Genomic DNA, 144,179 nt, shown 5'->3' on the forward strand with positions numbered 1-144,179 from the left:
ATAATCAGCTGTCAGGGAAAATGCTCGTCCTCAAAACTGCCCCTGCTGAAGTGCTGGCAACAGCCTGGATTCAGTCCTCTTCCCACTCCTCTGTGCCTTGTGCCATGGTCCCCAAAGGGCCACTACAGTTCTCACGGCCAAAATACAGTTTTGGCTTTTTTGTGTACTTCTGGATGGAAGAATGTGGTTCATGCCAGCTCCGCTGGGGGAGGTTGGGTCAGGGTAGGTCTGACACCCCAGTGGGATGTCAGAGGGGCAAATGCAGCTGCTACAGGCTTTTGGTGAGTGAAGGGCTCATGCAGCCCTTTCGTAGAGCAGTGCCAGGGCCACACGGCGGCCAAGGTCGGGCTGTGGCACCGCTCTGCCACCCCGCCGGCCTGGTGGCGAGCCAGGCACGGAGCCCAGTGCACGCAGCCATCACCTGGGACGGGAGAGGGGCCCCTTGGGCAGGCAGCGGCAGCCGGCAGCCCCTGTTTGAGCCGCTGCCGCGAGCCCCTCCGCAGGGCAGAGCTGAGACCGGCGCTGGTCACAGCAGGCTCGCCCGGGGCCGTGCGGCGATGGCCGGGGCCGGTCACAGCAGGCTCGCCCGGGGCCGTGCGGCGATGGCCGGGGCCGGTCACAGCAGGCTCGCCCGGGGCCGTGCGGCGATGGCCGGGGCCGGTCACAGCAGGCTCGCTCGGGGCCGTGTGGCGATGGCCGGGGCTGGTCACAGCAGGCTTGCCCGGGGCCGTGCGGCGATGGCCGGGGCTGGTCACAGCAGGCTCGCCCGGGGCCGGTCACAGCAGGCTTGCCCGGGGCCGTGCGGCGATGGCCGGGGCTGGTCACAGCAGGCTCGCCCGGGGCTGGTCACAGCAGGCTCGCCCGGGGCCGTGCGGCGATGGCCGCACACAGTGAGGGCAGCCCGGGCCCGCGGGCGGCGGCGCGGCGCCCCCTGCCGGCCGCGGGGCCACATGGCGGCGGCGGCCGGTGGGGAAGGAGGAAAGAGCGAGAAGGGGAGAGCCGGGCCCGGCTGAGCCCGCGGCGCTGATCGCCGGCGCAGAAGTTGCTTGCAGGGCCCGTGGGGCGGCGTGAGGGTTTCCAGGGCGGCCGGCAGCGCTCCCCCCGAGCGATCGGGTGCTCAGCCCTGCAGCACGGACCCCCGCGCGGCGAGAGGCGCTCGGTGCGCTCGGCTGCGTGTTCCCGTCCCAGCCCCGCTGGTAACGCTCGGCCAGGTGGGGAACACCCGGTGAAGTGCTGGCAATACCAGCTCAGGTCCGGCCAGAGGACGGGTGAGCCTGGCCGGGATGATGCTCTCACGGCAGTCGGGCACCAGGCAGGCCGGAGCGAGCCGAGCTGGAGCGGGAGCAGCACAGCCCTGCCCGCGTTACCTGTGCAGGTAGGTTACCCACAGGGCAGGCGCCGTGTGCGCGCTGTTTGTGCCCCAGCAGCCGCTCCTCCGACTCGGGTGATGCAGCATGGGCACAAGGACAAGCTCCCATTAAATTCAAACAAGGCTGGCAGCCTTCAGCTGCTTCGTAATATAAAACGAAGGGACTTCTAATCACTCTGTTCTGGCACTTTTCCAATGGTTTCCCCTTGTCTCTTCCCTCCTAAGAAGGCTCAATCATTATCCCATCTACCAGGACATAGCATACATCCTCTACCAGCCTTTCCTGGGCTCTGGCTGCTTTCCCACACATGACTCAGTCCCTTCTTTGGAAAATGGTGCTTTAAACACTTTCTAACTCTTCTGGAAGAGTTTGGCTAAAAAAGGAGAGGGCTTCAGAAAGAACCAACCTGTAGGAGATCCCTCCCATGACACACGTGCTTCCAGAAGTTCCACTTCCACACTTGGTTCTGTTTGATAAGGACTATCTCATTCTAGAGATTGAAAATGGAAACAAATCTGCTACCAGGCTCTCACATACCACTGCCTCTTCTGTGTCATCAGAAATGAGGCAGATGTGGTAAGATCCTCAAAATACACTTCTACACTTGGTCTTATGGTGTATGAACATCAACAAGTGAGGTGTGTTGGGACAGGTGGTGTCTTTTTGGTTCAACCAGTATGGGCTCTTCATAAACCTCACTTTATGAAGTCTTTGCATATACTTTAAAGACAAACTGTAGATATTCTACAGTGACATCTGTCCAAACTGGTACCAAGACCAGTGGTGGTTCCAGAGGATTTCATCTTCACAGGTCATTCCTGAAGTGCTCCAGCTTGTCCCTCTGTTGCTCAGACTCAGGATTTTCAAAATTCATTCTTGTTGCTGCCCTGTGTAATTTTGGTTGGACCTTCTATGCTTCATGTCACTTCCAGCCTTCCGTCCTGCATCTATTACTGCAGAGACTGTCTCAGAAGTCTTTGCTCATCCAGCAGCCATGTCTTGGCAGAATGCATAGCTCTATCAAAAACAAAAAGCATTGCAACAATTAAGTCTGTTTTGCTGGAAGTTTTATTAATAAAGTAAAGCAGAGGCTTCAGGATGAAGTCAAAACCTCAAACTCTTTCTGGTAGTTTTGCTTTTGTGAAATGTTCAACCTTCATTAGCATTTATTGCACTGGTGTGGTGCAGTATGGTTCTGCTTCTGGTTTGCAGCCAGATTTTGAAACTCTTTTCTGAAATAGAGAATCATACTTCTCAGATCATTAATAAATCACTTGGAAAGAATTGGGGTGGTGATGGTGGTGGTGGTGTGGAGTGTAGAGGGAAATACACCCCCTACAACTGTACAACAAGGTACCAGCAATCATATTCCTCAAATATGAAAGTTAGAATTGTTTAAAAATACACCCACATATTTAAATTGTAAAACTTCAGTGAAATGAGGGTAACAGTCAGAGTTGGAAAAAGAAAAAGCATTAGAACTAGCAGAGATTTTACTTGGAAATTACTTACATAAATGACTTGAGTTCAAAAACAGCTTTCAAAGTGAAACGATAAAATATTGCCTGGGCCCCTGTAGATAAACCAAGCCAAATCAATTACTTTTCTGTCTATAAGTCATGACCACTTCATAAAGTCTAGAGTGAGCAAACAGAGGCACTAATAATAAAGTGTTACCACTTCAACAACATTATTATATACAACATCCAATCTTGGGAGTAGGAAGCAGGTGCCTTTCCTCACAGGCAGTTGCCATGACCAGGGGTAGTAATTGCATTGAGGTTATATGTTTACTGGCTGCTTAAAGACAATTAATAGCCACATGTGCAAACAGTTAATACAGCACATTTCTAAATTAAAGGAATGACACAGTGTTCTGCTACGAAGCACAAATGGCTCAGCAATTGCCACTGTAAAATGAATGCTCTGCCTGGAACACACAGGCTGCAGAGGGAGATAGGGGAGTGTAAAATTGAAGCTGAGCAGGTATCAGTTAGTGAAATAGCAAATGGCCTCAATACAGATTGCTTTCTCCTGACTTCCCTTGCTCTTTCAGCAGTGCATACACTCTAAGTCTTTTCTCTGGTTCAGTAACTTGGCAATTCCAAGGTCAGGTCTCTGCAGAAGAGAGGGCAGAACTTTGGGGTGATTTAGGTAACATTTGCAGTTGTGGTGCAGGCAGCCCCTCACAGCCCCTTCCAGCTTGGTTGGCTCTGCAGAGCCTGAAGTGTAGAAATGCACAACTGTAAGGGTTTGCCAGCACAGGGCCTGGACTGTGTGTGCAGCACATGTAGCAGAGCCAGGGACCTCAGGTGCACAGTCAGTGCCTTTTACCATGAATCTCTACAGCTCTGTCTTCTTTGAATACATAAAGGAGAGTTTTCTTCACATACCCCAGCTCCTTGCTGCAATGAGAGAGCAGAAAATGAATGTTTCTTTTACATAAATATCATATCTTTTAGCAACAAAATATAAGAAATTTGCCCAGAGTCTGGCTCTTCCTGTGAAAATATATTCTGTCTTAGTCCAAGAAGCTCCACTGAGCAGGAGAGATTTACAAAGCTTTATTAAAGTGGCACTCTGTTGCCAAGAGGGCAACTGTCAGTGGATCAGGACTGCATGTGAATGTGTCATGGGGCTGCCCTTATGACTGTGGCTGTAAAAACAGGATGGGGACGTCTTTGCCTCTTGGGTTGTACATCTTTTGAAAAGCACAAGATTTGACATGAAAATGTGAAGATGCAGTCCCTGCTGCAGCTCTCATGTGTCTGCTGCCTGGGCACTTGGGCACACTGCACCAATTCTCCAAGGAATAAAGGACAGGGAGCACCCAAAGGCAAAGTACCAGCTGTAGAAACATGATGGTGTGCAGAGTGTATGGTACCCCCTTTTTTTCCACCATTCCTCTAAAATATGATGCATTTTAGGAGGAACACAGAGATGATTTACTTAGCTTCAGTTCTGCAGCATGCAGGATTATGGGCTGGTTGGGTTTGCTTCTTCTTGCTGCTGGAAGTGGCTTTCCAGCTGTTGGAATAGTCCCCACATGACTGGCTCCCAGCCCACACTGCTCTTGGTGACCCCAGAGCACAGAGACATGTGGAAGAGGATTGTCCCACCCATGAGAAAGGACTGCCAGGTGAATGGCTGGTGAAATCCTGCCACATAGCTGCGCATTTCCCACATCTACCCCTGAGTCTCACAAAATGGAAAATCCCCCATGAAACATTCTTCATACAGAGCAGATCTTGGGGCTGATAAACAGAGTTTAAGATGACCTGTGAGTCACAAAACAAGTGGCTGCATCCCTTTTCTGCTGGGATTGGTTGTACTTACCACTCAGTTATTTGGGTTGTGTCTTTCTCCACAGACAGGTTTTGCACTTGTTCACCTCCAGGATCAGAAGTCACTGCCCAGAAAAATATTGCTAGCAACAAGCCAGTACAACACATACAGAGCTTAAAAAAAAGGAAAAAAAATTAAAATATTTTATTATTATTATTATTATTATTATTATTATTATAGGACCAGGATAATTGAATTAAGATAGAGGAAAACTGTGACAGCACCAACCCACAGTCACAGGTTTCAACAAAACTTATCTACAGAGCCAGAATGAGGAAACTGCACTAACTCTCCAGGCTGTTCTTTGGGCAGTTTTATCTACAACCTCACCTTGATAGCAGCAGGAGTTACAATTAGCTGTTACTCCCAGATCAGCTATTCTTCCACATGCTCCTCTTACTCCACCACTCAAATTGCATGAGAACAACACAAGTCAGCATTAATCTCATAGAGCATATGCACACAAGAGCAGAGGAGACAAAACAAACTAGGCATTTCAAGTACTGCACCACGAATTACTTCATCCCCATCAATTCACCAGTCCAGTCTCAGGAGGAAAGTTAAACGTGTTCATCTACCTGGGGCAGCATCTCAGGCTTGTATGGTCAAACCCATGCTGCTGCCCTGTGAGAAGGAAAGTGTCCTCAGAGCCAGTACTGACTGGCTGAGTCCTTACCTTGTGCCCAAAAGGGAATTCAGCTGTTGGTGACCAGCATCATACTGGGAACATGCATCTGCTGAGCTGGGGCCTCAGTGGAAAGCAGGCACTTTGGAGAATGATATTGAGCTGTTTCTCCTCACCTAATACTTGATCCAAAAGGGAAACATTGACTGAGAGTTAGGAGCAGGGACTGGTCGAACTGTTCTTCCCCATGGTGCAGCCAAGCAGGGTTGATGCTGTGGGCAGCCTGTCCCACCAGCTGAAACCTCTATCCCAAAGGGCTGTGCAAATACTGGGACTCACCACAGCAACCTGCCACTGCCCCTTTCCAAAAAAGCACCAAAGGCTTTTGGAGAAGCTCTGAATCAGCTTTGTGCAGACCCAGTTCTGCACATGGGTCCACAACTCCTCCTCAGCTAAGTACCTGTTTGAGAGACTGGTGGGACAGTGGTGGACAGAAGAAAGTTTCTCCCAAATAATTAAAGGATTTTTTTTTTTCCTTTTACCTATCTCCCATTTTCTCTCCTCTTTTGGCTGCTGCATACAGGTAGCAGATTTTTCAGACAATGTTTTATTTGCTGTTTTGGCATACCAATGTATTCACGTTTCCAGCCCATTTCACTGCTAACAAATTCTTATGTGAGCAAGAATAATTGTGTAATCAAAGAACCACACTTAGAGTCAGGATAAGGCAGTGTAAAACTGTAGGAAATATAAAAATGACTTAATGCCTGAAAGCCTGGGAGATATGGGACTGACAGACAACACAGAATGCCATGTTCAATGTACTACCTTTTTCACGTGCAGACTCCCTACACCAGAAACTTTGCCTAAACACAGAGTTTTTGGGTGTCTATTAGAAAAAAGCAGAGAACACCAGGTAACCCAGGCAAGCAACCAAACTAACCCTGTCCCCCCATCCAGACATGTTTCAGCTCTGTTTCCTGTGCAGGGCTCTAAAACCAGTTCAAGAATATTTTAATGGCCCTTTGTAATTTCCAACCATAAACACCATCCCTATAGTGGACAGGGAAGGTAGCAGAAAGTTAAAGCATAATCTACAAGTCTGTCTAAGGCCTTACACTGATTTGCTCTTTGTTGTCAGCTTCACATTTCCGGAAACATTTTCATACATAACAAGTATATCATGGATAAGAAAGTATTTTCTGCAAAATCTTAAAGCTTTCCTAGGGAATATTATGAGCAATGCACCCAGGTTCATGGAACTGGGTGATTAGGTACAAAATAGTGTAAAATTTACAGGAACTCTGAGATGTGACAACAGCGAATTGTTTCAGTACTTGTGGCCCCCTCACTGGCTCTTCTTGTCTTTCAGCTGAGATTCTAAAGGCTTTAGAGGTGAGTGAATGTTGCCCTTCAGCAGCACTTGAAGGACTGACAATGTTTTCAAGAAACAAAAGCAAATGATACTAGCATGACAGAGGAAAAAACAAGGTCAATCATGCTATGCAAATCAGCTCTCTGTTGGAGAGAAAAATCAAAACAGAGGAACCTGGTACCCTCATGGTACAGACTGAACATGAATAATCAAAACCTAATTCCTGCTTGATTTTATCACCAGAGAGGGTGAAAGAGGAAAATATATGGGTACTTAGATGAATACAGCAGTGACTTGGAAACCTCTCAGTGCTTGAAAAATAAACTTGTTTCAACAAAGCCCTGCATTTTCAAACTAACAGCGTATCCCATGCAGAAGGAAGCTGAGGACCTCTGAGGAACTGGCATCTAAACAGTTTTTTGCTGGCATCTACATAAGAAACATTCTGGTTCTGAATACTATTCCGAACATTTTCTTGGGTTATTTCATTTCAGCTCTTGACAGAAACCAGTACATGAGAGGAACTACTCCAGTGTTGAAAATTCACTTGTTATATCTCATGTCAGGTGAATATTACTTGCATATTTCTAAGTGTTTAATTCATTTAATTAAAGTCTTGGTTACAACTTATCAACCCATCTGTCAAAACAAGATTAACTTTAACTATGGAGTAGTACTTACTGCAGATCTTGCAGAAATCCACACCTCACACATTCAAAAATCCCACTTCAAGTCCCTTGGCCTAGGAGAAAGACAAGAGCAGCAACAGGCACCACTCCAAGCCAGGAGCAGCTCTAAATGGTTGCAGGGCAGGAAGAAAGGTATGCAGTCAGGTATGAAAATGTGAAACCCACTAGGATACCAGAGGAGAACCACACAGCTTATTATAGAAATGCCAAATGCCTGAAAAACATTTCAAACCATAAGCAAATATTTACTCAAAGACTCTATTCAATGTCCTAATTAACTGAGTAAAAACAATTTTCTCTTCAGTACATATTGAAAGAATGGACACAATGCTCATTTTCAATTCAAATTTTACTCCCAATTGCACAAAGGTTGAAAAGATTTTTTCAAATTTTGAAAACCAGTATAATAATTTTGGTTTCATATATAAAACAAAGAAACCCAAAGAATACAGAGTTGTGTGACTGATATGTTCCAACATTCAGCATTAAAGTTTTGCCCAACTTTATCTCATACATTGATTATTTTCTACATTATCTGCTTCTCAAATTGTAACTCTGTACAATACCCACAGACATCTAAGGTTACAATATTTTGAAAAAATACCATGTTTTGGAAGGCTCCAATGCTATTACAGATTACAGTACAAATTAATGACAAGTCAGAGCATTGCTAAGAGTTTATTCAGAAGCTTTTACTTTCAGTTCTTATATCACAAAAGACATGTTTAATGTTTACAACAAGTATTAGAAACTGAGATGTTTTTATTTCTACTATTATAAAAGTAACATAGGAGACCGTTCTAAGCCATCTTCAAAATGCAGACCAATCGTTTTTTTGTATATAAACTGTACACAAAAAACAAGGCACTATACATTTTTGGATATAAAGTATAAAGGTTGATTCGCATAGTTTCTCAAGAAATCCATGCTATAAATACAAATGCTTTGTTCAGTTTAGCACCTGAAGCAGCACTGAGAACAATTCATTAACTATTGCAGAGAGAAACTTCAGAATGCAAAGGAGATACATATTGGTGGTATAGCTAATTCGGTACAAGCAACTGCCATCCAGCGACTTTTCTGTAGTTTTGACATGGAAGTCTTGAAAGTGAATATATATTGCATTGTTAAATACATACTTGTTCTATGTGTTTATATAAATATAAATTCTTTGTAATCCACAAACTAACAAAATAACACTTTACAAAGAGAACTTCTTTAAAAACAAAAATGGCAAGTATTGGATATAGCCAAAGGACACCTGCAGCAGTAGCTCAAGAAACTACTGTTTAAGTGCATAGGAGAACAGAGCTTAAACCCATTACCTTTAAGAGTCAAAATTGAATTCCATTTTCAAAGAGTTCTCTTGGCCTTTTATTATAATATTACACACCTCCAGATAGGTAGTCACTAATAACTTCAGATTATTTTTATTTGTTCTGTAAATGTAGGGTACAATTCTTCTAAAGGACATAGAAAGTGAGAGTGGACATCCCTTTAGTGCTCACTTCCATGAACACAGCTTAGAAAAGTCCTTTTGCCTTCTTCAGGTTAACCTGCTTCCAAGATGGCAGTGCATTGTACTCCTCTCTTGTCATCTCTAATGCAACCTGCATTTAAAATGAGAGGACGTACTATTAGCAAAAACAATTGATGAGTAGCACAACCAGCAAGTGACTTTCTTGCATGGTTAGGCATAGATGCACAGAGTAAGAGTGCACCTATTCTCTCCTTACCTCAAAGTCCTCATCTGAAAGGTAAATTTCAAGCTTCAGTGGATCAACTCCCTCAGGTAGGGGCCTGGCTAAGAGATCTGCTAATGGGTACACTGTTTTACACAGCTTGGCCAGCACATCCTCTACAAGTATTATCTGATTAGAAACATCAGCATCCTGGAAGGAGAAAACACAGAACAGGATCACAATGCTAAAATCAGCAACTGTGTCCATGGCCATCTGCAGATGGCATGGGATATGCCTGAGCACAAAGCTGTACAACCAGGCGTGCACACAGGCCAACAGACCTGCCCTACAACAATTTCACAGCTAAAACCAGGTCTGTACTTAGCAGAAGGACATCCTGCACTCCCAGAATCTCAGTTTAAGGCTGAAATCTGTGTTTAGTCATGAAGCCAGCATTTTCGTCTAAGGATAGCTGCAGAAGACTTACAAAACACAAAATGTCATTTGTGTTGAGATGCCCCTTGATTGAAAGCTTTTAAAGCAGCCACAGTTAAGTTGGCTGTGACTCTGAATCCCAGGTGAGGAAGTAACAGAGCCCTCAGAGCCAGCTGGTCCTTTGAGAGGTGTTTTGCTCCCCTGCACTTCAAATCTGGGGAACAGACCAGAACTGCACATTCTGCATGACTGAAACAGCTATTCTGTTAAGCTCAAACTCTAGCATATCTCTTTCTAAGAGATTATTCAGGTAACACTTGCCTTCTGTTTTTATCTGAAAAAGAATATGAGAAATTACATGAAAAATAAAACATTGGTGCCTCTGATATATACATTCCCAGTCAGAATTTAACTGTGGTATTTTTTTTTTCCTGCGCAGACTCCCAGACTGTGCATTCTAACTTTATCCTCTGGATCTTGGACTTGACAGTGGAAACAACCAATGTTACTGACAATGCAAGACACAATTACTAGCAATAGGAAACAGATTATGCAATGAAAAGATGTACCATTTCTGTGATCTCTGCGATGTCTTCCCTGTGCTCCCAGCTTGGGAACATATTAGTGAATGTCAGAGGCTCTAGGCCAGCATGAATTAGATAGGATTTTGGGGGCTTCTTTACATTTTTTCCTAAAACAGTCAAAATACAAAAAAAAGAGGAAGAAATTACAAAAAGTACAATATTTTGCAATCTCACCCACTATCCACAGTTACCTCCTAAGGGTATCTAATTTTTTCCTGAAAAGCTGAAGAAGTTTAAGGCAGAAAGAATAAATTTTCCAGTATTTATTTTTAATTAATATGGGACCTTTTAACATGTTTTTCAGTATTCTTACAGTTGCTTTTTACTGTATCTGGCTGCAAAGATTAAAACATATATGCTGAAAATCCCCAACGGCTACTTCTAGCCCAATGCCTTTCTTATCTTACAAAAACAGACTTAGAATAGAGTAAGCAGAGTGTGATGGTCTGAAATTAGCCAAATTCAGGTAAACAAAACCTTCTGGTATGTTCAGCAGATGTGTTCTGCCAACAATCAACTAAGCTTAAGCTTGGAGGCTTAAGTGAGAATGTTTAAACTGTTAACTTGTGATTCTGAGGTGTAACACAATACATAAAGCCTTTCCATTGAGAGCAGAGTCAGTAGAGTGTCTTGGCAATGTGGGAACAATGCTGTTACTAGACAAATGGTTTGCTAAGAAAGGGTGGAGAATGTATCTTCAAATAAACTGATGTTTATTGATACCATTGTGGGAGCCCCTTTGAGCTCAGGACAGGAGGCATGGGCAGGTGTGACACTCTCAGAGCAGTCGGGCACAGCAGGCTGTTACCTTTGCAGTACCGGAGCACCGTCTCCATGGCGCATTTCCTGTCTGTAGCCCACCTGATTCGAGCTGATCCAGTGATTTTGTTCTCCACAGGCCACCAGCCTTGCCACAGGTACACTTCATGGTGATTGTCAACAAGGAAGAGTGCTACACAGTCAGAAAACAATAAATCCATCATTAGCCACTCACTAGATTTTGTAATCCCGTAAACTACCCAGTCTAAAATGCTTGTCAGCATCACTACAGGATCATTTCACATCTTACCAATCCCTTTTGTTAATCATCCAGCTAAACTTCAGCTGGACTTTGGTTCTCTGATATAAACAATGTATTTTTACAGCAAGCTTCTGGGATACATACATACACTTGATTGTTCCTCAGCATCTTCATCATGGAAAAATTACTGTTATTGCTTAGTCCTGTATAAGCATCACATGCACCCATTTTCCTGTGATATATCAAGTTAAAAGTGCTTACAATTACTGAGACACTGCCCAATGCAGACTACAGTCATCTGTTTTCTTGTTACTTAAGTATTTTAAAGCACATACCTGGCTGTGGGGCAGTGTAAAGATCCTCTTGCAAGAATGGCATGGAATTGATGACAGCAGGGTCTCTTGAAGGGTAAACATACTCAGTGGCTGAGAATTCTCCTGATGAACTACTGAGGCCAAATAGGCGGGGCGTGAAATTAAACTTTCCAGGATCTTTAAAGAACAAAAATTAAGAAGAGTCACAACAAAAAAATGTTAGACTTAATTGTAAAAACTAACAATACACTTTAAAAGTGCCTGTAAATTTTCTGGGTTTTGAAAAATCAGGAAAGACAACCAGATGTCTTGAGGGACTAGCAACAGCTGTAAAGAAGTCGAGTGGAGTGGCTGGCTGCCATCAGCCTGAATCTGATCCTGGTTAGTTACTATCAGCCATTTCATAACCAGCTGTTTTGCAGCTTAAGTGAAGCAAGCCCATCTCAGAGTTAGCTGATAAATTTTCCACTTGGTAAATCAATTCCCCTGCTACCTTTGTTGGCAGTTTCAAAGCAAAGGCTGGATGAGAATGTGTGCAGAACTGCCTCTTAAATCCCTTCAGAAGAGAAGCAAAATATATTGGTAACAGCGTTAACTATTGCTCTGTGCTGCCTGAATACAGAGGGGCAGCAGAAGCGGGGAGAACAAAATGAAACACTTGGTTTTCCAGTACTTTCCTTCTAGAACAGCATTACTTAACTCAGTAAGATTTTTGGAAGCATTTCTCTGAAGAACTCAACTACCAAAAAGTTCTTCAAAAACTTTACATTAAATCTGACAACACCATAGACTAGTAAAGTAAAATGGGAGAGCCAAATCCAGGAAGGCAGCTCTACCTTGCAACATGCAGTCATAGGCCTTTCGATCTCTCCTCCCCAGTGCATCCCAGAATCCCAAGGGCTCTGACCCTTCATCACATTCGTGAATCGTCACCTTGCTGCTGCTGTGCAGCCCTGCCTCCAGCGGACACCTACAAAGCACAAAGGAAGAGTGAACTCAGTGCCCCTGCCCCAAACACAGCTAACACAAACCTCCTGGCCACTCACATTAGTGGACCCCACAAGTACTTTACAGGCTTGTTGCACACTTCATACCAACACAGGCACTTCAAAAAATTATCAAAAAAGAAGATGGAATTTCAACAGCGTTTCTTGTAGCATTTGGATCCCATTCCCAGATTGAAGGAGATGCTCACATGAGTTCTCAGTAGGGATTCTCACTGCCTGCTTTTGTAATGGCTACTGTCCTCCTTGCATGGTTTCCCAAGTTAATTTCCTCTTCCTTTTTCACAAGGCTGGATTCTAATCCTCCTTCCAAATTCACTTTAATTTGCTTAGCAAATTAAATGTTTAGCATCTCACTCCAAATGGAAAACGACTTTGTTTTAATTGTAATTAGTACAGTAGGAAGAAAGTGGTTGCCCCATCCCTGCAAGTGTTCAAGGCCAAGTTGGATGGGGCTTTGAGCAACCTAGTCTAGTGGAAGGTATCTCTGCCATGGCAGAGGCATTGGAGTTAGATGATCTTTAAGGTCCCTTCCAATTCAAACCATTCTATGAGTCTATTAATAAATGGTCCATTTGACCTCCAGTGAAAGCAGTTACAGGATATGAGTTTTCTCCACTCTACAAAACCAACCAACCTTCACTCCTCCTCCTGATTAAGCATGTGCATGCTGCATTTGTACTTGGAGGAGAACTTTATTTATTTCAAATTTTCTTTGAGTAAGACTACTTCAAGTAAATTGGCAGTCTATATAATCATCTCCAAAATATAGGTCAGACACTCACTGTTCTTTTATTTTATTGGCTGCTGTTCTTCCCACATCCTTGGTGTGAGACTGTGCTTTGCAGCCATGCCACAGGTAGATGAGAGCTTTGTTGATATTGAGGACAATCATGGATGTCCTGGAACGCAGGCTGCTGCAGTGACACGCTACTTCCAGTAAGTTTCCTTCATTGGGAACTTCTCCTCGCACACAATAAAGCCTCCAATCACCTGGAGCAGACAGGAACAGTGCAGCACTATTATAAAATCACATGGGACTGAAAATTCAAAATCTCTGCTCTGGAACAGCTGTTCTCATACAAGATTAATTTCAGCTACTGCATGCCTAGGTTGTCACAGAATGAACCAGCTAAGCACCAGGTTTGGCTAACATTACTTCAGAAACCCTGTGCAGAAAAGATGCTTTCTAAAGCCTTGCTACAAGAGTACAAGTACTGAGAGCTGAAGAGCTTAAGAGAGCAGAGGAGTCAAGTTGTGCTGTTTCATATGGTGAAGAAGGGAAACAAACACAGTATTCCTCCTATTCAGCCCCTCTTCACCTCTGCACATTAGGAACATAAGTCAAGTGAAAACTGGAACATCTCCAAGCTACACTTCCATTGAAATTCTCCTACCTCAACTACTGCATTCAAGGAATATGTTACAAAAAGAAGTGATTGGGTAATAAAAGCTTAGAGCTTTCTTTGGAGCAAAAGAACTGCTCATAAAAACACTTTTCTTCCCCAAACTGTGTAGAAAATAACGTACTTTAAAGCAAACGGGCACTTGGCTTAAGTAAAACCAAACTAAAAAATATGTGCATCGATACAATCAAGTCACCATGCTCTAGAGTGACAAAATCCATTCCCTGCTCAAAGAAAAAGGCTACCTTGAAACAAAGCATTGCAAAGCTGTCTCAAGAGTTTCATGGCATTCATTTTTCTTTTCTACAGAGCGTGGAGGTCAAGACTGAATACAAAGCCCTCCACAACAGCTAGAAAAGAATTTGGGGGTAGAAGCTCTTAACTAACAATAATTTACTTTGTGCATTTTCTTCTTCCTCTTCCCTTCTTCCAGCATGCACAATCATCCCTCCTTGGAAACACTGCAAGAAGCATGGTGGTTCTTTCCCTTGAAGCACTTGTACCTGGAAATTGAAAGCACCACTCTTCATTAGAAAAATAAAGCAGCTATACAGACTCAGGAAAAATGGTCTGTATGGATTATTAAAAATTATATAGTTATGGCCACCCATGAAGATAGCTTTCCTTCTCCTTTACAACTGCTGACTATTGTTTAAATTACCATATATCAGCATGCAATGGGTTCCATATGTGGCCTGCATATTAAAAGAAACCTCTAGTTGAAATCCAACAGTCGAGTTTCAGAGGATAATGGAATACCAAATGAACTTTAACTTAAATTGGCTTAAACTAGAATTTTATTAAGTTTTACAGAATCTGTCCACCTTGACCAATGTTCACTGTAACCATTATGGAGATAACATAGGAGCTGAAGTAGATTCAAAATTTGGTATAAAACTGGTGTATGTTAACATGCATGTTCTTTGTTCACTAAACATTGCATTTGGAGTATGAAACTGATATAGCCCATTCCTGAATCACTATGTTGCAGAGACTCTCACACTCTTGATCAAGGACCCTTATATTTCTCCTCTATGAACTCCTATCTTGCTGGTCATTTCTATGCTGCTGTTAAAAAACTAATTAAAGCAGGATCAAGGTACAGAAACTAACTTTAAACCACTCATCTTGTATGCTAGTAACAGTGAAGCCACAGCAAAACCCAAGTCTGCCTAAGGACAAAGCAAACTAGCCTGTTCTCTCAGCTTCAAACAGCATTTGCTAGAATTGCTGCAAACAATGCAATTAGTATGCAATTATAGAGCAAGCAAATTGAAAATATCCAATGCATTTTTGTGGTCTTGGCCTGCAGAAGGTGCTTCTCCTTAGCACTAGGAAGACAGAGCTGCCATCTGAACATGTACTTGAAAGGATGGTATAAATCTGTGTAACTGTGCTTCACCTATTCCTGCAGGGCAGGGAGAAAAGTCCTCCTTCAGCCCTTTTCAGAAATATCCTTAGAAGCAGCATTTGGGAATGACATTCCATAAAGAAGCTTACATGTCTCTGCCAGTTGGAATAATGTCAAAAGTAATTTTAAGGTCTGACTATTTGTCATGGCAAGAACAAGCTTACAGAAAGGGAGGAGGCAAAAAAGATAATTCCTGTTTACTGTTTGTGGCTACCCAGACAGGCAAATCTTACCAGGTCTGCCATCTAAGAATCTCACCTGTGCTCCTCTCTCTTCATCAAGTTCCACTGTCATGAGTGCTGATGTTCCTTTCTCACTCACTGTGGAGTGCCTTCCTTGCCAAAAGAAATACACACATTTCTCTTTTCCAACAGCCCGTACTTGTTGCTCTCCTTTTTGTCTGCTTCCAACTGTGAAACAGAGAGCACATGCTGAAGAAAGTACTCTGGCTATAGGTTTAAACAGCACATAGTTTAATCTCATCTGCCAGCTCAGCACTACCCCATCCAGAACAGGAAAGAAAAAATGTGCAATTGGAGGAATATTAGGTCTCCAAGCCCTGTGCAGAGCTGGCATGTCTCCTCAGGTGGATGTAAGCCCATAGGCAGGGATGCCTGTGTTGGTTGGAGAAAGAGATGTAGAAAGACGTGGTACTATCTGGAGAAAAATAACTGACAGCATTTGAGCTGATTTGCATGTGAAATGGTGTGTCCAGTAATGTTACCAGAAGAGTGCATTATGGTTCATTTTCCACATTAAACACTGTTCTTTGGCAGAAGGAGAGCAGCTGCTTTTTTTTTTTTTTCCTTAAGAATCAATATTTAGTTGTTTTGATGAGCAAATAATGTTTACAGCAAGTGAAATTCACGACACAACCACTTACAGAATATTGCACTTTCCAGTGAATAGAGAATAAACAGGTAGAATTAAATCAAAGATTTTTAAAAACCCAAGAGTTTTAAAACAGATTTTAAAAAAAGTTAAAACATCTGCCTTGATTCCAGCAGTGCTGAGCAGCATCCAACTCAAACACTTAGGAGAAAGCATCCTGTTTTTTTCAAGTTGAGAATACTCAAACCACTATTCACTTCTAAACTTTATGGGTTTCATTCTTATCTGTACATCCAGCCCATAAAAGTACTGCCTCCTACATAAAAATTTATTCTGTTTTGGAGTGATTGAATATGTTTTCATCCATTTGGATTAGAAGTTTGTTTACAGTTCAGTACTTGGGTTACCCACTTCTCCCAAGACTTACAAGCTTTTGTGTTTGTCTTGGATTTGCCAGTATCTGATCTCAACAATTCTGACTAAGACCTACCTACAGTTTTTTGGCTAAAAGCCTGAAGTTGTATAACTGTTATGGACCTTTCAACCTACCTTAATATACTGCTATTTGGAACAATCAGTTTTAGCCTATTTAACTTAGCACAAAAACCACCTATTCTTAGTTTAGTGCCAGAAGGGAAGTTCCAATGGGCTTATGGAGCTGACTGGTTTTCAGGCTTTACCTGCTGCTCTTAGATTCTTTGTCAGAACACTGCTGAGCCTCAAATCCAGATCAAAGGGTTTCCAGCAACAGCAGAAGTGATAGCAAGGGCAATGAGCTGGCAAGGGCTTTTCCTGCCATTGTTCCCATAACCAGCAAAGGTTTTTGTTGTTGCTAAGCTATCTCTCTTGCAAGACATTCAGACTGCCACCAGTCCAGCTGCCTAGTTATTTTGGTGTTAGGTGTGGGCATAAATCTGGCTTAATAAACTGTCCTGTGCACATGTACACCACCAGTGGTGGGTAAAAACAGAGACAGACAGCATTACATTTGTGTATCAAAAATGCCTACAAAGCTTTTATTTTCTACTGCTTTCTTTAAAACAAAACATGAAATTCTACTTTTTAATGACCTAGGAAGGCTAAATTAGCATCCCTAACCTTTCAAACTGTCTCATATCCATGGAAATCTAGGTCTGAATCTCATCACTCACAGCAGGAGTTTTAGCTGCACTTTTGCATGTTTCAGCAGGATGACATGGAATTGTTCACTAACCTGTAGTGCTCACCATGTACTTCCACTTCACCACATATGTGTCTCCCTCGTGGAACTGCCCTATGCTTTGCTTGGGCAGTCTACTATAATCGAATTCCAGGATGTGCCAGACATCCACAGAGGCAGTGATAATTTCAAACTGCCTCCCATCTTCTCCTTCTACCAGTCCATAACCCCGGCCAATATTCATTCCATCCAAGACTGTGCCCACAGTTGTTTGAGGCACAGCTACCATCAGCATGACATCATATGGTTTAGAGTCAGATCGGGATTCTTCCTGTCAGAAAACACAGAGAAGAGATTTCTTTGAGCACAGCATTTTTTTCTTCTTGCCCCACAGTTCCCATCAAACACTTTGACTCCTGCATATTTCAGTACTTTAGCATCTTGTCATCATTTGATGCCCTGTCAAAGCCACCTTGGCAGTATTCACTGAGCTGCCTGGCTCATCTATAAGTAATAATAATAAATAATGTATAATATATTATTATATTTATATATAATATATATAAACAATACATAAAATATGATTGTATTGTAATTTATAAATAATAATATAAAACAACTATGTGAGTTCACTGTAGGAGGTGATGTTCTGACCTCTAGGTCAAAGCCCACAAGATAAAAAACGTGCTCTTGATCCTTGAGCACAAACTTCCCTGGCTGCCATCCCAACTAGGTCATCTAGTTTGAAATACCTAGCATGCTTATTATATGCACCTTCTGGTGAAGGGATTCACTAGAATTCTTCTCATTGAGTTTCCTCAGTTCTGTCCAGTCAAGAAATTTTTCTTTGAACAGTATTGTCTCGTTATGTTCTGTGAGCCTGCCAAACACAGCCCAGTCTGGGCGTCCTTGTCCCTTTCTGTGCAAGGGAACAAAAGATACAGAATCAAATTAAACACTGTGAAAAGAGGGCAAGAAAGCTTAGTATCTGCAATGAGACTAAATTCAAGTTGCAATACCTGGGTATGAGAGGGTTGCATTCTCCTGGGTCCAGAGGATTTATATCACAATTGGAGTAGTCAAAGGTGCCATTCCACAAGTGTTTTGCCAGCTGGAACGCCACTTTTCTTTGTGCTAAAGTAACTTCTTTTCCATGCCATACATATACTTCACTGCCAAAATCAAACACCAGCACCTAAAATCAAAACCAAACAACAAAAAATCAACCTACCATTAGTTTAGGTGATACCCTGATCCAGTTTCCTTGTGCTTAACAGAAACTCCTCCAAATATGAGTTTATTCAGGGACATGAACAAATAGCACTGCAATGCAAGTAAGGACAGGCCAGTGGCCTGCATTGTGATGTCTGGTTTTTGAGGATGACTGGAATCAAGTAGGGGGAATGGTATGAAGTGTATCTTTAGGTGGCAGAAGTCAGTACCAGATTAGACAGCTCTTACTGCTAAAACCTGGTTCTGTTGCATGACTGGTAGCTGTCCAGTTTCAGTGTTTTTCTCTGACATTTAGACCTATGTCTGGTCCTACAGCCAGGGAAGGCTGACAGAACACACAATACAGACAAAACCCCAGTGACTTCCAGTACTTTCAAGAGAACACATCATGTCTTCATTTTAGAAACCTGCTCTTACTCTGACTTAGATAGGTAAATGTTGGAAGAGGAAATGTGTGCTAGGGCTAGAAATAAAAGCAGGTTTTATTTTGTTTTGTTTTTCCAAAGTGCTGCTTTGTTTGTACTTCAGGATTCTGGGGTAAGCCATTGTTGACAAAAAAGACCTACACTTCCTAAAATGATATTTTACTTTGAAGAGAATGTGAACTAGTTTCTTGAGACCTGCAGCAAAATCTAGACAGCAAAGTGTGCAGAAGCCTTTCAGAAACACAGAGGAGTCAGTGTTCAGTGATCCTCTCCAGAGCATTTGCAGTTACTGCAAATCATTATCAGCTGCATGTTCCTGCACTTACCCCAGGAGCAGTATGTGGCACAATACCTCTTTTGGTTGCAGCAGGGTACATTTTGGCACCTTTCCCCAGTAGTCATCCTCAGGAATGAGTTTATCCTCTACGAGGCGGTAAATGCAATTTGTTTCTATTATTGCGGCTTCATACATTTCATCCTCTTCAGGACTTCCAGCAGCTTAAGGAAAAGATTGTCAAAAATAAAAAAAAACCAATTAACTTCCAACTATCTTTACTATAGAGAACTGACTCTACTATTTTATTGTGGTAGAGAAACAGATACTGTATCTATAACAATGCTTACACTGGTAATTTGTCTGTCCACCAAGGAGTTTCCAGAAGTCTTTGGCTGCGTGGGTATGGGTATTTATTCCTTCTTCTATAGTCTGTATATAAGAAGCTCTACAGCCAAGTTCCCTCTTTGTCTGAATTAAAGTTGCAAGTTCTGAAGCCTAAGAGATTAACAGTTATCTGAACAGGATTGCTTAAGTCTTTGGAATACTTGTGCAATATTCTTGCTCAGTGAGAAGGCAAATGAGATATAATACAGCAAATAGCAGAAGAAATGGTTATTATTTATTGCACTAAATAAACAGACACTAGAAAAAAATGTTACAGAAATGCATTCATTCTTTCATTTGCCTTAAAGCAAGACTGATCTCAGTGGACATGGGAATAAAAAGGACATCCTGCAATTCAGACTATTTTTTTTTTTTAGTTCAGTCTGTATCCTGAGGATATCCTTTTTTCTCTTGCAGCTTCACAAGCTACACACTCCTTCACAAACGTCAGCTTTCATTCAGTGCATGACCTAAAACATATTTTCAGGAACCCTGTATATCTCCCTGTCACAGACTAGCAGTTACATGCCACTTTTTGAGAGAATTGGCACTAGTGCTCAATTTCATCAGAGACATATACTTCAATGGTTCTAAAAATAAATAATAAATAAAACCTCACAACAGTACTGACCTTTGCTTTTTCTATGACATTTGCAAACTCTCCTACCCACAAGAAACATAAATGTGGAGTTAACAACAGGAAACAGTCTCCACTGTTCAGTGATGAGGCTCTTGGTTCAACTAATCTTGTTTGAACATGTCTTCTTCCTAAAGAGAAAACAAAGCTAATTATATTCCTTCAACCACTATTATCAAATGCCACGATCTAATTTGTTTTGAATGAAATACAAACAATCCCAGCACATGTAGCAAAATATGTGGAAACAGACTGTTTAAGAATAATTAAAAGACTACTACTGTGGAAAAAGGGTTTACTCACAGGAAATAAAATAAATGTTGCCTCCTATCAACTAATATTTCTATTATTTCCTGTTCTTGCTTTAACAACTCTGTGTCCTTCTGGAAAGAGATGAATTAAGTAAATGGCAGACAGCAGCAAAATTCCAGAACCTGTCACATTTGCTTAAGTGAAGTCATAGCACAATTTCTGTAGGCAATAAAAAGTTTTAAAAATTTAAGAATTTTAGGAATTTTTCTTTCCAAAACCTAGGTATTTGCAGAATCAGGTATGCTACTATGCACAGTAAAGGGAAGTGGAACAAGAACACTGCCATGTCACTTCCAAGTTATATTGAGCACTGGAAGAATGGGGCAGTTAAAAATTTCTACAGAGGATAGCCAGAATTTCTGAAATATTCTCTTTTCTCCTTGAGAAACACACACCAGTGGACCAATGCCAACCTATTTGTAAGGTTTAACTTTTTAACAATAACTTATTTTTGCAGGTTTTGGATATAAATCTTGACCTGAAGATCTAGAACAAGCTAAGCATCTAAATTTGGTAGCAACTCCCATATGTTACATTTAGCCTACTATTTATGGAAAGTAAAAGCAGTTCCAACATACCTTTAATTTGCAGGAGCATTAGCTTCTTGTATGGCACTGCACTGTTGTTAGAGTTTTGCTCTGTTAGGTTGACACTTCGCAGGCTAATGTTGCTGAAGTTCTCTTTGCTTGCCAGGCCAGCAAGTGCTACTTCTGAGAAATTTGAATTTGTGGACACTTGTACATAAAAAGAAATTAGAGGAAAGACAGGCAGACAGACGTAAAATTAACAATATTATAATAAAAATCTGGTTGTTGCATTAAGAAAATAATTTCTCCCCATTATTTCCAGTTTTTCTTCTCCACAGCAACAGCAAAGGCAGGTTGAACTCAGATTAACCACTAGCCCAAAAGATTTGTGGGTTTAGGATTATGTAAATTTCTAGATATCATCCAAGAGTACACTGCCAATGTCAGAATTATGCTATTTGGCAGAAATACCAACTTTGCTAGGAGCCATCCTACCCAATGTTTTGTGAAGTGCTGTGCAGATCTTCAATGCCTTGTAAGTAATTAATAATAGAAGACAGCACAGAGACAAGGCTAATTAACTGTAATTCCCTTAAAATTTGGCTGGGACAGTGTGATGCAACACCCTTACTCATGTTTTACTGTAAACTTACAGCCCAGATTCTTGGCTACTTTTGTTTATTGCTCAACCAAAAACAAGACACTTTATGAATTTTTAACTCAACAAAATCCTTCTCATGAGATTGCAACAAATTGTTGCAGATATAGTTAGTGTTTTCATCAATACAATCAATTGTTAAGGATGATCTTTCTTTACTCAGGTGTAATAAGGAAAACTTGTACCCCAAAACATAAGAGTGGCTTGATAAATCTTTGAATAAATTTTACAATGATGTCTTCGCTGTCTGGTTGTCAGGAGAAAGCAACTCTACAAGTAAAACACCTTGTATAAGCCCTGCCACAAAGCACTGATCCTTTATGGAAATTAATCGTAAGGAGTCAAGAAGGCTAATTCCATTTTCTGAGAGAAAATAAGGACCCAAAATTGAGGCCAGTGTACCTGCACAAAAGTTCATCTATTCTGGCTAGCTCTCACCCTCGCATGACAAAGTTGGATCTGCTTTCCTTGATCTCCTGTCCTCACCCTGCACACCCTGAAGGCATCCTGGCTCTCTCTCCCTCTCTGCACAAGGTGACTGTGCTAAAAACAAACAATTAAATCTCTGTACAGGAGGTGGCTCTGGGTGGCTTTTCCTGAGGAAGTCACACATGCCCTTCTCTCCAGGCCTCCTAGACAGTCTACATTTCACCTTATACCTCAACCAATTTATTGCCATTCAGAGAATGAGTTTCATTCCTTCAGTTCAGTTTTTTGCACTGGGATTTTTTTCACTAAAAAGGCAAGATGGTGTCTTGTACAAATCATCCTGCTAGCTTACTTTTTTCTACTTTCATTCGCTTTGACTCCATGAAGGCAACATTCAGTCTTTGTTCAGTGTACTCATGAAGAATATCTTGTCTTGCTGCAAGCATTTTCAGGGGGTTTCTTGAGGACTGGACTCTGCGCGTTGGTCTGACTGCACGTTTGTGCTCTGCTACAGAAGATGTCAACCTGAAAAACAAGTAGTGTTTATAAACATCAGTTAATTTTTCTAGTCAGAATCATGTAATGACAAGAAATCAGGATCAGTTCCTCAATTCTGGCAGGAGCACGATTTCAGAAGAAATGGACTATGAAGAAGTCTAGAATGATTTCAGAAGAAATGGATGTGCCCAGTGCTTAGATACCTACAAGATGACATAGAGCTGAACATTTTGAACACTGCCCTTGTGTCTGCATTCAAAACAATGGGGAAAAAGCAATTCTTACTTTGGTGCATAAGGATCAAAGATGGCATCAAAGTCCTCATCAAGGTCCAAAGGCACTGAGGAGGAAGGGAAATCCACATGGCGATAAAATTTGGAAAATGTTTCATCATCATCCAGCTTCATCACTTCTTTCACAGATCTTCCTGTAACTGTCAGCACTGTCTCTTGCATCCCAGCAACTGCAGGAAAAAAACACCTCACCCAGTAAATAATCATACTAGTTTCTAACTCTGGTAGTTGTCTGAGTAATTTTGTTTTCTGGTGTGGTGGTATTTTGGTTTTTGTTGATAGTTTTTTTAAATTGATGGTAGAAAAGTGTGTTGATAAAGAATACTAAAACAGTGTAACTGCTACTCAAATGCAATAATCATTACACAAAATGGTAGGGAAATATGTCTAAATGAAAACTTAGACACTATAAAGGAGTTGCTATAGTATGATGATGTAAGCATTTTAGGGTCTGGTATATTCCATCTTGCCCCCAACTATGTAATTCCTGCCTTTGAAAATATTAGAATCACAAGGGGAAAAGTCACTACTTCAGACTAGTAAGTGTGGTACAGTCATTATCCTACACTAGTGCCTCCTGTACAGAACTGTGAATAAATTTGTTTATGGTGTCTGTTACACTACAAATCCCATGAAGATTTTTGTCTTAAAAATGGAGGACAGACATATGAGATGGAAACACCAGACAGCTGTAGAGGGCTTCATATAAATAGCCATCAGGCTGTACAAGGAAGCTGATGAGCTGCTACAGAGAGTCAATTTTCAAAAGAGCAGGAAATTGAATTGTGCTTGGGAGCACCTTAGTATCATTTTTTGATTTAATAGACTAAACTATATTTAAAGATGTTTCACTGTATATGGCAATATGGTTCAGACTGGCTGTGTGCTCTTACGAAGTTTTGCCCTACAGAAGAATATGCACATTGTTTTTAGAGAATTAAGAAAGTTATTCAGGCCTCTGTGATTTATTCTACTGTATATTTGTAATACAATTGCAACAGGCTTGTCTTCTTAAAATTTAGCAAAGACTGAATCACAAAAATAAAATTATCAGTAACTGTAGTCTGAGCAAAGAAATATTCCATTTCTGCTAACAGATATTTTAACTAAGGGGCACTTGAATGGATTTACTAAAGTCAGAGAGCAGATACAATGCCACCCTTCGTAACTCTACCAACCTTTGTTATTCAGCCTTCCCAAGAATGACTCCAACTTGTCAAGCTTCATATCTGATTCCAGCTGCATATCAGGCCTGGCTTCAATTTCTAAGGAAACCAGAAAGTAAAACCTGTTAATTGACTGAAGTAAATAAGGCTGAAGGTATTTCAGCCGTTTTTGTTCCTTACCTTCCAAGGGTTTTGTAACTGGAGTGGTGGACTTCTGCCGGAAAGGGGATGCCACTGGTGTCAGTGCACTTGGAGAAGCCAGGCCTGCACAGGGACACAGAACATGGGAAATGCAGCCATGAGCCAGCCTGTGCTTCCAGCAGTGACAACAGAGAAGATATCTGGGGAAAGCAGATGAGCCTGGCTACTTCCTACAGGGCAGCACACTTCCCCAGCCTCCCCAGCTGTTGTACTAGAGATGGCAGAGGGCCCTGCCTGCTCTGTTAACCAACAGCAGCCTCAGAAACCACCCCATTCACAAGAACAAAGCTTCATTTCCAAGTGTCTCTTAGCAAGCTAACACAAGATATAGGCTTTCTCTGGAATATAGTAATTTTGCTCCTTTTCAAATTAGCAGCAGTTCATTCACTCTACATTTTGGACTCCAGCTGTACCACAAGCTACATTTTAAAAACACAGAAGTGTTCTGAACAAAATTACATGTTTAGTAGGCAAGTCACCATGATCTTGCTTGGCACCTTCACCAACACCACCCTCTTATTCCCTTTTTTTAAATTTAAGCACATCTCTACTAATACACATAACAGGATGCATCTGACTTGTGAATGCTGTCCCTGGATTTCACAGTAATTCTTGGGCCCCACTGGGTTTTTTGGAACACATGGAAATTGAAGAAGAAATGGAAGATAGAGTCTCTACCATATCAAGCACTACTCTCTCCTTTTGTTGTACTCTCCTCCATACTTATCAGTAACTATCATAAAGCAATTTATTCTGGGCCCAGTGGATAAAATAATTATGGATTTTTTAGTTTCAGTTTTCATGTGAATCTACACTGCCTTAGTAAGAGAACTGCACTCCAGAGGAGTTGTGGGTTTTATTAGGTAGAAAAGCATACTGAGGCAAAGAATTGCACCTATTAACTTTTGTTGCCTAGACTTTCAGTAAATGGGGAAACAGACACACTTTTCTCTATCATCTATTTTCCACTTGCCCATAGTTTACTAATTACTGAGCCATGTAAGTTTAAGCCTTTAGTCATTTTGATTAGATTAAACCAATCTTGTATTGGGAAAACATATACCAAACATGTTTTCACTATCTTTACTGCAAGTCCTAGCCATATAATTGTCATAATCATTAAACACCAAATTAAATTTGGAATATAGACCCACAACAGAATATAATTAGGTAGATTTCCCACCATTTTTTCCCCTGTTAACTAAGAGACTCAGAATTCCAGCAGGTTTTAAGTCAATGGGAAAAGCCTTTTTCAAGATACCTTCAAGAGGACACAGCTCTTAAGCAGCTCTATCAGCACGTAATCCACAAAACCACACTGAGAACTGCTTAGGAAAGGATCACCTTCCAATTAGGACTGATTAATTTCCAGCCATAAGAAGCAATTAAAATACAGCATCTGTGCACATGCATATAACAAAGCATTGCTTTCTCATAATCTCTTAAATTAAAAATTCATAATGATAATTTATTTCAGGATATAAACCAGTACACATCTAACTAAAATCCCACTTGGGCTACTTTTATTGATTGTACTGTTGTTGCTTCTTCAAAAGAATGATCATAGCACCTAAAGAGATTCTTTCAAGATATATATATATTTTTTTCTCATTAAGAAGAGCAAATGCTACCACCTTCTTTTCCTTTCCAAAGACCAATCTATTTGCAAAAAAAACAAAAAAAAATCTCAAAGAGCAGGTCTGTGGACAACTAAACAGTTTTTCTTGGTGACCCTCCACAAAAGAACTCTTTAAATAGTGACCAGCTGTCATTTCTAGCAGCAAAACCATGTAAAATGTAAGCAGGAGCTAAAATATGTTACTAACAGAGGTAATTCCTAATACTGTTTATTTATAATTTGTCTGCCAAAAGATTGTGGCTTGGATTGCAAGCAGTTACTCCAGTTGCAGTATTGCCCTTGCCCTACAATGACTTTTTTTTAATGATTATAATTTAATTCAGGTTCATTGTTGTGTTTAATAAGCAAGTCCTTGTAACAACCCAAACCCTAGTATTCATTAAACACAAGAGATCAGTTTAGGTGCCAAAGCTACCATCTCCCCAGGCATGCTGCATGAGCAGCTGCATTCCTACCATGTACAGCCTTCAGAGACTCCTGTCCACTTCAGAAGAATGATGAGATCTGGAAACAGGGACTGAATTCAAGAGATCCCAAAAAAATCAACATTGCTCCCTTGTAATTTCTACTCTGTGGTTTTCTGCAGAACCAGGGAATATTCAGCCAAACATAACACTTCAAGCTGTTGTCCAAGACAGCATCCATGAAAACAATACTTGTTTGCTAAATATTCCCAGTGATCTGGAGTGGGGGAAATGCCAGCAACAGAAACAACTCGATTTCACAACTATTCTCTGGACAGTGCAGCTGGGATTTCAAAGGAAGAATGAGTAAGAAAGAATAATCCAACCATGCCCTGTGGGTTGTATTAGAAGGAAAACCAAAACATATATCCCTGTTTAAGTGATAGATTTCCACCAGCCAGTCAGAGCCCAGTAATAAATGGATGGCAGTGCAACAGTGCAGAACAAAATGGATCAATACCACGCCCACAAGAAACAAAAGTGAACAGCTTCATGACACAATATTCAGTTGAAGATAAACAGTCTTCCTCTTGCTAAATACAGATGCTGTTTCTGCATAGCTTTTAGTTTGACTTTATTTTGACTAGACAGATAAGAGGTGTCTTATTTATATTGGGATCATTTCATCACTGACCTTTTTTTACCATTCGGCCAGCTACAGTGAACTGTGTGGAGTCATTGGCTGCTCCTTTACCCTTGGACTTCCAGGCTTCTTCTCGAGCTGTAATCAGGTGTTTCCTCTCCTCAATGGTCATTTGACTCTCCTGGTTATCTGACATTCTTTGCTTTTGAGGGGAAAAAAAGAAGGAGATGTTTAAAAAAAACTGCTAAAGACATAGCTAAAGACTGGCTGAACATTTCAGCTGCCAGGTGCAGAGGGAAGGGAGCAGGGAAGAAGCTGCTGAAGTGAAGTCACACACATAGCTTAGCGACCCTGTGATGCTCCACTGTCTGCTGCCTCATTACACTGTGAGTATCAGGTTTGGTTTGTGCTCTTGAGGTTACCAACCAGGGCAGATGGCACTCCTCTACACACAGCAAACTATTCACTCTGTGTATGAAATCTTTTTCCAGGCCTTGTTCTTTTGGACCAGGACTTGCTACACAAATGAGATTACTACTGACTATGAGCAGATGTTTTCAGGTGTGCAAATCTGCAGGTGGCACAGGGAAAAACAGAGAAGTGGTATAACTTCAGTGGGTGATTCCTAATCAAGTCTCTTACAGTAACTCACTTCTCCAGGCAGTAACTCACTTCTCCAGGACTTAGTTCTTAAGTCAGCTTGCTCTACTAAATATTTTTCCATGGACTATGATTGTCTCTACCACTCCATCTTTTTTTTCCTAGGTCACCCTTTAGCTTCCCTTTCTTGCTTTAGAGGTTGGCAGCCAGCAGCTGGAGTGATTAGAAGCAGAAGGTGCAATATCTCAGTGCTCTTCTCACACAGAAGGATTGATGATGCTACATTTAGCAGGAAAGAAATTGAACTTACATACTCTGCTGTAGCTAGGTCAGGCCAAAGGACTATTACTTTAATATACTTATCTTTAAAAACTATCAACATTTCAGGGATTACACAGCATAGAAATCAAACACAGAAGTATTTTTAGTGCATGAGACTGTCAGCTCTAGAACTACTTCCAAGTTGATGCTATTAATCATTTTTTCTTCACAACTAGCTGCTAGAATTGAAAAAAACCAAAATCTTAAGCTTTAATACTGCTCTAGCTCAGAGAACAATAGAAGGGAAATGTGAAAGTATGCACAAACTTGTGAACATAAGCATTCTTCTCCTTTCAAAATACAAAGAAGATATTATTATTTTTTATTTTCTTAAAAATCAATCGAACTAAATAAGGCATTTTATATAAAAACTATTGTGACTGCAGGGGACATTCTAATATAGAGAATTTGCAGCTTTCAGCATTTACCAGGATCAGTAGACATCAGCCAGAATAATGAAGACAAGCCAAGAAATTATCTGTACAAGGACTGGGACCATAAGAGCCCTCCACTATTCCCCTCTAGTTCCATATATTTCTGCAGCCTTCCTCTCAATTTATCAGGAAAGACAGCCAGACTGCCAGACAATATGACTGCAAGCCATGATAATCAAGATTAAAAACTCTGATTTTTCCCTAGAACTCCAAAATTTTCAGTAGAAATAACAACATACAGGTCTATTCAGTATCATTTCCTCATCTGTCAAAGTCTCTGAATGCTTTGAAGAAAAACACTGAAGAAATGAAAGAAAAACTCTTTCATTTCTTCCAGTCTCTACCCATTCCAGTGTCAGCACAGCCAGCTCTGGGATGAAAAATTGGTAGAAAAACCCACAACAATATATTAAAGGAGACCTGGGCAGGAAATTAATAAATACCTAGTGAAGCCACAGGTAAAATTTAATACACAAAACAAATACTTTTAACTTAGTAAGGATGCTGACTCCCATTACAATATGAGGGAAGTGAGGGAGAGACAAAAAGAAGTAAAATCATATGGATTTGGGTTTGGGTTTTTAAACTTACAGGAGTCTTAATTTTGGATTTTGTCTCCAGCAAATACCTGATGCTTCAGAGTCTACAGAGCTACTGAAAACTCTGAAGATGCAGACCTAGAAATTACCACACACATGAATTACCAGACAGATTGTCAGTAATTCTGGAGCTGTGTCAAAGGATTAAAGAAAACAGCTGTTGGGCAGGAGAAACAAACTTTACTTTTTTTAATGGAAGATTTCAAGCTGTTCCATTGGGCAAAACCTCTTCCAAGTTCCTACCCTCCCCCTGATCCACCCCCAAAGAAAAAAAAATCAGAATGGGTGCATATGTTACAGAATTTGGAGTAATTCCATACTAGATCTCTTCCTAATCCATGAACACTGCTACCTTAATCTATTAATGAACAAATGAACTAAAAAATTATAAACTAAATAGACACCAAGCAATTCCCGATCAGCTTCATTTCCCTTAACAGTCCTGCTGAAAAACAGAAGTATATGCTGTGATTAAATAAATAATAATTTTCTATAGCTAGAAAGCTAATATGAGCCAATGCAACTGTCAAAAGAAATTTCAGAAAAAATCCATCTGCTAGTTGGGAACCGTTTAGAAAGCTTTCAGAATTGCCACATGGAGCATTTGTGGAGGAATTAACTGGTCAAAGCACATTCTAGCTGGGAGAAAATATGTTAAGAAAGCTAAAACTCAAGAAGCTTTTAAGTCCAAATTTTATTTCTAAGTTTAAAAAATCCAAATTATTATATGAAAGAAGAACCTCAAATTTGCAGCTGTAAAAAGGTCAAACCAAAATTTCTACATCAAGAATAAATAAAAATTACATATAAAAATTTAGGAATAAAACAGCTCCAATGCATTTTATTTTTTAATTTAAAAAGTGGTTGTTTCAATGAAATATTCTAATTTATTGTGTACAATAGATGGATGTGTTCATGGATACCTTAGAAAAAATAGTTGGAAAAGGAGATGCCCCAAATCACAAGAATGAATTTTTAAAAAAAGCTTTGAAATGGGAAAATAAATAGGATAAAAGCTCAGATGTGGACAATATTTGGAAATAAAACTAAAGCATGTAGGAACAGGTCACACAAGCTGTGGGCTGTTCCAGACACCCATGGAAAGACTGCTGCAAAGACAATCAATGAAGAATCAAATCACTGGCACATAATTAATGACATTCCACATGGCATTATGGAAAACAGGTTTAATCAAAATGGTAAGTTTGATGAGCTCAAGCATGATTAAATATATTAACACAGTTACCTCTGATTTCTTTAATATATTTGGGTTAATCACAGATGACATTCTGAGGCAGGTTTTTTTGAGCAATATAAAAATATCAGAGCAGCTTAAAGGCTGTAAAATGGTTAACTGACTGAAAAGTTATTTCTAAACAGGAAAGAGCCATGCAGTGATCTGAGTCATCCCAAATTTGATCAAATGTTTTCATGAACATGGAAAACAAAAGATGTAGCCTCATCCTCTGAGAAGGCCCTCATGATGACCCCACCATACAGAAGAATAATGCAGATAAAGAAGAGATAATTACATAAATGGTTGGGGGGGGGGGGCGGAAAGGGATATCAGAAAAGTCTGTTAAACCCGGCTTTTAAGAGAAATGTCATTTGAAAAGCAAAATAAAACCCCAACCCAGCCAATTAGGAAGACAAAAAAGAAGAGAGACAAAAACTCCCATGGAAAGTTGCTCTGAACAGATAATCTCTACTGGAATAACTCATCAATTTCCAGGCTCCATGCTTCTACCCAGGATGCTGACAATTTTAAAAGGTTTAAGAAAAGGGCTGAAATATTTTTTAAAAAAATTCTACCTCAGATTATATCAGATAAGTATGTATTTTCACTGAAGAAAGGGTTAAGAATTACATTTAACACAGTAAGAAAAATAACATAAGAAAAATTACTTAATATTGCCAAGAATTTTCTGTAGGCTGACAGTTTAGAATTAAGACTGCATGTTTTTCTAAAAGATCCTGTTTTCAGTCTGGGAAGGATTTATAGACTCAATGCAAGAACAGTTAGAAACAGGGATTACAGTAATTTCACGAATACAAGCCACACTGAGTATAAGCCGCATCTCTGGGTGTTGGCAAACATTTTGTTCTTTGTCCATAAATAAGCTGCACCTGAGTATAAGCTGCTCTGTTGTTCGCAGGGAGGACCCGCGTGCAACAAAGTTGCCAAATAGTAACAGAACTGCGGCAGGGTGGGGTTTACTGGCTTGGCTCGGGCCATGAGGGCTCGGGGCTGCCGGCAGGGCTGGGTGGCCCAGCTCGGTGCTGCCGCTCGGTGGGGCCGCTCGGGGCCAGCTGCCGCTGCCGCTGGGCTCGCTCACCCTGGCCTGGCGCTGCCCCGTGGTGGCAGGGGGGGCACAGAGCCCGCTGGCACCTGCGGCGGCACGTGGGGACGGGAGCCCCCTGAGCCGCGGGGCCAGCAGCACAGAGTCTCCTGCCTCCCCCTGGGCCACGGGGCCGGCAGGAGAGAGCCCCTGCCTTGTCCCGAGCTGCGGGGCCAGCAGGAGGGAGCTGCCCCGCCTTCCCCACCCCCTGTGCTGCCTGCGCTGAGCGGCTCCACCCGCCGTGCAACAGAGTAACCAATTTGTAACAACCGCGTAAATGCCGGGTTTTACTGGCAGGAGCTTGACTTTGCAGTTTGCACTGACTTGGTTTGCACTCCCGGGGTTGAAAATGTCAGAAAATTATTCACATATTGGCCGCTCCTGCGTATAAGCCACATTTCTGGTATGGGAGCAAAATTTTGGTCAAAAAGGTGCGGCTTGTATTCGTGAAATTACTGTACTTTCTCCCACTGCTTGTCCAGGTTGGATGATGATATTGGTCTTTTCTAGCACTGCAACACATTTTTTGAGGGTATGGCAGGCACTCCCCTGTTCATGCTAAAGAAGGGGCCACATCTAGTGCTGGTCAGAAAGCTCCCTGCATGCAGCACAAACTGTGGGAATGAAGAACCCAATGGATTCACTGCAGTACAGGAACCACAAGTGTGAGCTGGGAGGCAAGGGACAAGGAGGTGTAATACAGCAGAATTTGATTTGCATAGATCTGTTGAGACCTTCCAGTGAGCTCTCCTTGTTTTCTTGTGGTTTTCTGCAGCTTGTTTCTTTGCCCACTTCTACCTTTGCATTTTTCATCATGGGAACTATGTACAGTTTGCTCAGGTCAAGGTTTAGTATTCCACTGCTCAAAGACAACTTTGTAATGTTGCTCTGGCTGTAGAAAGTTTGTATTTCTCATTATCTATTAATTCTTCAAATTGTCTGTGATGGAATTGCAAAGGTACAGACATGATGTTGAGGAACACTTCACATGAAGCTTCTCTAACATTAACTGGAACAGCAGCAGAACTCTATTCCTAAGCAAACACCAAGTTAACTCTACTGCCACAAGTTCCTTTAGGAATCTGAGTATAATTTCCTGTCTCACTCCTCCCTCCAAAAATTAAATAGAAAGTTTATATAGCATTTCACCTTCCATCTCCAAGGATGACGGTCATCAGAAATCAGAGAGCTTGATTCTTTCAAACTAGTACTACAGACCTTAAAGGAAGAAAGAGAGAAGCAGGAAGATTGGATAGTCAGAGAATAGAAGCAGGACATGCCAAGGCAGAATTCCTTTACACAGAGACTAGGGAAAAGCACTATGGGAAAGTCACCTCTGAACAAAAGCAGTTTTTTTACAGTCAGTAAAGTAGATGATGTTATGTCTTACATTGTACATGCACATTACTTACAGGGAGGTCAGGGTACACAGCATTTTATTCTCATAAATGCAGTGTAGTTACATACTACTCCTTTTATATACTCTTTTTAGCAACTTACAAATATTCAGTATTATAATAAATCAAATAATGTTTTCTTCCTTTACTTTCTCACCTATACAGTCTAAAACAGATACAGAATTTTTAGAAAAGTAACCATAAGAGAAATAGTAGCATAATGTATATTGAAGAAGAGTACACAGCATAGTGGCATACCATTATGCTCCTTTTAAAGCTACATTTACTGAGTTGGTTAATCAGTTAAGAGGATTATTAATTTCATATGTTAAAAAACACTGTTAAAATGTGCTTACTTGAAATTGTTGAGCATTTAAATTGTGCAAACTTTTGCTCACCTGATTAATAGGTAGAAAAGGATGAAATTTATGAAGAGCAGGTATAACAGGAGAGTAAGTAGAAGCATATACAGGTTCCTATGACAAGGACAGAAGCAGAGCAAAGGAATTAGAGAAGAACTGGACTGCCAGAAATGGAAATGGGGGAGAAATAATTCCTCTTTCCCTTATTTCTTACTGAATCTTTTGATCTTCTAGAAATGTTTTCCCTGTTGGAAAGCAGAGATCAAAAATGTTGTGATAATACAACAGCATGTTTACCAAAGCCATTCCATGCAGGAATTATCCAAGTTAGTAACAATATCAACCTGACACAGAACAAAACAGCACAGCTGGAAGATACACTTATTGTATGCTGATAATTTTTATATGTCTCTGTTTTCATGCACCATTAAATTGATGAACCATGTCAACCACAATGTGAATCATTCTGCTGCAAGTTTAATCAGACCCTGCTAAACAGCAAGTCATCTATTTTCTGGATGAAAGGAAAGAATGCTTGCTGAAACTGGGAGACTCAAAAGCCATCTGGAAGGATTTGCTAAGCCCAGAGTACTCAGTGAAGGTGAGTTCACCATTCTAAACACAGCCTACGAATAAACCCTGCCCCAGAGCTGGGCTTACCCAAAGCTGATTAGACATGGCTTTATCAGCTTTAATTCTTCTCCCTTTCTGTAGGTTAAAGCAAATGGGGAACATGGCACAGTGGATGGATAAATGCAGCTTATTAGAGTGGCTCAAAATGAAGCCTAATAATTAGTTGCAGTTTTGATGAGAATGTGATACAAGCATTTGGTGGAGGCCATATATAAAATAGATAAAACTATTACCACAGCAAAAGACTAGTATTTTACTTAAAAGTCACTTTTCAAGGGCTTACCCTCGCTAAGATTTTTACACATTTCATCTCTGAGTAATTTTGAAATGACTGTTGAGCCCTAGCCTTTAACACCAGTGCTGTGCTGCAATTTAAACATAATGTAAGAATTAAGTGTTTCAAATGTCAGTCACTGCTTTAATGCAACTGCAATGCAGCTGGTAATCACATTAATCAGGGACTCTGTTAAAAATGGTTCACTATAAAATAGAAATTTTTATTCCAGTAAACCTTCCTATTTTGATATTATGGAAAGATTTTGAAGTTAATTAATTTTTCTCCTCGTGAAGAAATCCAACAAACTGCAAGTGTTCCATCCAGCTTAAGACGATGAAAACAAAGATACTAAATCCAAAATATTTTTCCCAAAGAAAAGGGATTTTTTTTCAGTAAGACATTAATCAGTGTACAGTTGTTCCCCTGATGTTAGAGCTATTCTTTGAATTGTCCAAATATGTTTTACCATATATATAAATAACTCAAGAAGTCTCACAACTTCCAAAAAATTTTCCTCCTGTGTGCAGCAATCATCAAAACAGATGGACCTCCAAGTAAATCTCAATTCCCCCCTCATCTGTATCTGCTTGAGTTAATTCCTTAGAACTTTTTCCCCTGTTTGAGGTTGCTCTGTCAGCTTTTCCATGAATTTTATGGTGTTTTTCTTCAGTTTAGGCTACATACAAATGACTATAACACATTTGGATAAATTTCTCACCATGTAGACACCACGCAGAAGCATTTTGACTAGAAGTGATCAAACAGCACTATTTAATGTAGCTATTTTGTTAAGAGTATGAATCTTTCCACTTTTGTTATTTATATGAAATCTAAATCTACTCTAATAACTTCTAATTTCTGCAGCTATGTTTCAATAATCAAATCTCTAGAACAATTTAGGTAGCTTTTTAAGAGAGAGACACACAGACACACAAAAAACCCTAAAAAAGTGTCTGACTACATTAATAGGGGCACCATACTGCAACTAAAAACATCAGGCATTGTTTTGAAGCAGCAGGGCATGACAGAAGTTTACACACCCTTGCTGTTGATGCATGACTGGCATGGAAATTGTCTGATTAGCTCAAAATTCAATAATTAATACAATTTTTACTATAATCCAGCAATAGAAAACACTTAAGATTCTCAAGTACACCAAAGTCTCAAAGCTCTACAATCAGACTTCAATAGTCCAGTGCTTCATGGTCCTCAAGGGATAACAGCCACCACACTGATTACTTATCAAAACCAGTATATCTAGGTTTAAGGGCAGCTGACATCATGTCTTCTAAGTAGTGTGGTCACCTTAGTAAAGGTTTATATATTTCTCATGTATCACATAATGAATCAGCATCCCAAACATCAATATAGTTCATGGAATTGTGTATCTTACACACCCAAGTTTTCATCCATAGGCAGACATGAAAATCCTTTGATTTAGGCTCTAAATAGCCAAGAGCTAATATGGACTATCAGAGTGGGTGACCCAGTGTCACAGAGACTCCCCTGCTGGCACTGTCACTTCAAAGCCTGTATCCCTCAAGCACTTCATGCTCCCTTACTTGCTTTAAAAGCCTGACTGGTGCTCTGCTGAGTGAAGTTGCTGCACATGGTAACACAGCAGGGAGGATATGGGTGCTGAGGGGTGAGGAGAGAGAACAAAGGATTTGTCTCTGCCTAAATCTTGGCAGCTGTTTAAAGCTTTTTCTCAACCCCATTGTCTTTAGCTGGAGTACATTTGTTATCTGATCTCAACAGTTGTCATTTTGGAGACTAGCCTGTTAAAAATGGACCACAATTTTGCTTTCCTCTCTGGAACTATTTTTGCTTTAGGACGTCTTTCAAACTAGCAGCTGGATTTTTGAACAAGTCCACAGGGCAAAACCAAAACAAGCCCCATAAACCAAACTGCAAAAATCAGCTTTATTCTTTTCTGTCCATTTAACACGACTGATGACTCACATGTTCAAGTACAGATTCATCCTCAATAATGACAAACTGTGTCTTTACTTGTAATGCACTGATGGAACAGGAAACTTTTTGTAACTGTTTGCCTATACTAATTAGTGGAAGCAGTATTTTCACAACTAAATATTTGGATCCAAAGATTACTGTCCCCACTAGTAAATTTTGTAACACAGGTTTTATTTTCACCTGTCCTCTGTGAAGTACTCCTTCAGAAATTAAAGGCTTTTGAGACAGCTTATTTCATCTGACTGAGAGAGGAAACAAGCCTACATTGGTCCTGCACTTTCAGCCAGGAGACAGCTCATTTTGAAGCAAATCTTCCAGTTATCCTCACTTTCTGCACATTGGTTCACATTGCAGAATGCACACACTCTTGCCTGAAACCAAGCCCTGAAGAGCACTCCAAGGTCCCCATAGTAACACCACTGCTGCTAAAGGCAGTCAGGCCACAGGACCAAACTAAATTTAGTCTGAAACAAAATTTCACTGAAAGCAAGCATGGCACAGGTAGCAGGTCCTCAGCAGTAATTATTCTGATTTAGAGAGCCACTCTTGCTGGGCAACCTAATTTACTTATGTATAGACATAATCAGAATGTGCTAACAATGTGGATCACCCTTTCCTCTGCCTTGCTGCCCATCTCTCTCTCCATTCACTACCTGCTGTAAGACAGATAAAATCTTAGTCCTGCTAGTTCTGGCTATTTACAAACACCAAAGATCATGCAAGATAACCAAAAGCCAACTGGTTCATGAAAGTTCTAGTACCTGTATGACCTCCATGGCTCTAGGACTCAAAATTACTGGTCAAAAACCCAGTGTACACACGGAGATAACACAGTGTTAGGAATGTGACATTTTTACAAACTCACCCTCATACATAAGAAAACATCTGAACTAAGTATTAAGGTAATTTCAGTGTGGGGGCATGGAAGGGGGAAAGGGAAGTGGGACAGGAGAAAGGGCTTGAGTCATTATACCTGTACATGCTGCAGAAGCCTTACAGACCCACTTACTAATTCATTATCTCCTGATGTGAAGACACTGTAACCAGTATTACACATCCCAGGACAGCAAAGACATTCTCATTAAATAATCCCTCATGTTGGGAGAATTGTTTTTTAAACAAGCCTGACAAGAGGAGTAGCAGGAGCTAGCAGCTAATACTAGGCATGCCTGTCTAGTTGGATGCATCTTCAAGAAACAAAAGCATTTCAAGCAAGATGTTTTTCCCAAACGGGGACAGAGTTACCTTCTTCAACAGCTGCTCAACTTCTTGCATCTGTGCACTACGATCAGCGACAGGCACTTTTGCATACTCCTGCTTTTTGCTGAGCCTGCTCTTCCAATCTTCTTCACCACTCTTCTTCAGCAGTGCCAACCTACAAGGAAAAGCATGCCAACAGGTAGCTTTAAACACTGTACTTTCCATTATCCTCAAAAGATCACCTTATTGTTTCACTAATGCTGCATTCAAGATAATCTGAAATTAGGTTTTCTAGCATTAACTAAGTTATTTACATTTCATACGCATATACAAAGCTCACAAACAAACACCAAGCTTTATACTGTACACATTGAGTGGCAATCATCTGTCAAAACACAGACATCTAGACCTGAGACAGACACTCCAGATAATTTGTGTCATCTGTGGAAATTGCCAATACAGCCAAGGGAGACCAAGGTACAACACAGATCGTCCTAAAGTAAATATATGAAAAGGTCAGATTTAATGACTGCTTTTCCCCCCTCCATTCTGTCACTAAGGCACAGCCAGTGAGTAGCTTGGCTATGGATGCTTCTCCTGTAGATGTCCAAAGTTAAGCATATGTATCCTACCTTTGGTCTTCATTGTACTAATTTAAAAGTACTTTTATAATTATTTTCTTTAAAGCCCAAGAAGAAAGAGGTCTGTTCAGCAGGCACACACCAATTAGGTCTCATCAGGAACATCAAAGGACAACTCTGCAGTTACTGCTTTCATTACAACTCCAGGGGCTGAGGTTACTTATCAGACTCCCTGGGATCACTTTGTCTCTCCTTGCTCAGCCCAAGCATTGCTGTGACACGAATCAGCAGTACCAACACACTAATAACCTGGTGCTAACTACCCTGCAGCTGTGAAATCTATCAGCAAGATTCGACTTGTTTAAAGGAGTTCTTACATTAAAAATGTGGATTATCAGTAACTGGGATCTTTTCAAAGTGCTGTTTCCTAATCTTGAGCAAAATTCTGAATATAGTACAAATGACTGGCTGCGGTGGGGACAACATGTAGATTAGTGTTGCTAGAATTATATTTGTCCATACAAACTCTGAGGTGACTTCTTCTGGGGGTAGGGGAAGTCAGTCAGGAATACAAGGTCTGTACAAGCATGATGATCCTCAGTTTACCTTCCTCAGAAATTAACATTTATATGAGTTTTTTACCCTTCAGAAGTTATTCTTAGTAATCCATAAAATGTGTATCTGCAGCACTTGTGCAAACAGTTGCATTGATCTAATAAATATTTTTTTTAGTTGAATTAAGTCTTACAACATACCTTTCTCATATCTACAGCATTTCAGTAAGAATTATACAAAACCCTTAACCCTATTAATATTTGAATAGGTTCAGTAGTTAAACCTATTCTGACCACAAGATATGGAAATTCTTTTTCAGAGATGAGATTACTGTTACAGCAAATCTTGTCTGTAAACTCTGAGGAGAAAGAAAGGGTAGAACCAAAGAGGTCTAGACAGAAGTTTCAGGCAGCTGCTTCCTGCAAAAATCCAGGGGGTGCATCCATGCTACTGACCTATTTGGGGATGATCAATTGGGCCTAAGGCAGTCACTTGAGAAAAACGAGGAATGCAGAAAACAGTAAATCTACAGAATACAATGGCAGTAAGAATGTTAGTATTCAAGAAAGCAGTTATTTTCTCTCTTCCTGCCCAGGCAGGCAGTGCTGGCAGGCTTCACATTGCCTGGTTGCTTCATACCTCACAGCATGGGATGAGTAGGGGTGAGAAGGACTCACAATAAGGAGCTGAGGTCATGGTCATTGTTTGCAGAAAGGACACAAGATTTCACTGCCCAGAACTAATCTTCTGGAGTGCATCCGTGCATGTGTGAAACTGTGGAGGAGACCAAGATGGGACTGAATTGCCACCATGCAATGAATTATCTTCAGTAGCTATGTTCTCTCAAGTCAGTTTTGCTTAGAAATGATCTGTGATAATTGAAGCTGGAAGGCATATTGGTCAGCTTTGGTCTAAGCTGGGTTTGTTTTTAAAAATGTTTACAGCTACTCAGCATAGCAGGCAAGAGAAGTGGGTTTTAATTTTTTTTTTGCTTTGTTTTGTTCTTGTTTGTTTGGTTTTTTAAGCTAACATTACTGTGGGGAATTTGCTCTAGATCTTTGACCCAAACAGCCTGCTTGATCAGGGAGAGAAAAATCTATAATTCTAAGAATACCTCTGTGTCTTTAGAGATTTTTTTTCTTCTCTGCCATAAGGATGGTTTCATACCTGCCCTCCATTCTTCACTGGGATGTGTAATGAAACAACTGACTGCTACTAGCAAGAACACACATTTGCCTGTTTTGAGCAATGGAATCACCACTGTAAAGAAACATGTATGCTCTGTATGCCAATAAAAGCTTCACTGCTGTGTAAAACCCAAAGCCATGAATTTCTTTCAAACAATGGAAGTGGCAATAAAGTCAGACTGCCCTGACTCAGCTACAACTGAATGGAGGACACCCTCTTGTATGAATAAAGATCAAGAACTACTGAATTGGTTCCTAAAAGCAAGCCTACCAGTTCAGCAGTACAGAGCAGTTGATTCTTTGGAAAGTCTTAGAAAATAAGGCAAATACCAGGTCTAACCCTTAGATTTGTCTAAGGCCTACTGCTTACTAGTTTAATTGCATACCTCTAGTTTTGCACTTTTATAAATAATGAATAATCATTCATTAGTCACTTTTCACAATATAGTCACACTGCTTTTGCCTCCAAAAGTTCCTTTTTCAATATGAAGAAAGTAAGTTCTACTCTTTTCTTGAATGAAATAAGCTTTTTGTGTGTCTGCCCACCTTTGGTAGCTTGCTCTGCATCCTCCTTTCACCTGCTACTGAGATAGACTATGTGACATCAAGATAGAATGATCCTCATCCCAGAGGTGTCAGGGTGGCCTCAAAGCAAAAGTTTTCAGAGCTGAAGGCAAAATGCTGGATAGTGAATACTGAAGTGAAACAGAAATGAGATCTGAACAATGGTTTTGCCTAAACAAAGAGAGTTGCATGAAGGGCCTTGGCAAAAATCCTGGCCAAAAAATGTCCAAAGACACATGTTTCATTTTAGTATCTTGGTTGCTGGTTGTCTCCTTCAGCTAGAATAAACTGGACATAGGCTTGGTTTTCACATGTTGTCCCTTGGCTGCACTTGACCAGTTCTTTTTGGATAAATCATATATCCTGGAAGGCAATATGAGATATGTAACTATAGAAAAGAAGTGACTGTTAAAAGAGTGCATAAATTCAATATAGTGGGGACAAGACTGCATAAGAAAGTATTGCTCAGGCATCCATAAATCAAAAAAGGTTGAAAACTAAGTTTAGGCTAGATTCTCCTCAGAAGGTGAAAATGATGGTGAGAAGTTCACCAGAAATTAATCAGAGTAGCTTTTTAGGTGATGATCATGGCATGCAGCTGACTTCTGCAGTGGAGCTGACAGGATGGACTTTGGTCTCCACAAATGCATAAAGACAGGAGAAGAGAGTACAGGTTTCTTTCCTCCTTAAAAAAATTGTGATTTTCATCCTTCTATATAATACAGGTAATTCTGAAAATGCCAGCCATACTCTCACTTTACAAGGGTACTATTAGTTCAGTGAAGCAAGTCTTTGTGGAAAATCACTTTCATCCTGACCAACATTCATGCATCCTGCCCAAATACTATTGCATGTGTGGAAAAGTTGTTCTTCCATAAGGTGAAAGAATGTCTGACACAGCCAGAAAAATCCACTGGATGGGAAGATGAAGTTAGTGAATGTAAAAGGAAAAAAAATCAAAGTGCAATAGTTGATCTTTAGCAGAAATGTTCTTTGATGTTTATGAATACTTGGCACCAACTACAGCCAAGAAAAAGAAACTTACTGGTTGTAGTCTTTTAATTCTGGGACAAGAAGTAGACTACTGTGGTATTTTGGAAGGCTAAAACATTTTGATAGCAGCTCAGTCATTTACAGATGTTTGTTGAATCAGGGTATACAAACTGCTGACAAGACAGCAGGAGGTATTTCCTTTTGTCATCTCTGGGGCTGAGCAGACAGTCTCAGAGTCCTAACAAGTGGTTCCTGATTGTGTGACTGACAGGCTTCAATTCCTCAAGAGATCAACTCAGCTGAGGCAATAAAATTAGGACTGAAAGCTGCTAAAACTTGGATCTTCCCTCCGACCTCTTTCTCCCCCCCAGAATCAGGGATGGTAGATCATTTACCACCTATAAACCAGAAGTTATCAGTCTTAAACCTCATCTGCCAATACAATTGAAATATTTACTGGAGGGGATGGAGATGAAAGCTGCTTGAAACAAAAGAACAGAAAACTGAAAAAGGTAAGTACAAACTTCAACAGGGGCTCTAAGACTGCACAGCTGCTGTAGCTGCCCCTGCACTGCCTTGTGTAAAGGGGTTGACAGGAGTGGTGATGCTCTGTAAATGAGGATGACTCACATACCTCCTAGAAACACATGAATTTAAGAAGCAAACTTTGGAATCGTGTTTTAAAGAAAAATAAAGGTTCAGAATGCATAATATCACACTCCCCTCAGCAAGTGAGGGAATACTTTTACACAGTGAAAGTTTAATCAGGCAGCTCTTTTCGTTTATTGGTTCTGCTTTCACTGCAGAAAGACTGAAGCAAAGATAGGCCAACTAATCGTAATTCCACTCACTGGACTGCTACCAGTTTGGGACTGAGTTTATGCTCTCAAAGTTTTAACTAGGTTAGAAAAACTTTTACAAGTACTACAGCAGCTATTGGCACTTCCATCCTAAACTCCCACTCTCTGCACAAATGCAGGATTTAACATTTTGTTTCAGATCAGAATGATCTTGGGTTGGAAAAAGTATTTCTAGTACTCCCATAAACCTGTCAAACTTACTATCCTTTGAAATGCCCTAGAGTAAGTTCCAAGAAGTCAAAATGGCAACCATGCACTTCTGAAGTAGTGGGGCAGTATCAGAGTCTATCTGTGACATCCTCTACTCAGCTTATTTAAGGGACTCCCGTAGAGCAACAAGAAATGTTTATTAAAATCAACCAGAATCACATTATACCTGTTGTAACTGAAAGCAGAACCTGGAGAAGTATATTGAGTATATGAGTACAAATGTAATTAGAAAATGTATATTTTATAACTTAAATTTTCTGAAATATTCATTGATTATTCAGGCGGCTCTTTCAAAATCAGGTCATCATGTTCTCTTGAATGGCAATTCACATTCACCATCATCTGCTTTATATGCATGTCAGGCAGATTATTTCTGCTGTTAGTAATAATAAAGCCTAATAATCACTATTTAGCTTTTTTAGAAGCAGTTTTAAAGCTTCCTTTTACACCATCACCAATATAATAACTATATTTGTAGGGATAATTGGAAAAAAGAAAGAGAAATTTAAGTACCTTTCCTTAATTGACATTGTTTTGTGGGAATTATCAAGGACATCCTCAGCTGTTTGTGCTTTGCTCTCTCCCATGGAAAACATCTCACAGGAATTCTTATAAAATTTGCCTTCCAATTGTTCAGAGAGCTCCTGCAGTCTACAGGATGCTGCAGCTGCTGTTTGTGAAACTGTCCTCATGGCTGATGTGCTGGTGAGTTCAGAAGAAGGCTCAGCATGGTCTGCCCATTCAAAAGAAAAATGCTGAATTAGTTCTGTTCTCAAAGACACTTTACATTACTAACACTGAAGAAGCAAATCTGTATTTTAAACATTCACATCACATACTGTTCTAACAGGGAGAAACTTGTGGCTGGGCTGGAGCACAAAGATTAATTGTGCTTGCTGCAGGGAGTAGCCATTTGTGCCTGATGCTCACATGAAGCCACAGAATATCATGTTCAACACACAGTTCTGAACTTCAGATGGATGAGGCACAAGCTGCTGCTCCCAATCATCACACCAACAGGAAAACGAACACATGAAAGTGACAGGGAACAAAGAGCAGGGGAAGAGAAGCAGACAAAATTTAAACAAGAAAATTAACTATTTGGTAAAGCAGTTTAATGCTTGAGTAGCATACTAGGACATTTAGTAGCTCAATAGAGGTATTATTTTCCAGGGGGGTGTTAGGGGCTCTTTTGGCTTTGTTTTTTCAAGCAGCAATTAAACCACAGGAAAAAACTGCCTCCATGAAAGACAAATGCACTATTACATTTATCCTTAAAGAAATATAAGTGATCTTCATTTTTCTTTTTGAAATGTCATAAGCACAACACCCCTCTGATATATGACTGCTCCTATTATATCCCAGTCTCCATCTCCCCTGCAGTCATCAAAAGCTAATTGGATAGAATGGATACTGCTTTAGAGGAATACAGGCAGAACTGTACCTTCCTCTCTAGGCCTGTGTCAAGACCATTAAATTCAAAATAAATTAACTTCACAGGACGAACACAAAAATGTTTTTAGTGCTACAGGGTACTGTGATTCTGTCACCCATCACAATAATGCAGAAAACATTTAGAACATCCTTCTAAATTCAACAAAATAGAAGGACTTTTGCAGAGACCAAATTCACTGTTGATTTCCAAAGTACTTTATTTAAAGATAGGCAAGTTCATTTTTAAAGTTTAAATTATGCTGTGCATATAAAAATGTAATTGCTCTGAGAATTTCCTGGTTTGAATTTCATCACCACATTAAAGAGAAAATAATATTAGTTTTGTAAAATTAATTATCTGAAAATTATCCACTCCTAGTTATGGATGCACATATGTAGGTAATTCATAACTATAAATGCATAATAAGGCAAAAATTAAGGGCAGATAATTGACCCCAAGCAGCAAGTTTAGTTTGTTCAGAATTTTGGAGGGCAGGGGAAAGGGCAAAAAAAGAAAGAATAAATCTTAGCTTCAGCATATAATACCACTTCTTCCAAAGTAAATAAATATGAATAAAACTGAGCCATCTTTAAAGACTGAAAAATTGAAAAAATAAAAAATAAAAATTCTATTTGTAGAACTTAATACTTCACTACTTTCTCTACTTCTAAGCAGTGTCAGAATAAGGAAACATAACCAGCCTTGATAAAGCTTGAAACACCATTTGGTGAATGAGACCACATCAACAGCAAGTAATTACCACACCTCTTTGCCAAGTCTTGCTTTTCATAACACTTTCCAAATCCATCTTTTCTTCAAAGGACTGGCCTTTTTTGTCTTCCCATTTACCTTGCGAGCCAGTATCGATTTCTTTCTGTTCCAGAGGCTGAAAAAGTGCTTGTGAGCTGAACAGCTCCAAGCTGCCCTTCCTCAGGAAGCTGTATGCTGTCTCTTTATGGTGGTCTGTTTTTTCAGGAACAGGATGTGTGGTTTCTTCCTCAAAGGAGCTGTACTTTTTAATTTCATTAGCTTCATGTGCTAGAAACCTCTTTCTTTCTTCTTCATGTTTCTTTGATGCTCTTCTGCTTTCTGATGCTTCCACTGAGGGCTGCCACTGCTCTGACTTGTGTGTGCGTTTTCCTGAGTCCAAGTTTTCTGCTGCAGGCTGGAACCTGGTGGCAGCACTCACACTTCCATCAGTCCCTGCCTTCCCAGGCAGGTCCCCAAACAATGGAGCAAGGGCAGAGGCCATCGCTGAAATCGATGTTGCAACTGCAGACGACAGTGGAGCAATCTTTCCACTTTCATTTTGTACCTATGAAGGGAAAAAACAAACAAAAAAACAAACCCAAAACACCCAAATGGGACTTACAAGCTCTGAAATTATTGATTCAAAAAACCAGCCTAATCACATCGGTTCATCACAAGTATGTTCTCATGTAAATATTGTACTCTATCAGTACAGACTAGAACAGGTGAGGAAAGCAACAATGCCCCCGTAATTTGTTTGTAGATGAGTTATTCCACCCAAGGTAAAAACAACTGCACGTGAACAGCAACATCTTTAGTAACAGGGGCTGTGTGTGGAACATGCAACACCACATGTGTCAGTGCTCAGGACCTGCAGCAGTGGGGAAGGCACTAGTTCAGGTTCCAGATGCTGGATGACACGCCATGTGCCCAGGCTAACCCCCTGAGCATCCCAGCAGGACTCATCAGCTCTGGCACAGCTCTGCTCTCACACAGCCCTGCAGCTCCCAGCTCTGGTGACTGCTCAGCACCAGGGAGAGACTGTTCTGTGCTGTCCTAACCCAGACCAGACATTCCTGATGCTCCTGCCACATAAATCACCTTCATGCAGGACTTCTTCAAATATAAACATTGGCTGTCATGAGCAAAGTATTTGAGCCTAAGAAGCATATTAAAAATATTTCCAAATTTATTCTGACTGCCCCCATGGTGGAAAAATTATGTTTTCTACTCTTCTAACATAATAATTTCGTAAAATTTTCCTAGATGCAGTTAAGATGCATTTTTTTCCCTGAAATGCAGAGCTTTCCTTTATCTTCTCCAAAGGAGACAAAAGCTATGAGAGTGACAAACATGCCTCATACACATCTGGAGAGGGTTTTTTTGTTGTTTTCTTAAACTGCAGAGCTAGTGAACTGTGTGCAAAAGGCAGACAAGAACACACCAGTAGGAGGAAATCAGCTCAGAACCGAAAATGTGCATGCAGATTCCATAAAACATAGACAACAGTCATTCATTAAGCAAACTGGAAAGCAGAGCAAAGGCTGTTAGCTCAAAGATTCCAAAGCAATTTTAAGAAAATAGTTACCAGTTTATTTTTTTTCCATTGCATCTATCAGAATTAAAAATTTAAAGGAGATTAGAAAAGTGAATTCAGTTTTAATTACAAGATATTTACATTTTCAAATATGCATTTTGGGAATATAGCCTTAATTATCTATTCTGATAGCTCTCTTTTGCTTCTTCCTAGAAAAACCATATCTGCATCTCAAAACCCCCTCACACTCCAATGAACAGTTCACTATAGAAAGTCTTTTTGAAAATACACTCCCATTGAGCTTGCTTCAGAAGCAACTCTGAATTCATTTGCTAGGATCAGAAAGATGACACAACATGCTTCCTCTGATTTTCCTTGCTTGAGAAGCGTGTTTGCTCTGTGAGTTTGACAAAGTAATGTGACTGTCACTTCTTCCCCATCTGCTTCAGCCCTTTTCCATTCACCACCTTACAGCACCCAAATGAGTCAGTGACACAATCATAAAAGAGACCATGCTGTGACAGTGATTGGCATGTGGAAAGTGAATGGAAAAAGGACTATGTAAGGTCTGGAAATCTTGCTTAAATAAATCTGTCAAGCATTTCTTATTACACTTCATGTGCAAGCAAAGTAGGCATAAAGTACAATTATAATCTATACAGCTTTGCACCAATATGTTTAGAGAAAACCTGCTTTCTCACTATCCTGTTATTATAAAATATGGAAAATGTATAATCATGAATGAAGCATATAGAAAGAAAAGGGTAGGAACTTTCTAACACTCAGATTTATCCAAATACCTAGAAATATAACGTGCACAGGAGTTATGCTTCACTGTTAAAGTGATTTCTTTTAAAGCTGTAATGCAAAGGGACTGCTGTTTCTGCTATTGTGAAGAGATCTAAGAAACCACTTCTGGGCCACCTTTTGCTGAGGCTTTACTGAAAAGGCATTCCTTTGCAGTTCCAATTAGATTAAGTATTCCAGAACAGGAAGACAAATTTCACTGCATACATAAAATAATTTCTCTTTGACTTCCTGAAGTATTTCAGAAGTATTCTGCTTTTAGGTAAAAAAGTACAGATAAAAATCAATGCCTCCTCCCAGAGGAAAATGACAGACTGTGTCCTTACTAATAATGGAAATATATTGTGCTTTCAGGAAAGAGCCTGAAAATTGCACATGACAAAGCTCCAAGATGCCCTGAAAATACACCTAAAGCAAGATGATGTGTTGTCTCAGTTTTTACCCCTTTGATCAGGAATTTACTTTTAGACATCATGTAATACTCAGTGGAAGTGACACACACTGTGAAAGGTACAACTTGCACAAGGCAGGAAGTCTATACACTCTCAAATTACCTAAAAAAAAGAAGAAAACCATACAAAACAATTTGAACCCTTTAGGGAATGTTGCTCCTTAATGTCAGAAGGCTGCTTCCTGACAAACTTTTTCCTCTGTGTGTAGCTCAGAGCAAAGGAAAGGCCAGCCTTTGTGGTATATTAAACTGAAGCTGTTTTCTCCAATAAAAAGCAATGCAGAAGAGCTCTGTTGGCACTTACCTGCTCAACTTCTCCCAGAGTGACTGGCTGAGTCTGGTAACGAGCATTCATCCTCCTGTGCCTCATATCTCCCCGATTCCTCGTGGAGATGGCCCTGGACACTGGCTGAGACAGTTTGTTAAACAAAGCCATCTTTTCTGCCAAACTTAAGGTGGAAGAATCTGGTTCCTCAGACTGATCTTGCCCCATCGCCTCTTTGGCTGCTCTTATCTCCTCTTTAGCTAAAATTTTTTGGTGTGCTGATGCCTGCAAGCTGAAGAAGCAGAATTGGAAATTAGTTTTGAAGAAGACATTGTGAGGTTTTAAAATCTCAACCTGATAGAAGCAGAAGATCTGCATGTGAAGCACAATAGCCAATGTAAATTAGCAGCCTAAGTGGGTATGCAGTGGTTCAACATTGGCATGATGAATTCTAATTCAACAGCTGAAGATTTAAAAAATGTTAACATTTTCAGTAAAGAATTCATTTGTTTAGGACACAACATTTTTAAGAGGGAGCTCAAGATTGAAGAGAGATTTTACAGACAATCTCTATACACAGTACAGAGCTGTGGAGAGACATTTAAGATGCCTCTAAGGTCCTATAGTGCAATTTATATAATGTTAAATTTTATTGAAAGCAATTTGTGGACCATGTATGATAAAAACATTTTAAAAACAGACTTAAACTCCAAGTCAGCACTGCTTTTAAATTAGAATAAATTGCAATGACTCTTCTAATCTGAAGTGGAACAGAATTCAGACAATATTTTGTTTTGAATTATCTGGGATTAATCAACAACAAAAATTAGTTTTGAAACACAGTCCATTGATTTTGAAGATTGACCAATGCTGAAGGCAGACATATTCATTCATAAAAGCTGTAACTGCATTTGTCTCTACAATAATGTATTGTATTCACCTTTACTCTAAAAGATTTAATTGTTCAACTTCTTCCACATTTATGGAATTAGTAGTATTCGGTAATTTATTTTTTTTTCTGTCATGGTCTCTGCTAAAATTCTCTTTCAGAACAGGCAAACAGTATTCTGCAACTTTACCTATAGGTGGTGCAATTTCTTATATTTCCTTTAATTTTGCAAGCTAAAAAAGTATATGTAGAGACAGACAAAGGACATGTACTCCTTGTGAAATCAAGCACTCAGCTGTGCTATTTTCATCTCAGGATGACATTACCATACAAAAAAAATTACAAAAGCAAAGAGGGTTCTGCTGTGTTTGCTGACATGCAAATTAATTTTCTTTCAGGAGAAGAATATGCTTCTACAACAGGTTAAGTGTGGTTAGAAGGGTCCTGAAAACATATGCTTGACAAAAAAAAGAAGCTGCATTGCTTTGTCATGCAAACATAAATGTAGTTGATGAATGTTTTAAATATTTGTTGAAACGAGTATTGACTCGACACATTGAAAAGGCATTCAAGACTTTAAAGATGCATCTGCTATTGAGGAATCTTGTGCTCCATGTAACATGCATGTTTACCCCCCCAGTACCTGGTAGGTTGTACAGTGCTCTTAACTACAGTGGGACTAGGTACTCTTGTCACTACTGTGTGGGTATTCACAGAACGTGAAGCAGGGGTAGTTTCACTTTAAAGAATTGCCAAGGAGGGAAAATTCACAGGGAGAGAGAAGAAAAAAGCATTAAGAAAAGCAATACATTAAGTGTTAACTACAGAAAAGACCAAACCAAAACAAAACAGAAAAAAAACAAACAGCAATAATTTTTAATTAACTGAGTTATCTGATGTGACATTTGCAAAATAATTCCAGATACTTTGAAAGAACTACAAACCTAGAGGAGAAAAGGCTGTCTCTTGAAGTTATTCTTAACCCATGAGTAAGCTACCTTTCAGCTGACCATTAGGTGAACATCCAGTAAATTCACCATTGTTTAATTTCCCCCCTCAAAATGATTTTCCAGGAAAATGTCATGATATATGACCAGAGTGCAAGAAAAGCATTTCCAAAAGGTACCTTTGAGATTTCAGAGTGTAAAAAGTTTTCCCCAAAACATAGATATTCCATAAGAAATTGTGCAGATTTCCCTCAACACAAACTATCTTTTTCACTTGGGTTATGAAACAATGCTATGATTAATCTCGTTTACCTAATCCACAGGTTCCTAAACTTTCTGCCAAATTACAGTTCATACAAGTTATGCTTTACTAGTCCCTCTACTCTTAAAAAGGAATTTCAATATAGTTTCTCCTGTGGCTCTCAAGGCCCTTAGCAATAAATGTTTTCCTCGCTACAAAGCTATAAGCACCACAGATATGGAGCTTATTCCCAGATTTGGAAGCAGGAGCTGGAGTTAGAGCCAAGACTTACGTGGCTGCAATGACCACCTCCTCACTGGTGATGGGCTGGGTGTGAGACCTGTCCTGCAAACGCCGCATCCTCCTCTCTACTGCCGAACTCCTTGTAGGTGGCTTGGGAATATTTTTCATTTCAAATGATTTTTCCATTTCCTAGCAGGACATATGTCATAATTAGAACCATGGAAGAAAAGGTCTGAAACAATACTTTCTTCTTAGCTTTCTTGCATGTAGAGTGAAGTTCCCAAATGCCCATCCCTGAGTTAGAAGCAAGGTGCAGTATGTACATTATGCACTGTGGAGTTAAAACTAACTACACACTTCTCTCTAAATGACATTCTTAAAGCAGGCTTCAGAGCAACAGGTATACTGTGTAGGTAGGGAATGAAGTTAAAAAACAAAAATTATGTAGCTTGAACTTGGTTAACTGCATTATACTCCATGCTAATGCACTTTGGATTCCTTCAGCATCTTGTATTTGAAATGTTTAATTCAACCTATTTAGAAAATGCAATACTCACTCTAAAAAGGAGTCTCTTTGCAGCTACACTTAGTTTGGCTCGGTCATCCAATTTTTCTTCATCTACACAAAGGGAAAAAAGAGGAGGCTGAACATAATGACTCAATCTCATATTGAGTAATTTTTTTTTAATATGAATGATTACAAACTAGCAAATTATCTGGCTGTTTCTCACATTTAACAAAAAACTTATTGTGAACCCAGCTGTGCAAACTTTACCTGTTTTTACATGTATTGCATCAAATGAGAATTCTTGACATGATTTGCAAACAAAAGACTTGTCATCAGGACAGTTCAAGTCATTTCAAGCTAACTAAACAAAATTTGATGAATAATCATACTTATTGCATCAGTCTATGAAAACACATGGACTGAGAAAGTAAAGACTGCCTTAAGGGTCAATGAAGAGTACTGAATATCTATCTTCTACTAGCTGACCATCCTGATTACCACCCTGTGTCCCCATTTCTCAGAGGCTAAATTGGTATCCTCAGGAGCTGAAATCAGCATCCTCCAGATCCAAGAGCCAGCATCTCAGAGCTGTAAGGAATATCAGCTTTCAAATAGCATAAGGCATTAAATCTAAATATAGCTACTCATGAGATTACCTACTTAATTTGTGCCAGACTTGCCAAGGGTGACAAGAGGGGAAAAGGAGTAAGATGGCAGACTGAATTCTGTAATTTAATAACCTGCATTTTGCAACTTCCTTAGCCAAAAACATGTTAGAACATCACTTTCACATTATACTTAACGCTTTCTTTAAATTTTAAGTCCTAGACCAGTGACTAAAACAAACTAATGATCAATTTTTTCCTCAACAACTAGCATATTTATTGTCTAAATTAGGATAAAATCCAAACCACATTAAATTGAAAAATTTCAAGCCATTCTCCACTTGACTCCCATTTGAAGTTTGGTATCCACAGACAGACTTTTGGACAGAAATGAGCTTGAAATCAAGTCTGTAGTAGACATGGCTCAAAGAAAATGGGTATTTCAACTATATATCACAGGTAAAGATATTTTCAGATGGATTTTGTTTGCATTATCAAACAACTCTTTGATTAGAACAAAATAAGACACATCATATCCCATTTATTCCTTGGAAAACAGTGCAGCAACATACCGTCAGCAGTTGGTATTTCTGCATACAAAATTGACCTAGTGAAAAATTATGAAACAAAAAAAGGTTAGCTGGAAACAAGACATCAAAAATGAAATTCAAATTCAATCTGAAGTAGCAGGACCTTAAAGTCTTAAGAGTGGGAAAATTTATCTATTTTTCAAGTTTCAGAAGTGTCCACTTGGGAACATCCTTTAATTAAGCATAAAGGCAAGCAATTGCAGCTAAACTTAAGTAAAGGAAAATTATTTCTAGCTCACTTTGCAGAAAACAAGAGTCTAAGATTTGCTGCCAGCTTTTTAACATAAAATAGGTAGCTTTGGTGGCTTACAAAGAGAGTAAATGATAAAGCAGAGTAAATGAAAAGGAAACCCTTTATATAAAACCAAAAGCATTTAACATTCAAACCAGACAGCTATAAGGACTTTATGATGATTCACTGTTCACTATTTCAAATGGGAGGAATTTGCAACAAATTGGTTTTGTTGGAGAGGGCGGGTGTTAGGTTTCATTTCATAAGAAGCTGTAATAAATACTTGATGGTTTTTAAAGACGAACAATGACCTTGCAAAATGTTTATTCTAATCTATGAACAAATCTTTTCACAACCTTGTTAATATCCACCTGTGCCAGAATGCTACCCAGAGCTATGTACGTGCCTACCTATCTGTCTCCTTTCGTTCTGCTGATGTTATAGGCTGAGTTTTAAATCTCTCAGAAGTCTTTCTATTTTCACCAGGAGTGAAATAGCGCCTGGCCTTTCGTGGCCCTCTTTCTCGGTCCCCATTGGCAGACACAGTACTACCTGCTGTTGACATCTCAAACCGAGATTCACTTTCAAATCGCACGACAGAGAGAGCATAGGAAAGAAAATAGGAGAGAGAAGTAAAACACAGATGTAAGCATCTCAACAACTCCCCAGAGATCACTCTGCATGCTCCTCCATGCGCAGATGAACACATTCCAGCTACCCCACATCGCAACTCGCACTAGCAAGCAGAAGCACAAAAGCAGGATCCAAACCACCTCAGCCTCCAGTACACACTGGTGAGAGCTAAGCTGTGTGCTTTAAGTGCCGAACAACAACTGCTGTTGAGTGGGTGTCATTTTGCCAAGGACGTGCAAGTTTCACACGAAAATACGAGTGAAATGTCACCTACAGTTCCGTTTTCTTGTTGGCATTAGCAGACTCCAGAAAGACATTACGGAGCTGGGCAACAGAGACTTTTGTGTCAACCATGCCAATCTCACCATTTGGTGGATTTGCTTCCATGCTGTCCTTACTTTTAAAAGGCTCTAGCTTAGCAGTCACAGTATAGTCAGACATGGAGCGAGTCAGGACCTTATGCTTGGTTGTTGACACTTTCCAAACAGGAGCCTTTGCCTTGTCAGGCTGCAATACAGATCCGCTCTGTATGTACATAACAGCTTCACTCCTTTCTACGTTCTCAGGGCTCTTAAACTGCTGCTCAGGGGCCTGCCTCTTATTGCATTCCAACTCTCTCTGAACTTCTGAGTTAACTTTGGGCTTGCTTGCAAAGGAGGAACTCCCCACAGGGGTCTCCAAGTCTCCTCCTCCAAAGAGACCTTCGTGGTTCTTCCCTTGCTTGCGAATCTCAGATGGCAGAATTGGCCTTCTGCCTTTGGAAGCCTGTTCACCCTCCAAGGAATCTTCTTCACTAGGTTTTGTTCCGTAACCAGGTGCTTCTTTCTTTTCACTCTCTGGTGCAGCGGCTGCTGAGGATTTTGTCCCGAGGCTAGCACTGTCTGGGGGGAGCAGGCTGCCAGCAGGGGTGTTCGCTGGTTCTTCTGCTGCCATCAGCTGAGCTGTGTGAGCAATGCCAGCAGGCTGGATATAGCCATGGATTGGCTGGCGGACGGAACTGGAGGGCTGGTTTATAACCCTATCAAAGGCGGGCGGCTCTGTTTGAAGAGGCATGTAGTGGGCTGGCACTGGATGGGATTTTCTCTGAGATACTGTGTCTGTGACAAGTTCAGGGCTTCCACGAGCATTTTCCTCTTTCACCAATTTCTCTCTAACTTTTACTCTTTAAGAAAGAAAAAGGATTAAAGCTGTGAACAGCAATACCCAATCTGGAAAGGAACACAGACACCTACTGTGGGTACAGACAGCAACACTGTAGTAAAATAAAAAACAATACAATAAAATAAAGCAATCTTATGATGCAACCCCTTCCTCCCCCCAAGTCTTAGCAGAACACTGCTCAAAAACAGACAAGTGATTCACGGGCCCTTGGACATGCAAGACTCCTGAGAAGGTAACTGTGCAAGCTCTGGGAACATACAGGATGTTCTCCTGAGATCACAAGTGTGATTGCCAAACAGCACATACCCATAGTCACAAACAAACAAGATGATCAAAACTGCTCTTTATACTATCAGAGTGTTGGGTTCAGCCTGCAACTGCAAATTCTACGGGCAGTTGTGTATGCAGTCAGATATTTGAAGACGTCTAAACACTGGGAACCTTATGTCATACCAAGATGTTGTTGCATTGGGGAAAGGGGTGAAAAAAACATGTTATCTCCACCTAGCCCTTCAGATATTTCACCAGAGACTGGTTTACTCATGGCTTTTTGTGTCATTTAAGAAATCTGAAATGTCACATGTAGTGTAACCTGTTTCAGTAAGTAAGAAAAAACGTTGAAAGGGCAAGTCCTAAACCCAAAAGTGAAACTATGGTATGGCTGTTCTCTTCAGAGAGCTTGCAAGGAAAAGGGCATTTAAAAACTGAAACAGGCATTCTGTTTTAAAATGTTTTATTGCATTCTAACATGCAAAACTTGCAAAAAACACTCGTTCCCAAAAGTTACCTTATTTCAGAGTGTTTCCTAGAAACACCTCTGGACTTCTGCAACATCCATGCGAAACAGAGTTTTATTTAACCTTTCTAAACTGAATAGAGCAGCACAATGGGAGGCAAGCACGTGCAGCCAGGGGCAGCCTTTGCTCTGGGGCTATCACTGCAGGTAAAGCTCTCCAGCACTTTTACAGCCTCGCTGAGGCTCACACAGCTTACAGGGCGAGCGTCTGTAGATAACGCACACAGCATTAAAAATGAAAGCCCTGTACTTCCTCCCCTCCCAAATGGGTAGGAAAAAATCATTTTAGTTATGAGGAAAGAGAGAGACTCCAGCTAGGAATCTAGCTCTCTGTCTGAAAGCAAGTAATCCAGCTCAAAGTATGTGCAATTCCAGGCTTGCTACCAACAGACTTTTTGGAGTTTACATCATTAAGAAAAAAGAAATAGTAAGATTTAGGGAAAAAGAGGTAAATTATCTAAGGGAATCATTTGGGATATCAAAAATTATTTGAAACACCAATCTTTCTAATATTTTTGTGCTTGTTACCTCTGAAGATTGATGCACTTGTCAGGGAAAGTTGCTTAAGCACATAAAGTATGTTAAATCTGAAGTATTCTTTAAACGACACATACCAAGCATTGTCCAGAACATCCACACCAATGTTAGTACTGGGTTATAGGCATTACTTTAATCAGGAACATGAAAAATAGACTTCCTGCAATGCTTTTCATGGTGGCCTCAATGAATGTGTTACCAAACCAGGAGAAAGCAGCTGCCTGTAGCTTTGATCAGGATTTTGATTTACTTTTCCGTGTAATTACTTTTTACTTCTCTTGTACCATCTTGGAATTCAAGGAGTTACTTGTAGGAAATGCCAAGATGGAATGGTGTACAGTATAAAAATATGCTGGTTTGCAGAGCACAATCTAGTGGAAACCAGAATGATAGTAGCTGTGGAAGAAGCTTGGGGAATTTGTACTTTTTCATTAAAACACCAATTGGTTCTAAGTTAGAATAAAAGCAGATGCTTCAGAAAATTTCAACAGCTTTTTATTCACAAAAAAACCCCATTTTCACTCTTGCTGCTGTTAAAGGAAAATTAAGGGCAAGTGTTAAATGTAGACAGTAAAAGGAAGGAAAGGGGAGGTTTGTAGTCTGATGGTTAGGCACACAGCTATGTCTTATGATACCTGGAGGGCCAGCTGATAAGTGAAGGTGTGTCCCCTTCCGAATCTTTCTGAAGAAACCATTCAGGTTTTGCTTTCCCTGCACTACTACAGAAAACAGAACTTCAGGTAATTTCTGAGATCTCAACATGTTTCTATTATTTTTCCCAATCTCCCCTCCCCACTGCTTTCTATTTTTGATTACTCAGTTGCAGAGGACTGTTTTAGAAAAGAAAAGCAATGCACACTAATCGAATTCAAAGGTGATAAACTGTGAAAGGAACTATTATATAATCCCACAAACATACACAAAGTATTCTAAATGGTAAAGATTCTGCAGAGGTAACTTTACATGAGAAGTGAAAGCAACTACACAATCTTATTTTTGCATTTACCGGTGTGGGTCAGTTTGTGTAAGGACACCTGAAAAAGTTGTTAAAACCATTCCTTTAATTTGTGATTTAAAGTGGTAAAGATTGCTGCAACCAAAACAAAGTAGTGATAGGAATTGAATGAAGTGAAAAATTCACATGGTTACATCATACTTCCTTAGAAATTCTCAGGAGCATCTGGAACCCCTCTGTCCTCTTGTAACCCTGTATCACAAAGCTTCAGAAATGCCCACCTGGTTAGCACAAACAGGCTGTGCCACTGGGTGACTTGGCAAAGGGAAAACTTAAGAAACAAAGTGACCCCTAGTTTAATCTTGTCTTGACTACTCTGTTTACACTTTGAAGTTGAAAGCATAAAAAGAAAGAAGAGTTTTTAAAAGCTCTGCAGCAGTGCAAGAAAGGGTGGTTGCAGATTTCCTACACAAAGTTTCTCACATACTTTCCTAAAGTTCACTTTCACCTACAATCTCCCAGCAGCAGTAGAACACATAAAATACTTTTAACCTTGCAAACACAGCCTGTCCTGTCAAATTAATGTTTACAAACTCACTCCCCAGAGGTGAAAAGCATCCAGGATGCTTTCCATTACTTATAGCTACATCTGAAAGAACTCTTCCATTGGAGAAGAGCATTTGGGAGAAAACCCCCAAATTAAGATCCAGGTCATATACTCCAATATTTCTCAGCTACTTTAAGAAAAATAGTTGAAAAGGGTCAAATCAACAACTGTTCTGAAGATAACAGTGTATTTGATGTAAGTTTAAATTTGAGAACTCACCTACCGTTGTCATTGAATCCAAATCTATCTTAGAATGACAAACACCAACTGTTGGAGCACCTTCTGTTTTTCCAAATGTTTTTGAATCCCTAACGGAACTGACGAAACAGGAGGCAAAACCTTTTCACAGAACTGACTAGAAGCAGCTATCTGGAATTGTTTTGGAGCACGGGAACTTCCTTCTCTCTTAATGTGTACTTTGGCACATTTTTATAGTGGGCATGGCCCAAGCAGCAATTATTTGTACTTGATCATTCATCCTTTGAAGAGTGCAATCAGAAGAACGTAAGCCACGTTTCGAATTTAATCAGCCATTTCAGGAGCCAAATGCAAGCAATGTCAAATGATACCTTCTCAGTGATGGGTAACTGGATTAATTATTAAATCTTCTTAGTACCGAAGGCACAAAAGCTTTCGTATATATTCCAAAGCAAGATGCAGTTATTTTCCAGTTTAAATTTAACTCAGGAAATTTAAATTCAATGAAACCAATTTTGTAGCTTATATATAATGGGGAACTGACTTCAGAACAGCATTCACCTGAAAAACTGCAGTTAGCCTTTTCTTCCTCTTGTGCAAATAGCCTTATAGGAGACCCACCACAGAGTAGCTTTAAACAGACTATATAGACTCAGTGACTTTTTACCACTCAAAATCAGGGACAAGAGTTTCGGAGAGGTTATTCTTACATCTCTGAATATCATACCAGGGAGAACACACTGGCACTGGAAGTGTCAGGGGTATTAAAGAATGGCAACATGGCCTTTAAAACATCACCTACTGCCTACATGTGTGCCCAAACAAGAGCCCAAACCCTACATTTCAGCTCTTGGGTGCTTTAAGTATTACACCACATCTTGGTGGGTGCAGATGGTTTCCCTCAAAAGACAGACACACAAAAATTAGGGGAAATTTGTTTTATGCAAATAGTGACCCAAGCCTCATCCAGAAAGAAATCCAAAATTAGAGATAATGCAGTCAGCAATTTGTATTATATTATTACTTATTCACAGAATCACAGAATAGTTTGAGTTGATGGAACCTTTAAAGGTGGTTCAGTCCAATCCCTCTGCAATGAGCAGGGACATCCACCTTCTCTCTGGACAACCTGTGCCAGTGTTTTATCACCCTTCTTGTAAAATTTCTTCCTTATAGCTAGTATCAATCTACCTCTCTTTTAGCTCAAAACATTCCTTCTTGCCCTATAGGGAAAGAGGAATGTCCCTGTTACAAAGTCTGTCCCAATCTTATAATCACCTCCTGCAGCACTGAAAGGCTGAAATCAGATCCCCCTGGAGCCTTCTCTTCTCCAGGCTGAACAACCCCAACTCTCTCAGCCTTTCCTCGCAGGAAAGGTGCTCCATCTCTCTGGCTATTTTTGAGGCTCTCCTCCAGACGTGCTCCAGCACTCTATGTCTTTCCTGTGCTGAGGATTACAGAGCCACAGATACAGTATTCCAGGTGGGATTACATGAGAGTGGAGTAGAGGGGCAGAATCACCTCTCAACCTCTGACCATGATCCTTTTGATGTGACCCAGGACACATTCAGATTTCTGGGCTGCAGGTGCACATTCCCAGCTCATGTCCAGCCCCTCATCCACCAGTTCCCCCAAGGTGTTCTTGGCAGAGCTGCTCTCAATCCCCTCAACCCCTGGTCTGTACTGGTACTGCTGGGGCTTGCCCCAGCCCAGGGGCAGGACTTTGCACTTGGCCTTACCAAACCCCTCGTGAGACTCTGATGAGCCCACTTGTCAAGCTTGTTTATGTCCCTCTGGGTGATATCCCATCCTCCAGGGGTGTCAACCACACCACTCAGCTTGGTGTCATCTGCAAAACTGCTGAGGGTGCACTCAGTCCCCTCGTGTCATTGAGGGAGACATTCAACAACCCTGGTCCCCATACAGACCCTTAAGGGACACCACTTGTCACTGGTGTCCATCAGGACTCTGAGCTGTTGACCACTACTCCCTGGATGCAACCATCCAGCCAATTCCTCATCTACTGCCCAATCTATCCATAGTTCTTCAATTTAGAGAGAAGGATGTTGTGGGGGTCTGTGTAGCAGGCCCTGCAGGAGCACAGACACAGACATCTGTAGCCTTTCCCTTGTCCACTGATGTAGTCATTCAACCACAGAAGGCCACCAGATGGATCAGGCAGGACTTGCCTTGATGAAGCTGTGCTGCCTGTCTCAAATCTCCTCCCTGTCCTCCATGTACCTCAGCACAGCTTCTGAGAGGATCTGTTCCTTGATCTTCCCAGGCACAGAGGTGAGGCTGACAGGGCAGTAGTTTCCAGTATCCTCCTTGCTACCCTTTTTAAAGATGGGTGCAATGTTTCCCTTTTTCCAGTCACTTGGGACTTCACCTGACTGCTCATATATCATGGAGATATATCAGCCAATTCCCTCAAGACTCTGTGATAAGTCTAACTGGGTCCTATAGCCTTACTTTTGTTCAGTTTCCTCAGGTAGTCAGGAACATGATGTTTTCTTATAACTGGGAGGCACTTTGCTTCCCCAGTCCCCATCCTGCTCTCCACCCACTCCTGAGGTGTGGAAAGAGAGGTTGCTATTGAGGCAAAGAAGTAGCTGAGCCTTTTCCTTGTCCACTGTTACCAGTTTTGTTTTGACCTTCCCTTTCCAGCTAACATACCTGTACAAGTCCTTGCTGTGCTTTGCATCCCTTGCCAAGTTCAGTTTCAGCTTCACCTTGCCCTTCCTAACCTCACCTCTACACAACTGGCAGTGTCCCTGTGCTCTTCCCAAAGCACCTGTCTCTGCTGTCTGACTGTGCATTTGATTCTTTAATAATTCATGTTGGTGCCTTTCCATCTTTTTCCTGATTTCTCACAACTGGGAACTGAGAGCTCTTTTGCTCTGTGGAAAGCACAAATGGTTGAGTTTATAACAGTTACCTCAATTTCTTAAACACAGTCAACACTGCTCAGCATTATGCACATACATTTAAAATTAAGTTCTAATTTACATAATTTTTAGCTGCAACATCTTAACTTAAGTTTTTACAGTTATTATCTTCTATCTATCCACCTACCAAGAAATTAAAGACTTGCACTTAGAGAAAATCATACTTTTAAAAAATTCTTAGTCACACATTGTTTTCAGTCAGCAGAAGAATTTGACAGTATTTCTATACTACGCTGAGAAATTGTAGTGCAAAATCAGTGAAAACTAGCTTTTTTTTCCTTTTGGAAGAATCTGTTTACCCTATTACCATAGCAAATTTGTCAAGTCTGAAGCAATTCAGCACAGAATTTTAACTCTCCCCTCTGCCCCTTCACACACATATATGTCTGATATTATCTGAAGGATTGACTATCACAGTCCAAAAGGGCTTTTAGATTTTCACATTAGGAAAACAAATCAACTATTATTTCAACTGACCCAAGACACTCTTCAGCTTTTAAGTCTGTAGACTGCTTTATTTTGGCAGAAGCCATCATAAAGATATTCAAATCTTCACTGAGAAACAGCTTGCCTCTACTTGGAAGTTCCCAGCCAACAATTACAAGATACAGAAGAAAGAAAGTTAAAGACTTGCTCTAACAGGTTATTAAAAAAACCAAAAAACAAAACTCAAGGAGATTTAAAACCGTAACTCCTTCAATTTCTAGTTTGTGTCCTCCCCACAAAGGGCCTAATTTTAGCAAAAATTCTAAAACTGTAAAGTGAAACCAATGACATAGTTAATTAGAGAAATATATAGCCACTTCCTTGTATCAGGCACACACTGACACAATAAACCCAGTTAATCCAGCTTGAGACACCCAAAGCAACTAAATACATTCTTCAAGGGTAATGAATACATTCTCATCAACACTGTAGGCACTGATGTAGAAGCTGATTAAGAGAAAGGAAATCTAGAGCGAAACAAAAAGTAGAAATCATGCTCACCTTTGTCTGCTGTTACTGTGCAAGGGCTGGTCATTCTGCAGGTGGGTCGGTGAGGCTGCCCGCTTCGGTGAGGGGAGGGACTCTCGGGGGGCTTGCTTTGGCGTTGGCACTTCGTTATAGCAGGAAGAGTCTCGTCCAGAAAGTGAGAGGGAGACAGAGCTATCCAAGGTTGCTGAAGGGTCAGAAGCCTGTCTAATGGCACTGTCATCTGCTTTTCTAACACTCTTTTCATTTGAGAGGTCATCTTTATCTTCATGGCTGGAGTACTCTTTGGAATCAGAAATCACACTCTTAGATGCCTTCGTCTCAGTCCTGGACAAATAGAGGGTGCCATAGTCCTTGTTTTCACCATCCTGCCTTTCACTTTTCACTCCCTTTCTGTCCACACTGTCAGGATCTTTCCTAGCCCGTGTATATCTGGATGAGTAGTCAGAATCCAAATCAGAATCAAGAGTCAATCCATACTTTTCTGCCAGCTGGCGTCGCCTCTCTGCCTTGTACCTAGCTATTCTCTCTGCCTTTGACTCGAGTTCCTGGACATCCATGTTTGCTGTACTGTACAAGGGCTCTGTATTACCTCCTGTGGTTTCTGATCGGTATCTGGATGATCTGGGCTGTTTTTCTACAGAAGAATCTGAAGTTTCCTCCTCTTCATTTGATCTGCCTGTCAAAAGTACAACATATATGAGCAAGTCCTTCCCAAAACTCCAAGTACTCCACCCACCACTCAAACTGAGTGAATGAAAAGCTTCCCATTTTCTTACAAATCTGCAAATCTTACAAAGTGCCTGCACAGACACATTATATTTTTGCACTTTTGTCTCCAACAGCACATACAAACAATTAAGAAATATGTATTAGGAATGATTCTTTAATAAGTAATAGCTCTCAATTAAAATAGTCATTTTAAAGCAATAAGAACTATCAACGTTTTTCAAATAGGAGAACCAGAGACTTAAAAGGCAAATTTAAAAAACCCCAAATGACTTGACAGAGCTCTTCTGTAGAACTCTTCTCTAGGGTAGAAAAAATGAAGTAATTCAGCAGTGCAAGACCTACTGACCGTGCTACTTACCTAAGTGGGGGCTGTAGGGGTCAGTTGCACGCATATATCTTGGTGTATCCTCCTCTAGTAAACGGTGTGTGACTGATCCTGGGCAGTTTTGTAGAAGCATAGGTTGTGTATCATTTTCAATTCCCTCTAAGCGCCTAGCTATTCTTTCCTTTCTGAAAAATATGCGAAAAATGTGAAAACAGGCATCTTGAAGATTCGAGGGCAGAGTTTCTATGAGGAGGTAACAAAACAAGTTGTGTGTTTTGTTTTACAGGCCAAAGACTTTTTCCTTTACCTTTTCATTTCCAAAAAATCTCGGTTGTTTGGTTCAAAGAGTTTTCTTAATTCTGAAACTGAGACAACAAAAGATTATGTAGCTAATAAGACAGTAAGTTTCAGAAACTTGCTAAAATGCTTTAGAATAAGAAGGAACAGTCAAATAAAGTTCAGAGGTTTGAAATAGTTTTTTTCAGGAAATGAGCATTTTCCTCTTGTTTTCCTAGTTTATTAATGTTGTGCTGTCAAAAGTGCATGAGCCATGTAGGTGTGACCATCAAGTACTCCTCCCCTCCATGTAGTATCAGGCTAATCCCAAATCTGCTATACTATCCTAGCAGTTTTCAAAATCTAGTGTATACTGGACAAGTTGTATTTTGATTGACTGAAGTCAAGCTTACATGCTCTAATAACCCATTTCAAAACCAGGTAGTATGGAAAGTCTGCTTAGCCTCAAAGGTCAGGGACTGACTATGTTTAAAGAGCAGCAGTAAGGATGAGGTTCCTCCTTCCTTACTTTCCTCCACACCCTTATATTGATCAAATCCCAATGATCCCAGTGACTCATTGCTGAAGTGAAAATTACCATGCACCATCATGGTACTCTTGCATAGTTCATCACTTACTCCTTTGCTAACTTTCCCTTGTAGTTTTAACTGGACATATTTTCCTTCTCTTCCCCTGAACCCTTTGCTGCCAGCTGTCCACAAAACAGTAGTGAGCCACGGGGAGGAACAACAGATGAAGTAATCCCTATATAGACACACATATGTGCATGTGCAAACCACACTGGAGCAGTGAGTGCTACACAAGTAACTGTGGTGTGACTTTTTACCACCAATAAAATAAACTCTCCAGGCTGTCCAGGGAAGCAGAGGGCTGGGGTGGGGGTGTGCCTAACACACAGACATGCACATCCACACACCCCATGTTGTGGCCTCAGAAATGTGGTGCTGAAAGCTGTGTGCACCTGTTCTTGAGCCAATGCATCTCTGGGGCTGTAACCCTCTTGACTCAGCGATCAGAAGTTAAGGCAAGCTAGAATCTACACCTGCTAAATTGGCAGAGATTGCCATCAGAAACACCTGATGAGTCAGGAGTGTCTAGCTGACATTGTTCCACTGCAGAGGTAAACCTATCACCTCATTTTTCTTGCTCCCAGACCTCATTGCTCTAGATACTTTGAAGATAAATATTATGGAAACACCACCCTTTTAAAGGTCGGATGCTCCTTTTCTGCCTTCCCTCTACTTGCACGGCTTGGCCAGGGCTCCAGCTCAGCTGACTCATCCAGGAAGTTTGCTGTACTCAGTACCAGTGCTCACACCTCACAGATACTGTTGACATTGACTGTCATATCAACCTTACATGCTGAAAAGCCTGAAAGTAGGGCTACAGATAAAATGTGTAGGATCAGCAAGAATGAACACATCCTGAACCAACACCACAGCAAAGACGAGCCCTTATGTTGTGTTTTCACAGACTTTTCTCTCAATGTATGAGCAGTTTCCATTGCTGCCCTGTCTCCTCAAGCTGTGCTAGCAGTGGAACTGTATTAAACAGAGAACTTACCCATTTGAAACCAGCCTTCATTTCAGATCCACACCAAAGGAAATGATTTCTCATAAAGACTTTGCTCCCGGCTCCCCAAATCTACTTCTCTTTAATTATGTTCCACTAGCTATTAGAGATTTCCTGTTCCATCTGTTGGCTATGTATACACAATATTGTCAAAACAAAACCTGTAATTGTCTGTCTTCAGACAAGCCAAAGGCCTCAAGAGCTGTTATAGTAAAATCACATTTCATCGCAATCCTGATCCTTTTTTTCCCCTAGTCACCGATTTATACAGTCACCAAAATCATCATGAGAGAACAGGTCTTTTACACAGCTTTGGCAAAGCTCTAAAGCTCCACTTACTAGTGAAAGTTTTCTCTCCCCCCACCCTCAGAAAAGGGAACTTGACTGTAAGTTGTCCATATAGAAGAAATGCAGAACATCCAAAGAACTCTCAAAGCATTAGCTCAACACTCTCTTGCTACATGCTAGCTGAAGTTCCAGAGATTCTACTACCACTTTGCAGTCCTAAAAAGAGCACTGGTCTCATGAAAAATGTCTCCCAACACCTCCCCAAACAACATGGGACAAAAATAGCATGGGACTACACTATGCTGCCTTATACTTTTTCCAAGCTTGAGATTACAGAAGTAATTTCAGCTAGGTTGGCCAACATCTGCAGAACTCTTTTTGTGAAAGCAGTCCCAGTAATATTCTTCTTTTGGTAAGGTGGGAAAAAGAAGCACAAAAAAAGCAAAACCAAAAGAAGATAAAATGCACAAAGTCTTCTTTTTGCAAGAAAGTGGTTTCTTTATGACAAATAAAATATTTTACTTCAAAACATAAAAACCAGTTGGAGACATTTCACTCCCAAGGACACTGGTTGGCCCTTGCAAATTTAGGTGACCAGGTTTCTCCTTTTTGGCTTACAATTGGAGTATGTTGGTGCCAGTTCCCATCTATTCATGGGATGTTTTCCCATAAGATGTTGTGACCATCACAAACAACACCATGGGAGTGCTAAAGAACAGCGACACTTCTACCTAAAAGGTAGCACAAAAATCTGATTCAGCACAGAAGAAAAGACTAAGAGGCTTAAAATAATTAATTTCACAGTAAAAGCTCCTTATCTAGATTACTTCATGGCAACACATTTTGTAAGCACCATTGGTCAGTTAAGGGCAAGGGGAAGAACAGCCACAGCTCAGAAACAGCTCTGAATTTGAGGCTTTATTTTAGGATGCTGTGGTTAACTCTGGGTTACCTCTGATGTAAACTGTCACAAGGCATCCTAACTTTAGTAACTCTAGTCCTTTGAAACAAAATTTACCTTGAAATACCATTATTTAGGAAAAAAAGTATTGCTCCCCATATTGTCTCAGAATGAAAAACTAAAAGTACATTTGGGGTGCATCTTATAATTTAAAAAACTCCTTAAATTAAGGTGAAATATTTCTTAGAGAAATATTTGTTCATATAAATCTTTCAGAAACCTGCAATAGAATAAAAACATGTTTATGCCGAAAGGCCTCTTTGACAGCTGCAGAGGGGATGTGAATAAAGTTGCAGCCATGTGACAGCAGTTTTATTTTTACAGTACAGATGCTGTAAATTAACCCTTCTAGAAGTTCATGATAGAGGAGGAGCATGTACATTTGTGAAGCCTGGATCAAAATGTTACCTGTCAGAGGATTAATTTCTCAGATATGGTGAATAACCATTCCAACATAGGCACCACACATTTTCATTCTGAGGAACATTTAACACAATAGCAAAGCCTACCAACAAGTCTTAAAACTAGGCTGGAGAAGCATTTATCTTCAGTTTATGCCAGCATGGGTGTATTGACATGTTCAGTGCTTAACTGCAGGCCTCACTTCAGTCTGTATCAGTAGAAAACTAAACATTTTCCTTCCATTTCTCAAAATGTGCAAATCTGCATCAAAATTAGGCTCTAGAAAGGAGAAATAAACTGTATTTTCAAAAACCCCTGGACTTCAAGAAGTTCCCTCCAAATGCAACCAAAAGTGCCCAGTGCTGTTTCTTAAGTCTGGAACACACCAAATATGATGCTTTTATTATGAGAATATTTTTTTGAAAAGTAGAAACATCCTGGAATAGAGATCAGTTCACTGAGAAGCAACTTACAGATAAGGTTTCTCAAGTGAAGGCTCAATTAACTTTCTGGCCACATGATTGTAAGGCTAAGCATAAGGAATACTGAGGAAATATGGATTATTACTGCCTGGTGCCCTCAGAAGTCTGTATTGTATAATTGCCTATCACTCTATTCCTCATTTTGCCAACAATGTTTCTTTCTGAACTTCTGTAATGATTATATTTAAAAGCAAGCATGTCAGTTAAATAGCACTTAAATTTTATGCTGGAAGAAAAGCTCCTTTCCAGAGGAACTCAGCAACAAATGACATAAAAAGAGCAAGCCAGTTCCTTTATGTTGGGATTAGTGCATTTAGCTTTGTAGCTTGTCTGAAAAGAGTAAATATCACCAGAACATACACACACACAATTTTAATAAAAATTCTGAGGTCATCCTTGAATGAAGGGAACATCTTTGTGCCAGTTGCACATAGCTCTTCAGTCAAATGTCAACCTCTATGGGTCAAGCACACTGTGATTTTCTCTAAATAATTCAAGAGAATTGTTTCTTGCCTCTGTATCAATTGTGTCAAATGATAAAGATGGAACTGCTGTTTTCTTCTGAAATTACTCAGATTAAGACAGAAGTTTGGAACAAAAAAAAACCCCAAACTAAACTCCATATGTGCAGGCCCTTCAGCACGCAAGACAAAAATTTGAGTACAGTCAGTTGGTCATGCAAGCACAGGGACTCCACCACCCATCAAAGGGGCCTGGGAAGAGCTACGACTCTTAACAAGTCAAGTTAATATTTCTGAACTCAGAATTTATCTAACTGTACAAAGAAACTCTCTGAAGTTTTGAATTTCAACTACTAATCTATAGAAACTAGGAAAACAAAGCCGAACTTTATGAAGTGGAGATGTAGGAAAAGAGCATTGTGGTTCATCCCGTTTCATCCTTCATGCATGCTCACAGGGAAAACTCATTTACAAAACATCAGTGCCCAAGTGATTTTAACTGTGCTTTGTACTTGCATAGATGAAACTCCACATGCTGTTAAGTCACCTCTTGTGCAGATAATGTCTCCCTTACCTACCTTTTGGAAGTACTGCTAAGAGATTAGCATCAATATCCTTTGTGCTGTTCGCAAGTTCTTCTTTATCTTCTAATGAGAACTCCTTCTGAAAACTGAAAGCAACATCTGGTTTACAGAACTGTGGATATCTCTGCTACAAATCAAATAAACCCAAGACATAACCAATTTACTGCAAGATAGTCTAACAGAGATACCAAAGAAAATATTTTCCCTGAGAATGAGCTAAGAAAGAACCCAAAGAAACTCAGAAAGCCAAACCTAACATAATTTGAAACTTGTTTGGAACTGACTGTGACACATTTTTGCGTTAAACTACTGACTGGAGACTGCCTTCAAAATGCTCTACTAAGCAATTACATTTAAAATAATCTATATTGAATGGTTCTTCATAAATATTAAAACGTCATCAAATGCAGTTCTGCATGTACACCACCTAGAAGCCTTTTGCACAACTACCCTGTTGTTGTAACTGCACTGTTCTCTGGATCTTACACAGTTTATAATATGCCAGTAAGAGTATCAGATCATTTAATTTTGTACCATGTCTTCTCCAACCAAGAAAACTGCCCATTTAGATGAAACAAAATATTTCTTTGAATATCTTCATTAAATATACAAATTTTAACTGTAAAATGTAGGTGTCATAAGGATCTAAAGTAGATCCCAACCGACTTTTCTGAAGGAAATGTTCCTACTTGTAAGTAAGATTTTTTTTCTTCAATCTGTAGAAATAGAGAACAAATTATTGTATTCTGCCATTGTGACTATCCCAGCTGGGCATAAGAAAACTTATAATGGTCTTAAAACCTTTAGTAAGCTATGTGGACAGGTGTAACAGATAAATCCTCACAGTGTTCCCAGGTTCTTCATTTTGTCACAGTAGTGGTGTGCCATATGATTTAAAGTCATTTTGATAAGATAAACTGCACAGTTTTACTGCTGGAAAATCCTTCCTTAGGACAGATTTTAAATCTGGTTTTTTTTCAAGCGTATGAATTCTGTACTCACAATTTCCAAAGAACAATTCTCATTGAAAAGAGTTTTAACATATATTGACTAATATTGTTCACAAGTATTTCCCTGTTTATCCTTTATAAATAACATTCCTTTTTAAGATATTGAGGGAAGAATAAAACCCTTGAAATGACAGTGAAGAAACTGGGCTGTGTCACAACCAGGCACCGTGCCACCTGCTGCAAATTGTCTCCAACAACTGCACTTAGAGAAATTATTCCAGGTATTGCCAAGAAAAGCAGTGTTAGCCACTACAGAAAATAACAAATAGAAGATGGAGAGCTGCAATAAGCTGTCACTGAAGAGAACTGTGTATCCTTACAGGGCAAACACACGGTAATTGAACTAAACAAAAATCAAAACACAATGACAAAATAGCACACAGCAGCCACAAGCAGATGGATCCATGTGTCATCTGAGACTGGGCAGAGACTCACAGCTAACTGCATGTTCTTCTGTGCCTGACCCCACCCTGCCAACACCTGTAATTCTTACTAGTCTCAATGTATTATTTTCTTACAGACACATTTCTGGAGAACCCTGGATGGAGATACCCAGTTCCCATTTGAAAGCAGTTTCTACTCCTTTTAGCTGAGGATGAGTTTGAAAAATGCAAATAATATTGGCACAAGGCTATAAACCAGCCCCAAAGTTATTCTGTCAAATCAACCTAATTACTTAAGACAAATGTGCTGAAGAATCCATCTCATGACTTTTGAACACCTGGGCTTTATTTAGCAGTGTCTCCACTTGATTTCATAATTCCTGTGGTAGTGCAGCACCTTAAGTTTTCCTGAACAAAGGGCTTTGTACAGAAAAGCATTCACTCAACAGCAAAATCCTTGTTTAAATGAACTGTGTGTGAACACCCAGCACCATGCCTAATTCCTACATGAATTTCCAAGGGTAAAATCATGGAATCAGGACTGGCACTAGCCTGATGGTTCTATAAACAAACATATTATTGGATTGTTTATAAAATGGTTACATTCACTCCTGCTCCTTCCTCCAGGGAGTTCTAGGGACTCTGAAGGCAGAGATCCTTTAAACCTGTTTAAATGTCTGTCACTGGGTTTCCATCCACTTGTTCTTGTGCCAGTGTTGTCACTTACCTTATTTATTTTTCTTAATAGAGGTTATCTACATGTACTCAGATTTCTCAGGACAGGCTCTCAGGATCATTGATTATGTGTTACAATGTTGTCTACTTATTCCAGTCTTAAGTAATCTTTCTTTTGTATATGGTGACCAGAATTGGGTAGTCTTGATTCCAGACCTGGGTCTTAGCAGTATCTTATGAAAATACGATTTCTAATAGAGAAAGCATTATTATATAACTAACTAGCTGAATGCTGGGATCTACAACACATTTGCCATTTTACATATACACTGTATTGGTTGCTCAATCCTGCATGAGAAACTAATATGCAAAGGCTTTGCTTTCATCATTGCAAGTGACAGAAAAATTTATCAGCCCCCAATGCACAACAGTGCACTTAGTATTATTACATTACATCCTTTTTCTATTACTCCTCAAGGTCATCCAGTTCTTCCTGTATGGGAGATCCCTCCTCCTTTATACAGAGAGTGGCTTGCAGCCTTTGCTCACTGGCAGATTTCATTAAAATTCCTTAAATAACCACAAACTTCCTAAGCTTAACCCTTGCTGTACTACACAGCATCACAGGTTATCTGTTTTGTGAAAGTCCCTTCACAGTTTCCTTATGCCCTCATTTTCCATTTCCCCTCTGGACAGACTGTCAACCATCACTGTTTATTTTTTAAAGATTAACAATTTTCATATACTATTTTATCCACAATTTAGGAGTTTTATCTCTTCAGACACTTTTTCCTGTTCTCTCTTGCTAAGCTGCAGGTGGAATTGCTTGTTTTAAAGGTTTGCACATGAGAAAACCCAAATGTTTTAATCCAATGCATAATTACATTGCTTTCCCATGCACAGAGGATTCAGAGACAGCATTGCTCTGAAGATGACAGAGCCAAACAATTGAGTATTTATAGACACATACATCAAATTAGTTCTAAAAATGAAAGCAGGCATATTTAGGACATGTCACAGTGTTCAATAAGAACATTCATTAGGAATCTAAATTGAGTTAGAATGATGTTAAGGCAATTTCAAATAGCAAAAAAAAAAAAAAGAGAGAGAAAAAAGAAAAAAAAAATTAACAGAAGGCTACTCATCACCATTTATAAGTGTTTTAAAAAACAAACTCATAAGCAGTTCCTTAACAAGACTTCTCTTTTTCTTCAAAGGGATCTTTCCAGAGCTCTCTCTGCTCTGCTTTATTAGTTTCTCTGCTGGAGGAGCAGTCACAGCACCAATTCAGTTGCTTTAAGCAGAGTCAGATAATCAGACTTGGATTGCCAAATATATTGTACCTTCAAACTCATCCAAGAGTCTCTTCTAGACATACCACAACTACATCCAGTCATGCTGTAAATTTAGGTGCAGATTCTGAGCAGCAACACTATGAAGTTTTGCAGTTAATAACTAGGCCATGTATATTTATTATAAAATAATTAGGGGACACATGGGTTTCTCTAAATAAAAAAAAAATAACCTAGAAGTTTGAAAGAATTCTTTCTTGAAGTCCCTGATAAATCTGGATACTGAAAGAGGAAATTATTGTCCTTTCCTTCCATGAAATGTAACTTTTGATCAGGGTTCATGAAATGCAATCAACAGCATGAGGTTCCACCAGTTTGTTTCACACAGGATTTATGTGTGGCTTGGCCTCAGATTCCCAACAAACTCGTTATACTCTCCAATGTTCAGGAATTCAGATGATTCCTGTTAAAACACAGGCTGCAATATTTCACAATCTCAATAGTTTTCTTTAAAAATCATGTATAATGTAGGATTAGTAGAGTACTCAACAGTCTCAGTTGTTGTACTGTTGTACTGTTCTGGCAACTTCCAAAGTAAGTGCAAGCTGCATGCTGTACATCAGGCTGAAAACTTCATCTGTTGCAGCAGCAGCAGCATATGGTTTCTAAATAGCTGTCCCACTAACCTAGTTACATGTCCAAAAGCAACCAGAAGTTTGATCCAAATGCCACTGGTAACACTGACCTGCCATCCCAATTAAATTATGACATATACTGAGATTTTATGATTGAAGTACAAAACCCACTTGTACACCTTCCAGCTAGGTGCTCACTGTTCACTTTTCTTTCTGTGCCTCCAGGAGAACTTCCTTCCCCGGACTCTTACGCAAAAGGTTCATTTTACAGTCATGTCCTTCTCTACTACTCTCATTTCTTTTTTCCTCTCCCTGCCTTCATAGCACAGTGTGCCTTGCACAGCCATTCCCTCCATCTCTCTGCAGCACCTAAGACACAACATGGCAAGGAACCAGGTGTGCTCTAGGTGTGTGCACTGACTGAAAAGAAGCTTGTAAACATGAGCCTGTGCACCTATGGCATGGGGACTCCCGTGCAGCTGAGCCAATGAAACAGCTGGTTCCTGGAGCAAGGGTCCATTCCCAACTCCTGACCTCTCTGTGCCACTGTGAATGAGTCCAGCAGGCACAAACATGGACACCCAGGGCAGCTGGAGCAGGGATGGGAAGGGAGAGGGAATGTGAGGTGCCCTCTTGCTTAACTGCCTATTGGTATCCCCTTGCTCTGCCTTGTGGAACCATGCCCTAAGAACACAGACCACGAGGCAGCCACAGCCCTGCGTGGAAACAACACCACCAGTCCTTCCATCTCTGCAGTGTCCACCTTCTTCTCTCTCCCCCAGACTGCTCCCTGCAAGGATCTATAATTAATTCACCCACTTCAGCCACCTGCTTGTACAGGCAGGTGTGTTCCAGGCTGGCTCACACTGGATGTCTGTATCTGTCCACGCCCTGCAAGGAAAGATGGGCATTGCAACGGCAGCAGGCTCAGTGCTCAGTGGGACTTTCCCTAAAGCAATGTCAGCTATAACATTTAACACTATTTTAGAGGCAGTTGGTGTTTCCAGTGCTTGATCAGAGCATCTGCTCTAAGCAAAAGCTTGGTCCTGTGAGAGGATCAACAACCACTTTTCCTGACAAAAGGATAAATGCACTGGGCAAGAAAAGCTCAACCTTACCTTAACGTTCTCTTCCTCAGGAGCAATCTTGAAGGCTTAAATCTGATTGAGTTTCCTTTGGCAAAATCTGTGAAATAGAAAACACACCATGTTGAAGATGCTGTGATAAATGGAGAACTTTTGGTAAACTAGGTTAGAGTTTCCAAGCATAGCTTTTTTCCCCTGCAAAAGGCTCTGCAGAGGCCTCTCTCTAAGCAAAGGAGCATCAGCTGGCATGTCCAAGATGGTGATAAACCAAAGCTTTGAAAACATGAGCACAGACAGTAGACATATCAAAAGCATCAATACTTTATGGAACTGCCATGTTCTATCCCTAATATTTGTGGTGTAGCACTACAGCCTGGGATGATCATTTAAAATCATTGTTTCCCAGCTTATAAAATAGGCAATGTTTATGAAGCACTCTGCAAATGAGAAATGCTGCAATCATCAAAAGCTCTTTGGCTGCAGCCTGGCAATACTATAAAAACTGCATGTTCACTGCAGAAGCCAAGAGATGTCCAGCTGAGGATCTGTTGCAAAAGTATCACACCACCCATGACAGAAATATTTCTGAAGATTGTCTACTGTATGGAAGTTCTTTTTTTTCCCCTTTTTCTGAATAGCCTTACAACATGCATTTCATGGAGGTACACATGTTTACACTGAGAGCAAAATTGCAGAATTGCAGCCTTATGTTCAAAAAGCATGTATTACAAAGCCTCTGGATTCCCAAAGCTGTGTGAACCACAACAAGCAATAGGCAATCTCCTCTCTCTCTCCTAGATTAAACTTTTTCATTTCTGCAATCAAGTGCATCACCAGAGGGTCTAAATGATGCCCAGTGTTCCAAGTAGCCTCTCCCTCTATTCACTGAGGATGCAACCAAGAGACCTCAGAGCACTGCCAGCCAGGGAGCAGGTCCTGTCTGGGACTGCTGTGCAAAAACACATGGAGCTACTGACAACTTACTCCCAATGAAAAATTGCCTTCCTTCCCCATCTGTATTAAATCTACTACCCAAGACACTAAATTAATAAACAGTTGGTCACTGACACAGCAATCATTTTATTTTTCAAAGACGGACCCAGACTTTAGAACAATTCACTTGCAGCTACATTCCTATTACTCTGCCTCAGAGCTGTGATTTAACTATTTCAAGGAAGATCTAACTGCAAAAAAATATCTTTTTGCTTATGCACAGTATTTTAAATCTGGATAGAATGTCTCTTATTTTTACAGCAAGAGTTTAAAGAAACATTATAGCTGACAATATGGGTTTTAATTTACAGAATGTACATTTTGTTTATGCATTTCAAAACTTCTTATCCTCTTCCATTTCGTTCTGCCAGTTCTATAGGTATAAAAATTGAAAAAAAGCTTTAAAAAAAGTCACATTAAAAAAGATGATGTTAACAACTTTATAAAGAAACTTAAAATGTGCAAAAAGGCATTTTTAGGCATCTGCCAGAAGTCAGTGCAGATTTCAAGCAGCTTTGCTAATAACATTCTTCAACTTTAATAGTCGACTTTTTCCTGTTTTTGTTAACATTCATTTTCTCTTTCCATTAAATGGAGAATAAAGCACATAGATTACACAGAAACATCTTGTTAGACCAAAACAGAATATTGTAAGAAAAACAGTGTGGATGGTATATAAATCATTATATTTTACACTACAGCATTAAAAAGAATACTCTGAGCCATATGGATCCTCTAAAAAGGCCAGATTTACATTACTTTGAGAAGACTATGCACTGACTTCCAAAGCCCAGCTCAGTATCAGTTTAGCTAATCAGAACCAGGCATATCTTAAATTTATAGCTGTTCTAACAGGATGCAACCCATCCTAGAATTTTTGGCACTGGAACAGCTGTCCACCATGAAAACCACAAGTAGACCACAGAGAAATTCTGCCTAGCCCAGCCAAAACTGGGGAGGGAATCTGAGAATGTTAGAAAGGAGCCTGCATTGCTTCCCTGGGAGCTGGGAGGCAGAAGGGCTGCCAGGAGGGGCACATCAGCCAGTTTGGCTCCTGTACCCCCTAAACACATTCAGCAATATTCACACACACCACATCTATAATGCCTCAAAAATCATCTCAAAACTTTGCTGTTTCACAGGGCTGAGTCCCAATCTTCCCCCAAACACAGAAAAACTTAGCAGACAATTAAATTCCATTGCACAGTTTTGATATTTTATGCATTTCCTCCTGTTCAAATTAAACACCATGTGGGGGGGATTAGAGTCCAATAAAACTTAGTTACCACAATATGGAAGTCTTAAATACAAACACAGGAGGAAAAGTAAAACAACTCTGCATCAAAAGACAATAAATATGCCCACAAAAGACACATCAGTTTAGCAGAGTCTTATTCAATGGTTAATTTAAAGATAAAAAAACGCCCACACAGTACTTGATAGACAGAAGGAAAATATTTACAACAGCACTTTGTTCTTTTTTTACTGAAGAATCCTAAACATGTTCATAATCATATTACAGCAATATAAAATATTTTTATTCCAAATTCAGAGTATCTTTACTGAAGTGTAAATCAGACTTGCTCACAAGTTTAACCATTTGTTCAGTCGAGTTCTGCTGTCTCTTAGGTACAAACTACCCGATAAAACCACTATCCATACTTTAATATGTAGGAAATTTAAAATGCACAATCTAAAAAGAAAAAGTAGATGCAGCCTTCCAGCGTTACTTAGTATATTTAAAGGCCCTAAGTCGGTGGCATGCTAAGCTAATTAAAAGATCCATCTAATCGGATCTTTCAAAAGTGTCCTTTAGGAAATAACAAAATAGCCTAACTGTGACTAACTGCATACTGATTGCTAAAGTAGCTAATGCAGCTGCAGGAGAGCCAGTCAAACAATATTTACACATGCAGACATATATACGAGAGATTAAACACACACAAACTGCATTTTCTTTTATCTACTTGGCACTCTTACCTTGCTCCTCAGAGTATTTAACATTTCCCAAATAGCTGGAGATCCAAGGATTTCTGAACATGGTTGCACAAACAAAGGATTCGGCAAAGAGAAACTACAATAGCAGCTAATTCTGAACCAGGCACAGCCCTCAGGCCTGTCTTAGCAATATCGTGTAGAGATTTTTCATAGCACAGGACTGGAGCTGTCAGGCTCTCGCGTCCCAGGGAGTACAGTAAATGCATAGCAATAGGCTGCAAGCCCCAGCAGCTCAAGCCAGTAATCAGATTACGAACAGAAATTAGGCACATGAATGCTAAAACAGATTGGGCAATGGTGATTGGGAGATTTATAATATTACCACTTCAAAGATCCAGCCAAATCACACATTATATTCCTGCAAAACGAATGCAGAACCCCTAAATCCTCATATTAGGAAACCAAACAAACAAAAAGATCCCAACAACAACAGAAAAAATGCCGAGGAGGAATAATTCCTTCATATCTCTAATCGGGATAAACTGCAGTGCTTATTTAAGAAAAACAGTGCCCAGGCTGCCAAAAAATGGACTCTGATAATCATAGCATTATGCTTAAATGTTTTGCCTAACTATTAGTTGGAACATTTAAAACAGACAAGATTTATGGATAACATATGAGCAAAATTACTGGTGGGGGTAGGGATTTAAGAACAGACACCACAGCTCCAAATATTTTAATTCAAGACATAAGGTGAAAATTGCACTAAAGTACTGTCTAGCTACCTTTTTAAAAATTTATTTATTAAACAGATTTGATGGATTTTGGATTGAAGAGTTGGCACCCTTTTAGTTAATTCTGAAAGTCTGGAAATATTTGTTTGCAATGGTGCAGTAACCTCGGCTCAGTCACCCACACTGAACTACCTGATGGTCTAACACAGACACAAAGAAGCATGAAGTGTGTGACTGAAACAGGTCCATGCACTTAACCCCGTCCAAACAAATAGGGAAGTCAATCAGTTTCCTTCCAACAGACCTCTTCCCTTCCAAAAGATTTCAGCTACTATCAGTATTACAGGCTGAGACAGCTGGGGTGGCTCAGCCTGGAAAAGGCTCCAGGGAGACCTTAAAGCACCTTCAGTGCCTAAAGGGGGCTACAGAGAACAGGAAAGGGACTTTACAGGGACCTGTAGACAGGACAAGGGGTAATGGCTTTAAGCTGAAAAGGGGTAGGTTTGGATATCAGGAAGAAATTCTTTATTGGGAGGGTGGTGAGGCACAGGCTGTCCAGAAAAGCTGTGAATTGCCCCATCCCTGGGAGTGTTGAAGGCCAGGCTGGATGAAGCTTTGAGCAACCTGGTCTGGTGAAAATTGTCCCTGGCAGGGGGGTTGGAATGAGATGATCTTTAAGGTCCCTTCCATTCCAAACCATTCTATGATTCTGTGAGCAGAAAACTCCACAGAACTGGGGTTGTCAGGATCATTAAAAGGTAGACTAGAAACACAAGGCTGAAGTTCTTGGTTATTCTTACCTGGTTTTGTGATACCTGCTACAACAGAGCCCTGATCTATGCTGGGAACCTCAATGTACAGACAAGATGTGAACAATGGTGCTGTGAAAGAGACTGCAAAACCACAAGTGAAAAATATACTCAATCAAAAACCTATTAATGGCTGTTGGTTCATCATGAAATTGTATTTAGCCTGTCTAGGTCATCAAAACACTTCATGCTAACAAGTTATTGCAATGGATAGAAAAACATACATTCCATCTTGTCTAATGCACCTGATATTTGTTTTAATCTATTTATTTTTAAAAACATAAATCATGTTGGAGTCAACCTAATCAAAGCACTTTTTCTTCCAACAGCCCAGAGCTCCCTGGAACAAGAGTCACCCAACAACATGAATATGGCCTTGAAGCTCTGACTCAAGTAACATTCTCTGTTCAGAAATATTTGATGGTACATACCATGTTTCTTTTCTTTGCCTGTAACCTCGCCACCTCTTGTGTTTAATTCTAACCACTCCCAGCACTACCAACAGAACACAAAATACTACTGCTGTGCACTCTTGACCAGCTGTGAAGGCCTCCATGTACTTGAGCCCAATATATACAAAAAATGTCATCTGTTGACACAAGTCCAAATCTGCAATTAACCTGAAAATCTGGTGCTTTATGGGCTAGCCATAAGTGCAGGTGTGCTTAAAACACAAAAATAAGATGGGGCAGAACTAAATAAGGAGCTGCTGGAACAGTTAATGAGGAAACTCTGGACCAGGATATGCATTGGTATGGCAATGAGAGACACCCTGTCAAAAAAACCCAACTTTTTTCTCAACTGAAGAATGTTTACCTGATCTGGTGAATAGAGGTGTTATTACCTGGGGCATTTTTAAGCACCTGTAACTCATCTGATACACAGTAAGGGAAGTTTCTGATAAAGCACAGGTAAACACCACTCATTTTCACTCAGATTTGTGCCTACAAACCTTGCCTTTAGCAAGGTTGAAGGAGTTAAACTTGACAGCTGAGCTGATGCAATAGCTCAAGACAGCCCCAGCCATCATTCCTCCTGCTGCAGGACCTCTGCTAGCTCCTGCTCCCCTAGTGACCCAGCCTGATGACTAAACTGGTAGCAAATATTACCTTTTTTTTTTGCTGGGTGTGTTTTTCAGGAGGTGCCAGAACAAAGAAAAAGGCACAGGATCTTAAGACCAGGAAAGGGTTCAACTCTTCTGGCTAACAAAGGAGGTGAGCTCAGCTCAAATGTCACCCCCTGTCTGGCAATGTCCCCTGCAACAGAGAGGAGGAGTATGGCTGCTTTTGTGGAGGGAGGGGTCAGGCTCCCCCATTCCTCTGCCATACATCATCCTCAGCATTTTGTCCTCAGCATCCTCCTGGTGAATGAGGTGCAGAAGGGAAAGCACAGTGAGCTGCAGAAAGACAGGAAAACTCTGGAGTGGCTTTCACAATTGTCTAATTTTTAAATGGCCTCTTGCTTGTGCCATTCAGATTCTGCCTATAGCACACAGTAAGCCACGCTCTCCAACTGGTCTGGCTACCACCTGGGAAGAAACATCTGTGATAGGCTTTGGTGCAAATAGGACTCCTCTTCCCACTATATACAGCTGGCAGATCAAAAATCCAGGGGCTACCTCATGGGACCAAAGAGAGTTATTACAGGGGAAAGTAAAATATTCAATAAAAAAGATTCTCTGTCAAGCTCTTCACAAAAATTTCTAGAGTTTGGCTTCAAGATATCTTTGCGTTTGGTTGGAAGGTGATCACCAATCATTGCTCAACCAGTGCACAGTACCTATGATTTAACATTAATGTCACTGCTGTTGAAACTGAAACTGTGCTGCTGTGCAGAATCTGTGACCCCAGGGCTCATTCAGTGTTGATTCAAGGTGAGGGGTGTGTGCCAACACTGCTGCCAATATTAAAACTCTGAGATGTTGGAGCCTTGGGGTGTTACAGCAATGCTATGTGCTTCACACAGATCATTGGGAATACTGAACTGTAGGTATCTGACCACTTCCATCTCTCCTTTCCATCTAAAAGGGATCACCTATGGCAAGAGAAGTCTCTGTGCTGGCCTTTAAACAGCTTTGGAAGTGGAGGAAAAACTGGGTGCAAAAACAGTAAGTCAGCAGAGTCAACCACGGGTATCAAGAAATGAAGGTCTGGATTTAGCATTTTGCTACTTGTTTGAAAACAGCAGGTTTAAGAGCAAATCCTTCCCAGACACAAAGAAATTAATCTTTAAATACTCGATGAAGAAAATAAGAAGAGCTGTTTGTCCTTCAAAAATGATCCAGTCTCCAGGACCTACAAGTGTGCTCAGCCAAACTGTGTTATCCAGGCTGTGTTACAAATCGGTAGTAATGTTCTTGTCCCCCTCTGCCATCATTAATTCTTGAGCATTAGCAGCTTCCAACAAAAGCAAACAAAGAGAGAACAACAGTTCAGCCCTCAGAAAGGGGGGCAGCCCAGTGGGAAGCTAAGTTTGCAGCAATCTGGGCTTAGAGCTCGAGGTTAAGCATGTATACATTTCAAATCTGAGGCTGCTCATGAAAGACCAGCTGGCAGTTAAATGCTGTTCTGAAGCTTCCCACAGGAAGAGAAGGAAAATATCTTCTTTTTGTCTGGCAAAACTAATAGCTCTAATCAAAGCTGGAGTATAAATGACTTGAAAACACTTCCCAACTTGCAGGCCTGCCAGCCCCAAAGCACTGAGGAGTTATGAACCAGGTCCTACCAAGATTAGGCGTTTTTTCCTCTTGAATTTTGATCACTTATGAATTTATATTTAGAAGTGTTCAGAAGTGATAAAGAGAGGTAGATACTTTGTTGTGACTTGCAGTTATCATAAAAGCAAAAATCAAAGAAGCTCATAACAGCTGTCTGAAGAAAACCTAAAAATAAAATAAAATTTTAAAGAAATCAACAATGCAGAGGAAAGAAAACCCACAGCGACTGCATGAAACTTTTTGCAAAAACACTAGTTAGGTAAACAGGAATCTGAGCACCACAGAAAACTGAGATGGTCTGTATAAATGTAATGATGAAATCATATTTTCCTCCACTCTTCATGGGTAGAGATCTAAAGGAGCTCATGAATTTTATTTATATATTTATTTATTCATTCAATTTTATTCACTGCTCTTCTGGTCAAGGTGAGCACTCTTGGAATTGCTAGTCAAAATGAGCTATGGCAAGATCTGAGATGCTGTGGATGACTGCAGGAATGAAGGTCAGAAGACTGGGCTAAAGCAGACCACCCTGTTCCATCAGTCCATCTGACCTCCCCTCCCCACCTGCAGGCTTCTCACTGCCCCACACCACCCTGTCAGCTTTTGGCATGCAGGCACATCTTTCCAAAGCAAAGTGACAAGGCACCCCCTTTTCTTATTTCCCCTTCTCTCCACTCTCCAGCAATCTCTGAAAAGTTGTTCAAGAAGTCAGCCCAAAGCTGAAGGACAAGCCAAAAATCTCCAAGAAGATTACTGCAGTAGCACAGTCACTTAAAAGCTCAAGTCATGTCCCAGCAACCCACCTCACAATCACAGTAATATTCTGGTTTGGCAATGCCAGTCATGTTTGTCTTCTCCATCCAAACTCCATGTATGTGGGGAGGTGGTATTTTCTCATTTCTCAAATTGAGGCCATTCATATGAACTTTAAAAATATGATAAAGTTTCCTGACATGGTGTCATCACTACAGTGAAAAGCAAATATAATCCTTTCCAAATAATCACCCTGCAAAACGATTTATGTTCAGCCAGTGATTGTGTTTTGGACAAGTCTTCAGTTTAACTTCAGCACTGCATTGCTTGTGTAGTGCACTTTAAAACAGGTCATATGCAAAGAGATGAAAAAAGCTGATTAGTAAGATTTAAAGAGGGGACTGAGGTTTGTAGTACAAAATGTGTTGAAAGAATATGGATGGTCTTTTTGTACTGGCTATTTAGTAATGTGGTCTGTGAAAAGGGAGAACAGCAGGTATTTTTGTACCCACACTAGAAATTTGCTTCCAATCTCCAGATTACTATTTCAGATTTCATTCCACTCATTAATTCCAGCAATTAATTACTCATAAAAGGAGATTTTGGTACCTTTCCATTTTGGAACACATTTCAGAATAAGGAGCATGAATCTAATGTCCCCTGACATCTCTACCTCTCATATCCCTGTTCACAAAACTGCATGACAAGACAGTAGCATAATCAAAAGATGTCCAAGGTTTTCCTCTTTAGGAGTAGGATGAGACTAGAGGAGGTCCTTCAAGGAAGTTCAAAGGCCACATGCCCCTTTCTCATGTGGTAATCAGATATATCAGTGGGGTAGATCTGAATTCAGTCACACCTCTTTGTCTCTGGGCCCAAAGGAGTAACAGAAGATGTCAGGTGTGAACATGGCCATTTCTGCACTGAGCAAGTGGCTGGAAGGGAGGATAAGGCAGGAACTCATCTCCCAGCAATACAGACAATCTCAATCATTAAACAGCTCAAGGGCTTTGAGGAGACATGGGGTTTTACCCAGCAAACAGCACTGGAGAGTGTTTCACAGTACAGCTCTCTGTGGAGCAGCTGCAGTGCAGACTCTGAAGGCACAGGGTCAGTCACAGCTCCATGGACATCCCTCACTGGAGTTGTGAAGCCTCAGCTTCTTCTCTGCTATTGCAGTGAACAAGAGCTTTGCTGCTGAGATGGCCCCAGGCTTAAACTGCTGCTGGAAGACTGTTAAACTTGTGTCCCTCAAAAACAAACAGCCAAGGTTTCTAGGATGGGTTTGCCCATCCCCTGACACTTCCAGTGTCTGTAACCAGCACAAGGCTGTCTCCTTGCCAGGAGCAGCAAGTGGCCCCATGCATTTAGGTGCCACAAAAAGCCCTGCCACACTACTGAGTTTTCTCCTGGCTGCTCTTGAACACCTCTGCATGTGTGTAAAAGCCCAATAAGGGAGTAGAGAGAGGCACACATACCCCAAGGAAGAATTTATAACGAAGTCCTTTGGCTCTTAGTGATAGTCATCTAAGGAAAACACCAATTTTGTTTACCACTGTGATGTGACATTTCACAGGCCACATCCTATTCGTGCATACTTACCCTGAAATATAATTTTTCAAGCCTCGGGCAGACAGCAACCTTGAAGACAAGAAATGCATGACCCCAGCTCCCATCCTGTTTATGGTATGTTGAATGCTTTCTCAGAAAATTAAATATTTATTAAAAGAAATAAAGAAAAAATGTATGCTTTATTCAAGAGCTAATGGTCAAGGTAGGACAGCTCGACTACAAGTACTGTCACTGCACTGTGAAAAAGGCACATGTGCCAGGCTTAATTTGCAACCAGCATGGCTAAGCAAAAATTAATGAGGAAAGAAAATCTAACCCAGTGATGCTGCAATTCTGGAGTCTGTTCTCTAGAGAGCTGGTTTAAATTCATGGTAGCTATGGCGTTTTTCTCTTTATTGCCCTCATTCACTCCCAAGGCCCCTGCAAGAATCACCAACATTCTTGGAGCTCAGGGGGGTACCAGGAAGTTAATCACAAGTCAGATACAAGGAGCTTTCCCAGAGCTGCCTGGGAAAGTTTGCATAGCATCTGCTTGTCTACATCTATGGAGATTACACTAAAGGAAAAAAGTAAATACTTTTTAAAAGGCTTCTTCCATGTGAAAGTCAGATTTTATGAGGTGGATATGAAGTAACCTAGCTTAGCCCCAGTCTGTACACAGACAGTGGGTGCCAATATTCTTCCCAGTCTTCTGGGAGTGAGAAAATTGCTTTATCCAGTAAAAATCAGTTTTCCAATGAGGGGCATAAAATTGCATAATAAGAAAGGAGAAACAAGTCCCAAAGCCATAAAATATATATATAAATTAGTTCCTCTTAGTCCAGGTATTCCTCTGAAAACAGGCAGCACAAGGAATGAAGACACTTCCCAGCAAAGGCTCCCATAAAGTGTTTCAGTGTATGGACTGACATAACCAACCACATAAAAAACAGGAAGAGAGCTACAGCTACAAAAGGATTTCACTTTTTAAAGCCACCTCTAGCATGGTTTTTGCTGTGTGCCAGGCAGAGCACAGAGCCTGTGACAGCCGTGCCCAGGCAGCCCCAGCTCGCTGTCAGTGCCGCAGTACTGGGTCGCATCTCCCGGGGTCTGCGCTGGATCCGTTCTGGGCTCTGCGTCTCACCCGCGTGTTCTGTCCCCAGACACGGTTCTCAGCTTGCCTAATAAGGCCACGAGCGAGTTGACTGGCTGGCTTATAGGTCACCCAGTGTTTACCTTGTGAGCCAGCAGCAGCTGGAGCTCCCAGCCCTGCTCTGCTCCGGCCGGCGCTGAGCCCGGGACACACTTTGCTTTCACCACAGGCAGCAGGAAACTGCAGGGAGTGCAGGTACAGTTTCCACCACAGCACACTGAAGGACCACTAGACTGAAAAAGTAATCAGGTTTCTCACTGCATGAATTGCTCGAAAGTAGGGCAGCAGCATAGGTAGGAACAGCCACCTTCACAGCTCCAAGGCAGCAGACAGGTACTTGTCAAACACCAGAACCAAGGGAACCAGATGAAAGCAAGGCAGAGATGCTCATTTGAGCACTGTTGTTTAATTATTTATTACTCTTGATCAGTTATGGAGAGATGCACTGCAATTCAGACAGATGGCTTCAAAAGTAATGATTTACCCTCCACAAAAATAGCGAGCTGGCTAAATAAAAAATCCCTTCTTCTGCTGCTTCCCTTGTGATTCAGTCTATTTTCTCCTTTACACCACTCCTAAGGCAAGATGCTAGATTTGGGTACTGTTCTAGCCTCTTTCCCAGCACAGTCTGTGGCTGGAGCTGGCAGGCAGAGCAGAGCAGCCAGGTCACCTCCTGCCAGGGTGCTGCCACAAGACCCCTGCGAGGGGCATGCACAGTGGCTTTTCCCTTCAGGTCAGTACAGACAGTGCAATTCCATCCCTCATCAAAACCACCTTGCAAGGTTTAAATACCTACCTAATACTACCTGATATAATGCTGTATTTATCATATGATTCAGCTAGAAAACTGTCTTGAGCACAGGGAGTAAAACTAAACTAAGATTATCGTCCCACTGAAGTTGCATCCTGTTCCTGCTATGAACCTGGGGTTCACATAATTATAATTAAAAGAGATAAAATATATGGCCATTCACTCTGAAAACAGTACATGTTTAAAGAAAAGCTGATGGTTTGTAAGCTTAGCCATTATCATTTTGGCTGAAACCGTGCCCAGGTGCACACACAGATCTTGGCTCAGAATTGCTGACTTTCTGCTCAAAGTCTACTCTCACCCAAAATACGTTTCATTAATACGAAGAAATGGGGCACACACATTCAAAAAAGGGCCAGTCAGACATGATTACACAAAGGTAAGTCCTAAAAAAAGCCAACTCACTTTGTGTCCTATTTGCTTAGATCAGCAGCACAATATGCTCTTATGAATATCAATAATAAATGCTGGAGGAAACTAAACAACACACAAGGAATAAGAACTGCTGTGTGAGCATTAGACCTGTTAAGAGTTTTGGGAAGTAGTCAAGATAGCCCTGAACTATGAAAATCAGTCACATTTCACAGACTTTCAGGCTGAGATGAGAGAAAAGCTGTTGAACTTGCACTGCTTGCTAGAGGAAATGGGCTCACCCATTTGGTTCAAGTCTCTGACTACACACTGACAAATACAAAGATCAGGGGAACACTACTTCTCCTCTTGGTTAAAAAGGAGAATCTGAATAAACTTTGGCACATCTGGAAGGGAACATTCTGACACCCTCACAGGTGACTGCTTATTTGACACCAGTTAATTTAGGATCGTTTGTGCAACTGCACACGAGCAAAGGCTTTTGAATGCTTTCGTGCTTTCACAGTTTTAATTTTAAATGGGAGATAATGTTACAGCTGACTTTTCTCCAATTTAACACTCCCATTTTTCATCTTTGCTCACAGACATTATGAATTCCAAGACAGGCTTCAGGAAGGAATTTTTGAAATACAGCAGTATCTCTTCCCCTGTGCTAAAGATAGGGGAAAAGTAGAATTAACATTTTTTGAAAATCTGTGTTCTGAATATTTTAAACACAAAAGGATACCTAAGTGGTAGGGAATTCACAAAGAAACCTGGCTTTTGCACTGCTCAGGACAAAGCACAGTTACTGTACTCAGTTAAACCTGACTGGTGCAGAACTAGAGAATAAAGTTCTTCTCACTGAATTTTTCAAGAACAGGACAGAAAAGCAATTTCAGCAATCTGTATATGCATATCAAAAGTGATGCTGAAAGAAGAGAAAAATGGCTCACATAAGACCTCTGCTTAAATCAAGGCTGAAGAATATTTTCCACTCTGAGTGCCCCAAAAAGGCCACCTCCTCCAGTGACCTTACAAGAATCAGCTGCCACCCCAGCTCTCGGTCACACGAGAGGAAACACATCCACCATGTAATTACCAGTTATGTGCTGCAGGCACACATTCACTGAGAAGACAGATGGGGTTTCAGTGAGGTAATGGGGAGGTGTTCTTCCCTGGTCTACAGATGGTCAGTTCAAGCTCCAGAGTAAAACATCATGACTTTGTTGAAACCAAACGAGCAGAGAAAACAGCCTACAAATGACAGAACAAGGGCAGTTGCTTGGTGAGAAACCAAGAGGTTTGTTACAGCCCAGGTTCCCAGAGCCACCTCATGAGCATACAGGGAGCAGCCCCAGGGCTGCTGCAATATTGATGCCCCTGTGATGGCTGGAGAGAAGTGCTCAGTCACACCCCAGCTTTTACTGACACAAGGAGCTCAGCTGCATTTGCCCCAAAGTTCCTCTTCCCAAAACTAGAACCACCACTCCCAGCTCTATTCCTCTTAGTCCCCCAGCTCTCATCCTTGTCAATCCCTCACTTCTGATTTCATTCCTGCTGCTTTCTGTACACATGCACCTTCCTTCTGTACCCCATACTATGGGTAATCCCAGTGGATTTCTATTCTTCAGTGTTCCTAAATGTACTTCCACTTCTCCCCTGGCTCTTCTGCTCCCACTGCAGATTCTCCCATTAGAGACCCAATCTCCTCACTGGCTCTCTTAACTCACTTCATTTCATCTCCTGCACAAACCTGGCCATCTTTTTAGGAAGGGTTTTGTTTTCCTTCTCCAGGAGATTTCAGTAAAGGTCTGTCCAACCTAGCACACTTTATTAGGAGAGAACTGATCATGGGAAACTAAGGAGATGTATTAGTGAGAGCTGAACCAGCTGCGGTGCACAAAGCTTAACTTTAGCAGCACACTGTGGAGCAGCCCAACAACCAGAAGGTCACAGTGTAAGCATATTGATGCTCTTGGACATTTTTTTTCTTGCAGGTAGATTCCCTTCATCAGTCAACTTGTTTGTCCCATGAATAGCATCAAAGGAATGCTGCACTGTTCGAAGAGAGGCACTAAGCATGTGTAATGGAAAGAGACATCCCTTAAAAAAGAGAAAAGATAGGCAGCTTGAACAAACTAAGAGCTGGAAAGAATGGAACTCCCTCAATGTCTTAATGGCCATTGGTTATTACAGTAAAACACCAACAACCAGTTACAGAAAGGGTGCTGGACTGCATCCTTGCAAGGCAAAGAAAAAGTACCTTGCCTTGCAAGGTATTTGTCTAAAAGCGAGGCAAAATCCCCGCTGAGGAACAGTGTATAATCACCAAAATCACACACATGCCCAGTACAATGTCTCCTAGCCCAGAGGGACACAGCCCTGAGCCAGGTGATGCTGCAGAACGCTCAGTCCCCAGGGCCCTGTGTGAGCACAGCCTGATGTTCAGCTGATGTTCAGCTGCCACAGCAACACAGACCTCAGGAGGGGTTGCAAACCCCAGCAGGGGCAGGGGTACGTTCTGCACTTTTCTCTGCCACCACACCACACTTTCTCCAAACCCAGGACCTTGCAGTTTTCAGGAGAAATAAGACTTTGCAAGCCTTGGGGAATTTTGGGCTACAGGAACCCTAAGCAGCTTCCTTGGAGCTTGTGAAAAGCTCCATCATCCCCACACACACCAGAAAGGGCACACACTTTGATTCAAGCAATGAAAGGCAGCTGTTCATGAGTTTCAGTACCTTGACAGAGCATGTACTGGACAGACACACATGAAAGTCATGCACTGAGTTTATTCTGAGCACACAGTCTGCAGAAAGGTATAAGAATACCTTGGCATGAAAACAGTCCTCCTTCCTACACCAGGGAGCCATTTGGGAACTTCATTTTGGCCCACCAGCACTACTGGCATATTTCCTTTCAAGTTCTAGATCTACATTCCACACAAAGGATGTTGAAGTCCAAACAAGATGCTTGATTTCCTTGTTGCCTTTCTATACCTGGCCTGACTTTTATGTGCTAATGGAAAAACTCAGCAGTAGAAGAGTTAAGTAATCCAGCAGCTTCTCTAAATGATTTAACAATTTGTAGTGCAGTTGAGCAAATACATAGATTGCTTTGACTTAAAAAAATCGAATTCATAAATAGTTCAAGTAAACAAAACAAAACAAAATAACAAAAAAAGGCTCAGTGAAGGCTACATTTTAGGATATCCAGACCACCATATAAATACAGTGTTTGCCAGTGGCTGTAAGTCAAACTGCAGCAGTATTTCAGACTGCCATGGAAAGTATGCCTGCATTAAAACCCAGCACAAGAAACTTTAAATTCCTGACAGCATGTGGCCATGCATGAGATCATTCTGAAAAGCTGCAACATTTTCTTGAGCTCTTTATTTTTGTTTCCTGAGAAGTTTGAAATCATAATCAGCAGTTTATATCCAAAGTCTAGATGTAAAGTCATCACAGGCTGGACTAAGTCCAGGAGTTGCATTAGTTCACAATATGCAGAAAAGAACAAAATCCTATGCAAGCAGACCTGGAGCATTAGAATGCTTTTTAATGAAGGCTGAACAAAACTAGAGGAGTGCTCTAGTTAGGACACTGTATAGGCATTTTTCTTGGATAGCATAATTTCATTTTAATAGTCAAATTCTCACTTTCTGCCCTCAGGGGTATGTGTGCATATGTGTGAAAGTATCCTATTAAACAATTTGGCATATGTAAGTTCTCAACTGGTTCCTTTTTTGAGAGTTTTTTTTGGCTAAGTATTATTATTTCTTGCAAGTCATTAGGAGGAACAGTGTGGGAGCATCGAGTTTCTAGTATTTCAATGGTCTGTGGGTGCATAAAACACACCTGCATAAAAACTACATTTTACAGGAAGAAATGTTTTGTTGGTTGGGATGGGTTTTTTTAGATTTTTTTTGTTTTTTCATCTATTGATGATTATAAAATTTTATGTCAGGATGAATACACAACTCACCTGTCCTGTCTTTGTCTTGCAATCAGGATGCAAAGAACAGCAACTTGGCAAGTAATCTCAAAAAATACTTCAGAGAACAGAAAGGTGGGAGAAGAAAAAGGAGTAAACTCAGGGATGCTAAGGTGAATCAGCTCTAGGAATGCCAGAAATCTACATTTAGTGCGGATGGCTCTCATATTTTGTTTGAAAAGTTGTTTCTTTGTGGAAGACATACTGTTAGTTTTGTTTCTTTTTCAAATCTTCAAAGCAGACCACTGAGGGAGTTCCAGGATCACTACTTCATGGAAAATACAGTAATGGGAACATCCAACAGCAAACATTGTTAAATATTGTAACAAATTTATCCCTCACTACAGAAAAATAAAACTAACATTGTATTTCTATTTGCTTATCTACAGGGCTTAACTGTTTCTGTTCATTTGCTCTTTTTTCCCCTTTAATATCCTCTATTGTGAGAACAATAAACAAGCGTAGGCTCCGTATATAATTTTTCTGCTTTTAAATTTGGAGACTGCAGCAGGGCTTTTGCTTCCTTTCAGTTACCCTCATGAAGAGATAGGAGTTGAAAAGAAGATCTCAGAACAGATTTGGGGTCCAATTGTGCTGGAAGAATATACAGTTAACCCATTTCCATCTACTGAAATTGCTTCAATTAACTTTTTTCCCCTTCCCATTTTTAATCCCATCAAGTGTTATGCCATCTAATTCTCTCTCTTTCCAATCACAAGTATTATTAATTAATCAGGATGGAGTCCTATAAATGCTCATATTTCAACTTTATAGAGCATACTGGCTAGGTCTGCCGTAAATAAAAGCTACGTACACAAAGTGCAGCCAATATACAAAGCTCCTATCTGTTAGAACTGAGCCATCACACTCCATTAAGCTCCAGTCAGGTTACAGCTTTTCTGTCACTTGTTCCACACCACGTATCAGTCTAATACTGCTACTCCTTTTTGGTCAAGTATTAAAACAATATATCAGTTTTAGCTCCTAATATTACCTTTGCTATGAACAGAGAGGCTGTACTCAATACTGCCAGTCCCTCGAGACCAGTGTGGGTGATCTGCTGTCTGGTGTGGGTGTTCAGGATACTTCCTGAGACTCATAAGACACTAAAGCACTGGTAATGCTGCTAAAGTGGTAGTGGTGGAGGGCATTCACAACTAATTACAGGTAAATTCTCGACACATTTGAGAGCAAACCACAAAAACCATAGCTCCAGTGCTAGCCATGTGACCAGAGTTCTGTGACTCAAGTACCCCATGCATGGGGTATTTTAACACAATTTAATCTTTAAAAGTTTCTATAAAACTACCTTCAAGTGAGCCAAAGCACAGCTATGCCATATCCTACAACATCAAGGATCATGGAAGATGCTGCAGTCTCTCCCTCAGTATATCCCACTTGCTGTGTAACTGCCCTCAATACCTGACAACACTTTTCAAGTTGTGGGTTCAGCAGGTTGGAGGAAGCTTCTGGCAGAGAAAGACAAATGCAAGTGCAGCTCTACCCTTTCCTGGCAAGTAATTTATCTGAATTAGATTAAGCTTTTCTGACCTCTCCACCTACCCAGGGCTTGGGTTAAATTCCAGGGTTACCTATCCAGCCCCTGCTGTGCAAAGGGGACACAGCTGAATAAACAGCTCAGCCCTCCTGGCTGCAGCAGTGGGGCTCAGAAAAATGAACAGGCTGATTCCTGGGACTCCTGACACCACTACAACAGCATCAATCGTTTTGACCATCATAACTGATACTGAAAGTCAGTCTTGCATGATAAAGGCAGATACTATAACTTAAATACACACAGAGGTTAATTTAGAGCACATTTGTACAGACAGCCCATCAAACATAACTAGGTCAGATGAGCAAGCGAGAAGATTGTGACTTCTATTTCAACATATTCAATCTGACATTACTTTAAGTATAATATTTATCAATTTAGGATACAGCACTACAGAAAAATATTGAAAAGTTTTTTATAAAGAGTACCAAGTAGTTCTCCTCTGCTCTCCACAGTGTACATACTGTCATACATATTGACAGTGAGTGCATCATCAGATCTGTATTGAAACTGCAGGGCTAACACAGCCTAATTCAAATCGTAGAAACAGCACATTGCCAACTCTGATAGCAGCACATGTAAAGCATCTGTTATTCTACAAAGCCTTGAAATCTATTTTTTATAAACCTTTCAACTCTGAATTTGGCTTCTAATTGAGTAAAAGAACAGATTTTTTTAAAGTCTGCTACCATTCAGGGCTTTTTTTTAGAATAGATTTGAACAGATTTTAGAATTTAAATACTTTGTGCTTAAAAGAACCAATAAATAATAGAGGTTTATTTGCTTGGATTTTTTTTTTCTTTCACCCATTATCTTTACAAATATGAACTTGATGTTAAGTAACTTCTTAAGTCAGCAGTGTAGGTTAAGGATGGCAACCAATTGACACAGAATGCCTGAAACTAAGTTTGTCTGATAAAGTTCCTTTAGATAAAACCAAATATTTGTCTGCAAACGACTGATGTGGCTTCTCAAAAATCCTACAAAACCAAAACTTTGCAAAGAACAAGAATTTCCTATTCCCAAGATACTAAGAACAATCATGAGCTCATCAGGTAGTGGCTTTATAGCCTCCCCCTGTTTAACAGCCTGTAAAGTCCTTATCTCTTTCTACAGTACAACAATCATCTTGTCACCCTCCCCCCTCCACTGAAGGAATATCATACCAGCTCTTCTTTGGCAGTTCAATGTATGTCTGATTAAACAGCAGTTTTTCATAACTTCTGTTTAACCTTGAAATCTGCTGCTTCTATTTCAGACCTGATGAAGTGCTGGTGTGCCTGCAAGCTTGGCTCATTTTTTCCCCCCATACCAGCTGGTCTAATAAATTACCTCTTCCTACCTCATGTTAGTTATGTCCTTAGATCATACACAGCTAAACACTATTATGCCACTTCAAACTTGTATTAAATCATGATAAAGAAATAATAAAAAAAACCCAAAGTCTCTCAAACTACTACCTTGCATTACAGGTGGTCATTCACTTTCCCACTCTTCACATAGATGAGGAAAGGATCCCTTTTAAACGGTTGCCAGGAACATGAGCACTTTCTGTTTAAGTTGCTCCAAATGTATACATATATAAAATATATGTATCTATAAAATATATAGATTGGACATTTTAATAAGTTTGAGGTGACTGCAGGCCTGATGGTCAGGTTCCCTGTCTGCCAGAGAGAATGAGTTTAAAACATGCAGTTTGTGTGATTTAAATTTTAAAGCAACTTTTTCACCTAATTTGAGAAAAGGAAGGGGGTGGGGAAGGAGCATTTTGTTGCAGAAAAATCACCTCTTTTCAATCCACGGGTAGAAAGTCCTTTCTTTGAGGTCCGGCAGTTGGAGGCTGAACTCTGGTTTCAGACATGCCTTTATTTGGAAACAATGAGGGAGCAGGCAAGGCAGGGCTTTTTCATAGATGCTGCCTGGGCACAGGCAAGGCAACAACAACTTGGCAAAATGAGTGGCAGCTCTGCACAATCAATACAGCCATATGTTCCTCGAACAAAAAAAAACAAGCGTGGAGTTTATGGTTTGAAAAAGCAAACAAACACAAAACCCCTTTGTGACTGCTGATTAATCATTAGGGGAAAGAGGCGAAGAGCAGAGCTCCATACAAATCCCCAAAGCTTGAGGCTCACACAGCTGCACTCCCAGGACGTGCACTGCCTGGAGCACAGTGCTGTCTTGAGGACTGCAGCGCACCTGCCCTGCAGCACAAGCACTGCTCACATCAGGGGATGTGCAAGGCACAGGCAGCACTGGCCAGGAATGGCAGGGGAACAGGAGCTGCCTGAAGGGCTGGCAAACGACTCCATGTAAAAATCAAAGTGCACACCATCAGTGTACCAAAACACAGGAATCTGGGGCAGCTCCCACGCTGGTGTTGGCACTTGGCTGTTCCTGGCAGTACCTGCAAGATGGCTCCTTGAGATCACATCCCCTGCTTCCTGCAGACACGGAGAGGAGACTATTTTTACACAGCCTCTGACCACACTGACAAAAATAAAAGGAAGTAAAACCTGAGGCCAGCCATCTTCCTGATTCTTTTCTCTCCCAGTTACCTCAGGAACATTTGAGGCAGAGGAGACCAAGTGAGAAGAGCAGACCCCAAGAAATTGAAGAAATAACCTGACCTGAGGTGAAAGATCAGGATCTGCTTGCATTTTCTTTCTCCACCCTGCTTTCTCTCACACTGAGAAAAACTCTCAGTTAGAAAAGCTGACATATCTTCAGAAATTTTTCTTTTTTCTTTTGGACAAAGAGACTCCAAGTTCCATTCAGGTTTTCTTCACTACCTTCTTCCTCTCTAGTATTGCCAAGGTCAGACACAGGAACCATACAAAAAGGCATGAAAGCCAAACAGAAAGAGGAGGTATCTATTTAAAGGTACTTTCATCCCCTTCAGAAAAAAACCTTTTTGTTCCACAAGTTAAAGTTCACATTTTGCACAATCTTTAGTTTGCGGTTTTCCCTACGCTCCTGAAGCATTGGCTCAGTGCTGTTGAATTGAGGAAGAAATATCCAGTTCACTGCTGATCCCAGCACTGGTGCTGGGTGAACACCAGCACTAAGCCAGTCTCTCACTTCCAACCTTTCTAGACCAGAGAAACGTCTGGTTTCTATGATAGGAACCACTCATATCCATCCTCTGATGGATGGTTGATATGAGAAAGAAGGGGAAGTACTTATTAAAATATTATTTTGCTAAGGAAAAGCCTAGCTTTCCAACTGACATGGTTTTTCTTTCCAGTGGACAGACTTGTGCTGGAGGTTTGGCGTCTGCTGAGCTCTTCCTCTGTGACAGGTAACTGTGCTGTCTCCTGCACGGATGCAATCAGCACAGCTTTGGCTGCCAGCATGTGACATTCAAAAGCCTTTCATCCACAACAGTCTTGGACTTTGTTTTCCATCATGAAACACATCTTGCTGTTGCATATTTTTATTTTGCCACTTGATCTCATGTAGAGAGGCCACATAGTTAAAGCATCTTTAGTGAGCAAGAAGAAGATGGGCAGGCAGGTGTCTGTGGCACAAGTCCCTCTTGTAGGAAAAGGACTCAAGACTGAGCAATGAGGAAGACCTCGTGCTTGCTTAACCATGCAAACTGCAGGATTAGGCAAATGATAAATATGCTTTCCTCTCAGAGCACTCACAAAACCCCTGTCAAAAAGGCAGCCTGTGTTTTACACCCAAAAGCAGACAATGCCTCTTTAGTCACCCTACAACAATGGCAGCTCAAAGCTGAGGTGAAGAAATCATATTTTACTTCTCTCGAAATTGCATCACATCTCACTGGACATTACCAATTTCCTGTTGCACTCCCAGAGCTGATGAGAATTCTTGGAAATCCTGTTGCAGTCCCAGAACTGATGAGAATTCTTGGAAGTATTATTTCTGATAAAATGTATGACAAAATGTAAGACTTTTCTGCATATTCATGGTCACAAAGCGTCTCTATTAAAATTACTGACTGCTGAAGAGTTGCCTCTTAAGAAGAAAGATTTCAATTTCAAAGCAAGTTGGAATGATTTTCTAAATCATCCTAAACCTTCAGAATCTATTTAACCTGTTTTGAGATTCACAGTTGTTTTCAAGCCTTTTGCTTGGATTTAAGAACTGCTTAATCTGTGCTTATAATGTTTTTTTCAGCTGTTTCTTGACCAAACCAAATTAACTAGTTTGGTTTCAATTTTAATTTTATACAACATCTAAAAAAAAAAAAATCCCAAGAATTATTTTCTTCCTATTCCTTCTATGGATTGTGCTATTAAAAGGGTCCTCTGGTACAAATTTTTAGCTAAGAAACACAGTAATGTGTTCTCCCTTTTCACTCTTTCTATTTAAGAAAGAAAATATTATTAGAAGCAGAACAATAACATTCATTTCAATAAGATCCCACAATTTAGAACTTTAACCACCTGATTCCAGGGCAGCTATAATTGTGTTCAGTGGTTTTGCCCATTGCACTATTACAATGCCATGGGAAGAATCACAGAATATTCTGAGTTGCAAAGGTTGCACAAGGATCATAGAACCCAGCTCTAAACTCTGAATGGCCCATGGGGTATTAACCCACAACCATGCTCTAACCAGGTGAACTAATAAATATGAGGGATTGGCACTGGCATTTTTCCTATAGTTTTAATCAATGCTCTCAAAAAATGCAATAGCAACTGCCTTGAGTAAGTAAAGCTAGTGAAGTATTAGTATTCCCTGTAAAAAGACTTATGAACACTACAGATTGCATATAACAATTGGCAATTTTCAAGGGAGCCACCACAGCAGGGCAGCCCAGCCTGCAGGGCAATTTATGACAAGTGAATGAGCCAGAAAAGGTAATCTAATCAGTGACCAAAATAAGCTCAAAAGACAAACAGCAACTCAACCACTAGAAGCTGCTTTATTTCCACAGTAGCTGGATGTAAATACTTCCTCTTCCCTGCACTGCTAGACTTGCAGTTCAAGGAATATATTAAGAGATTGAGAACCTACATCCAACACTGTGGCTCCCTCTGATTGTTTTATTGTGTTAAAACTATTGTGAGAGTATGTTCAGCCTAGTTAGCCAAGAACTTAACCACCTCTGTAATTAACTCTGGAATCTGACATCATCATCATCCCCTCAAGCTTCTCTTAAAACTTTAATTGCCTGGTTTATGAATATTCATTTGCCAGTATTACACTTCCAGGGATTTATGAAAACGCAATGCCATGTCAGTGCTCAAAGAGGTTCTTTCACTTCTGCTTCTTCCTTAGCGTATTTATTACAAGTCAGGAAGTGCATCAAGCCTGCAGTGGACCCAACCATCTGGGTCCATTCATAGAGATGAAGTGGCACAGCAGACACTGAGTGCTGCTGCTCAGGGTGCCTATTAATCCCTCCAGTGGACATAATGCTTCTTCACAGGCCTCATCAGTTCTAGGTTGTAAAATCTGTTTCTCCCTTATCTCCTCCTGCTCCTCTCCTCCTACATGCCACTGCAATTACAAGCCAAGCACACGACAGCCAGCCCTTCAAAGGCTGCTCCCATGTAAGAGAACAGTTGCCCAAACCACAGAGTTTATCAGATGTGCAATTACTCCCCACAGCCAGCTTGTTTCAGCAAGTGCTACAACACAGATGGAACTGGCACACTGCAACAATTAAGTGAAGTTTGTGACACTTTGGTCCATTACCAAATGGCATCTGCATTTCTTCTGTATCAAAAGGTATAATTCGTTTGACAGTTGTTTGTGTTGTCCAAATTGTGACAGTGCTGAAGTTTCAGGCCATTACTGGCTTGGACATTACTGTATTTCACAGTACACAGGCACAGGATCCAACCATCCCCAGATGTGAAGAATCTCCAGTTTTAGCTCAATAAAAGTTCACAGTGCAGGTGGATCAAAAGCTCTTATGAATCTGAAGAGGACAACAAATATTTAGAGCACAGCTTGTAAGGAATGTGAAATTCAAGGTTACATTTAATGTATTAAACCAGGTGTATATTGAGCCAGAAGGTTTCTCCTAATAGTCATGCAAGCTGTAAAGCAAAACTAGAAAGCCAAATTGTGTCATTTCTTCCATGTGTTCCTTAGCTACATTTCTCCTTTGTCACAAAAGAGACAGCTCAGCAAAGCTCAGAACTACTTTTGTAATTTCCTGGCAAAACAAATTTAGTTAGAACTTTCTGAAGTTATTGTCAAGGTTTACCTTACAACAATTTATGCAATTATGTGATTTTCCCCTCAGCACCACTGCTTCAGAACAAACAAGGTAAGAGGCTTGATCTGTCATAAATGAGCATTCCAAGCTTCTGGTTTTTGTTTCTGCTCCAAATATTTACAGAACAATGAAAAGCACTCAATTTGGAAGAGTAACTTCCAACAAAGCACTACTTAAAGGCATCTCCAAAGAGAACCTCTAGACTACTCAGCAGGAAAAAAGAGAAGAGAAATGTAAATAAAGAATATCAAGTAATAAAAAGGATATAATCCCTGAATGGAAAGGGAGAAGAAATTAGAGACCAGTAACTGAAACAGTGAAGAAAAAAGGTCAGATGTCCTGAAGGATGTAATCATGATCCTATTTTAAAATGGGAAAGGCTAAAATTGTGACTGATACAATGGCCTATGGGCCAATCCAGAAAGTCTGAAGCACCATAAATAAAAAGGCTTTGTAGAACATCATCACTTGATGCTTCCTCTACTCCCAGGTCACAGCTTTGGCCAGAGGCTGGTGTTTGGGAAGACTACTGTGAATTCCTACCAGCGCCTGGGGGAAAGCTCTGCACTCCAGGCAGTCCTGGACACTGCTCAGGGTACAGCACACTGCACTTGAATTACACTATTTCTGCTTGGCTTCTGTAGAGAAACCAGCTTATTTGGACTTGTTTTTTAGCTTCCTAGCCTTCTTTGGGGAGGGAATAATTTATTGTCCTCAGAACACAAGGACCTATTGTCAAAGACACAAGCTGCCTGTTTGCCCTAATCAGGAGAGATCCTTTGTGGTGCAGAGGGAAGGGGAACCATTGACTTGTATAGGATCTCCCTTAGAAGCAGAATGGAGGTTTTAAAACTGTTATCATAATTTTAAAAAGCAACAGAAGTTTAAAATAATTTACTTCAATAATCTGACCCAAAAGTTTGATTGTTGTTTTACTAAGAGCTCCAAAAGTAGTTGAAAAAAATCCAAACTGAGTCTGGCCTGCAAAACTCTTCCAGTACCATCATCCCCTTTTATTTATTTATTTTTAGTGGCTAGTTAAATCTCTACTCTGCAACAAAATCAGGTTTGGGTAGCTGACAACCCTTAAAGCTAAACAGCTACAACACTTGGCAGGTAGCTTTAAGAAAGACTTTTAGCTACAAATGAAAACATGATGGGCTGGATGAAGCTGAATGCCCATTTTTTTTGGCACCCAATACTCTTGTAGGATAGACAGCTATGTTGGCCAGCTTCAGGGTCCTGATTGTGTAAATATTTCCAAACATTTTGAGCCTGTCTGCCTTGCTGGACCACCCACAGGGAGTACAGCTTGATGGCCATGGGAACAGCACCACCAGCTACACTGCTTTTTACTGAACTCTACTGAATACACTTAACCTCCAGTGAGTTGACAAAATCCCTGCTCTGTGGAGGAAGAGACACACATCTGCCCAGCAGGAGATGCAGTAAGGCATCCTTTTGCAGGCAGAAGGGCACATCTCAGCTCCACTGGTTTTCATGGTTAGGTCTTGCCCACCACTTCAGCAACATGTGAGGGACACACTCGTGCTTTGCTCCCCAGGTGAAAAAAAGTGCTTAACACAAAATTATGTCTTTGTGAAAGCAACATAGACAGCAGAAAACTTTATGGTAATTCAACTAATTGTTACATGTCACAAGAGAGAAGCAATTCAGAAGTGTTAATCAGCCTGAAGCTCGTTTCAGCTCAAACCATTCATTAGACTCTGAAGTTGAGCAGGTTGTGTTTCACAGCCTGAATCAAAGATAAGAATAAGGAGTAAAACACTCCCAGGTACCTGAGGAGGCACTGTCAGGGCACAGGTCATGTAAGAGAAGTCATGCTGAGAACGAGCAATTTACACCTCCTAGGGTGTAATCCCATGATGAAATACTTAGATTAAATCTTGGACTCTTATCCCAGCATATCAACCCTGCCTCTCCCAGCAGAGGTGTCTGAAGATCCTGTTTAAACTAGCTCATTTATCCAATCAAGGCAGGAGAAACAAAAACATGAGAGAGCTCCTCTTGTGACTCTTGAGGATGGTGTTGTGCACAGCCAGGAATTGGACTCTGTGACCCAGGTCCCTTCCAATTCAGCATATCCTAGGATTCTTTAAGTGCTTCCCTTGAAGATGCCTCTACCTCTCCATCTCAATGCCTGGTCCCTAATCCTTGTTCTCTCTCAACTCCTGCTTCTCTCCTCTCTGTCTCTCCAAGCTCTTGCACAGGGAGCAAGGGCCCTGCTGTGGAAGGCTGCTCATGGCACCAGGAAGTACAACAATGTGAGCCCAACAGTTCTTGATTTATCTGAAGCATTTGCTGAAAGGATTATGTGTGGAGTCACTTCTTTCCTGACAATTAACTTCCATGGAGCTGTGCTGTCACGACATTTCATTGTCTGCATTCAGTCTCTCACAGGCACTGGAAGTCGCTCATAAAATTCTATTCAATTACTGGGCCATAGGTATAAATCAAAAATATTTCCCCACTTAATATTTCCCTACAAATGTGCTACTTCTGTGCTGGCTTCAATCAAGGTGTAAAGTACTTGTGATATTAAATATAATTCTTTCACAGCTGCAATTCCAAATTATGCCCCAATTTTACTTATAGCTATTTTTACCCAGGTCCACACAAGACAGCACAGGCAGTATATGAACTTCAGTCATTCAAGAAAAGAGTTTACATGTATCTCAAATCAAAGGTGCAGAACTAAGTAATTTCAAGTAGAAGACTGCTCAAACTTAAGTCCTCATGACACTCTTCCAGAAGCATTACACAGGGGCAAGTAGATCATGTGCAGTTTTAACACTGGGCGAGAAGACACAGCAGTAGACTTGGTCCAAGAATCAATACACTGTCTTCAAAGAGAAGTTCTCTTTTGCCTAAAACACCAGCCCAATACTCACACAAGACATATTCATGCATGTCTTACCATCATTTAAGTCTCTAAATGGAGTAACCTGAGGCTGTCAGTGTGATAGACCTCTCATCACAAACCTTTAAATGTTGACATCCCACCTGATGAGTGAGATAAGAAAGCAAAGCACTGAGGAAACTCACAGAGCTCATTGGCCCTCCAGTTTTTATCTCTTCTCTTGCCATCTAACCCAAGCCAACACAGTGCTCACCTGTCCTACACTCTCACTCCATCACTGAGCAACTCTTCAAACCCTGACTCCCCTGCTGCTCATTCAGCACCCACGCTGACACAGCCATGGGGAGCAGCTCTGAGCAGCCCACAGGACTTGGGAGGAAGTGGAAAAACCTTCTGACAGAGCAGTTCCCCAATCTGTGTGACCATCCATCCAACTGATGCTATTGGAAAGAGTGGCTCTGGAGCAAACTGGGAATGGAAAGGCAAGGGGGAAAGATTCCTAAATTGGTATTTTAAAGTGAGGCTGCCACTTTCACCATTCCTAACTGCCAATCCAAGCCATCAGTTGCCTAAAGTAGAAGAACAAAATTGGTAACCCTGCCCTTTAACAAAAAATTAAGAGATCTGATTTTGAAATTTGCCCACCTGAAGCCTGAATCCACTTCAAGACAACCGTAAGCACCAGTCTACAAGCAAATGAACAGCAAGGCCACTCTTGGCCTCCTGTATAAAACAGGGCAGCTATGAAGAACACAAAGTCTCATGGATGATTTTATGGGTTTTTTTCTGCAATTAGTAAATGCTATGAATTCTAGCTAATATGTCTGGAACACATTACTTAGAGAACAAAATGTTGGACAGAAGTGTTGATACCATGTTTTTTCCTTTGACTTAACACTTACAAATCCTTACAGCCAGCAAATATACATAGTCCAAATAGCCAGAAATATGATTAACACCAGAAAATCTAAGCCTCTGTGACTCACTCTGAGTAAGTGCCAGGATGGATCATTTTTCTTTGCCCACCTAAACATAGCTCTTACATATAAAGGGTTGTGACTTCATCTAATGACTGAACAGCAAAGGCGTCCAGCCTCTGATCAGAAGAGAAATGCCAAACATTTGCAAATACAGGAGCTTTTTTTTAAACTCACAGGTCTTTCAGTTCCTTTCAGAGTTCCTCTGATCTGAACACTATCTCTTATCTGGCACGCTGTGGTCTGTAAATGAGCATGCAATCATCAAATCTGTCCTTTTGAGCTCTGATGTACTTCAAGACAACCATTCCTTGGCTACTTTTAAAAAGAACTTAACCTAGCCAGGTTTTCTACTGCTTAAACATGGCCATTCCCACCTCTGCAAGATCTCCATCTGGACAAGTCCCTCTTTAGATGCAGAGAGCAATCAGGAGCCCTGATGAAGCCTGGCTAACCCTGGCCCTTCACTGCAGGACTCGCAGCTGCTCAAGGCAGCAACACTTTTGTGTCTGTTTGCCCTTTACAGATGTGTACACACACACCCCTACCTGCCTGAGCCCCGCTCCTCCAAAATCCCTGGCAGATATCAAGGGTAGATTTACATGTTATTTCATAAAATTTACCTTTGTCAGCATACGTGGTCAGTTCAGTTGGTCCTTATTGCTCCGAAGAAGCCAAAAAGACTCTTATGCTTTTAGAAATGTCAAAAAGAGGAGAAAAAAAATCAAAACTGTCCACACACCAAATACAAACAATTTTTGCAAACAGATGTTTCTTCCACAAGTGTTCTGATTGACTCATGTTTTGGGGACAAAACCACTCTGGTCAGTTGAAATACAATTCTAGATGATTGCTACATAAGCAGAATTGACCACAAGAAAACCTTTAATGGTTTTGTTCATTCTTAATACAGTTAGTTGACTGAAAATGCAATGTTGATTTTTTGCAGAGCTACAGTTTCCAGTAATTCCACATATAAACTGATAATGCATTTTGACAATGTTGAAACTGCATCTGCCACAATTACATTTGCAGCACACCTTTACACACCTGTGTTCTGATAAATACAGTATTTTAGTATGTACAGCTCTACAACCAAAGCATATTCTGTGTTATTTTTTAAAGTTTAGTTTAAGGAATGAAAAAAATAAAGATGGGAAACTTCAAAGTGAGAATTTGCTATTTAAATCTGTAATGCAGCCTTTAAAGACATGAGTTAATTTTACAGGCATGAAATAAAGTTTCCCATTCTAAAACTCAACCTTCATCCATAAATTTGAAGTTTTCTTACTTGCTAAGCCAATCCTTACTATCCAATCAGAATGAAAGGATGGGGGCTAAGCTGTGTTTTCAAAGTGTACAACTGAGTACAATTCACACAGCTTTTGCTGAGAGCAGCTCAGGGAGTTAGCATGTGTTTTTTGTTTGAAACAGGTTAGTAAAAACTAACTCTAGGGCATGCAGTGAGCTTTATTTGTCTCAGCTTCAGGTTGCTTAGAATTGCCAACACTAAAGCCTTGAGTTTGCTTTTCAAAAGAATTATATGCTTTGGATGTTTGGTTACAATAAGATATCTATCATTCAAGGTTAGTTTTACTCACCACAAAAAGTAGCTAATTCTCTTCACAATGAAGAGGTAAAAAAGTGAAATTCAGTGCTGCTGGAGCACCAACTGTTAGCTGTTCAGCTCCAGTTGCCTGTGTTAAAACATCTGGCAGGGTTTTTTTATTGGAACTGAAGGCAGGCAGGTGTTTCAATGACTGACACCAAAGCCAAGGGTCTCAACTCCCAGATCTAACTTGTGGCTACAGGGTTAGCTTTACCAAACCCTAGACACTGCTGGAATGCCAACAGCTGCCTGAAATGCTGCTTTCAGTAGGATTTCACCTTGCTTTCAGGGCCAGTTGTCACTTAATGGAAAATGACATTGAAATACTGTCCATTTTTCACTCTAATATAAACAGTTGGGGCAATTATTTTCTAAGAGTTACAGAGTTATTCTAGCTGCCTCTGAGGCTTAACTGGGCTTCTTGTCAGAAAGGGCAAGATTGAAAAAGTCACATGTGAAGCACTTGCATATTCTCTAGATCATTTGGTGCAACTGTTTTGAAACAGTAATCCACACTCCTTCATCCTTCCACAGAGAGCTGATGGGAGACAGGGTTACCTTTGTTTTATTTTAGGGAATAGACAGCAACTTTGTCTAAATCTAAGGCTGATATAACAGAGTAAGAATGAAATCCTGCACATCTTTGCTGACTGCCAAGAGTTTTACAGGTATAAGCCAAAAGGAGCACATTTGGCAGTCATTAACTCCACAGAAATTTTATTTACTTCTCACAGTACTCTGGCACACAATCTCTGGACTAACACCTGAATGCAGCCCCTTTGTAACAGACACTGGTAACAGCATGGCATTTTTTGGTGTCAAATGGCTCAGTTCTGTCAGGAAATTGCACACTTCCTTCAGAATGGTCTGATGGAGGCTCAAGTTGCTTTAGAAATACATCTGGCCTTAAATATTATGACACATGATGCTTGATGTCCAAGTACCTCGTGATGGTTTTTTTTTGTGTACATGAAGAGAGAGACATGCCAGAGAAGCCAAATAATTTTAATCTGGGTCTTTGATAATGACTTTACAAATTTTTTTTTAAGTCTGAAAACTGGGCATCATAAGAACAAAGACAGACCATCCCATCAACTGAATCCAAATTAATCATCAAAGAGTTAATGCATAATTGCTGTACCCTCTCTACTGAAAGACTCCCTTCAACACACCACCACGTGAATCAGTGACATCAGAAGCATTTTTATCACCAGTTACCCAATGCATTCTTATCTGCTTAAGGCAGACTCCAAGTAGGACATGTTTTGCTCATTAAAAATCACGACCTTCCAATGTGTCCATTAACTCTAAAGTGTCTAGGTGGGAATATAGCAAAAGCAGGGAATCCACAAGGTGAGAGCACTGCGCACTAATTCCTTTGCAAGCTCACTGTTCCCCTGCAGGAGCCAAATGGAGGCTTCTCCATGCAGAAACACAAGACAGAAACTTTTGCATTCAGCAAGAAAAACACACTGCAGACTGCAAGGCCTCTGCAAAGTGGATAATCTCAGCCACCCTGTTACTGCAAACTATTCCACAGATTTTGTCTCCTGAAAATTACAGTGAAATTTCCATCCACAACAGCCAACACATTGGGGAGAAACATGAACTCAAACAACAGCAATTTAAACCAAACAAGCTTGTGTAATTTTCTCCTCTGTTCATTACATTAAAGGTTTCATAGACACCTGATCTCGTGAACGTGTTCTAAGAAAGTAGAATGACAATGCTGCATTTAAAAACCCCCAAAACCACAAACCACAAATTCCACACATTCTTAATCACCTTTTGAATAAACAAATGTACTAAACTATACACTGCTTTCAAACCACTTCATCAACATAGAGAGAAACCTCAGCCCATACTGTGCTATGATGTGTGAGACAGACACTTTACAAACAGAAAAAGATTCCAACGACCTGTCTAAATGTCTTGGTCACAAATGGCTCAACTCCACCATCTCTGAGTCACTGTGAAGGAGCAATGTGCACTACCATTTCCCTTTTCCTCTACTACATAGTTCTGTGTACAGTTGTAGTGTAATCTTTCTTCTCTGTATAAAAATTAAATACGGCCAAGCAAAAGACAGATTAAAATTGCTTAATGCCCCCCCACCTTCATCCCATATAAAGTATCAAATACAAAGAATTTAGCAAAGAAATGTCAAGTGCACTGCTATAGTCTTGTGAAATCTGAAATCCTCCTTCCTACTGGAAATGTTGGCCAAAAATGTCATTTAGCAATGCAGAGTTAACTTTTGAGATAGGGAAGAAAATTTACCTGTTCTAACAAGTTTTAACCTCTGCTGTACAAAGAGAAGCTGATATTGTTACTTTTCATCAATCAAAATGTTTCCTGCGTTCCACCCTTAGTGCACTTAAGACTAAAATTCAAGTTAAGAGCTTCTACACACTCTGGGGTATCTAACTTCCATATGTGATGTCTCTGTGGTCTGTTTTAAGGCTTTAAGGCATTGACACCTTCTAAAAGGTTTACAGGAACATAACAGGCATATTAAAATGGAGCAATTTACAGCAACTTGCTTTTTAAATACAATAAGCAAAGAAAAAGAAAATCAGATCACATAAAAAAGGATGCTTATTAAAAATACTCATTTTATTGGAAGCAATGTAAAAACATTTAAAAGTCATTGATTACACAACACAGAAATTAAGAAGATGTCTGAAGGAGTATATTTATCAGGCAGTTTCTTCCTAACCCTCACTGCTTCTGCAGGTAGAAGGATTCAATCTCCTATAAAATATGCAGATACAGGTGATTATTTAACTATATATCTAACAAAGTCTGTGGGAGAAAAATTCACTATATGGGGGAGTTTATTCCAATACAATATTCCTATCACTAAACTCAAATTGGTTTTAAAACAGTAATGCTCCAGACATGTTCTGTCTTCAGGTATTCCCAGGGCTAAAACAAAGGTTTATGTGATTCAAAATAAAAATTCTAGATCCATTTGACAGAGAAATACAGATTTATAATCTAAATAAAATAGAAGGTGGCTTTAAATTGCTAGTTCCTAAAAGAAAAATTGAGAAGCAGAACTTTTTTTTTCAAGGACACTATTCTTGTGTTTCTGGTGATTAAAATACATCTCCTTGAAGCAAGGAAACTTGCCTTCCAATCCCCCTGTCCCTTGTGTTCCCCCTCTTTAAGCAGGCTGGAATAACACCACTCACATTTCAAACTGACAATGCTGCAAATTTTCTCAAACAAATGGCTGAAGGAGCTGCAAGCAAAGATATTGCTGCAGGAGAAGAAGGTAAAACAGTGCCAGTAACTTCTACCTCTTCTACCTGCAGTGTCCTGGTAATGTTTAGAACTAAGAGAATGGAAAGTTGGAGCAAGCTTTCCTCAGAATGCTCCAAGTCTCAAAATAGAGCAGAGTTATCCAATGTAACAGTACTTACATGTATTTATAGAACTTTTTAAACACAAGAGAAAATTACCACTGAAAAGTTTAGTTATTATAGAAGTGTTCTTATAGCCCCTTGTAGTACTGTGGCTAAGGTTAACATAATAAACTGAAAAAGAGAAACACATCACACAAACCAACCAGCGACAGGACTTTCCATTCATAGCAGAATGAACTCATCTTCTAAGCAAAACCACGAGAATAAAAACACAAAGTGCCTTAAGGAAGGCTGAAGGACTGGCATGCACAGGCTGGAATAAACCCACTTGCATTTCAATCTGACAATGCTGTGAATATTCTCACACAACCGGCTCGAGCAACTGCGTGCAAGCTCCCCGAGTGAGGTGCTACTTACTTCAGAATCCTGTAAAAAATCCACTTGTCTGCCTTTACACAAAGAGGAGAGAAAGAAGGTACAGATGCAGCAAAAGGGGTCAAAGTCTTCTCAAAATAGTTACTGATAACGCCTGGAGTTCTCTTTGGCCAAGTACTTCATAATTCTTGTTTTAAAGAAGTTTCTCGCGTCAGCTAAGATTCTTTTCCCAAGAACCTAACACTCACCCACTTAGAAAACAGAAAAGTGACTTCACAAAAGTTACCAAATATCAACATGCATGGCTGGCAAGTACATGTGCAGTCAAGATGATTCAGATAAGTCAGATAAATTTAGAACTGCGCTTTCCTAAAAGCATGCGTTCACCAAATGCAGTAAATATGCAGGAGCTATATCCAAGTGCTGATTCCAAACATCAGAGCAAAAAATTTATTAGTGAAAATCTCCTTTTAAGAGTTCGCTGCCATCTGAAGTCCTCAACAGTGTTATTCCTTGATCTGCCTTTAGTATTTCCATCCATCACTGGATTTATCCACATAAAAAGCTATAGGCTCTCCAACCTCTGAGGACTAAGCCAAATGCAGTGTGGCAACTTCACATAGGACCAGCCTTTTATGGTTGGAACAGTAGAGCTTTGATACAGCTAATCTACCATAAATAGCTCTTGAAACTCAGAAGGATCAAATCAGCTGTTGCAACAGTCCCAGCCTGTAGCTGCTTCAAATCCAATTATACTGTCAACTCTGGCTTGCAGCTCTCCCTTTTATTCCCCTCGTCCAAAATATTTTCAGTCCTCCTCCTGACAGAAATTAGAAGCTGCTAAGGCAAACACAGCAGAATCAAACCCATTAAATATATTTTGAAACAGATGCACAAGTATTCTTACAATTACCTTAAGGAAGACAAGCTTTATTCTCTTAAAAAAACAGCTTAAGTATTTAATGCCCATAAAAAGAAGTTATCAGCCCTAACTTATAAAGCAAACACATAATTTAAAATAAGCAAACAGTTTCAAGAGCAGCAAGAACAGCATTAAAAGGTGGGTGAAACTAAGCAGATAAATTTCATGGAGCACTATCCATGTCCCAGATTAAGGCATAAGGCACTGAATTGCTTGTGTATTTTTTCTGTAACCTAAATACACTTAAGAAGTACTAGAATACCCTGTTATAAATCCTTGAATTACAGTGTTTCCTTTCAGGTAGTTAGAACCATTTTCCCACAAAGAAGTTGAGAACTGTAATTTAAGAATTCTCACAGAATTAAAAGCTTCCAAATGTATGTTTACAACCATATAAGTTGGTATAACTGAAAATTACCACTAGGACTACAAGAGCATAGTAATTACTGAGAAACCAGTGCAGTGACATTGTTCTGAGAAAAAAAGCAGGTATGGATCCAACAAAACATAGGTGAGCAGTATTATCTTCATGGTTCACCTCACAGTGCCAAGAAACAGTGCACAACACAAGCACGTAAGTACATGCAAATAAAAGGTATTTTTTCTAACATGTATTATTAACATCCCACCAGTCTGTCTAAAACATTACATCCCAAAACATCAATTACTCCAGTGCAGTACAGGAATACTTGGTACTTGGCACTGCAAAGGGGAAGAAGTGTCTTGTGGCAAAGTCTGTGTCTTTATCTCCCACAAGCACGTAAATTCTGAACATTGCCAGGGCATCCTCCTAAAATACTGGGCAGGACATCGACATCTAGGCATCCACCCTTTTTATTCAAGCAGAGGTAGAAGAGGATTGCCAATTCCTGGTATGCAAACTGCTTTAAGGGCCTCTAGAAGTTACTGCAATGGAAAGGTCAAAATATAAAAATCATCAGCTTCCACTTAATGGCAAATTGTCAGCCACACACATCTTATTCGTCCGCACACTTCTGTTAAATTTTATCATCTCAGTTAAATAGTCTGGGTTTTAACTGATTTGTAAAGCATGTAACTTGAACACAAAAAGAGTCACTAGACTAGTCACTAGACTACAAAGACAATAACAAAACAACCTCAATTAAGTGTGGGTGGGTGGAATGAACTGGTTTGCTGTCTCCTCTAAATTGTGCATGAAGAACCCAGCTGGGTCACCCTCTGGCAGTCTCAGTAAAGTCACAGAGCTGTACAAAGGCACAAACAGTTCTCTCTTTAGGACCTAGCAAATCTCCAACTGAATCAGTTCAGATACATGTGGGACAGTGAGCTTTTCATTAGCATGGAGTAAACTCAGCATGTGACAAGTAGATAAAACACACCAGCAAGATCTGCCTGAGTAAGTTTATCACTTTGAACAGAGCTTGTAGAACATGTCACATTATGCTTCTGCACTGTGGTGAAAAAAAAAAAAAAAGTAGCTGAACCAACTGCTGACAAAAGTTCAACAGAGCTCTTAAAAATGCAGAAGGCATGCTTGCAGCTGGTACAGAGAGAGAGCAGCCGAGAGCATTCTGCCACAGCACAACCACTGGTGCTTTATGCCCTATCCATAACCATTAAAATCCAAGGTCTTTTATTACTGTGGAATTTGAAGGATGCAAGTTATGACATGGAAACACACCCCCTCTAGAAGCAAGACAGAGATTGCTTGTTTCTTTTATAGAAACCACTCTACATTCATTCTCCATATCACACAAGAAACAATGCTGCAAATTTCATGTTTGTGCCTAATTTTAAAAAATAAATAAAAATCTTGAAGGTGCTTTTTCATAGAACATAGGCTTCCTTGACTACAAGCACACAAAACAGAGCTGCCTACCACAGAAATACAGCAGTTTCTTCCTCTTCCTCTCCAATACAAAATTTCTGTAAATACAGAGTAGAGGAAGCCACAGACAATACATTAGTTAACCACTATCCCTTTACAACAAGTCTAACATCTAGAATGTATCTTCTAGACACTATCAGCTCTATCATCAAAGAGTGAGATATCACACACTTCTCAGGTCACAGGTTCTGACCCTATGAAGCACAAAAAAAACAAACACACTTTTGATTCTGAAGTCTTCCTTTGCAGGAGAGGGTATGTGTTTCAACGAGTAACAGTAAAGAAATAACACCAGGGTAACACAGTGAAGTGCACAGAGTGCAAAGTCTGGATTAAGCATTCTCTTATTGAACAATTCAGCTTTCCAGTTTACAGATAGCTTCTTTACAGCTGGGGGGAGGGTGGAGGGGAAGGAGAGACTTCCCAGAAAAAAAAACCCAGACAAATTTAATAAAAAGTGACTTACCAGCATCCATTGTTAGAATCATGACCCCACTTGTGTGTCCCAGGAAGCAGGAAGCCTTACCCATCCAGTGTGTGCGAATGACTCAGAAGGACAGCATGGCTTTGTTTCAGCTTATATCTTCTGGCTCATTCACCCCTCCTCCCTTTCGTGGGATAAAAGTGTTGCCTGTGCCTGGCCATCCCCATTGGCTCAGCTAGGGGAACCTACTCATTTAGCACGTTCAAGTTTCTGTGAGAGCCTAAAATGACTCACAGAGGATTTTTTATTTATCTTTCAAAAACACCAAACACCAGCAATGTTAAAAAATAAAAAAGCCTAAATCCAACACGAACACCTTCTGTCTATCTGGGAGAATACATCGTTCTTTCACTATCAGACACAAATTGCAGTAATGTTATTGCCATTGTGCTCTGAATTGAGGAGAAGGTGGCAAGTCAGGGAGGACAGTCCCACAGCCTTCAGTAATCCCCAGTTCTGCTGCATTGTCTGTCCATGGGAATAAAGCCACATGTTTTGTGTCAAAATCCATGCCCTCCAGCCCAGCTCATCTTCAATGCAAATTGTATATAATCCCAAAATTGAGCATCTCCTGGTTTGTCAGGGAGGGTTTGCTCTTCCATTTTTAAGTAGGCAGAACAGTAAAAGATTATTGTTTTACTGAAGACACACACCCAGACTCTACAGGATTAACTCTGCAGTGAGGAAAATGAAGGAATATTTTCTTAATCTCCAGGATTATCTAGGTGTTATAATCGGTACAATCTACACTCCGCCCTGAAGAATTTGGAAAGTTGCTACAATCTATTTGTGAGCCTCCTCTCTAGTAAGATAGTGTTAAAAAAATAAAAATCTATCTGGTCAAGAGATATCGCAACCAGAGATATCTCTCTGGTCAAGAGATATCAAACTACAGGACAGACTAAAAAGTGCAGTTGGGTGAGCAGCTGGAGGGGGAAAGGAATTTGTCTCTTTCTATATTGCAAAATGCTTAAGAACTTGCAGTCAGACCCCAAGAGGGAGGTGCTGTGTCTTGGCACCATAACCTGTCAGCAGAGTTGATATCTGTCCTTAGGGATTCAGCAGGCACAGAGAATGAAACACCGATGCTCCTTGTCCCTGATAGGAACTACCTTTTCTAAATAAAGCCTGGACGTATTAGGCCAGTGTCTCACCACATTACTCACCACCAGATAACCTAAGATTCATAACTCTGTGATACAACCACAAGTGTATTTTGGAAGTGTTGCTTGTGGTTGTTGAAATAAACAGAGTACTCTCTCTCCTGTCTCCTTCTGTTTTTAGAAAAGGTATCAGTTGCGAGTCACAAACACCAAGGTTTGTAGACGCTACTAATGAAGTCAGAATACACAATTCAAAGAAATTAGCAAAAGCAGCACAATTGCATTATTGCCTCTCAGATTTCCTGGCCCTCTCTCACTTTGCAGTGTGGCTTTACAGGAACACACTTGAGTCACAACAGTTTGGGGGAAACACATTCCTAAGGTTGAAATTTTCTGACCTTTTCTGTCAGGCACTGCAATAAAAGCTTTGGGAAGAGGCACAAGTAATCCAGATCCCAGAAACAAAAATGAAATCTTTCAGTGAATGGGAATTAGGGACAAATGACCCAGGTGGACAGGCTGCTCCTCCAAAGCCATACTACAGAAAGAAGTGCAGTGTCAGAACTGAATGGAATCGTGGCTTCATCCAAAGTTTACAATTCTCAAATAGTCAGGACACTGTTTTGACCATAATAAATAGCTAAGGACATTTGGCAACAGCCCAGGCCATGTGTAGAGGTACATGTTAACTTTTGGGATTGATATCAGGCATAGCTTCTTTCTCACCAATAATTATTAGTCTGAAGAAAAAAAGCAGCAATAAGGAAGATGTTTTTGCACTCTTCCTATTCCACGCTTTTTCACCTGACATCTTAATTAAAAACTTCCAATTGTCTAAATGAAATTCATTACAACAAAAATGAGTTTTGAAGATGCCTTCAAGTAATGCAGTCCCAAAGACTGGGAGGAACTGTACGGAGAAAATAGTTAAGACTTGTCCTTACAACAAGGTGGAAGGGGAAGAGCTGGTAGAGGGAAGAGTTCTGAACACCTCAACTCTCTGCCAAGACACCAAGCCAATCCAACATTAACACTCCATCCTCAGGTAAACTGAGAGTGAGTAACACTGCCAGAGAACACCAGGAACAACAGGTCCTATGCCAAACAAATACATTCTAAGAAATTATCCTATGCTGTGTAAGAACAAGCCACTTTTGACAGGATGACATTTCCTGTAAATCTGGCTTTTGCAATAAGTCCAGTAGCATTGCCCTGGAACAGTAAAATGCAGAAGTTCAAGCAAACTGTTCTCAGAACAAGAACAAAAACCAAACCCCAACTGCTGGGTCAGCAATGGATTGTGAGGCACTGCATGCACTATTTTTTAAAACTGCACAAGTATTAATAATTCAGCTTACAAAGTATTTGAAAAAACAGATGAATTGAAACCATAGTAGAGAGGAAAAATCTTGCTGATATCCTAGAAAATAAACAGGAAATACATCTATTTGCCTTCATCTTCAGAAGGGAGAAGATGAAGTTTTCACTTAGGCTAGCAAGAACATTAACCTGAAGGGGACTGCTGCACAGACATTGCATTTACAAAAGCTTGGCATCTTATTCTAGAAGGCAGAAATTAACCCATGCACTGTTTTTCAAGCTACATTAGCCTACACTGACTGAAATTTATGCAATTAAAAATACACCAGTATTAGAGGGAACACTGTATGTTTCTTCACATAAAAGCAAGGTTGATAAAGTGTCCAGCAAGACAGTACATGAATTTGCACATGAAGCCTGGGCTTTGTTGACTTTGTGGAATAGGACTATTTTGAATTTGACTATGCAATACAGACAGCACATGATAAATGGTATGCTGCTAGCAAAGCTGGCATACTATAAATTAAAAAAACAAATATCTAAAATAGTCCACAAACTGTTTCTACTGTGGTGTTATGAAAAGAGGGTGACTCATCTCATTGTGCACATTTCCCAGCCTCTAAAGTCAACTGGCCAGTCTTAGATGCAACTTCAGCAATGAAGTAGAAAGCTGGTCATGACCTCCACCAATTTTTTCCCATCATTTTTCAGTCTGATAATCTGAAGCCCATGTAATTGCTTCATGAATATATATCACAAGGCAGTAACAGCTGCAGTAAATACTGCACAGTATTCCAAGATGATGTGGAAAAATATGAACACATTCATCTGAAGACTATATCCAAATAGCCCATGGCTTATTATCTGACAAGGTCCAGCTATGTCACACCAAGTGTGTAAATTGCCTACTGGCAACAAACTCTAGTTCTATAAATTCTCTACTACAATAAACCTCTTTTTTGTTGCTGATTTTTTTTTTAAATACAGCAGAATACTTATTCACATGGTCTAATAGCATCATCTTCTGAAGCTTACAACCATTTTATGATGGTATTACTAAGAAACAAGGATTTCAAGCAAGAAATTCTCTGAAGGTTTGACTTGACTGTTCACATAATTCCCATGACTGTTCACATAATTTTCAGTACCTGCATTAGCCCTACAAGAGCACACTGTTTCTGCTCACCTTCATTAAATTATTCACTGCATAGAAAGTATGCAGCTAATAACTGTGTTGTGATATGCCTGCTCTACCATTTTTGAGGAGACTTTATTCATATGCTTTAATCCTGAATTGTCAAGATTCAGTTCATGTCTTCCAAGACCATGGTCCAAGCTCAAATCTTCAGGAATCAAGGTTAGGTTTTGCTTTTCTACTGCAAAGCCTTACATCTTCCATGTGCTTTCTAGTACATGCAAGAGTAATTGCTGTTCCCAGCCTCTCATGTTATTTTTAAGATGTTAAAACCAGCAGAAGATGATTTCATTCAAACTTCCACTCTACACAGTGGTCTCCCAGACTTCAGAAGCTATGAGAAGTTGCAAAGTAAACAGATCTTACATAATTCTGGAGCAACAGCTGAAATGGTGCCTTTCATACCTCTGAGTATATATAACTTAGGTTACTTAGAGGCTAGAAAGGATAGAAAACTTAAAGAAAAATGTAGCAAGAGAACTAATAGGATGACAGCTCTTACCTGGCAGTATGACCAGAATTAGACATCAGTTCTCTTTTAGGAAGTTTAAGAGAGATCATTTACTAATTTTGCTGATTCAAAACCACTGAGACATTCCTGATCACGTCCAAGAAATCACATCTTCCCAGTAACAAAAATTACACAATTCTCCAAGAGCAAGATTAATCCCACAATTCACAGAAATTTTGCAAGCTTTGTGGGACCTACAGAACCTGCTATGCACTTCCACACACGAAAAGGTCCCTTTTGTTCTTGGTTTGTGTTCACGCAGAGAAATGCTTTTCCATAGCTAAGAGTTAAAAAAAATCCTGACTCAAATCTACACTGCAAATATTTAATCAAAAGTCTGCAACATGAAGAGTGTGCAGCATCAAAGAAAATACAGACCTGTAAATAAATAAAATATTATATTTTAAGGTATTGTTCATGATCTAGAATGGTTGAAGCCACTCTCTCTTACACAATATTTGGAAGAAGGAATCATAGAAAGGCTGAACAAGAGGTTCATCTCAGCTGCTTGCTGCTTCTCAGTGAATTCCGAGAAGTTGTTTCAGGAACTCTATTATTACTTTCTTATTGAGTAACATTTCTTCCCAAGGCAGCATTTAGCACCTCTAGGTATTTAAATGCCAATCAGCTTTCTGAAGGACCTATGGGCTGCTCTTGAACCTTAACTATTATATCACTTCTTTTTTTTTTTAAAGTACATATGCTCTAGAAGGTACACAGAGGGTCTTCTTCAAATGTTTGATACAAACACCTCCAGAAAAAAAAAAAAAACCAAGAAAAACAACAACCCATAGTTCTTGTTTCAGATCTGCATGTATTTTCCAGCAAGGGTTTACCTTAAATCCCAGCCATCCAGGCCTGACCCTCTAGGTACAACTGCATCACTTTGTCCAGGTGGCTCACAGTCCAAAGGCAATCCTCCTCCTACAAGAAACAAACACAACAAAGCGTGGGTAAGAGCCACAATGCATCCCAGGATATGGAAACCATTCCAGAACCAGCAGGCAGATGTACAAAGGGAATTAACTGACTGACTGCAAGGGCTGAGGCAGCTTAGAGCATATTGCTGGCTCACTCATTCATATAGACAAGAACTGAACCTTTCCTTAGCCTCCCCACAGGAAGTCTTTATTATTATATATTCAGTATTTCAATAAGGTCAAGCAGCACTGGAGATAATAACAAAACCAGAAGCATCTACCAAAATACTATTACTCTCAAAATCCATAATTTTAAGCATCACTGGATGCAATTGAAAAAGGCAATTCTCTTTCTAGAACCACAGCAGCCAGGAGACAGATCCAACATTTCTCCTATTGTACAGCACTTGACCTACCAAGCAATTCTGCAAACAGCACTGCCACATGGCCTGATTTCTGATCCTCACACCTTGAACCACAACTGGTTTTATTTTATTCTTTGGCAAATACAGAACACCTCTGGCTGTGCCTGTAACAGTATTTGCAGGGTGATTCAGCCCATGTGGATACTCATGTTGATTAAGTATTCAAGTTAGATTGTTTCAAACTAGTTGCATTTCCCCAGCACTACATTGTCCTTAAAGATGCCAATCCCCTGAAACCATAAAAATTTAAAAAACCAGCTGCTCTGGGTTTCTTACTCTATTCTGTACCATATGCAGTTGTTTCTTTCCACGGAGAGTGAAGAGTTCTCCAGCGCAGTCCATGAAGCAGTCCATGCTATTGCACAGATTACTGTCTCCCTCCTCTTACAGCTGGTAGGTGAAATAACATTTTTACTCTTGCTCAGCTCAGGCTCAGCTCACTAGCATATGTTTAGGTGCCAAATATACTGTTTTCGTTTTCACAACTGCTTTATTCAACTTCTTTTTATTTAATCTATTAGGAGGCACTATATGAAGTCATGATATCCTATGTGACTAGAGCAACAACTTTCAAGAGCAGTCAGGTCACTGCTCTGCTTCCTGCAGCTGCTGAACATGTCAGACTCTAATAACAGCATCTAGAGAAGAGGTCAAAACAAAAATAATTCATTGAAAAGACAGATAAGACAGAAATTTTGCCTGAGTTGGGAAAAATTCTGGTTTTGGAAGACAAGTAGACCCCCAAACACAAACTACCTTGGAATGCAGAGGGACAGGTAAGGCAGAAATCAGTCTTGTCCCTAATGCTATGGAACTGTTTGCAACATTTGAACTAAGACAATTTTTAAGATTTACCCACATTTATCTCTGCATTTTAGGGAGGAAACTAGCCTAAAGTTCCAAGAATATGGTAAACCACATGCTATTGTTTTCCCCTCAAATGAGCACTCCTGCACTTTAGAAGGGTAAATTAGTGGCAACTTCAGTGTGGTGGGAAAGGTGAAAAAAAAAAAGTGATGGTCAACAATGGATAGTTGGAAAAACGATAAACTAGTTTTTTCACCAACACGTAATTCTTGGTTCCATGTTCCTTCTTGCTACTTAACCATAGGGCTGCCTGATTACTTCTGTTCCTACTTTCTTTCTCTTTATGTATTAAAAAAAGAAAGAATTTGAAATCCAGCTATCATTTTGATCAACTACTTCAGAGACTTCCTGGAAGCAATTGTAAGGGGGGAAGAGAGGACATTTACAATGCACAGAACACATTAAACCTGGTGCATTAAAAGTGCCACTGTCCCACTAATACATTTTATTAATTCTTCCTGTTTTTGGGCAAATTTCTCCTTTTTTTTTGGCAAATGCTACATCTGTGTATTGGAAGAAGAGAGAGAAGAGCAGGGTGCTGCAGTTTTGAATGCCTGCAGCTTTGAAGCCTGTCAAAGTCTACCCTTTTAAAGGAACTTTGAATAACTGGTGTGAGTTGAAATACCTTGACAGAGTGGTTTGGGGATTTTTATATATACATATATTTGCCTGTGTCACTATATTCTACAGATCTTTGATACTGTCAGGAGTCTTACACAAAGTTTTGGCAAGAACATATGACAAGACAAACATAAGACCTAACAAATACAGAGCACCTATCAGGAAACATTTGAGATTGAAATCAAAATGTGAGGGCTGGCAATTAAATTCTAACCTTTTCCAAACTGTGCTCTCTCTGCAGTTCATCTGAGAAATTCCTGGCAAGCCACTTGAACTGTATGTCTGATAAGCCCTGCACTTTGAGAGCTTAGAACAAAAGCAGGAAAAGACACTCCAAACACTAATTTTGATGGACTCTTTATTACGAAACAGATACCAGAATTAGTCAGCAGATCATGAAGGAAAGAGAGCCATGAAACTATCATCTGGATACTTCATATTATGAACTAGAAAGAGGGGCTAGTGGGTAATCATCTGTTTAGCCATGAAGATCCATCATTTTTGATCCAAGAGAACAATCAAACTTACATTTCTTCTACACAAATGTTCTTCTAGGTGCAGATAAATGAACACTTGGACTGATTTAACACTTGGCAGCTGAACTAAGAAAGACTCTCACTATGTGCAACAGACATGAAGCTGCTCTGCAAGAATCTGCAGTGATCCACCAGGTTGTTCACTAGGTTGGCTCCAGGACACCTACACCACCTTCTTTTCTTCAAGGTAAGGTTCCCAGTTCCTGAGCTCTTACATGCAGAACAGATTTTGAGGAGTTCCACTGAAACAAATTCAGGTTGCATGCCTCCAATCAGAAAAGGATAGGAAAAGAAAAGCCATTTTTAGGATGTTTTATTTGCTGCTTGACGACTTAGATCACACAGTTTTGCAAAGCCATCACCTTTTCAGGCCAGAGAGATGTTTTGATAAAGCCCCATACTGCAAAGCCTTGGTACATTTTCATTTCTTACAGAAAAGAAAATACAGCCTGGAAAAACCTGGGAAAGAGGTAGAAGAATTCAATATCTTTCCTGTGCAGCCAGGAATCCTCACAGACAGTTCAATTAAACCAGTCTAGCAGCTCCTTCACACTATCTCAGCTGAGGTGTTATCCTTCTCAGTGCCCCAGAGACATGGAGCACAGCACACTGGGCAGCAGCCAGGTCAAAGGAGATTTTCAGACTGCTGGTTTTCCTTTTACTATGTCCTTCCCACTTCCACCTCATCAAAAAGAAAGACCACACAGATATTCATCAATCCAAGGCTCTTGAGCATTCACAATATCACTTAAAAACAGCCAAATTCTGCTCTGTGCCTGCACTTATCCTCTACATTGGTGTAAGCCTGTAAACTCATAACATCCCATGTTTTTATTTTTCTGAGGCATTTCAGAACTCTCCACAAAACTAACAGGATACAGGCACTTTTGTTTGTAGTCAGTTCTCATAAAAAACACTCAAGAGCTCAAATCCACCCTAGTGGTATTTCCAGCATCTTATTTCAATTGTCATTTGTGCTGTAACCAGCCTGCAGGACTCTCCTTCAGTGCATTTCCCCCCCATTTCCCATCACATAACACTGCTGTGTTTCAAACAGATACCTGCTCTAGTGCCCCTGCCCAATGATGTCAGCAGGAACAAACTGCTTTTGCACATTCCAGATGTTTAAAGAAATTACTTATCTGGAGAACTGAAGAAGACCTGCTGAGGAAAGAATTTCTACATGTATCATGACAGAGTCATACTTGACTGTGCTTCCCTCAACACCCAAAAAGTGAAGCCTCCCACCTGGAAGTTACCAGCTCAGTGCTCAGGAAGCTGACACCTACTCTAAAAATAATAGATGCATGTGCAATTCTCCCACCATGTCCTTAAGAGGTACAGTGCACAAGCTGAGGATGACTCCTGTAAATACCCTGGCATACAGAAATATGAACCAAAAAGTCATGGCATTGCAATGAATGATGAATGTTTGAGGTGCTTACCACATCAAAGTACCCGTACTGATACTTGCCTTACATTTGTTAGGCAAGGAGAATTAAAAGTAGGAAGCTCAAGAAAGTCTTTTAGCCAAGTAAGTCACAAGACACTTCAATGTTAAGTTTTTTCCATAGTAACAGGCTACACTTTCTCTTAGAATCTGGTTTCAAAGTTGATGAAATAGGATTCTGCAAGAAACTCTATACCACAGCACAGAAGCTCCCATCATACACTGACCTCTAGTGTAATAAAGACTCAAAACATCACAAGTCTCTTCAAAGACTTAGAAAAATTATCAGGTTTTTTCTGAAGAATATTTTCATGCAATAAAACAGATTGAAGTCAGAAGGGTCTCCCAGGATTACTCTCAATTGTTTAAGGAAACTGGAGCATGGGTGACAGAAGCTACAGAACTGAAATTGTTCAACGGATGTGAAGTTCCTGCTGTGCTTAGATAAAGTAATTTACATCAAAGCTGCATTTAACTTCTTTGAACCCAGCTGAATTTAACACCTATACATTCTGAATGTGTAGATTTGTTTCCTAAATACAGTTTCACAAAGCTGAACTAAAAAACATTTAAAGCAGAAACACTCAGCTTGGGCAAGTCCTGTATCAGACAGATCACAATTAGATCACCCCAGACTCAAAGTGCCTGAGGACAGGGCACAGACTCGGATTAACATCCTGTAGCCAGCACTGAAGTTTGCTGGAAATGCAATACAGAATCTGCATGAGTGCTCCCTCCCTGAAGACACAGGGCTCCCAGAGGGACAGGGAGGTGCTCTCAGAGCCCAGGCACACTGGGGTGAGAGAGGGGCTGCTTTGCTTGGCTTAGCAGCTTTTGAAGAGAGTAAAAACACAACCTATCAACACCAAACAAAAAACACAAAGAAATTAAGTTGGTTTCAAAAACTGTTTAAAAGAAGAATGGTTTCCCCACAACTTCTAAGATTAAAGAATCTGCATTTTTTTAATGAGCTAACCAGAGTTTTATGACAAAATTACTTAATTAGAGCATAGCCAATTCTTAGAGAACAGAACAATTGAAATGGATGCCCAAATTCTTTAGGCATGCATGCCACTTGTATGCCACTTCTGTCCACTCCCTATGCATCTGCCTCTGGACAACAAATCCCAGAGATGCTTCCTTTACTTTAGACAATTTCTCACACCTCCTTTAAAAGCAAGGAATCATTCAGAGGCTGTTTCCAAGTGTTTTCAATGTGAACAAGCTTGCCCAAGTCTGGCATATGTGGCTATGTTAGAACAAGAGGTTTTACATGCACTCTAGAGCAGGAGCTCTTAGAAACTATCTGTTGAACAAGATTTAAAAAGCCTTAGAAATACTAAATTAATAAAGAGTTAAGCACAGTGTGAAAGCAGTCATCATAATGTATGAAGGAAGTATTCAGAAGCCATCTCAGAGGAAAATGTTGGAAACTAAGTTCAGATCAGCTAGAGGAGGTCCTTTGCATTTGCAGTCCCAGAGATGAGTCTGTGAAGATAAACTAGGAAGTGAGGACCAAATTTTTAATATTGGTTTTTAGCTGTGAGTATCAGAACTCACTAAACCCTTATCTGCAATGACAACATCTAAAATATAGCTTTAAATGACTTAAAACACATTACCTATTGATGTGTTCAAACCTACACAGTTTCAGACCACTCAAGCAAGAAACTACATTGAGAAATCCCTTTTTATTAGAAATCCCTTTAGAGGTTAGCCTTATGCTCAACTCTAATTTCTATCCAGAAAACAGCTTACCATCAGCTAGGAAAGCACAGCACCACTCTCCCAGCTCCAAGGGAGGAAGAGCTGAGGCACAGAGCACTCCAGACCCCAGGATTAGTGACTGGAGAACTGTGTGAGCCAGCTCCAACAGCTTGCACAACAGATCCTTCCCATTGTATTTGACAGAATGTGTCCTTCCAACTATTTTTTCTCTAAATTCTTGTGTTTAATTCAATGCATGTGGTGAGGGGAATGACTTTTAGAACAGTGATGTGCACCAGTACACAGATGTTCCACATTTGTCATGTCACATGAACCTTATGGCTAACACCCAGCCTTTAAAAGTCTAAAAAGACTCCTACATAAAAATCCACATGATCTATTAGTTCCTAGAAGAACACCAGACAATATATTAGATTGCTGGAGACAGGTTTCTCCAATATTATCCTTTTTAAAATAAAAAAAAGCAAAACCAAAAAAATACACATGCAACAAGCTTTCTTTGATTTCAAGAAGTTAAAAAAACCCCTCAAACAAACAAAACAAAAAACATAACCAGACACAGAAATTAAGTCAAGTGGTAGGTTGACAAGATTTGTCAGAGTTAGGAGAAAGCCCTTCAAATTGAATTAATTGTAGTGCATTGTGTAAAGAAAATGCACATATGTTACATACAATCATGTCCAGAATATTTTTTGGCGAGTCCTTTTTTAAAAGAAACTTTAAAAACACAGAAGGAACACAGAAGCGACACAGATAGCTTTATAACCAGCACAGAGCTCCAAAATCTTCACTCAAAAAAAGTTTCTTAGTTTCTTTCCTCCCAAATTAATTCAAACAGAAAAATAGAGCATAGGAATTGATGCCAGAATACATGACCTAAGCCCTCATACCCTTACTTTAAGCACTGTTTTCACAATGTACATAGCTCAAAATGCTGTGCATCCAGAAATTTGTGTGCATCCAGAAATTTGTGTGCCCAGGATTGCTGAAATGCTCCGTTTTAAATTCTGTATTAGGCCACTGATAAAGTATCAGCTGCAGATTGTGTGAGTTATCAAGCAACTGTGACCAACTGATTTTTTTTACCAAACTGGCAATATAATACCATGCAATGATTTCTTTCAGGCACTAACTCCTGAGCTATCTTTATTAAAGGGCAGTAGTCCTCATACAAAAATATGCTGTAGTTGATGGATCACTATCTATACAAAAATCATATTTCTAAGGGAAAGTTAACTCAAGCTAATTATGCATTCCTCATGGAATGCACGCAGTTTGCACCTGAAGATCTCCAGTTGTTACCAGTTCAGTCTGTCTGAATTTTGACATACACTGGAATTATTAATACTAATATATAAATACTAATAATAATATTAATATAAAGCATCTATTAATAGAAAGTACCCACTAGAAAGCCACTCTTAATTCATACATCAGTATTTGCAAACAAACAATACATTCAAGTAGAATCAATCTAAAGCCACTTCCTGCCAGTTAGTGCATTTGACAGACCTGTGGTCATCACCCTGCATAAAACAAGAGAGGTTTCAATTTCTTGCTGACAGAAGCTTGTGTGACCTTGGCAAAGACACCAGGGCTGGTCTGTGGCTCCATGCTGCTGGCTGCCAGATTCCCACTCCTCTCCCTTCCCGGCTCCACATGTTTGACCCTGCACTGACTCATTTCAGACCAGCAACCATAAAAATAATTCAATTGTTCTCATACCTATTGAGCACAGATGACTCAGTGTGGGGTCAGGAGAGCAGAGCAGGGCAAAGGGGAAGCTGGTACATGTGGGTGAGGACATGGCAGCCAGCCCCCATAACCCAGCTCCCAGTCCATCATTCAAGATAAAGGGAACTCCTCAATTTCACAGGAGTCTGGTGAGCATAAATTAAAGAAGGTTAAAAAAACACTGAGATTCATATTAACTCACTGGAGCAATTTTTTTAGATTATTTGTCTAAGGAAGGGGTTTTTTTTTCCTACAGAACACCCATTTTGGTCTAAGTCTTTGGCTTCCATCATTCCAATTTCTAAGCTCTATAGGGACTTTGAGTTAGAGACTTAGTGAAGCAAAATAAAGCTTCCAAAGGGATCCATGCTGATGCAGAGACTCCAGACAGGGCTGTTTTACAGGAAGCTCCAGTACAAGGGATATAAAAGGGAAAAGGCACAGAAGGGACCTTCCCATACAAGATCACCATTTGCTGCTGTTTCTTTCTGTGATTACTTCTGTATCTGGGTGTGAAGCATGACACAGATTTATCTGAACAAGTACAAATTCCTGTATCAGAAGTATGCATAGTGCTTTATCTCAACTGGATAAAACTAGCACCAAAAAAGAGATAAGAGAGACTTGAGGATGTTCCCTAGATAAGAAGTCCTCAAAAGATGGAACTCATTTCTCCTCTCTCAAAAAATGGAGCAGACACAATCCATTCTTAAAGCACCCCAAAAGGAAGGTACAGTTTTCCATGATCTCCAGAGCTCTGGCTGTATCTCTGTGGTTCCCTGGGGCTGGCTGTCCCAAGACCAGGTAGGACAAGCCATTAGGATGAAGTCCATCAGCTCCATGGCTGAACATCTCAGGTATCTCTCTCCTCCAACACCTATGTTCTGAGGAGCATTTTTTTCTAGTGCAACTGTTGTATTCTTCCCAGTGCTTCTGCTGGCTCAGCTGCCTTAGTGGGAGAATTAGATGGCATAAATGGCATCAGAACAGAGATGTGTTAATAGTACCAAAGCAGAACAAAAAAGGTCACAGCAATGCTGACTTTATTACCTCAATGAGAATACAGCAGAGAAAGTATTTACCAATATATATTATCTAGCAGAACAAGTAGCAAAAAGCTCACTGAACATTTAAAGGCTATTTTGAATGGATTACTAAAGTGACCTGTTGGATACACAGCTATATGGGTAAAGAAATTCAGCACATACCTAACAATAAGTAATTTTTAAGGCATACTTTGTACAATTTTGCCATGCATCCCCTCACACATACTTTGAACATTTAACATTTACCCTTCTACAAAAACCTTAAGTAGCCTCTGGAGCCTTTAGTCTCCCTGTTTATTTTATGAAATCACATCACAAATAATCCAGTCTTATTCATGAGCAAAGCTCTGGAATTTTTCTCACTTAGTAGACTACATAATTATGGTAGAGATTATCTTGGCCTGGGGGGTTTGCATAGTTCCTTGCTAACTGTCTCTGCCATTATAAAGTTTACATTGCTTAACAGTTTATTTATGGACTTAGGTTCTTTTGGTTTAGGATAACTGTCTCAAATTATAACCTAAGCCTTAGATTTGAGCAATTTTGTGGTGCACTTCATTGTAGCCAACAGCGGTCTTGTCAGTCAGTAATAGAGCTGTGAACACTGTATGCAGAATACAATAGTCTGAATTCACTGCAAGCAACGACTTTACCATTCAATTTGCCAGTTTTGTATAAACCTGTTCAGAAGATACCTGTGCTGCTGGCAGGGTTGTGAATAAACAGTGCAGAGAAAAAGCAAGTATGATATGCAGATCTTGTAAAGGGAAGTTATGTATGTTTATTATAACACAAGGAGCACTTATGGTAAGATTTTACATTTTCAGAGTGAAATAGTCTGTGCTGGAAAATTCAGTCTTGAAAACAGAAGCAAGAACCATAAGTCAGAACACCAGGAAGGCTGGAAGAGCCACAGTTTGATTTGCATATTTAGTTGTTAGCAGCAGGAAGCTTCCAGCAGAACAAGTGACAGAAGAACATCTTTGCCTCATGTAACTGCTGGGAAAGCTGATTCTCACAGCATGTTTACTGTGATCCCCCCACCTGGAGCCTTATCACTGCTGGCAAGCTCAGCCAGCACTGCTCTCCTCCACCACACAGCTGGGAAAGCATCCCAACAAGCACAGCCCTCCCAGCTCCACACACTTGAGAAACTGCAGAGCAGGGATGTCAGCACAGCCTGCCCTGCACAGGGAGCATCCTCTGCCTTTTCCCCAGCCCCATGGAAATTCCTAACCAGGGCAGATGTTCAGTCTGCCAGTTAGCCAGCAGCAGGCAAGTGCTGTCTCTGAAACATGCACAACAGGTACATTTTATTTTTTTGAGTTTTAGACAACCATATTTCACATTAAATGAAAACCTTTTTTTTAAGGCTAGTAACGAACCACTGAAAAGATAAACAATGTAGAAAGGCAATGCCCTCTCAGCCAGGTAAGCTGCTGTGCTAATGCAAAAAGTAACTCTTTGCATCACTGTTGAGATTCATCTAAGTTCAAATGAATTTCCTTACTCACAGTTGAAAAAAAGCATGAAAAAAAAAAATCAAACAACCTTCACAGCACAAACAAACAGATTAAAACTTCAGGGTTTACAGCACATCTAGGAATCAACTCTTGTCTTCAGTATCTTCCTTGCAGTTTAGAGAGATGTGCTGTAAAACACCCACTTGATGTATCAGCCAGCTGGCAGACCCCAGTGTGCTGTGTTCCTGTTATCTCAGTGACTTCTAACCTGCACTTGCCCAGCTCTGCTCAGCCTTGGTTAGAAACTGGGGCTGTGCTATTTGCACTCCTGCCGAGAGAGTTCCCCTGACATGGGTCAGTGTGAAAATAACAGCAGTGGGACCTGTCCTGACAGAGTGCCCCAGGACAGGAACAGAGGCCAGAAACACAGGCTGTAGTGAGAGCTTCAGTCATGAGTTCAGAGGGTAAATCACACTGCTTGAGCCCTCACAGGCACACTCACTCCTTAATCTGCAGCTTGAATTCCTTCTGCATATCAATTAGATACACCAGAATAAAAGCCAAGCACTAGCTGCATGAACTAGTTCATCCCACAAATCTAGTTTTTAAAAAGTGCTGCTTGCAATACAAGAGTAGGTATCCCAGTGAGAAACAGTCCAAGTTTTACCAGATCCCAGTACTTGACTGTACATTCAAATAATTTCAGCAAAGTTATACATCTAGCAAAGAGAAGATTCCTATACCTGTAAACCAGCTGCCATTAATTCAAGTCACAGTCATCCATCCTAACACAGGCAAACACCAATGTCTCATGAGACTTGAAGTCAATTGCCTGCTCAACTATTTATCTGAGCAAGAACAATTGCAACTTTCAAGATTTCCCATGAACTCCCTAGAAATGGAGCACAACTGTAATTAAATAAATGCCAATTTTAGCCAAAATGAAATATTATCTTAGATTTAAAGGTTTCATTATTTAATAGCTCCATTACAACTAAAATGTGACATCAGAGATGGTTCCATTACAATGCCTCTCTCAGCTCCTTTGGCAGGAGCATCAGTTATGTAGGACATCATCTGAAAAGGGCTGTAAAACCAAATTATAATGTTCTTAGTCTTGTTGAGTAGCAACACCCATGAAAGCAATATTTTATTAACATGTAAACCAATGTCTCCTGTCAACCTAATAGTACTGTGGAGCAGATTTCCACACATGCTTATTAGATTGTCTTCCAAGTCCTCAAAATGAATTTTTGAAACATTTCTTCAGACTCCAAGATATTTGCATGTTCTGATTTTGTAACAGTAGCAGTTTTTTCCTTTAGAACACACATTCCATCATGCAGATTACAGTCCTTAACTACCTCTTCAAAAAACCCCATACATTCAATAATCCATTATTATAAGGTAACTTTTATTTGATTTCCTTAGATTACCTCACTTGTCTGACTCATTTTTCTGCCATCTTATCTCCTTATTGCAATGTAGTCTATGGCATTCCCAGTACATAAGTTTCAGTGTTTATACCAAGCACTAAGCTCAAGAGAGTGATTCCTTCAAGCCAGTCTGTTCTCTTTCCCCAAAACAAACCAATTTTACATCAATTTTGATACTTTACTGCCTTCCTGAAATACATGAGAAGTACTGAAAATCACATGCAGCAATTTATCTCTAGAAAGTTTACAAACACAATCTGAAGCATATTTAAGTAAGGAACTGCTCCGTTTCCACTTAAATTAGTTACTCCAAAGCCATTAGCAGCATGAAGCATTCATGGCTTTAAAAATGCTGAACTTACATGCCAAGAAGTGGAGAGATCACAACTGTTCACTGCAGGACCACAGAGGAACAGAGCTGCTACATTCAAGGACACAGACAAGAGTTGACAGTAGTGTCACCTCTGAAATTCCAGTTCATCACAAAAACCACTTACAGTTTTGAATTTGCCAGTACTTACCCAAACAGAGACAAGTGTCCATTTCTGCTGTTCAACAATTAACGGGGGAAAAGTCTTTTAAAAAGGAAGTTCTACATATAATGATTGTAGAGTTTGGAACATCAAGTAATTCAGATCAGTCTGTTCTCAAAAACAAATTAATCTGCTTTCAAAAACTCTCAAAAAGAGAGTACAGTAATTTCACGAATACAAGCCGCACCAATTTGACCAAAATTTTGGTGGAAACCCGGAAGTGCGGCTAATATTCCGGGGCGGCTAATCTATTAACAAAATTCTAAAAGCTGCCAACACGGAAGTGAGAGCCCGCGGCAGCCCCAAGCCAAGCTGGAGCCCGGCCGGCCCCGGCAGAGGTGGGAAAGCCTGGCAGAGGCGGGGCCAGCAGTGTGGGGGCGGGCGGCAGAGCCTGAGCCAGCAGGGCGGGGGAGCCCGGGAGAACTGGGGCTAGCAGTGCAGGGGAGCATGGCAGAAGCAGGAAGGCCGGCGGGTGGGGCTGCCTGGCAGCGGGGGAAGCCCAGCATAATCGGGGCCAGCAGCGTGGGGGAGCCCGGCGGTGCGGGGGCCTGCAGTGCCGGCCAGGGCGAGGAAACGCGGCGGCGGTGCAGACGGGAGGGGGCGGCCGGCGAGCGTGGTGGCGGCGGCGGCAGCCCTGCCGGCGGGGCGAGCGAAAGCGGCGCTCGCGAAAGCGCCGCCCGGCGAGCGAAAGCGCCGCCGCGAGCCGCGAACCGCTTGCCGCGAGCCGCGAAAGCGCCGCCGCGAACCGCGAGCCGCGAAAGCGCCGCCGCGAGCCGCGAACCGCGAGCCGCGAAAGCGCCGCCGCGAGCCGCGAGCCGCGAAAGCGCCGCCGCGAGCCGCGAGCCGCGAAAGCGCCGCGGGGCGGGCGCGGCGCGGGGCGGGCGCGGCGCTCGCGAGGCGCGGCGCGGGGCGAGCGAAAGCGGCAGCGGGGCGGACGGCGAGCCCGGCGGCGGCAGCCCTGCCAGCCGGGCGAGCGAACGCGGCAGCGGGGCGGTGCTGACGGGAGAGGGGGGCCAGCGAGCCCGGCGGCGGCGGCAGCACCACCCGGCCAGCCCCGCCGAGCCGTGGCGCTGAGCTGGGCCACCCGGCCCCGTCGGCAACCATGAGCGGGCCGAGCCTGCCTGGCCCCGCCCCGAGCCAGTAAAGCCCGCTATGCCGCGATCCTCTTACTAATTGGCCAATTTGTGAAAGCTGCGCACGGATTCTCGCGACGAACGAAAGTGCGGCTAATATTCGGGGTGCGGCTTATCTATTGACAAAGACAGCAACATTGTCGAGGCACCGGGGGTGCGGCTTATAATCCGTGCGGCTTGTATTCGTGAAACTACTGTAGGAGGGATTTCTTTTAACCCTCATTGAGTCTTCACCTACACAGACAAAATTTATTGAGACAATATCATTTGCATAACTCATGTCCTCCTTCCAAACTCACACTACTTCCCCACTCTGCCAAAATGATAGAGTAGTGCAAAAAAAAAAAGGCATATTAAAATGTGCATGCCTCTTTTTTTTTTTTTTTTTTTGCCAGAAAAGAAAGATACTGCCAATATGGCTAAAGGAGAAGATTTGGTGGAGGTCAGGCAAAGGCTGAAGTGCTAAATGAAAATTTAAACTGTGTAGACTCATAATAAAAAGCAGTCCCTTAAAATATACCTGCCTTCCAGCAGTCCTTTCCTTAAAACTAGTAAGAGGTCACATAATTAGGAACCCTGTTTTCCTCTTCTTTTTGTCATAGGCATCTCTCCTGGTCAGATTATTGTGCATCATTCTAAAATGCACAAGCAAACCATCCAATTCCAACAGAAAACAATTCATCTCAGCTATTGGGACTACTTGGATCAACTGGATGTGGCTGGGATCTAGCAATTAAGTCTTTGGAGCAAGTTAAGGAAGAGCGCTCACCAAAGAAACTTCCCAAATACCCAAGAATCTACTAATGATAGAGAGAAGGCCATAAAATCCAAATTAGAAACAGTTGGATTTCCTACCAAAGACAGCAGTCATTGCTAAGTACAGATTCTAGAAAGATTCAGAAACAGAAGGAACATGAAACATTTGGTTTCCCCAGACAAGTCAGAAAGCCTTGACTAATCATGCATGATCCTTAACCAGTAGGTCATGCACTGCTCCATTCAGATCATCTCTTCACAAGTATTCAAGACATGCCCCATGTTTAGATTTATCTCCTGGACTTAAGCATCTTGTGACAGCATGACTGAAAACAACTCCCTTACTAATGGAACTGATTTCATTAAAAATAAATTCAATGAGAATTCCTAAAATTTTAAAAATAAATATTTTTCAAACAACATAACATATTAAGGGGACATTTTGGATTCATGTAGCCCACTGCACTTCTGTTCACCCAGGTGAATTTTCAAAAATGCTCTTAGTGACCACACTGGAGAGCAGAGGAACTCTTACAAAACTACAATTGTCTTCTGATCTGCAACTCCTCAAAGCATCTCAAGCTTCCTCAACAACAGATTTCTTCACTGAGCAATTATGGAACAAGACAGCAGACTTGCCTATACATGAGAGAGGAAAGCTGTAGTTCCAAGGTCTTGCAAATGGGTAGTACCACACAAGAAAGAAACAGAAACAAAGCAAAGGCAGTAGAAGAGATGAAGCAAGACTCTGAAGACACCTGAAACGTGACAGTGAATCTTGTGAATCAGGTGCACACACAAATAAATCCTTGTTCTAAACAGCACTGAATACAGAAGATATTAAGAGGATTTAAAAAAAACCCCACCAAACCAAAAAACAAACATAAAACACAATGCTCATGTTGCCATGAACAACCAAATAAAATCAGATCTTGTGCTCAAAGATCAAAGTAAGTATATTATTTAAATAGAATTAATCAAATCGATGGTGCGATTAACTCTGGAGAAAATATAAAGCAGTATTTTACAGCATAATCTGAACAGTCCCAACTAAGCTCCAGAAGCACATTTCAGAATAAAGCAACTCCATGCCACATCAATCAAATTACACATGTTGGTGCTGTGAGACATCAAAAATAGCACTTAAACAACAGAGTGCTGCAAGCAGTGCTCAGCTAACAAACCCTGCAGCTCTGCTGAGCAGCGAGAGCACCTTTGTTAACAATTAACATGGCAACATCTCTGAACAACATGGACTTTGCTATGGAGATATATTAACTTTGAATCTAAATCTCAGATCCGAATTAGGCAGTATTTTGGATAATAAAATCACCAGACAACAGTGTGAAACCAAAAATTTAAAAAAATCTAATGAGAATCTTTTCAGGACACTCCTGAAAACAAAAACTGTGAAAAGGTTCATTTATACACTGAAGTTCAAAGCAGTCAAGCAGTTGTACTCTGCTCATTGCCAGATGGCTCTGAAATTTATTTCATCTACCTGTAGTGCACAACATCCTCTCACATCTGGAGCTTAACACAGTCATGTGTCTTCCCTTCACATACTGGATGTGCCTCTACTGCCAGAATGAAGTGAGAAATCAAATTATTTTGGTGTGGTGGTTTGTTGTTTGGGTTGTTTTGGGTTTTTTTTCTTTACCTCAAATACTTCAATTAAATACTATTTAACAATGTAAAAGAAGATAGGGCCAAAATGTATACATGAATTAGCCTGGAGAATAAACTGATAGTACAGCACAGCCTCCTCTAAAACACTGCAGCAATTCAACACCTGCAGCAAGCAGCAGAGCCAGCTCAGGTGTCCTTCCTAAACAAAGCCCAGCAGTAATCTGGAGATCTTGGTCTGGGAGATGCTGTCTTCAGTCACAAGACTCCTGTACTGTGAGGAAGGTGTGCAGGGCCAGTGGCAGGCACTCACTTCACCAACTGCAGCCTGGGATGCCATGAAGCCAGCAGGCAGAAGCAATTGTTCTGTTCAGTAGGAAGTTATCAGAACTTCCTAGGAAATCAGGACATCTGGAACTGACCATCTACCAAGCTGTTCTGTTAAATCTGATTACTTTGTTTAAGCCAGTGTTTATAAATGACCAGCTATATTAAACTGTTTTGAGACATTAAAAAATCCTGGAGTTGATGCAAGTCGTCATAACTATTTTGTGGCCAAATATGCATTGGTGGCACTATTGAGCAGTTACAGAAAAGGCTAGGAATCAGATCATTGCTGGAAATGTTTCCAACCAGACACTTGTATGCTGCTAACTCAAATAAGAAACTTATCTTCCTTGAGCCAAAGTAAATTCCCAGTTGCAACACTAGGTGAAAAAGCAGGCCTTCACTGGTGATCACAAGCCAAAGCCATCAGGTTCAAAAGCAGGAATTACTCTCCAGTAAACCTTTAAGTACTCAGCCCGAGTTTAACCAAGCTTCCCAAAACTTCCTATGTTGTTTGCATCAACCCATGTATAGTTATTTCAAATCTCCTTATTCCTTAGCATTTATTCCCCACTCTCTTTAATTTTCTCCACCAGTAAAAAGAGACATGCTGTCACCATGACCATTCTAACTCCAAAATGCTGTAACTCTGCCTAATTTTAAAAGAAGCTGGATGGTCTCCTAGCATTTTACAATCTAACAAACAGTAAAGCATCTCCAATTTTAAGTTAGTAAGAGTCATACACAGTTACAATCCAACAGAGTCGAGCAACTGCAATCGTTTCAGGCCTTTCCCAGCTGCAATCTTCCCTGGGAAGTGTAAAGCTTCCTTTAAACAAACAACATGTAAAAACACAGTGCAGTATAGGAGCTACAAACACAAAGGAAAAAAAATCCAATTCCAGCATTTTAAGCTTCAAATAAACACTACTTCAGGATTCCATTTTGAAAACTTTTAATTTGTGAAATCAGAACTGAGAGGCACCATCAGAAAACTCATGTTCATCACAGATCCATGTTAGGCAAAGTGAGCTGTGCAGAGAACAGATTTTTTTGTCCAGTCTGTCCCCACTGCACCACCTCCCACATGGCTTGGAGGTCTGAGACCTTCCTTGGTTTGCCAACAGCAGACACTGATCTGCTGATCCAACAACCAAAACCTGACATAAAGCAGCTTACAAAGTTGAAGGAGTGGACTAGAACCACCCCAGAATAATCAGCACATGCTGGGAGCAGGAAGGAAAGAGGGAAATGGGAGGAGAGCTGTTAGAGTAATAAAATGTCATCCCCAAAAATGGCATTATTGCAAGGCCACAGATATAAAGGGGTTGTTCTGAAAACTGTCATACAGGTTTCAAAGCTCATTAAACTCTAGAACAAAGTTTTCAGAGTAGGGTTTCAGTGGGAGAAGGGGAATCATTTCTCTAGATTAAAAGAGTCTGCCCACTCTACAGAAGAGTTCTGAGGCTCCACAGAGTAGCCTCATTATCCTGTGCACAGAATACTTGATAATACTGTAATAACATTGCACAAAGTATTTGCAATAAAAGTCTGCAAACTCACCAGCTGTTGGGACACAAACCAGAGTTGAGAGAGCAGCTAACACTGAGGCTACTGGAAGGGAAAAGTCCCAAATCCCAAGGCAGTCGATTGCAAGCCATGACTTCCAGGAGCAAGGGAGGAAACCAAGGGTAGGATGCCAGGACATGCTGGAGGATGGGCCCCAGAAGCCTCAGTGTGTGCAGCATGAGGCAGTGTTTTTACAGTTTGTGAGAAGCATGCATTTATTTTGTGCACATCCTTCCAGTACAGAAAGTTACAGCTGACCAGAAAGAAAAGTTAATTTGGCCTAGTTTAGCAAATTCTTAAAACTCTGCCAAAGCATTGTCCAGATGACACAAGACATAGCTACTGGCAAGTTGCTGCTCTCAGAAATTACAGGCTTTCAATGAGTTGTTTAACTTCTATGTTATTTTTAGGTTGTAGAAAGAGCAAGGGCTACATAGGTAGAGCATAAAGGCAAGAATTGTTCAGGCTTGGAGAAATCAGACTCTAGACACATCATGACAGATGTCCTGCTTTAAATAGCAGCAGAAGCGTTCCAGTACTTGAGAATCCAGCTAACACTCCAAAATAGTATAAACTATAAAACATTGATGAAGATATGATAAACCTGTTTCAAACAAGTAGCCTGCACTGCAAAAAAAACCCCAAAACACCCAACAAAGACTTTTATCACTGCTAGTTTATGTGATTTACTACATCCCCACCCATTGTCCTTTCTTTTGTCATTAAAAAAATAAAAAGAATGTGCTGTGTAATTTGAGTTCTACATTTGAGTTCTACTCTTAATAGCATGTTTGAAAGGAACAAAAACTAAGGAAAACTCAGTTAAGAAAGGGTTGTACTTCATGTGCAGTTTGATCATAGATTGCATACCAAATCCAGAATAGGATTTGAAAAAAGAAAAAAAAAAAAAGGAAGAGGAAAAGACTAGCATAAAGAAAAAGAGGGATGCTCAGTGAAGCCACAGAAGTAATTTTTTCAGTCAGCTGAAACTTTAGCTCCCAGCCTGTAGCACACATCCCACACTAGAGGTGTACAAGTCACAGTGATATTGCACACAGGTGTTCCAAGGAGTGCACACAAGCACAGTGTGTGTCTGTGTGTGTCTGTGTGTGCCTCTGTGTGTTTGTGTGTCTGTGTGTGCACTGAGTGACACTGGGCCGGGAGCTGCCCCACCACCAAAGGCAATCTCAAGTGCACCAGTTCCAGAAACCCTAACAAAGCAACTCATCAAACACATTGCTGCATTTAATACAGGGATCATGTTCAGTTGCTGCAACTGTCAGACTTGAGGGGGTAAAAATAATTGAGCAATAAAGATGGTCTCAGGCTTGTAGGCATTTGAGAAGTGTCCAAGCCCCAGCAGCATGCACAGGGACTACAAGTGACTGGAAACATTTGAGCAAGTGATCTCCTGTTTATCAAAAGAGAAGCATTTCTTACAGCAGCTCTCCAGAGGACACACCAAAAAATAAAAACCAAAAAAAACTAGAACATTCTGAACATTTAATACACAAAACTAATGACTGTTTTACAAGAGTTAGAAGTTTTCCGCAATAAGAATTTGTGGTTTCCTGTGCAAGGAAGAATGCCAATTCATACCAACATGTTCATGGAAAAAGTTTTTTCAGGGCTTCCTTAAGAAACAAACCTCTGTACACCAAGATTACTTGCTTTGTTTCAGAGGTGATTGCTGTGGTTATAAGTTCTCATATTGGCCCTTGCATAAGAAACATTTAATGAAGTGACATTTGTTTTATTGGAAGGACACTGTCTTCATTAGTATGTTACTCAAGGAATCTCACAAGTCATCATAATTTTTGAAGGCAGTAATGAAGGTGCTCCATTTCTTTATTGCACTTGGAAAGATCTTTCAGCTGAAGTTCAGCACAAAACCACTCTCATTCCTGGCTTCCTTACTTCACACACATATATGGCCCTTTTGGGGTTTTGCTTTTGATGTCAGCAGCTCCTTGCTGGCAAGCACCTCTTGGGAGTTCAGAAAAAGCACATTCAACTAAATATTTAAATATTTCTTTTAAAAGGCAACTAGGTCCTCTAACAGTAGGTCAGATGAAACAAAATCACTGGTAACTTCTTTTTCCCTATCTCTTACTGTAAGGCAGGTTAGGTTCCTAAACCAGGCCATGGCAATTTGTATCTCACCTGGAATATTTCATCTGGCTTCTCCCTGCCTACACAAATCCCTTCAGGTTATCTGTGGCTGTACTATACCAGCAGGGTACACCACACAGTGCACTTCAGACATGAAGTTTACTACAGAAGTATAAGCTGAGCATTCCCCTCTTAAACCACAAATTTTAAGAACCTGAAATGCATCCCTAGCAGAAGTTAACTACGCTATAGTTCCCTTTTATTAATGTAAGCCCTAGAAAATTATTTAGCTGGGTTCAGTGCCACTTAAATTCAAAGTTAATTTTACTCAACACAATTTAATTTCAAGCTAAAAGAATTAAACCTGCATTCCATACCAGGAATCCATATAAACAACTCGCTTCCATGCACCAGGCTTTTGCTTGCAGTAGGAAGCCACAGTTACTTTGCTGCCAACCCACAAAAGCAGTACAAAAATAGGCATTTGCATGCAAGTTGTAGAGTCAGGCATGCAACAAATATTATGGAGACAAGACAAACAAGGGTATTTCAGGAAAAACAAATCCTCTGCCTGTCAACTACTGGCACTCTACAATACAACAGGAAGGAAGAGGGCAGGCCCAGGGGAGCATGCAGAAGAGGCTTGGTGCAATCCCATGGTCAGGGTGTTTATAAAGTTCTGGACAGTCTTTGCTCTCTGAGCTTTGCAAGGGTCAAGTTTTGTACAAACTCCTTTGAAGTAATGTTTGTCACAGAATATACTTTAAACCACAAATGACAGAGGACTCTGACTAAAGCAGTTTAAGCCTAGAGCCAACAACATGATCTAACAGGAATACCTCAGCTAAGTAGTTTTGTGGGGTAAGGTGGGAGAAGCAGCAGTACTGCTATTTTTCAGCAGTTTACACCTAAATGCTGATTACAGATGAGAGCACACAAAGTATCCAGAACCCCAATAGCTGTAACAGGCAACCCTCACACAGAGCCTAACTAAGCCAAATTCTCACCTATTACCTAAGTAAATAGATTGTTTTCTTTTTGTAATTTTATTCATTATTGCAACTTTTGTTTAAGCAACCTCCTTTCAAAGTCTTGAATCTTTCCAGTGATAGAGACAATTTTGTGTGGTCTCTGGGGAGCAGTGCACATGGCTGATAAACTCGAGCCACACAGCCTGGGAGATCACAGGCACCCAAACTCATCAGTGTGCAGGACAACCCACACTAGGAGCTGCAATGACCACCCTGGAGAAAAATTACTTTAAGCACCAAAGTTAAAGATCATAACTCTCATAAACGTGCAGCTTAGTGAAGAAGCTCTATCTGCCACTGCTCTGTCTCTTAAAGTGACACATGGTATAATTTTTAGTCCCAGAGGGCAGTGGAAGAATCAGTGGAGTGAGACAGGCACAACAGCACTTACCACTAGCTGTGCAAAGGAAATCATTAACAACAGCAAAAGGAAACAAAGGTGGAAGGGATTAATTCAAGCTACATTTTCAGAACAGCAATTTTTCTGCTCCGGGAAATGCTCTCCTGTGCAATCAACAAAGTCTCCTCCTTCATTAAGCGTTAGAGTTTTCAGCTTTCCTGGAGTTGGAAGGTATCACATAGACAGACATGTCTTTAAATTGGCTGGGAAGCCAATTTAAGTTTAGAGGAAACTTTAAAATAAATATTTTCCCCTGTAGAGGACAGAGTAAATTTAAACCAAGTTAAAAACACTGGCAGAACCTTTCATTTGAAAGAAAGAAACAAAATCACCTAACAAAAAGCTTTCTCAAATGTTTTTTTTTTAATGTTGTCCCAAAATTTCCACCAACTTAAAACAATCAATAACAGTCACTGGAGGTGGGTGAGAGGGTAATCCCTTCTTTTCCCCCCTCTATTATTTTAAACACATTTAAGCAATTTAAGGCCATTTAAAGTATTTTCACTTCACTTCCCACCATGTTCTGAAAGAAATATTTATTTCTCCTAAAGTCTTCAATAATTGAATAATTAATCAGATACTGTTTTCCTCCTCTGTTCAACTGAGGACAAACCAACACTTCTTTACTTTCTTACATCTCAAAATCTACTTCTCCCAATTTCCCGTATGTCCATTCCCTAAACTCATTCCAAAAGGGTTTATGAATTAATCAGCAGCACTTAAAATCCATAAGATGTTGATGCTCTCCTTAACTTCCTCTGTGACAGAAGTTCCTTCTCCATTCCCTACCCCTCTCTCCATGCCCTCAGTATCACACTCTGTTGTCTTCTATTTTTGAAGCGTGGCCAATCTGCTATTCTGAAAGAGAACTCCTGTTACCTGTTTTCTAAAGAACTGTTCATGCATGTAATTATTAAATCCAGGACACACATTCATTTCTACAGTTTCTATGCTAACAGACATTTAAATCTAATATCTATGACTCTGCTCAGCTAACATAACTATGTCTCTATATGAACACTTCAAACCCTAAGCCTCTATTTCTGCTATGATTTCAGACAAATAATGATTTAATGCTCTAATACCAACTTCGAAAAATTAATTTTCCAGAAGACAAGTGCAAGCATCTAGCCAAACAGTGTTTCAACTTCTTTTCAGCCACTAGCATTAGAATGGAAAAGTTCAAACTCTCAGCTATTTGGAGATATGAAAAACAGATCCTGAAACATGCCACCTTAAATCAAGAGACTTTTTTATAGTTTTGCTTTTGATTTTACAGGCCAAGGCTCTATTATGAAGCTGGAGTCATCCTAGCATAATTTAGGTAGTGTTGATGTTTAACATGAACGTGAAAGCTACAACCAGCAAGAACAGAGCAGGTCTGGTGAAAGGGTGGGAAAAAAGGGGTAGGAAAAAAGAATTTACAGTCACCTGGAAATTTTCTCTCTGAATAATAGGGTATTCAGGCCAGTTACAATGGGTGACTTGGACCCTGGGGCAGAGGCAGTCTTTTCTGCTATCAGGAGCAAGAATGCACAAGTCATTCCCTTCCAGTCTCCTTCACCAAGAAATGAATAGCAAACCCATGAAAAACCAAATTTACATTTTTCAAATACAAACTGCATTAAATATGATTTCAACTGAATGTCTGATTTACTACTGTGGTGGTTTGCATTAATCCCTTTGTATGGGAGTAAGTAATACTAATTAATGGTACGAGCTCAAGCCTCTGAAAACCTTGCTTTATCACTATCTTTAGCAGTCTCCTGCAGCAACCAAGGATACACTCCTCCTCACCCCAAGTTTCAAACTGACATTATGGAACAGGTTAAGTGGTTAGAACAGCAACTTTAGTTATGAACAGAATTATCTCCTTTTTCCAAAGGAGCTTGAATTTACTCTGACTTTTCACTTCTGTATCTCCAGGCAGATAGCTCTGGATTCAAAGCTGCAGTCGAGAGGAGTTCAGTCACACAAAACATTTTCCAGACATTTGCTATCATTTTCATGGCAAGAAGAGCAGGCTGGAAAAGACAGGTCTCAGCCTGTGGTTCCTCACCTGGACTGAGCACTCACTGCAGATACAAGACATTGCAGAGCCCCTACTCCTTCCCTGACATCCAGTCTGAGCAGGGCTGCCACTGAAACAAAAGCTCCCAGATTCAATAAACAAAAGGGTTGGCTGACAAGAGAGCACAGGATGCCTTGTCAAACTGAACATTGTTCAGAGAAGTGGTTAAACAAATGAGCTGTTGACATGGCTTTAAGGCACACCTTTTTGTAACCCACTTCTTTCAGGTTAGTTACTGCTACAATCTGTGGCTGTGCATATATGCAAACACAATTGTATTTTGTATTTGTTTCAAATCTACAAAACAAAGATTTCTATGCAATCTGTTCAACTAGTGACAAAGAAAACTTCTAACAACTTCAGTGTGGTAAGAACAGTCTGCTTTTGTTTTAAGTCCATTCGAAGCAGGAGAGGGGCTCACAGCACCTAACATTTAACAAGTCAATTTTATCTCCACTAATACTTAACACCAGAGAAACAAATGCAGCTACAGTTGCCTGTATTAAGCAGCTGGCAAGCTCAGAGATGGAAAAGTTGCAGAACAGCTGGGGAATGCGAGACCCTTTTGAACAGGCTGCTATATGATCCAAAATAATGGTACATGTTTACACACAACACAATGGCAGCAACAGCCAAATGCAGGTCTGGCGAATGGACTACAGCTGCTCCTTCCCTCAGACAAGGCACAGCAAGCAGATAAAAAGGAGCTCATATTCACAAAATACAGCTTTCATCCTAAAAGGCAGCAGTCTGAGCTCCAAAATAGACAGCTGACCCTCCAACTGGACTAAACTGTACAAGATTCTGTATTAGAAGTTACCCTCTAAAACAAGTCTGGATTAGGGTCACAGAGCTTTCCAAGCTGCTGCTACTTTACCACCAACAGTTTCCAACCATGTGTTACTCACACTAACTGGTTGCCATCTAACTTACAAAAAAACTTCTCTCATGACTGTTTTCCAGCTAGGGTTAGGAAGACAGCCATTTACAAAACTCTTAATACAGACTCTGACTACACAGAAGTTAGCTTTCCACTTCAGAGGAAGATATTGAGTATGCTAGAAAAGAGGGTTTGAATAAGCATGGGCTATTCTACATCTTTTTTTACACTGGTGCTGCACAACAATGTAAAAGTAAGTTGGCACCTGAAGACAGCACATCCCACTGCTCACCTAGACACAGGGTGGCCCTTAATTCGTGCCTACTTGTGCAATTACTGATAGCATGTTGCAAGGAGCACTGGTTTGTTTCACAATTGCCATCTGAAGAGGACAATTTTGTACATGACCTCCTGCAAAAATTGCATCACCTTATTTCAAGTGATCTTCCCAGTTTCAAGTCTCAGAAGCACAGTATCAGTGGTACCATCTGTCTTGCTCAAGACAAACCATTATTAAATATTGCTAAGGAACTGGCTACTAATTTATATTGTAACCATATCAGTCCTAATTATACTAGGCACCAAAACAGAGTGGAATGTTTCGATTCATTGCATCTTGATTAAAACTAGTGTAACTCAAATATTTTATGACTGGGAGAAGGAGAGACATCACTGAAAGACCTCCACTTCTACTTCTTCCATAGCCATTGATGTTACAACCCCAGTTAGGAGCTACTCAGAACAGGATGGTTAAAACCGGACAAAGACAGCTGTCATAGCAACAATAACAGACGCAGACACAAATTTTACCTTTCTTTGCTTTTACAAAAAAAATGCTGCTAGCAGCCATCATAGAAAGCAGGATTTTGAAACATGGGTTGTAAGATTACCTTGTAGTTAATGGGGCAAGTGTATCTCTCAGTATACTTCTGCAACAAAATTACACATCTGTACACTTCAATTTCAGACTCCAGATAGTCTAAGGAAATTAATTTGTGAATTAAGCCACATTTGTAAGGAAATTCCCCAAATTAATGAAGAAGGAAAATAAGTTGAGCCTTGAACCATACTCACAGAAAAGATGCTTATTAGCATCTTAGTACCAATACTATGCTAGGTATCCTTCCTGCAGCCAAAGAAGTGACAGGCACATCACCTTCAAATCCTACCATCTGCAAAGTCAAGAGCACAGATTTGCTTTTCCTGCTACACTGACAGTGCATGGATGCAAGTGCTGCCATGCTGTGGCATTGGGAGCAATGGTTTGTATTCCCAAGGGACCTCAGTGAGCTCCAGAGCCCCATCTGCACCACGGGCTTTTTCTCCAGGATTTGGAACCACTTCTGCTACCCAGACTTACCCAGTTTTGAGCGCATCTCACTACTCTAGTGTCTCTAGAACCTTGTTCACAAAATAAAAAAATTAAGAATGGAAGCTGGAAACACTGCAGGATGTTGGGATGAGTTATGACACCAGTGAAGCTGAGCACAGTTCAGCAAACAGGTGATGCTTAACAATTACAGGTAATGCACTGAACAGTCAGCCCACCTGAGCAAGTGATATGGGATTGATCTAGACCACCCATAAGATGCACTGAACCTCTGTACTCTCTGTACTTATTGTAATGGATCATTTTTCCACCAAGCTCACAGTAATAATCAAAAAAAACAAACCCAAATTTTAAAACCCACAAAAGAACCAAAGAACTCTGGTTTCTTTTCAGCTAGTCTCCACTGAACTAATTACTGGTTTAAAGGAGAAGATATTTATCTTAAAACTCCAATACAGTACTTAGCAGGTACAGACAAAATAAGTGTACATAGAAATCATTATTTGGTTCCACTCTCCTCCTTTGTACCCAAATCACATACTGTAACTTATTTCCAATTAAAAGAATGAGAATTTTGGTGTGCATGAATAGGATTTAGTTTCCATATTTCTGGGAAGTTTTTTTTAACATGAATTTTACCTGTGGATATAAACTTGGGTGTTTCACAAGACAATTATCACTGGTATTCGCCAGAGAGGAACTAAGAAAACAAATCTTCTAATAGCTTATTCCTGATATTACTATAACTGCCCACAGAGGTTGTTTTAGAAATTATTGGGAGGTACTTCTACACCAAAGTGTACTTGCCATAACAAAGATTTCCCTCCATGTAGATCTCCTGACAGCCGTGTCCCAACAGGCTCCAGATCGTTCATACACATACCACGTATTGTTCAAAGCAGACTTGCTTTAAGCAAGATTAAATACCTGTTCAGTTTGAACTGTCCCAGTGCCAGGATAAACTACACTAAACTAGCTCAGATGATTATCCCACTGGGCACCAACGGCCTTTGAAACTCCCAGAACCCCAAAATCTGCCGCTTCTGGGAATTATGCCAGGAGCTGTGGGATAGTTCTCCACAGAGGACATTACAAATTAAATATTTTAGAAGTGTGCTTGTGTTTACATGGAGCAAAGCTGCAGTTCAGCATATGAGTCAGCGTGGTTTGCATCCACTCAGAACTGAGCAGTGCAGTTGGGAACTATAAATTTTCTAGGGAAACAAAGAGCGTGAAATAATTCCCCCAGGGGAATACAGTCAGGCCGCACCTAGCAGGAGCTAACACTCACCTGAAGACAGGAATTTTGTTCAGAGCTTTATTGTGAAAAAGCCCATAACTTTCCTCTGGTAACTACAGAACTTTCTAGACAGAATGGACACTTCGGTCCTGCCTGTATCAGGGAGGTCAGTAATGACACCATGGTCAGATTAAGGCACACACTTCCATGCTAGGACACAGCTCTTCAAGCATTACAATTAACACTCAACTGCTTTAAAGTGAAAGCTGAAACATATTTCCCATCAGGATAGAAAATCAAAATTTCAACTGCATCTCACTTAACACAGTAACACCTAACAAAGCCTTCAGACAGACAAACAAAGCAGAACTGAAACTGAGCAAACTAGCACATCTCACCATGCTGCTACCTACAGCCAGATGTATTTAAGGACCAGACCAAAACCCTTTTATTGCAGCCTCAGGAGGCAGAGGAAAACAGGGTGACATCTCAAGCCTCTCAATGTCCCACCAGAGAAAAACATCTCTTGGCAAGAACAGCTGCCAAGCCCGTGTTTCAGGAGCGGGGCACATGACCACCATTCCTTCCCAGTCTCCAGAACAAGCACTTCTATCTCATGAGGGCTCTGAAAGGACCATAAGGAAACCAGAACTGTTTCTTTGAAAACTCAGGCTGGACCTCTGCCATTGCTGGTTACACAGAGCCAGCGGACAGCACATCCTCATCTGAACCACACTTCCAGGTGTGAGGTAACCACACCTCAGTGTAGTAACACTGCACACAGCTCTGTTGTCATAAACCTCATTAGCCACGTGAATCAGTCAAGAGTGGTTTCAGTTTTCCGGTGGCTGTTGTTTTCATTTTGAACACATGAGATTAAGATATTACAGGCTGAGAACATTCTTCAATATGATACAGTTTGGTTTACTCTTCCAGAAACACATTTGCCCAATATAGAAATAACCAGACTTGTTCAAAACATATTCCATATCAGAGGGACTGCTTGCACAGCTAGAAGTAGGTACTAACCAGGACAAGAGTAATGTCTTTCAGCACATGAGATGCTATCTGAGCTAGGATCAGTCTATGATGACACTTATAACCGTCAAAGACACAATATCAAAACTAAATGAGTAATGTTCACTTCCTATTTTTATTCCCAGGCTTCATGCTGCTGCCCCCTGCCAAGTAATAAACTTGAGTACACTCAGTCTTCGAAAGACCACTTCAGTCTCTCTTAAAAGAGCCATAATCCATGATCATGATGCATCAGACTTCAATAAGCGTTACTAGTAGAATGGATGCAAAGGTGTAAATAAATAGTCAGCTCTGCAGCACTGAGTATCCATGCTCTATGTAAAACCCTACAAGCACTGCTCTGATAACTCTCAGCATACCCTACCCATTTTTCTCCCATTAATCACGACACCACATTGTTTCCCCCCTTTCCAAACGTCATATTGTTTTCTGCAGTTTGGACAAGTCAGGGCAAGCTGGAACCCCACTGCGACCAGTTCAAGTCAAGGTGAGTACTCAGTCTCTCCAAACCAGCTCGGGGGCTCTGGGCCGAAGCGGTTCCGTGCACCACTCATCAGCACCCTGTTGATTCTGCCCGCCTTTCCCGGTATCCTACCGAGCTGCAACCAGCCAGCATCATAAAGTCCCTCTTTCTTTCCATCACACGTGCACGCTGCTGCCACCGCCAATGCCTTTCCTTTTCCAGCTGAAAGGAGACAAAACTCCTTCAAACATTTCTCAGCCCCGCTGCGATGCGGCCCCTGCGCGGCGGGCGGCCCCGGGAGCGGCTCCTGCGCCGCGCCCCCGCTCGCTGCTGCCGCGGGCTCCGGGCCGTCCCCGCGGAGCCCCGGCCCCGGAGCAGGTGCTCGGCGGCGAGCGGAGAGCGCGGGGCGAGCCCCGCATCCCCGGGGAGAGCCCCGAGCCGCAGTGACAGCGCCGGGAGCAGCGGGCAAGTTTCGAGCGGCACCTCCGCGACCGAAGGCGCTGCCCGGGAGCGCGGGGAGCCCGCGGCGCCTCCGCCCCGGCGGCAGCGAGAGCGGCCGTGCCCGGGGGCAGCGAGAGCGGCCGTGCCCGGGGGCAGCGCCCGAACGGGCTCCCCTCCCGCGGGGAGCGGGGCCAGAGCGCGGCCGCCCCCACTCACCTGGCACCGGCGGCTCGGGGCAGCCGCTGCCTCCGGCGGCCTCGTCCGTCCGTCCGTCCGTCCGTCCGTCCGTGCCTCCGGCCGGTCGGCGGGGCGGAGCGGGGCGGGGGCAGCGGCCGCGGGGGGCGGGGGCGGCCCCTCCAGCCGGCGGGGCGGGGCCGGGCCGGGCGGGGCTGGGGCTCGGCGCCCCCCGCAGCGGCCCGGGAGCGGGGCACGGCCCCGGAGCGAGCGGGGCCGAGCGGGACCGGAGCGAGCGGGACCGGACCGAGCGCGCTCCCGCTCGCGCCTTAAAGGAGCCGCGCCCGGCACGGCGGGGAGCGGCATTTTCGGGTCCCTTTGACCGAGCCTGGCCAATAGAATCTTTAATTGCTCAAAGGAGAGCGGGCCCAACGAGAGAGCTCCAGTGCAGCACGGGGCTGGGAGGGCTCGGGGCATCACTCACGCGTTCGTTTTTGGGCAGCTCCTGCATTAGCAGCGTTTCTGGACAGTGTTGCTCTGCCGCGTACATTCAGAGGCACACGACTATTCTTTATTGACTTGCACGACCTTTCCAGGCTGTCTCAACCTGATGGAAGAGTTTGCTCCTGCTGGGCTGCAGCAGATGCTGGAAGACCTTAGGGAGAAGGTGTCTAAAGGAGCAATTCCATAAATGTCCTCCTCCCTACTACTGGGGCCACATGAGGTGGAAGCTGGAAAGTTATCACCACATTTTATTTAAATTTTTTCCCCTCGGATCTACTTATTTAAAACCTAGGCATCATTAGGAAGGTGGAGGAAATTCAAATAAAGTGTTATAGACTTCACCTCTGATGCAGCAAAGGTGTTTGTCCACACAGTAAAAAGGAAACACAGCACTGAAGCTGACTGATGTTAAACATCCCAGAGGGTAGAATCTTTGTATCTTCCTTTCACTCTAATCAAAGATTTTGTAAGTGAATTACATGGATAATTCAAGACTTGCTTGATCAAGTCTTACAAAGCAACCTGCAACCTGGCCAACAACACAGAGAGAATAATCAAAAATCTAAAAATCCTTCGAAGAATGTGTTAGACATGACGTCTTGGGTAGAGGATGCACAGAACCAAATACAATACATGCTTCTGATCCCTTCAGTTGCAGAGAAGAACTATCTTCTCAATGTCTGTGTGAAGTCTGTGCAAAGAAGCAGGAGAAAAATCTTAAAGTATGGAAACGTGCTGAGATGAGGTAAATCTAAATAATTTCCAATCGACACTCAACAAGTATTTCACAAGGCACACTACAAAATCTCTCTGCAGCACTACAGCAGCTTTGTGCCCTAGATGAATTCAGAATGACTATTGAGGGCTTAGCTTGAAACATCACTGGGCTTTATAGCTTTGTGGCAGGGAGAATTTTCTTAATTGCAGGATAATGATGTGGTGTGGGCACATGCCTTTTGCCAAGTGGTTATGAATTACTTTGTGCAGATACATGAAACCCACATCAAATAGAAAGCATAGACGTGTCCTTCCAGCCTGAAGGAGAGAAGGAAGAAAACTACTGTGGAAAGGAGGTCAAAAATAAATCATAGCAAGGTTAAAAGCCATGGATTAAAAAACTGACCTTGAAAATATGGTTTATCCTGTTACCTTTCAAGACAATTTGTCCTGTTGTTCGACACCCCTATTTGAAACTGTCAAAGACTTGTCTTTCCTTATGAAAAAAAAAAACAAAACCAAAAAAAACCAGGCAGCACCATCTCACTGGAATTGTCAAGGTTTACAGATGGAATTCTGATTCTGAAAAACATACCCTTTATCACAGGCCTGAGAGAAATGTCTGAGGGGAGAAAAAAATAATTGGAATGCTAAATTTGCTTTTCTTGCAAATGACATAAGGCTGTTCTTGTTTTCAAATATCAGATTGGTTTCTTGATGGAACTTTTGCAACTGAAAGCCTGCAACCCATTTAACCAGAACTCTTTTTCACCCTAGCTCAGAGCTGATTTGTGTGTCTGGATTTAGCTTTAGGCACGGTCCCTGCCATCTTCTGCCAGAGATTCTTCTCCTGCAGACTTAATCCATGATCCAGATACATGATTATTTCAAATTTACATTTCAAAAGGAGTAAAATATTGATTTTAATTCCAAGGGAGAAGAGGGAGACACAATGATGGTGTCGAATCTTTTGTTCCCAGAAGAATCAGCAAAAAATTAACAGTTTCGAAGAACTATAATTTGGGTCAGACCAACCATGTTAATCCATGCCTGCAATTTTCTACTCTTTTTTAAAGTGTTAGACATAAGCATGTTTGATTTATGACAAGAGTCAAAAACATCTGTATTTTGGGGTACAAGCAAATACTTACTTGAACAATGGGCTCCCTGGGGAGGGATATAGAAAAGAAATGACATTTTTTTGCAAATAATTCAGTGTTTTCCACTCCATAAAGTATTTTGCTTTGTTTTGAAAAGTGCTTTGCAGAAGACACAATGACTCAATCCATTATAAAAGAGTCCAACAACTTTCACCTTTATGTGACTGGTGTGTCTGTGAGCCAGGGCAGCACTGGGGAAATGCTGATACCATTTGCTGGCCCTGGAGTGACCCACGTGAAAAGAATTGGTCATCTCGGTCTCGTTGGCAGCAGACAAGTATTCACATCTTAAAAACATTTGGAACTAGTTGGCAGTCTCAGGGCCTTGTCTGCACTGAGGATTAGTTCTGATTTCAGGAATTATTTTAGCTTCTGGTAAAAACCCACTGTAGATCAAGTTGTGCGAATTGTGATCTGTGCTGCCATCTGCATCAATGAATGGCTGATGTGGGAGCTAGTTCTAATTGCAGATGAGGCTGAAGGAGAAGAGCCATGTTCTCAATAGTTACTTATCAACTGTCATGGTGTGCTTCAGTAGTTTATTTGAAGGTTTTCAGGAAAAAAGTGTCAAAAATACCAGAAGATAAATATCTGTAAGGTTTTCAGTTCAAACCTGCACTGGCTGGAGATTCAGCTCTGTAACCAGATGCTGTGCTGTATGTGCATTGACATGATTAGAAACAGGCTTGAAAGTAACATTTAAAATCA

The 144,179-nt window shown here is 40.8% G+C and overlaps 1 protein-coding gene across 10 annotated transcripts; it reads right to left on the reverse strand.

Annotated features, from left to right (window-relative positions):
- Positions 1-8,063: 8,063 nt before the first annotated feature.
- SVIL (supervillin) lies at positions 8,064-107,661 on the reverse strand. 10 transcript variants are annotated; one of them, XM_033061813.2, is made up of 40 exons: positions 74,528-74,707; positions 71,588-71,654; positions 66,469-66,560; positions 61,735-61,792; positions 61,461-61,612; positions 60,386-61,049; positions 55,326-55,409; positions 52,471-53,358; positions 51,974-52,144; positions 51,314-51,348; positions 50,186-50,247; positions 49,678-49,817; positions 48,841-48,936; positions 47,348-47,600; positions 44,264-44,813; positions 42,577-42,796; positions 37,159-37,288; positions 33,066-33,143; positions 32,420-32,488; positions 27,029-27,179; positions 24,271-24,354; positions 24,103-24,189; positions 22,917-23,094; positions 22,486-22,658; positions 21,098-21,253; positions 20,202-20,338; positions 19,534-19,681; positions 19,262-19,407; positions 18,271-18,446; positions 18,026-18,170; positions 17,306-17,582; positions 15,520-15,671; positions 14,248-14,353; positions 13,230-13,437; positions 12,277-12,410; positions 11,462-11,617; positions 10,914-11,057; positions 10,091-10,212; positions 9,141-9,296; positions 8,064-9,014 (listed from the first exon to the last, which is right to left on the reverse strand). In XM_033061813.2, exons 1-40 carry the CDS (start codon positions 74,586-74,588, stop codon positions 8,928-8,930), a joined length of 6,993 nt encoding a protein of 2,330 aa, XP_032917704.1. In that variant the 5' UTR covers positions 74,589-74,707; the 3' UTR covers positions 8,064-8,927. The 10 variants fall into 10 exon arrangements, with proteins under 10 accessions (XP_032917704.1, XP_032917714.1, XP_032917730.1 ...); XM_033061823.1 differs by lacking the exons at positions 55,326-55,409; positions 74,528-74,707 and adding an exon at positions 107,594-107,661; XM_033061839.1 differs by lacking the exons at positions 52,471-53,358; positions 74,528-74,707 and adding an exon at positions 107,594-107,661 and having other exon boundaries at positions 55,326-55,406.
- Between the last annotated feature and the right edge of the window lie 36,518 nt (positions 107,662-144,179).

This window comes from Catharus ustulatus, chromosome 1, assembly GCF_009819885.2.
Source record: "Catharus ustulatus isolate bCatUst1 chromosome 1, bCatUst1.pri.v2, whole genome shotgun sequence".
NCBI lineage: Eukaryota > Metazoa > Chordata > Aves > Passeriformes > Turdidae > Catharus > Catharus ustulatus.

Coding starts and splice junctions, on each gene's coding strand:
- SVIL (XM_033061813.2), bottom strand. CDS start 74,588: ATGTTCAGAAATCCTTGGATCTCCAGCTATTTGGGAAATGTTAAATAC. Junction 50,248..51,313: donor AGAAATACCAACTGCTGACG/GTATGTTGCTGC, acceptor CCCTTTGTGTAG/ATGAAGAAAAATTGGATGAC. Junction 19,682..20,201: donor ATGTCATAGAAAAAGCAAAG/GTCAGTACTGTT, acceptor TTAATCTCTTAG/GCTTCAGAACTTGCAACTTT.